Source organism: Macrosteles quadrilineatus, unplaced genomic scaffold (genome assembly GCF_028750875.1).
Source record: "Macrosteles quadrilineatus isolate MER2022 unplaced genomic scaffold, UCM_ALF_1.0 Scaffold_2__2_contigs__length_208266976, whole genome shotgun sequence".
In the NCBI taxonomy this organism is placed as follows: domain Eukaryota; kingdom Metazoa; phylum Arthropoda; class Insecta; order Hemiptera; family Cicadellidae; genus Macrosteles; species Macrosteles quadrilineatus.
Window position 1 is genome coordinate 44,208,438 of NW_026542595.1, and position 129,660 is coordinate 44,338,097.

The 129,660-nt window shown below is 35.7% G+C and overlaps 3 protein-coding genes across 5 annotated transcripts; all 3 read right to left on the reverse strand.

Annotated features, from left to right (window-relative positions):
* Positions 1–15,474: 15,474 nt before the first annotated feature.
* On the reverse strand, positions 15,475–32,387 carry LOC128986623 (uncharacterized). Of its 3 annotated transcripts, none has more exons than XM_054407077.1 (2): positions 32,318–32,387; positions 15,475–16,906 (listed from the first exon to the last, which is right to left on the reverse strand). In XM_054407077.1, exon 2 carries the CDS (start codon positions 16,898–16,900, stop codon positions 16,574–16,576), a length of 327 nt encoding a protein of 108 aa, XP_054263052.1. In that variant the 5' UTR covers positions 16,901–16,906; positions 32,318–32,387; the 3' UTR covers positions 15,475–16,573. The 3 variants fall into 3 exon arrangements, with proteins under 3 accessions (XP_054263052.1, XP_054263055.1, XP_054263054.1); XM_054407080.1 differs by lacking the exon at positions 32,318–32,387 and adding an exon at positions 24,269–24,321; XM_054407079.1 differs by lacking the exon at positions 32,318–32,387 and adding an exon at positions 21,432–21,527.
* Positions 32,388–42,649: 10,262 nt separating this feature from the next.
* On the reverse strand, positions 42,650–65,690 carry LOC128987656 (hexokinase-1-like). Its single transcript, XM_054408615.1, has 11 exons — positions 65,672–65,690; positions 60,249–60,341; positions 58,826–58,979; positions 57,505–57,723; positions 55,905–56,087; positions 54,882–55,018; positions 48,345–48,457; positions 46,436–46,591; positions 45,547–45,686; positions 45,046–45,179; positions 42,650–43,044 (listed from the first exon to the last, which is right to left on the reverse strand). The coding sequence occupies exons 2-11, from the start codon at positions 60,336–60,338 to the stop codon at positions 42,946–42,948; spliced, it is 1,425 nt and encodes a 474-aa protein (XP_054264590.1). The 5' UTR covers positions 60,339–60,341; positions 65,672–65,690; the 3' UTR covers positions 42,650–42,945.
* Positions 65,691–71,756: 6,066 nt separating this feature from the next.
* LOC128986421 (hexokinase type 2-like) lies at positions 71,757–112,204 on the reverse strand. Its single transcript, XM_054406787.1, has 11 exons — positions 112,100–112,204; positions 97,830–97,942; positions 90,017–90,170; positions 86,269–86,487; positions 85,160–85,342; positions 84,007–84,143; positions 82,080–82,192; positions 76,790–76,945; positions 75,325–75,848; positions 74,147–74,280; positions 71,757–74,028 (listed from the first exon to the last, which is right to left on the reverse strand). The coding sequence occupies exons 2-11, from the start codon at positions 97,920–97,922 to the stop codon at positions 73,930–73,932; spliced, it is 1,812 nt and encodes a 603-aa protein (XP_054262762.1). The 5' UTR covers positions 97,923–97,942; positions 112,100–112,204; the 3' UTR covers positions 71,757–73,929.
* Positions 112,205–129,660: the final 17,456 nt, after the last annotated feature.

Below are 129,660 nucleotides of genomic sequence, written 5' to 3' on the forward strand. Positions count from 1 at the left end.
CTGACACACAATATTACCATACACATATCACAAACACAAACATACAACAGGATTGATATCAACTATCACACACAACTCGACGCGCGGAAATCCTACCATACCTGCCTGACACACAACATTACCATACACATATCACAAACACAAACATACAACAGGATTGATATCAACTATCACACACAACTCGACGTGCGGACATCCTACCATACCTGACACACAACATTACCATACACATATCACAAACACAAACATACACATGATTGATATCAACCATCACACACAACTCGACGTGCGGACATCCTACCATACCTGACACACAATATTACCATACACATATCACAAACACAAACATACAACAGGATTGATATCAACTATCACACACAACTCGACGTGCGGACATCCTACCATACCTGACACACAATATTACCATACACATATCACAAACACAAACATACAACAGGATTGATATCAACTATCACACACAACTCGACGTGCGGACATCCTACCATACCTGACACACAATATTACCATACACATATCACAAACACAAACATACAACAGGATTGATATCAACTATCACACACAACTCGACGTGCGGACATCCTACCATACCTGACACACAATATTACCATACACATATCACAAACACAAACATACAGCATGATAATAATAATAATAATAATAAAACGTCTTTTATTTAAAGCGGTTTTCAGTAACAATACTGTTTTTCAAAACTACTCAAGTCAATACATACAAAAGAAATATTACAATAACAATAAATGACTTATTAACTAACAATACCTTAACTTATATTTACAAAAGACATTTTTTGGAGTTCAGTCGAAAAGCTTTATAACTAAGTTTTTTTACATTTTCTGGCAGTTGATTGTATTTCTGAGGAGCAAAAAAAGAAAATCCCTTTTTACCATATTCTAACTGGACGCGAGGCAAGTGCAGCAGGCCATCCTGTCTTGTACTCCTCTCTCTCACATCTCTTCTAATTTTTAACTTATCTTTCAGATAAGTCGGTCTGCTAGTGTTGGTGACCCTATGAACAATAGCCACAGTCACTAACAAACATTCCGTCTGCACAGGCAACATCCCACTTTGCTTTCTGAAGGAAGATGTGTGGTCAAATTTTCTCAAACCATATACAAATCTTAATGCATTGTTTTGTAAACGATTTATCAAATTAGTTTGTTCAATTGACAGACTGAAACCAAAGGCAGGCAAAGCATAATTAATGACAGGCATTACCAAAGACTTCACTATTTGTAGTTTTACATCTTCTGCCAGTATTTTCCTAAATGTATTAAACACCCTGAGCAAAGTCATGACCTTTTGAACGATTGATTTTACTTGTTTTGAAAATTTTAACTCCACGTCAATTGTGAGACCAAGAAATTTAATTGTATCAGTTGACTTTAATATCATGTTCTCCAGAACTACATTGAGATCGTGTTTGTGAATTAAAGAATGCATGCTGCGAGAATTAGTGAAATGTGAAATGATCATTTGATCATTGATCATCATCATCATATGATCATTTCATTAGTGAAATGATTGATATCAACTATCACACACAACTCGACGTGCGGACATCCTACCATACCTGACACACAACATTACCATACACATATCACAAACACAAACATACAACAGGATTGATATCAAGTATCACACACAACTCGACGCGCGGAAATCCTACCATACCATACCTGACACACAACATTACCATACACATATCACAAACACAAACATACAACAGGATTGATATCAACTATCACACACAACTCGACGCGCGGAAATCCTACCATACCTGACACACAACATTACCATACACATATCACAAACACAAACATACAATATGATTGATATCAACTATCACACACAACTCGACAAAGTGCAGCATATATGCAGCCAAACGAACTCGAGAGAGAAAAACCAAAGTGTTTAATATATAAGATGGCACTTAAGTAAACCACCTAACTTTCCTTCCATGCAGAATGGACCCAAATTCTCCGTTTTCCACTGCCCTCCTGAGATGACTGACTTTCTTCCTTTTCATCTAGACAAACCGCCATCATAGCTAAATCCCGAAGTCCAAAGTTTTTGAACATGTTTATCACCTTCTGCACGTAGTTTACAATCAGACTGGCGAGTGTTGATCGACCCGGTGGAGAAAATCGGAGACGGGTCGGAAGTGTGTATGACATGTGTGCTCACCCCCTCCGATCCGGCACCGATCCCTCTGGAATCCCGCAAATCGGATCGTAGTAGGATCGGAAGTGAGTATGAAGGCGGGGACACACTTGTCACACACCCTTCCGATCCGACTCCGATCCGATTTGTGGGATTCCAGAAGGATCGGTGCGGGATCGGAGGGGGTGAACACACATGTCATATATGATTCCGATCCATCTCCGATTTCCTCCACCGGTCGATCAACACTTGCCACTCTGATTTGAAAACTACGTGCAGAAGGTGGTAAACATGTTCCAAAACTTTGGACTTCGGGATTCAGCCATGATGGCGGTTTGTCTAGATGAAGAGGAAGAAAGTCAGCCATCTCTGGAGGGCAGTGGAAAACGAAGAATTTGGGTTAATTCTGCATGGAAAGAAAGTTAGGTGGTTTACTTAAGTGCCCATCTTATATATTAAGCACATTGGATTTTCTCTCTCGAGTTCGGTTGGCTCTTCTACACGTCCGATTTTCATGATCGAGGTCTCAAATTGAAGGTATGTACGCACAGATTTCACATCAAGCATCGGCATATATTTATCTTAAACCATTATTCTTAAAACTTAAGAATAAAGGTGATTTTTAAGAAACAACCCATCCTGCATCCGACAAACGAATAGACTGCAGTGTCGGTGCGTGATCGGAGACAAAATCGGAGTAGTATCGGAGTATGACGTGACGCGTGTCGGAGAGGTGTAAACACCCGCGTTCAATAAGTCCCATTCCCCTCTCCGATAGTCGTACCACAGTATGATCGGAGTCGGATCGGAAGGGTGTATGGCAAGTGTGTCCCCGCCTTGACAAGTGTGTCCCCGCCTTAAGGCAACATCTTATCACAGAATGTATGAGAGTAGACTGAGGTTGGCATTGGAGTATTTGAGGAGTTGTACGAAGGCCTTGACTGCTGAAATACACAAAGGCCTCGTTCACACGGGGCGAGTTTACAAGCTACTCGCCGGCGTGTAAGAAGCCGGCGAGTTGGCGAGTGTGCTTGTATTCGTTCTCACGGAGCTTGTCCGCTAGCCAACTCGCCGGCGTGTAGAAAGACGCCGGCGAGTCGGCGAGTGCGCTTGTAGTCGTTAACACGATGCTTTTTCCACTCGCTCAGTAGCTGGCTTGAACTAAATCCTCCGACATCTTCGAATAACATGCGCACAAGCACAAGCAACTGTGTTCACACCTAGGAGGATTAATGTTTAATCCTCCTAGGTTCACACTGGGCTACTTTACACGCCTACTCGCTCAAAAGCTGGCGAGTTGGCGTGCGTCAAAGTAGCGGCAGCGTCAACTTTTTCCAGAGCTTTTGTACAAGCAGCTTTTGAGCGAGTACGTCGTTCACACTGAGCTATTTTACTAGCTGCGTGTAAAAAAGCCGGCGTGTAGCTTGTAAACTCGCCCCGTGTGAACGGGGCTTAACGTTGTGTGTTTACTCAATGGCACTACACAGTTCAGTTAACAATGGAGTGCAGTATGTAAAGGCAACACCTTATCACAGAATGTATGAGAGTAGATTGATGATGGCATTGGAGTATTTGAGGAGTTGGATGAAGGCCTTGACTGCTGAAATACACTAACGTAGTGTGTATACTCAATGGCACTACACAGTTCAGTTAACAATGGAGTGCAGCATGTAAAGGCAACACCTTATCGCAGAATGTATGAGAGTAGATTGATGATGGCATTGGAGTATTTGAGGAGTTGGATGAAGGCCTTGGCTGCTGAAATACACTAACGTAGTGTGTATACTCAATGGCACTACACAGTTCAGTTAACAATGGAGTGCAGCATGTAAAGGCAACACCTTATCACAGAATGTACGAGAGTAGTTTGGTGTATAGTTGGACGAAGGCCTTGACTACCGGTAGGCCTACTGAAATACACTAACGTAGTGTGTATACTCAATGGCACTACACAGTTCAGTTAACAATGGAGTGCAGCATGTAAAGGCAACACCTTATCACAGAATGTACGAGAGTAGTTTTGTGTATAGTTGGACGAAGGCCTTGACTACCGGTAGGCCTACTGATATACACTAACGTAGTGTGTTTACTCAATGGCACTACACAGTTCAGTTAACAATGGAGTGCAGCATGTAAAGGCAACACCTTATCACAGAATGTATGAGAGTAGATTGAGGCTGGCATTGGAGTATTTGAGGAGTTGGATGAAGGCCTTGACTGCTGATATACGATCGACCGTCAGTGAGAGCGAGGAGGTTTGGGAGCCAAAACTGTCTCATAAACAGAACACTTCAGCCAACAGCCAAACTAACTGATAAATAAAACATACTGCTCAGACTCCTTCAGAGATTAAATACCGAAATTAATTTGGGTGTAATTTAAAACAATGGTTTTAAACACCATTGATCATGTTTATTTGAAAATAAGTTAATAATGTTTTTAAATAATACTCCATCGTTTATTATGCTCAAATCGTGTATATTATTACTATTAATGCCTCTACTTTAGCGTGATAGAGGGATTCGGTCACAAATATTCCTAAAGGGGACCTGTAGTGGGTTGTTGTTAAACTTTCGCATGGCCATGAAAAAACAAGAATTTTTGGGGTGTTAAGTTAAGTAATCTTAAAGGTAAGTACAGAGCCCGTTTTCGTGTTGGAAACTTTATAGATTTTATGAGTTTAAATCGGTCCATTAATAAGGGAGGAGTTGCGAAAAATGTTAAAATGATAGTGATGTTAAAATGCATTCGACAACAGAGGTAGAGAAACTAACCAGAGAATTCAGCTTGTCCCATATGGATAGCTGCAACAAACACACATGTTAGCGATCAGCTGTTAACAGCCAGCTGGTTATCACCTGGACAATAAACAGCTGGGCACAACCGCGCGGTCCTGATGCTTTCTTTGTCGAAAATCATACTTCTAGAACTTTATATGACGAATAGGCTAATAGCATTTCTTTCAGACAACTCAAACCAACTAGATTGGTTTTTCTCGACTGTTCAGTGGTCATTGGCATAAGCAGCATCACGGTTAAAACACAGCAATGCAAAGGTCAAAGTTGACTGCAGATTCATGGACTTCAGAAAATGACATTGTCTTTAGACTGGCTGACGTGTCGGATGCCTTGCAAACCATCGAACACAGAATATGATCTGTGTGTGATATGTTGTCTGTGTTTGCCGGTACAGAGCTACATCCTATATATAAGGTTCGATTTGGATAAATTTTGTATGTGGGTAATAATACATGGTATCTCCATGTTTTTTTTAGCGAATTTCCCTATAGGGAAGTAGCTATTACCGTAGGTCTCATGGTAAGACCTAGGCCCGGGACCGATTTACTTTTTCATTTTGATGTCCCCAGAGGTCAAAAACACCATTCGTTCAATTTTTTATATATCTATATATAGATATATATATATATATATATATATGTGTCCATCCGCACGATAACTTGAGTAATTTTTGTCCGATTTTGATATAATTTGGTTTGAAGGTGTAAGGCGGGATAAACTTGAATGAGTTCGCGAACCAGCATGATCGGACTATGTTAAAGGGGGTTTATGGGGGGTTTTATGGGGTAAAAATAGGTTTTTCCCACTTTTGACCCTTAAAACGCAAAATTTCACAATTTCTTTCTAAACCATTTTGTAGAGCTTAAAAAAACAAATAATTTAGTATATTGAAGCATAATTATGCGCCTAATTGTTACGGAGAAAATTCAAAAAAATGTTAATTTTAAATTCCCATGTTAATCTTATGGAGAATAAGTCAACTGTTATAGTTTGCTTGTTTATGAACATATTTTGATCAAATTTGGAAAATACATTAATTTCTTACTAAACTACAGTACCTTTTAACATTTTACATTAAAAAAACTTGTTTACCCTCCCTGTTGCAGCAAACCTAAGTACTCATTAAACTAATTCTGTTTAAATAGTGATATTTTTAAGGAGACATTTTAGTGTAAATCCAATCAGGCAAATGGAAATTCGCTAAGTCTGCAGGTTTGCTGCGGCGGGGGTATTTTTACTTTTTAATTTGGATTTGTATTGCTGATTTTCCCTTAAAACACATAAAACTAAAACTCGGTTTATCAAAAAAACGGAATGAACAATTTAGATTTAAACTCAGTAGGCTATGTTATGGTCCTTTGAACTTTAAAAAGAATAGTAGTCTACGACCCAAAATGCTGTAAAAATTACGGTTCAAAAGCTAAAATATCATGGTTACTCCCACCGCTTACCCTTCATGTGGGTTGTGGACAATCTTATGGGAGAAAGTATGTGTGAATTTACTGATACAATTTTGGTATACATGTTGTTGTTTGTTACATCTTGTTATAAAAAATAAACAAACCATTAATTAACAGGTAAACACAAACATATACTTTTTCAACGTAAACAAATGGCGATGACATAAGTGCTCTACTACAACAAAACCGTGCATGTGGTTGAATAGACAGATTATTAGAAATAATTGGTAACCAAACAACTTCGGGTGGAGATACTTTATATGAATTTTGTAATATGTCTTCACTAGGTGTGTATATTGTTAAAGGACATAACACTCTCTATTCTAATGTGTAGTTCGAGGGTCATCTTTCACATTAGAGACTGCTACAATTCTAACTTCACTAATTTTAAAAGCAAACACGTCTCCTTCGTATGAGTACGAGGTACGACCGAATGTTGTATGAATTCTTAACGAAACATCTCTTGAGGTAATCCTTTAAGGGTATTTCATTGAATATTTTCTTACCTAATTCAGTTGTGTAATTCTCCTCAGTTAATTTATATTGCATGCTATGATTAGCTGAGGAGATCTATACACCTACCAAACTGAACTAGATTCTGACGATAAGTTGAGTTTTGAATGTCTATAAGTGTATGAATCTGTGATTGAATAGATGATATAACACGCGTTTCTGGACAAAGTTACTCAGAATACCTTTTAAAGAAATTTACAAACAATTATGAAATGTCTCTTGAACCTTAGAGCAGTTTATGATTGGGACAGTTTCAGCTGTAACGTATTGTAGGCTACCATCTATACAAATATAAAACATAAAATATATCTGACAAGTGGCAGTCGTAGTTAAGATCAAAAACATAATTTACGAACGACTTTCACGTTGTTCACCTGCTCAGCATGAATTCCCAAATGCAATTTAACGGCTGCTCAATTAACTGTCTCATTCGCATTCCGTCACCTGCGACGCCTGCTGTACTGATGTGATGTGGGTCACGCGTGTGATATCTTTGCGATTACTTGCAGCCCAACAATGTAGCGTCGCCGTCACACCTGGACTGACTACTTCCTTTCGCCTCGCCCTGAATGTGATCGTGAATCCGTCGCGTTAGGAACTTCTATGGAGTTACAAAATTAATTGTTGTTGTGGATTGAATTAACAAAAATGTATTAAGAATAAATCACTTTAGTTAACTACCACTCTGAACTCGTGATATTGACTTCATGTACGTATTTTGATCTGAACATGGATGCTTGATGCGTGTGGAATTACATTAGATTTCCTGTTTAGCTTTGTTTGAAGATTTAGGAAATTAGAAGACCGGACTGCTTCATCATCGGAAATATTTAATAAAGAACTAATTTTCAAAGACAGCAGCGCCCAGTTTAGAACCCCCAAAATTTACTGTCATTTCTCAGGATCGAATCGGCGACCTCATGATATAAAGCGAGTACTATTACCACTAAGCTACCCAACTTCATAAGGAATACTGGTATGATTTACCCGTTACCTCATCCTCATTAAGTCTGATAGACAAGTTATCAGCATATACACCTTGTAGTTCTTGGTGTTAGTACCTAAAAAGGGTGTTCAAAAAGGTGGGGACATAATTCAGGTAGCGATTCCTTGGGTCAAAATAAAGAGAAAATCAAGAATAACATTTTTTCCAAAATCGCTTCGTTAACCAGATATCTGCCATTTTGTATTTTTTTTTACTTTTGACCTAAGGAATCACTATGTACATTATGTCGGGCCTTTTTTGAACACCTTGTATAAGTGTATAAAAGAGGTGGTTCTGGTTGAACGAAAAAACTAGATATATACAATTGAACCAACTGCAGTGGGACTTGGGATTTTGTACAAAAACAAACACTATTAATGGACATGGTCCTTTTATTCCCTTGAGGCTGTGGTTTCCTAGACGCGTAATAGATGCGCAGCGGTTTAGATGCGCTGCGTCTTTTATCCGGGTCCCAAAACGCAGCTGCCGTGAGTGGTTTCCTAGACTGCGTACAATACACACGGTTGGTGCGTAACATAACTTCACGGGAGAGATTACTAGTGGCTACTATGATGTTATACGATGATTTAGATAATGAAATAATGACATGGATATTTTGGAATTAAAGCTTTGAAGAAGCGTAAGCAGTGAAAAGTACATGATTAGGAACTGTACGTAGCCCTCTCGGATCTTTTAACTGTAGTGTTAAAGCAAACATGTAAATTTAAGATGTAAACAATAAATCTTAATTCACCCTGTCCAACTTTGCTTTTACTGTTATTATATTTACCTATTCGGGATTTACCGAATCGATGAAAATACCTTTTATAACTGCAATAAGCATTTTATACTTATACGCCAACAACGTAAGAAATTTGGGTACTATGCTAGTAATTAATATAGGCTTATTACTAATATGTTCAGGAGTTCAGAAAATAGTTATGGGGGCTCTTATATTTGGGAGTTGGTGTTGTGCTGACTTGAAAAGAATATTTTTCAATATTAGGTTTATTTACTAATAACAACAATAAGAAAATATGTGAGGACAAATTAACTGTAGGGAACATGTAACAAGGGAATTCAATGTTAAAATTACATGTTATGGGGAAATTAACACTACATAACGATTGATATGAAATATAATACTATAAAATTTTAATTGTATAAACAAAGTACTTCCATAATATTAGAAGAGAGAAATTCAATTAATTTTTCGTCGTTTTATTGGAGAATTCTTCCTTCTGTACAAAATTACTTCCGTATGCATTGCACAAGACATGTCTAAAACGCAGCGTAACTCAGATTTGACTGCTCTGAAAGCAGTCGGTGAAATACGCAGCTATTGGTGCGCGCGTATTAGATGCGCGCGCATTAGATACGCAGCCTTGGAAACCGCTTACACGAAACTCCATAAGACAAGTGTGCTGCGTCTTAGATGCGCACACGCAGCGCATCTATTACGCGTCTAGGAAACCACAGCCTCAGGGCCAATTTACAACAAAAAGAACAGTTCTAACTTCCATTGAAAATACAAAATAGTAAATACTATACTAACATTATATGTTTTTTTCTTTTTTTTTCAATAAAATATTTATACATACAGGGAAAATGTACACCAAATGGATTATTCCTACATTCTACTAAAAATACATTGTAAACTGTAAATGTTATACCGTACTAAGAGTATTTTAATGAATTTAAAAAAATTTCACCGGCATAAAGTACCTATTTGAAATGTAAGTGCTAGGGAAATTCAATTAAAAATATTGTGAAAAAGTGTAATCATATTGACATGCTGTAGGCATAGTACAGTAAGCAGGGATTCGTAGCTATTTGTAGGAAGCCTGTAACTATTTCAACACCTCCCGCCAAACACTCAAGTGTTGCGTTGCCTCCTAAACTTGACAGGAACTGAACACGAAGTAAGCTATTTACACTGTATACTGGTTATATTGCAATTATACTGACACTGTAGTTGTATGATAAGTTTCCACTACTTTATATGCCTTGGTTTTACCTCGTAATGCTGAGATGACATGCACTGGTTGTAACTAATTATATTTTCATTTTTATACTAAATAATGAAAACTTTCAATATTTCAATTTTTTGGTTGTGCTCTCAACAATGTATTTAGAATAGGCTACCCACCCGCAAAAAACCTACAGACTAAGTGAATGCCAATTTGTCAGATTGGATTTGAGCTCAAACATTTCCATAACAAGACATATTTATTCCCCATACAACATTTATTAAGTACTTAGATTTGCTACTACTGTACCTTTGAAGTCATACCCCATTCCAATCTTTTCTTTGTCACCCTCTTCCCTAATTGTAAAAAGAAAGCCACCACACTACAATCCTCTGTGTCCTTAATGATTGCCATAATTCCTACTCCATCTGTACCTCTCAATCCCCCCCCCCCTGATCTCACCATCACTAAATTCCCAAACCAAACAAACCCACACTAATTGAAACTTCAAAAACAACTGAAGTTACACTGACCAAACTCCCTACCCATAACAAAATGTCAGATAACTCTACACACACCAGTAGCTGCGGCAGATTACCATCACTCTCAACCAGCCTTGTGTGTCTCATCTATATTATTTCCTACTTTCCACAGTTTCTTATCTCCCAAATCCAAGTGTCAACGTTTTCTCCGCGTAAAATGTTATTTCACTGGTTAATTTGTTATGTATAATGGCAGCATTTGTGGCTTTAGCAATCGTCCAAACTCTCCGACTTACAACATGCTGTTATTATTTTCTGCTTGATCATAAGTCCCATTCTGGCAGGACCTTATTGCCCCCTGGTCTGCAGGGTCTTTCACCAACACTGAATGACAGATGACTACAGTTCAATTTACTTTTGGACCACTGTTTGCCCTTCCCAGAAGAGCAGAAGAAACCAGATGTTGTCACTTTGCAAAATATTCCTATTAAAAATCCATCACAAGAACACTCATTAAAAGATATGCATACATTGTATGACACGATCATTCTCTGTCACCGCCCCTTTTCACAAATAATAATAACCTTCTTCAAATCAATAATTTTATTGAGAAAGAGGAGAGGAGACATAGTACTTGGAATTTCAAAACCCAAGGTATCCAATGTTTAATGTTTGTTAGATACTGTATGGCAAAATTACACACAATAAGGAAGCAAGAAACATTATTACAACTAAATATTTAAGTAAAAACCTGACCATTACAGTAATATTTCTCTCAAGCAATCACCTAATTCAGAAATCATCTTGGTTGGGCCTTGATTATTGGTTAGGTGTTATTTGTCATTGTCAGTCAGGAGACAGCATTGTAGATCAAGGGGTTGAATCTCATCTTTGTTGTCTGTCGTATGCAACTCATGGGGTGCAGGCACTCAACTCCTGTGAGTTGAAAACCAAGATTATCTTATGGACTGCCTCACAACAGTATCTACACAAGGCAGATGCAAGATGGAGACACTTATGTTATACCCTCTGGGTTATAGGAACAAAAGGGAACAAGGTGGTTGACAAGTTACCAAACGTTGCCTCAGCCTCACATTTTGCAGGACCATAGCCTTTTTGTGGTGCTTCTCGCAGGTATGAAATGAATGTCAGTCAGGAGGAGACGGGGGATGACTTTACTATCATAGGGTAAGCAAGCTAAACACTCTCCTTCCCATTTCAGAGAGCTGCCTCTGACGTTCTCTAAATAGACATGAAGTAACTCAGAATGATCATCGGTAACGATTAACTTAAGAAGCACCTATATCTCTTGAGGATATACAATGGGGACACAGCATACAAGGAATGTGGGCAATTTGGTGAGACTGCAAACCATTTACTTTACGACTGCCCAACCAAGGCCCCACTAGAAAAACAGGCCATGCTGCAGGATTCATGACGTCAAATTAATGGATAGATTCATTATTCACTGTCATTAATATGTTTTAGCTAAATAAGCTGGCTGTTTGTAAGATTTGAATGGTAACATTTTTGTACAACTATAACTATCCACCACTGTGACAAAGTGTTGCGCTGCCCGCGCTGCAGCATGGCCTGTTTTTCTAGTGGGGCCTTGGCCCAGCTCTGAATGAGGTATAGGAAACATTCTTGGAATAATGACAAGGGGTAAGCACTGTCTCAAGATGAGCTCATTGTCAAGATACTGCGGTTCATTAAGCAGCTATCAGGCTCTGAGGCACTAAACAGGGAACCAAAAAACCCCTGTAAATTGTTTGGGATTAGGTAAGGAGACAAATGAATTCTTCGTGATTTACAAACCTGATCACGTCCTTTACAATTTTCCCCTTTCCTTACTGTATGTCTAACAAAAACCTATTTTGTATTTTTTATATTTGTAAATTAGACAAGTTTAAAGACACTTCTCTTATACTTTGTGCCACATGCCTCTGCGACCAATGACAGATGTCCCTAGTTTGTGTCCTGTGAAGAGATATCTTGAAAGACACTGGTCTATCCCACCATCAGGTCCTCGTGGAGAGTTTTGGTTTGATCATGTTAGCAACACATAATGAACGTGAATCAAATTGAGGCTGCATATTTCTGTGGCTTGGCTTGTGCTTGTAGATAGACCACCGTGCATCTACGCCACAGCAATGAATACATACATTTTATACATACACAGCATGTGCCACATAGTATAAAATCTTTCATTTAATCCCAAGCACTTACCAAGTCGCAAGTCGCAGCAGCGTGTGGCGTGCTGCAGAGTATTTAAGGAGTCTAATTTAGCAAAAGTGGCCCTAAAATTCAAAGCTATCCGACTATTTACTATGTACCAACAAACTACATTTTAGATTGTTTCAACCAGTATGTTGAAGAGGAGATTACTGTACAAATATTGTTGATAAAAGGTTTATTTTGCAAGTATTATAAATGGGGAGGGACTGGGTTAACCTCTTGTGTTTGGCTCCAGCAATTTTAGAGATAGACTTTACTTTGGTTTAACTAATGAACCTTGTCCATCTCAACAACAAAATCAACTGTAGACTTACTATTGTAATAAATAAGATTTGATATCTATTTTCGGCTTTGAAATGAAACAAAACAACAATTGTTTTTGTTGTTAATTGTAGCAGGCCTAAAGTAGGTAAACTAATTCAGTCAATGTTGTTACGTCAGTGTTTACCTATGTGATCTTTTGTAGAACGGAATGTTTCTTGTTCCTGTTGGATATCCGGAGATGATGAATCAGGGTTTGTAGAGGTCGAGTGTCTTGAAAGTGATGGGGATTGATGGTGGTTGACTGTAGTATTTACAGTAGATGAGAGATCGATTAAACCTGAACTATTTCTCCTTTAGGTACAGTCGTTGATGGTTGTGTAATGTCAGAGTTAGTGTTAGGTGATAGTTGTTTATTTGACTTAGTATTAGGGGTGTGTACCATCTAGCTTGTACACAAGCTTCCACGCTTGAGCTTCTGAATTACTCTCATTTGATTGGTGTCCTCTTGTGGTTCCATTTTGATTTTGGCTTGTTGAATCTTTTATTTGAACCACTATTATTTTGTCTGTTGTTGCGTTTATAAATGTAATTTCGACCTAATCTGAACAATAATTCTGGCTTTTTTTATGGAAACTTCTTTAGATGCCTCCAGAGCTAAGGATTTGTTGAGAATTTGACTGAAATTCAGTTTGGGGCACATTAACAGGTTGCTCTCTTATGTAGTTTTCTTAGATTCCTCGTATGAACTGCGATGCAAGAAATTTTCTTATGTTGACTCTTTACATGAAAATGTAAAGGCACATGACATTGAAACCTTTCAAAGCCAAGAAATTTATGACGTTCCACCATACATAACATTTTTCTTTAGGCTTAAATAAGTCATCCAGTGCTGCATATAGAGTTCATCAAACTAAGTCTCTTGCTGTCCTAGGTGCTATTACTAAGGAGGCCCCTGTCCCCCCTTGGCCCGGGGACCGCGGGCGCTCGCCCCCTCCGCGCCCATAGGTAAGTCTGGCCCTGGCTATTAGAGTTGATTATAGCAATTATTGGAATGGTTCAGCACCCATAATTGAGCAAAAGCTTAGTTGTCATTTGGTGATTGCTTCCTTTTATTTGCATATAGTTCTTGAATCTTTCCAAATAATGTTTGAAGTTTTCCTTTTTGGAGTTGATTGATTCAAAACTGGGTGCAATCATAAAGTTACCTTTTTTTAGTCATTCTCGGTTCAAAACAGCATTTAGAACTTTTTCATTATGTGCTACTATTGTCTTGATAAGATCTTCTATTTGAATAAGTAAATGTAATTGATTGAAACATGAAATTAACTAACTGATTGAAATATAATACCTTTTGATCTCGTTGCCAAAACACTGGTTATGTCAGTGTTAAAATAAAGAACATTTTTCATGTAGGCTAGTTTACTTTTATCCACAGTTAGAACTAAGATAGAAACTATAAAAACTAATGTAACAATATTATTTATCATGTTTATGTCATCATCTAAATGTGAATTTCCTTTTGAACCTGTTTGGCTAGAAATAAATGAGATATCTACAAAAAGTTAAGTCTGCAGGGTTCCACAAGGGATATCCTAAAATGATGTTACTATCTATAAATGTACTTAGGATTAAAATTTATTGCTCATGAAAATGTGCTGGTTCTTTGCCAGTTTTGTGCAATCACTCACACCTCGTATCTATTTGCAAGCTATGATTCTATAATTCTCTGCTTTTGATAAATAAATTTTTTCTTATGCAACTTGTTGTTATCAAAAAAGGTCATAGATCACATGGAAATGCTTAACTGCAATTGGAAAAATTTGGTTTAAAAATGAAACCGATATACTAGACAAATAAAGAATCTCTTTTCTTATCTGTGCCCATTGGGTGTGCCTGATTGGGTCTTATATTTGGGATAGAAGTGGTGGATTTTGGAGTAGAAAACATCTTGAAATAATATCAAACAATTTTATTGTCTTTCTTAAAAACTAAACTGTACACATTGTAAAAATACTTATTACTAAACTATATTTACAAATAAATATGGAATGTTCCTTGTCGAAATATCACATTGTTATTACTGTGATTACAAACTATTCTACAACAAAGCCTGAAATTTCTGATTGAGGTAAGGAGATTAAATTGTAACACTAAATGATAAAAAAAGTAATCATCCAATATGGAAGAAATAAATCTAGCAAAAGAGGAGAAATTACATTGGATAACAACTCAAGCAAAACATTTCAGGTGAGGACACAGTAACCATGTGTGGTAACTCAAACTCACAAATAATATTTTTCACCACACTATGATGTTTTTACCTGTTTTACATACAGGGCAAATCAAGGTATTAGGTATTCGTGGCTGAAAGCACAGAAAACGTACTACTATAACCCAGAATGCCAACCGCATGGTAAAAAGCATTAAGCGGTTTGAGAGAGCTTTGCCTGTCAATCCGTAGGCAGCGCCACCAGCGTTGCCATGCAATAGCATAGCAACGCTGGTGGCGCTGCCTACGGATTGACAGGCAAAGCTCTCTCAAAACACTTAATGCTTTTTACCATGCGGTTGGCATTCTGGGTTATAGTAGTACGTTTTCTGTGCTGAAAGCTAGGTTTTGCTGGCCATGCCAGCTGTCATTATCATTTGGGGACCGAGTAGGTTTTTACATCCCTAGACCGCAAAATCAGCTGCCCGCTTACTTTCTTAAAATATGAATGCATATTTAATACACAATCAGTATCCATAGCATTGCAATAACATTGTTTTATATTCACCGCTGCCTAGCAACTTTTATTATTATTATTATTTATTATAATTTTTGCTGATTCCTCAAATTATTTTTTCACATAGTCATGTAGTTGTGTTGACTATCCAGTTGTAGTGTGCATTATTATTGTGGTGAATAGTGGTAATAGGATATAGTGTGGTGAAAAATAGCGATTGTACCACGGACTGAAATGGTTTTGCAGCTCTCAATCGTTTCCTAAAACTATCTCGAGCCGGCAAAATCTTATTTTTCGGACCTAGGTACAAAATATACAATTAAGCTTCAAAAACATAAAATATATTGCTTTTCTTTTATTTAACCTTTTAAATTAAAGAAAAGCAACATTCTTTTATGTTTTTGAAGCTTAATAGTATATTTTATGCCATTACCAACTTCCTTAAGTTGGTAATGGCATGTTATTCTTCACTAAACTCTGAGATTTAGGATGCCCACTTGTAGTACTTGAACATTTTCAAGTACAGTGTGTTACGGTAGCAAAGAAGAATAAATAGGTATATTGTTTTAACTTTTTATAATGAACTTGTCATTTCACTATGGATATTTATATGGTCACGAATATTGCATTGATGAATTATCAAAACAGATACTTTGCACCATATCAAAACTGGATAGAATATTGAAAATATTGTTTAGCAAAATTTTGTTGCTAATAAATGATTGCACCGTTTCTAAAAAATATTCATAAAAAGGCCTGATTATATTAAATTACTAAATTTTGAAACACAATAAAGAACTTGTAGCTTTAAATCAATTTTAAAATAACTACTCAAGTAATAAACCTATTTGAAGCATCTCGCTTTGGTTCCTCCAGGTAGCCGGCCCGGACGTGCGGCAATATGTCGTTGCTTGTCTCAACCTATCGTGTGGCCTGTGTCATACAACCAGCCACTGGTAGGTGACCACCGCTGCTATCACTACCATACACACTCCGCCCCAGAAGCCGCTAGGAGGCGGGATCTCCTGGTCCCAGGGCCGCAGACGCCAGCCGAACCTCTCGTCGTCCTCCTCGTCCGAGCTCCAGTCCTCGTACTGCGGAGGCTCAGGCTCCAGCTTCACGTACTCCATCACCTCCACATCACAGCGGAACTTGACTCTGTTCTTCTCCGAAGTTGAGTCCCTCCGCCAGAACAGCTTGCCACTGTTGCGACGGTCCAGGATCCATGTCGGGCCTCGCAGCTCGTTTAATACTTCTCCAGTCATATCAGCCTGTAAAAGTATATTAATGTAAATAATGTATAATATACCATAGTAACAATTTGGCTGTAACTATAATTTGTAAAATAAATAAAGATTTTAACAATAAACAGATTTTTTAGACTAATTTGTGTGGTGAACAATATGTTTATGGCAGCGTGATTTTTAAGAGTGACTTTTTTTAGTCTCACACCATGGAAATAAAATTGCAAACTGCTTTCAATAAGTAAATCACTAGAGGTTGAATTCAATTAATTGGCCATCAAGAAATCCATAAACAACAAACATCGGTGTTTTGGTGTTTGGTTGCAGATTCAAGTACAGTAATGAGTTGTAGTAGCTTTGGTCGAAGTTTCCCATATAGGGAATAAGGTATTACCGTAGGTCTCATGGTAAGACCTGGACCCAGAACCGATTTACTTTTTCCTTTTGAGGTCCCTAGAGGCCAAAAACACCATCCGCTCAAATTCATATATATATGTGTACCGTTAGCACGATAACTCAAACAAAAATGATCCGGTTTTGATGAAATTTGGTATAAACGTGTAACCGTACATTTATTTGAACGAGTTCGCGAACCAGCATGATCGAACCATGGGAACGGGGGTTTTAGGGGGTAATAATAATAATAATAAATCTTTATTGTCATTTGGTAATATAAACATTACAATAGACAATGTCAACATGTTTTGTTACATATGTTAAATAAAATATTAAATAGGCTACAGAAAATGTTAAAATAAAGTTAAAAGAATCTTAAAAGGATAAAGCATCAGTAATAATAAAAAACTTTGAAATTAACAGGGCAAAGACCATAACAAGAACAAAGAATCATCAAGACTGCTTGGCCTCACATTTAAGAGTTGAAAAATCTACATTCTGCAAAAACTCCTTGACTGAATAAAAAGCACGACTTGTAAGCCAATCTGATAATTTTGACCTACACAAATGAATACTTTCCTGATTTCTAAAATATATTGCAAGTTTATTAAATAGTTTTATTTGCAAATATTTATAACTTTTGATACATTTTGTTAGCCTGGCTTGAGGAATATATAAATCTTTTGATTGTCTGGTGATATACCCATGGATTGAGTTGCAAGGAACAAATTTATTTAGATTCTCTTTAACCGAAAGTAAATTGTTATAAATTATTATTTTGAGCAAAAAATGCTTTGCAACTAACCCTATCTGGAATTTCAAACATAATTCTGAGAGCCTTCTTTTGCCATGTAAAGACCCGGTGAGCTCCTGAGCTATTACCCCATAGTATATTGCCATACAGCAAGTGTGAGTGAAATAAACTGTGGTAAACAATTAGAAGTGTTGGTTTAGAAACACAATTTTTAAGTTTTCTTATCAAACAACATACTCTTGACAATTTTGAAATTATATTATTGGTATGTATTTCCCAAGTGAGTTTAGAGTCTATGGATATTCCAAGTAGTTTAACAGAAACTGCATTGTCTGCTTCAAGATTACGCAAAGTAAAACAATTTTTTTCTGTTTTATCATGATTTATTTCAAGAAAATTACTTTCAAACCACAGCGTATCCAATTCAATGGTGTTTTCTATACTTTGGTTTGCAGAGTGAAAGTTGTCAGCTGAAGGTTGTGTCGTCAGCATATAAAATTGTTTTGTAAGGTATAGAGTTTGGCAAATCATTAATATAGAGAATAAATAAAACCGGACCCAGCACCGACCCTTGAGGAACCTTAGCAAGGACCTCCTTAAAATTTGACCTATGTTTTCCTAAATTAACAAATTGTAGTCTTCCACAGAGGTATGATAAAAAAAATTAATTTTAAATTTAAATTTAAAAATTTAAATAAAAAAATGGGTTTTGACCCTAAAAACATGAAATTTTGGAATATCTTTTCAAACAATTTTGTAGAGCTTAAAAAAATAAATAATTTAGTATATTGAAGCATTGTTGTATGCCTAACGGTCACGAACAAAATTCAAAAAAGTGCCATTTAAAATTCCCATGTTATTTTTATGGAGAAAATGAAAACGGTTGTAGTTAACTTGTTTATGGATAGATTTTAATAAAATTTGGCGAATTTATTAATTTCATGCTACACTACTGATGTTTGGTCAAAAATACTTTTTACCTTCCCCGTAGTAGCTTACCTAATCACTCGTTAAATCTAATGCTATTTAAATTGGGAATAAATATGTCTTATTTATGGAAATATTTTAGTAAAAATGTAATCAGACAAGTGGAAATTCGCTTAGTCTACAGGTTTGCTGCGGTGGGGGTATTTTACTCTATTCGTAAGAAGTGTCACAAGCCTATACCAAAATACCATATCCTCATTCAATTTATAAATTTGTTATTTAAAAGTATCTGGAAATCCCTTGTCATACGTAATGGTTGAGACTCGAGATTTGCCAAGATCAACTGTTAACTGTCAACCAGTCACCAGTGTTGTGAGTAAGTAAACAGTCAACAATGGAGTCAGCCCAGGTCACCATATTACACATAACCACTAGCATGACATCGGCCAGCGCCAGTTGTCTAACAGAGCATGATTACTGTGTACACTGTACAGCCAACAGTCCAACAGTCACTATCTTCAGGTCCTGCCTGATCTGGTATCAATGAAATTAATGTTTGTTTTAAGCTAATAAAAGCTTCCAGCAAAGTTTGGTAAGGACAGAGTATCAAAGTTCAAAGTTTGCTATCAGTCCCAGGTAGAACGCCTAAGACAGAGTGGAGGAGGGAAGGGAGATTAACGTGTGACAGGCAGGACAGGGGCTATCTGTTATCTGTTATCAGAGACAGTGGCAGCTGATAAGTAGACAGTAGTGACGTCAATCAGGTCTTGGACCGAGACTGGCACTTTGGATATTGACAAAGTACTCACATTTTTGGTAATTTGGATATGGATACACTTATGATTCATATCACATAAAAAGTACAATGTGGATTCTCGATACGGTGGGTAATATATTAATAGTAATAATAAAGAAAATCAACACGAGTTCAAAAATTCACCGATTGAAGCTATCAAAATAACGCTTTAAATTCGCGAACAAAGAGTTAACTTAATCCAACTATAACTATGATGTGCGTTCACCAGGAATAAGGAACAATAAGAAATATAGCAATGATAAAAATCAATCTAGCCAAACTCTCAAGGTCTTCGTACCGCCAAACCTGCCAAGGTCAGAGTAGGTGATAAGTGATACCAAGGCCAACGCCTACCTCATAGTCTCCAGTCCAGCGCGATGCGTAGTAAGTAGGTTTACTACGTAGTGATTATTGAAATTGATTTAGTTGGCGGTGAAAAGGGCTGGACATTGGTGACATTTTATTGTGTTTAATTGGGTTTGACCATAAAACCTCTGATTTTTCGTATATTTTGGTTAATCATGGGCATATATCGTGTTGAGCAAGACATGGAATCGAGCACAACCTACAAATAAAAGGGATATCGATAAAAATTACGAAAAAATTGTATATCACCGTGTTAAAACTAATATCTGGTTTGAGTGAGTTGCTGTTTTCGTGGGCTTTTTAGGACATTACCAGTATCTGATGGCGGATGTCGCAGTGGCGGAGGCGGTATCTAGTGATAACATGATAAGCAGTGCAAGGTCACCAGTCACCAGACACCGATCACTGGAGGCCTGGACACCTCGCCGCGAGCACCAGATCAACAATCAGATAACATTACTGAACGAACTCACGGCCTTTAGCAAGGCTTGCTACCGGGATATACGAGTAAGATTGTAATTTGGCATCAGTTGGCTGTAACCCTAGGAGAAAATGACGCTAGAATGTGGTTTACGAGGCAATATAATGAAAAGATACCGTACCTAAATCTCTTTACTGTTATGATTGCAAATGAATTTATACGTTTTAACAAGTGTATTCAAGGAGCGTCAATCATCAATGGATTTTGTCCAAGTGATGATTTCACAACCTCAAGCCGAGCCTGAAGTAATGTGAGAAAACTACCCCGAGCTAGTGCCTCGTAAAAGTGTTGTTTAAGTCTTATTGTGGAGTAATATTCCTTAATGCATTCCTGTTGGTTTGAAAGTTTAAATAGTAATTTGTATATGACTATCCGATGGATAGCGAAATTTACAAGTTTAGCTACTTTTAATATATACCATTAATTTATTTCCATAAATTTAAGAATGTATTTACATTTATTAACGTATCATGACACTTTTTGATATCAGCTTTTAAAATAATAGCATTTACTGACAATTTGACAGTTTACTTGACAATGACAAATCAGGTAACTGTTACACCGAAGATGCTCAGACCTGGAGCACAGAAAACGTACTACTATAACCTGGAGACGCTGTTTACAGTATGGTTTTCTGTCAAAAAATTCTAAAATTCTTTCATCAATTTAAGAAACGATTTTGTGGACAAGCTTTATTAAACTAATCATGCTTTACAATACGATTTAAAGGAATCATACGACGACTTCGACTCTCCGCTGGCATCAAATCAACCAATGTATATAATAAATCGTACAAACGTCAACGTCGCACTTATATAGGGTTACATCTCACCTGTTAAGTAGACCTACTGTATATACAAGTGAATGCTACACAGGGACAGTACAGTACTGTACCAGCCACAGCTACATGAGAGGAAGTGTTACATTGTTCTATTGACGCGTTCACTGATCACTGATAAGCTGCATAACAATCTGATAACTGCATCCACTACCACTGGACCTCATATCTCTTATCTGATACTGTGTTACAACTGTTCAACACTACCATGTAACGTAACTAAAACTATACAAAATAACAACAGATTATTCAACATATCAACATATTCAATATATGAATTGGTAAATGGGATGGGTGGTGGAGTGAATATAGTGGTCACCTGGTAATCGACAACTTCATCCACCAGGGGTCACGGGCTGATATATCTGCTATCTGATACTGTGTTACAACTATTCATTTGAACAAAGGATGAGTCTAAAAGAAATAAACCACTTTGTTCATCACATATTTTAATTAGAATGAGAATGGAACTTGCGATTTGAAAAAGTGCGTATGTATTATCAAATTTTTTCGTGTATTTGAAAAATTGAATATCTGAAGTTTGGTTCACAAACAATATAGTTCAGTCAAAATATATTTGACCCAACCTCCAAAAAAATCCGAAAGTTTTAAAACTTTACACACATATTTCTAGGTACCTATGTAGTTTTTTCTCAACGAAATACCTACTTTATTGTTTGCACCATGACAGTAAAAAACATATTTTAGCGCCCTATAACTCGGTAACCAGTAGGAATAAAATTAAAGTGTAAATATCATTTTTGTTGAAAAATTTGATGATCTTTCATTTGGTATATAGTCACATTTTACTCCGACGACGGTTCTCAAGATTTTAGCAAAACCAAAAAGATGCCCTGTTTCGCTAATTGCCGCTAGGAGCTCACTTAATATTTATAGGGACTTTTGGTATAATCTTCCCTAGGTACCTAGAAATAATTGTGCAAAGTTTTAAAACTTTTGGAATTTTTCTGAGGTCAAAACTTTTCTTGACTGGACTAATAAGTCAATCCAATATTTAAGTTCTGACAAAGCTCTCCAAATAGTCGGTAGTGGGTTTATTAATACTGCAGCGGCTATCCTTTCCCTTTGTTTAATGGGAGAGACACTGTACACACTTTGTCCTTCATATATAGATAGAACGGGTTAATTTGGTGTACGCAAATTCAGGTTGTTGAACACGACCAATCGAGTGCGTTGGACGATTCTTACACATACTTTTCTATGGAGCTATCAACTATGTAATCTATTACAAAACTAAATTAAACCAGCAATAATTGTGTAAAACCTAGTGCTACGGTTAAGGTTTAATAATCAACGGTAGGTTTTATACAACTTCGTTTTAAAAGTAGGCCTATTCTCGTTGCAAAGCACGGGAAAAGCTGCACATAATAGCCTAAACGTTACTGCCACCGAATTTGTTTTTAACATTGTTTTGCAAACCCAATTTACCTACGCAACAATTCGTTTCTTAACTTTAACAGATTGGTTCAATCCTGCCTCAAACATAACAGGTGTATATGTAGAAAAAGTACCGTAATACCACAAAACCAAGTACTGTACTGTACAGCAAAGTACCGCAGAGTAGGTCTGTGAGGTGTGTACTTCCTTGAACAAACGCGAATTTTTATAAAACGTCAGTATTAATAAGTTTAGGCCTATTCATCAAGTTATATTCCATAATTGTAGTGATATTGTTGTTGAAATACAAATTTTCAGCTGTTTACACTCTATTGTTACGAATACGATGACAGCGTGCGTGTTATCATTGACGAGTACCACAGTCCATTTATGGTGTATAGTCAATGGTGCTATGCAATATATATAGAATGGATTAAAACACAGTGGTTAGGTAAAATGTAAAACCAAGGCCATAACAATCACGTAATTATGAACGTGTATAAGAGATTATCGATTATCTAATGCAAATAGAATATTTGGCTTGATGTTAAACATGCACAGTATGTTCACATTAACGATTGCATCAACATTAATGCTTTTGATGGCATTTGTTGTGCATGATCCGGCAGTACATGTAATCATGACCAGGTTTAGCAATTACGTCACATTTAGTTAAACAACTCGCGCTTATACTAACATAATTTATGTACCTGAATGAACTATTAGGGTTTAATCCACATGTATTTAAATCTAAACCAATATATTGAGCAAATTATAATAAGGGTTAGAAGTGTGCAGTATTACTTCTCTTTTGAGCTACTGGAATGTGAAGAAATGTCTTAAAGGTAGAATGGTAGATCATCGGATGGACCTTTTCATGTCCATAACATCCCCAATGATATGCCCCAGTGGGCGTTTTAACTTGGACATAACATTGTTTGGTGTACATGGGAACAAAAAGAAATTCCTCATGGTTTACGGAATTTTACGAAATTTCATAAAAGCCGTCTACAACAAGGATTAAATTGACTGTATGAAACTACAGACAATATAAAACGAAGATTTACCTATTTTTTCCTCGAAAAATAACAGTGGGTTTGGGAATATTTAAGACAGTATATTTGAAGAAATACCGATCAGATTAAGTTAGTGTCCTCTCCCGGTTGCGAAGCATGCGCGTAGGTCTACATTTATTGGTTACTATTTCAAGTAAGTTATGACTTCAATTAAATTTCATGAGAGGGAGAAGGTTTTCAATTCAGTAATAAGTTTGTGAAACTTATATGTTTTATTGGGATGTTTCAGTAACTTCCGAGAAGTTTCGTGTGGTCCAAGTGTGTGGAATGTGGTGTTTGTCAGTACTCTAATACACACAGGTGGTTACGCAATAGTTCATAAGTGTTGTCAGTATATAATATTAAAGTAATACATACACTGGCTGTTCTAACAAGCTCTGTCACACTGTAGCACAAGTGTTACGTAGGTAACTAGATCAGACTGTGGTTGTACGTGTACGTGGCCTGACAACCGTAGGCGAGTAATTACCTGTTGATGACACCAACAACGTAAGCCACATTACAGTAGGCAATATTTATGTGCTTTCCGAGTATTCCACGTTGAAACACCCGTATGCAACACAGATTGTGGGTACAGAAAATATAAGTAAGTTGCCGGACTCCGGTCATTGGTACTTGGTAGGCCTCGTTGACAATGTAATATTTGAGTACACAATGGATGCAAAGTCCACTTAATGGTCTTAAGTTGTAACAATAACTGTTAGTAGCAATGTAAATAAACTCAGGCGGGCAATAACAATTGCATATAGTATGTGCTACAGTCCTTTGGGAATGTACTCGAAGAAATGCTTAGTTAACCGCCGTTAGCCTGTAAATATAAAACGATTAAAATCATTATTGTTAGTAATGAGTAATCTATATGAACGAGGTCCGTAACAGTTCAAGAATAAAAACCAGCTTCACTACGAGTATATTCCACTACACCTAACATTCCGAAGAGAGATTATATTGACAACTTTATGTAATTGATAAGGCTGAGACAACTGTCATCCGCCGCATGTCAAGGAATCAGTAACCCCACGACCAATTTCTCTAAAGTATGCTATTTTAAGATTATTCCAAAAGAAGATAAACCAGTTAAAATGGTAAAATAACTCCGATAACGTCCGGTATGGTAAATATTTTATTCATTGAATGATTAACCTTGTTTTGTAACTAACGCAATAGTCATTATTGTTTTTACACTTATTACTCATTAAACAATGCTAAATGCTCAAAATTTGTAAAACTGCACTCTAGTTAGATGAATTAGCGTAAGCTTCATAGATCCCAATGGTATCATTGCTGATGGTGTGTGCAGGCTGAGTTTTCAATCTAGTGATATAGTTTCATTGGTATATCGAGGTCACACTAGCGACAGGATCAACATACAATGAGATCGCTTAATGCAAGTGGTTGTATGATTCACGCAACTCAGGTCTGATCAACGAATGCTAATCAATTGTTCGCCACACACAGTGTGCATCTACACTAGTTGTAATAATTATAAAACACAGGAATAGAACAAATCAAATAGAGTGTTATTCGTTCACATCCAGTCAGAAACATCCTCAGTAGTTTTTACTCGTGTTAAAATACAAAGTCTTTGTATTAGAAATACGTACCATTGACTTTAAACTTGTTTGTTTAAAGTGTTAAATTACGCACATATATGTTGCCTCTATGTGTGTTTAATAGTGAAAGTAGACTTCTCATCCAATTGTAACTTTTGAAGCATGTTTTCTTGTGTGTTAAAACGAAGTTAATAATGTTTAGATTAAAGCGATGTCGAATAAATGTCTCATTGGCTAAAGAGTAGATTCTATGACTTGTACGACTTATTTGATTGAAATCATGTTGGAATAAGTTAAAAACACCTGAGAGGGTCAACTTGAAAATTTTGTTTTCGGCTGAGGATAAACATATAAGGAGGTACAGTACGTTTGTTTTATCTATGGTTTGATCTATGTACGTAATATTATGTTGATAAGGCTTGTCTAACAAAAGGTAAGAGGGAAACAAGACCAAGATTTGGACCGTACTCTTTCAAATGAGCGGATAATGGCAATGGAGTATACAAACACTAGATAAAAATAAAATAATAAATAAGACAGATCGGCAAAGTTCCCCAGGAAGTAGCTATTTTTGTTTTTAAAGATGTTCGCCATGACGGCGTTTCTTACATGTCAACATAAACTGTCGATTTCGCAACCTGTCACAGCTGTAGCGAGTTGCCAAACAAAGATTAGCATTGCTAGCCTTGCCTGGCCGCAGCGTCACGGCGGTCATCTCAGTGGCATGCCTACTTGATATGTGTGGAATGCCACTCGCTCATGACCATCATTGACTTTGGCTATTGCGAGCAGCAGCAGACTTCACAATCTATTGTAAAATATTAAAGTCGTGTAGTTTATTTCAATTACTACTGTGTCAATGTGGGCTATTACTCTCCTACTTTATAGTACGCTTTTACAGGTTAAAATACAACCGGACAAGCAGTAGATAACAAATGAATCGTATTTTTTTAGGTTGCATAATCTATAATATTTAGTTATTAGTTAAGCCCAAACAAACAATTAAATGGCAGTAATGGATAACAAATTGCATCTGTGAAACAGGCCATGCTGCAGGATCCATGACGTCACACTAATGGATAAATTTCATTGATACATTCATTGCCATCAACATTCCCATAAACAAGCTGGTTAGGTAAATAAACAAGCTGGTTGTTTGTAAGATTTTAATGGTAAGAGTTTAGTACAACTATCCACCACTGTGACGTAGGGTTGCGCTGCCCGTGCTGCAGCATGGCCTGTTTTTTCTAGTATCTGTGCCCAGAATTTAAGGTTTCAGGTGTTTATTTTTCAAAAGTATGTCGACCAAATGGCGTGGAATTTTAAGACAAGAATGATTAGCTTATGAATATGGTGTTATTGGTGTTACTAAAGTGTATACATGTCTTACTGACTAGACCAACTGGTTTTACAGTCAGGATCGTTTAAAAGTCCGACGACCAATGTCAACAGGTTCACAATCCGGTAGGTTGGGTTATCCTACAAATTTCAGGTTAAACGTCCAACCGAAAATAATACACATTATACAAACGCATAGCTAGGGGAACTACCGTACTTCTCCGACCTATTGTTCTGGCACAGTGGACACGTGATCGATGACGTCACTGACAATGACCAGGAACGCGAGGTGATAACAGCTGATAACAGATAACCTGTGACCCCGCACTGTCCTTTATCACGGCTTTGATTCACCATTCTCCCGCGATAGCACGCAGCAACGCGATCACGTTAAGTGATTACTGTCAAGTCCAAGCACAAGAAACAATTAATAAACGTACCAAGAGACGATGGGCTGTACGAGTACCCAGGCGCATCGGTCAATCTTTCTGGCGTCTTCAATTTTGTTTTTTGATTTCTTATTCATCACCGTTTTAAATTATTTCTGCAGTACCCAACTTATACAGTATGTCGCTCTACCTCAGCTCGGATTTCTCAGTATGATGTTGCTTAACGCCAATGTTACTATACCATTGCATAGAACATCGCTATGAAGAGCACTTGCAGGCCTTTTGAATCTGTGTGATTATATCGTTTTAGTAAACTGACTGCAGATTCTTGTTTTTAAGAACCTATTGTTATTTTTCCCCAAAAAAATATTTGTGTGCTTTAAAATTTATGATAAAAAACACAATTTAAAATTTTTACCAACCTTTGAGCCCAAACTTTTTTTAAATATCTAAATTTAAAAAAGCACCGGACTTACAATAATATTAAACGAAAAATATGACAAAAAAACTTAAGTAAGAATAAAAACCCTTGCATTTGCTCGTACAAAACGAATAAAATATTGCACTACTTAAATTCTCTGGCGGGAATCGTATCACTCAAGAAATACCTTGAAGTGTAAAAACTAATGCAAAAATAACTTCTTTAACAGCAAACATATTCCGTTTCAAGCAGGAACCCAAAAACTACAAGTATAAATACATGTAACAAAGAGAGGTCTAAGTTCACCTGAAAGCAACGCACATAAAGAGAGATACATATGGAACCAGTGACTTGAACATCTTTAAGTGGTATCAAATTATGTAAAATAATAAGATGCATAAACAAATCTACCCAACAACGAACTTGATTTTGAAACCTTTACTGACTTAGCTCTACATACCTATAAGAAGTATATTTGAACTACGGTATTATTGTATGCAGCAAACTAAATTGGGATGTAAAAAACGGTGGAGAGAATCCTCTTACAGCATTTACTGGCTTCCATATTCGAAATGATATTCGGAAATAGTTGTAAGAGTGGAAATAAATGAGTTTTATAAATCTGCAAAGAGAATAGTTGGAGCTAAACAACAGAGAACCCTTCACATAAACCCTGGAGATTGACAGTATAAAACGTATAAAATTTGCTGACGTTCACTCAATTCAAAATCGATCAATTAGACACACTTTCTACGTGTACACGAACAATAACAACATTAAATTTGTTGTGTTATGGGATTGTTTACGGCGGGACGGAATGATTGGCGTGTCGGAGGTATGTGGTATGTGTGTGAAAGCTATGCAGCACCGTTACCGCGATACCCGCCACACACACTCCAGGGATAGCAGATTGTACGGGCGCACCGAAACTCCCCCGCAAAATCCAGGAAGACACCGAAACTCCCCCGCGACCCGTAATCCCGCCCCAGCGGCGCACCGATATTCCCCCGCTGTCCTTCCTGGAATCCAAGGGGAGGCAATGACGGGGAGAGAGTTTTCGTTGTCATTGTAGAACGCGGAGATTCTCCCAAAACCACATCTCTACATCTCTCACCACAAAATACATCTCTCAGGAGGGAGAGTGCCTACTGTCGAGTCAAAAAGTATAGATACTCGAGTTTGAGCTTTTATTGCAAAGTAACCAGTAGACTGAGAAAAATAAAAGTTACTGTAGGCCTACATCATATTTTTACAAATTTATTTCTCCGTTTATGTGTAGACTATTGATTTAAAATGGTTTATGCAGCTTCAACTCAACCTTTCAGCGGGTTGAATAAAAATTTACAGGGTTTTCGGCGTTTTTCGAACAACGGGAGAATTTAACATTTTATAACAAAATACTACTGATGCAATCGTCATGAAATTACCTTTAAGCATATTTATAAGTTGTATAATTTTTTATAAAATATCTGTTATGGTTTTTGTAAAGACATTTTATTTCAGCGATGGATCAAGTATAGAAACTAGGAAATATGCTTCCGCTTGCGATAAGATATTAATTCATTATATAATCGGCTTCTTCTGTTATTACCTGTTATTAGGGAAGACGTTATTACCAAGGTATAAGCCATAAGACCAGGACCACTTTTTTATTTCATCGTGTGCTCATTTAAGCACAACTAAAATTACCTAAAAGAACATAACCTTAAAGTTGGAAGCCAGCAGGATTGGTATACTCAATAGAGGATTTTATTTAATAATTTAATTTAACAAGTAGACGCGCGTCGGTCGTGTGCCGAGTCTTGACTGAAAACGCTCATTTAAAAAATGTAAGTTTCCCAGCAATATACAACACTGATTCAAGGTCTATTTCCCGGTTATCAAAACTCAAGAACAATTTTATGCACAAAAAAATCTCTATTTTCATTTACTGTTACCCTGCAAATTATTGCACTTGCGATTAATTAAATCCGTTATGTAAGGAAAAACGTTTTTAATCTTAACTGGTTTGGATTTGCTTTCAAAACGTGATCGGAAATGGTTGCGGTATTTGTAAACAACATTCAATGTAAACATATCAGTGACAGCTAGAAGAAATAATCTTGATTTGAACAGCTGTTCGTTATTTCATAGAAGAATATGTGCTAAACATTGGGAGAAAACTTTACAAAAATCGCACAAAATTGGGTTTTTAAACGTCCGTCATTTTATTTACAAAGTGGTGACGCCATATTTTAATGGCTAAAGACAATCTCGCCAATCCAGTGAATGCATTAAAATGATTTGGAACTTGATAGGTACTCTCGTTTTTCAGGAGTAGGCCGCGTAAAATGGCTCTTGGGTCGTAACAGACTGGAAGACAGACAGAAATTTAGATGAGACTCGTTTCGGTTTCTCTAATGTATAACACGTAAAAATAACCTAAAAGTTTATGATTCTGAGTAATGTACAGACAAAACTCTAATTTTATTTATATAGATACTCAATTATAAAGTTTAAGATTAAATAAACCTACCACATAGTTATTTTATTTTTCTGGATCAGCTGTCTGTAATTGTAAAATAGGCATTTGACAGTTCTGGTTGTTTACATTTAAATGTCAAAGCAATTGTAAACATTGTGAATTTTCTCAAATACGTTAATTGGTGGCTGAAAGTTACGTTTTGCTGGCCATGCCAGCTGTCATCGTCATTTGGGGACCGAGCAGGTTTTTACGTCCCTAGGGCCGCAAAATCAGCTGCCCGCTTACTTTCTTAAAACATGAAAGCATATTAAATACACAATCAGTATCCATAGCATTTCAATAGAATTATTTTATCGTCACCGCTACCTAGCAACTATTTATTATTATTTTTGCTAATTCTTCAAATTATTTTATTTCTTCACATAACCTTCAAGTTGTACCTAGTTGTGTTGACTATCAGTGTGCATTATTAATTATTGTGGTGAATAGTGGTAATAGGGTATAGTGTGGTGAAAAAAAGCGTTCGTACCACGGACCGAAATGGTTTTGCGACTTCGTTTCGAACTTAAAAACTATCTCGAACCAGCAAAATCTCATTTTCGGGCCTAGGTACGAAATATACTATTAAATCTTTATTATTGTTATAAATTGATTTTTGTTCAAATTGTTTATCATTTCACTATTTCATGTCCCCAATAATTGATTTTTCTGACTCCACGGCATTGGAATAGGCAACGGGTCGAGATATTGTATAATGATCTTTTACACGCGAATGACAAAGCCATATCGGTAGCTAATTTTTGGAAAAGCGAAGTCTGATTTCCGGACACGGAAAGTAAGTACTGTATAATGCGCCAAGTGTAAGCGGTTTTGTGAATAATTAAGACCAAAACAACCTTTGTGCCTCGTTTAGAACCTGAGATAACAACATAAACAAACATTTTTTACAAGAAAATTTTTACATAGAATAAATACAACGTTTTTCAAATTTTTTATGTACATAGACGAAATTAGTGTAACTGTTTATATATATAGGATTATTGTCATTACTATTTCTTTTTGTAAACATTGACACTATTTGTTGTACCATTGTGCAAATTTATGAATAAAGAATGTTTGAATCAAATTGAATTCATCAAAGAATTACAGCAATTAAGTAGTAAATTTTGCGATTGTTTTGATTTACGATAAGGTTGCGGTCGTCGCACGCGGTCACAAACCTGGATTATTAATTGGGCCGATATCCCGAACCAGTCTACAAAAATTCAGAACTACTGTAATGGATTTCAAGCAAGACACCCCTCTTAATTAATACAAGGTTCTTGTACTGTAATACCCATTACAACAAGCTATTTAACTAATAAAAACATTGTAACTTGTTTAAAAAAATTGTACTATGTTTTCTTGAGTTTTGGTGCAATACAATAATACACCACTTGCGGCTTGTTTATATTGCAACAGTAACACTACGGTTCAATATGGTAACACAGGTTCTAGAGAAACCGCATAACGTGAGATTGTAAGCATATTATGGCATTGAGAAACAAAAATAGGTATTTAAATCAGCCATTGTCATTTTGTAACCTAAAAAAGCTAAAAAAAACCTTGAAAGTGTTACAGGGATTAATTAATTAATCCTCATATTCAATTCAGAAACAAAATGTGGAGTAGGTGGTTTCAACTGTTTCAATGGCATTAAAATGTAATAACACAAACTAATAAACTATAGTGCACTGATAATTTTCGGCATTACAGTATTGTTTAAGAGTCTACTTATCACATGTTTAACGTACTTATAAAGCAAGTAAACCACAAAATACGACGTTTTCTAATGACACGGAATCCATCTAAAAAGACATGGCAATTCTTTATCACAACTAATGTTATAAGCTAATTTATCTTATAAATTTACGCAACCACAATGTTTACCAAAATTCGTCTCTTTAGTTAACCTGTGATGCCAAATGCCACACGGCACCAACAATTGCATTTCAGGCGAAAGAGAAAAGCTGTAAAATATCAATATCTATTCCAGTAATTATATCAACTACAGTAAAGCTGTTTACGCATTGTTTACACAATTTTTATTTGGTTTCAAAAGATCAAATTCAGAATAAAAGCGTAAAAAGTAGAAGTAATGAGTCGAGTGGCGTACTTTGGTTACGCTAAGATCCATGTAACCTGAACCGGCAATCTACTACTACACTATTGTATACAAAAGAGTGACAGTTCAGTTCTCACCTGTGATCGTGGTGTCGGCTAGTGAGTGGCGGGTGGCGAGTGGTGCAGTGGCGTGGTGAGTGGTGACTGGTGTGACGCTAGTGTGGCGTGGCCACTCTCCCCCCCCCCTTAACTAATCAGCTGTTCAACTGTCACTGTCATTGTTGCCCGCATGCCTTCCCAATCACACTGGTCAAATTTGTTTTACGATTTAAATCTATATTAACGCCTCCCTCATAACATATCTATAATATATCGAATACATCGTGTTTCCCTTATCCCTTGCAGTTGCAGGACGCCTTCGAAAGCTGAACGCATTGTGTTAAACTCTCAAGAGACACGGTTGCATTTTTAGATTGTAAGTCAACTCTGTTCAGTTTGTTTACTAAGACAAATCATTGCGGCAATGTGCAATCTTCTTATAGGTGGGTGTGGGTGATAGAATTAGGTATTCAATAATTTACTCTCTTATTTCTACAGAAACTTGCTGAAACTATTGTGCTTGCACAAAGGGTTTTTACACATGGTTAATGACCGATTACAAAAGGGTTTGATTTGAGCAAAATAGTAATTGTATTGATGGAAACTTGAATGATATAGCATTGCCTTATATTCGACACCCTGACCCTCAGAACTAAAAGAAATGAACTAACTAACCAATTAGATGAAAATATTTACCCAACCAATTTACATAGGTACTTTTATTGTAATCAAACAACATTCCAATGCTCCCCTCCCCCTCCCAAAAAAAGCTTATACAATTGTAAGGATTATTGATACACTTAAGCAAATAAGTAAATGTCCGGAATGTGCTAACGCCTGCTACAATAGCTACTTTAGCTTGGGGCCCTATGCAACTGTGTACTTTGCTTACCTCTTAATCCGGCCCAGTAAATAGACATTTCAAATTTTAAACTGTTATTGCAACAGTAACACTACAGTTCAATATGGTAACACAGGTTCTAGAAACCGCATAACGTGAGATTGTAAGCATATTATGGCATTGAGAAACAAAAATAGGTATTTAAATCAGCCATTGTCATTTTGTAACCTAAAAAAGCTAAAAAAAAACCTTGAAAGTGTTACAGGGATTAATTAATTAATCCTCATATTCAATTCAGAAACAAAATGTGGAGTAGGCCCATACAAATAACATTGTGTTCACCAGTGACACCGGTAAGAAGGCTAGGTGCGGGGGGACTCTTCCATTGTTGCGCTCACGTTCACTCATCCCGTTACGCGCAGAATAAGCGTACTACTAGTATAAACAATGGATACGGACGGAATTGGCTAGTAAATCACTTTGCTTATGGAAATTAAACCAACAGCTGTAGTTATTCAAACTTTCAGAACATTTGTATTTGTAAACAAACTTACTCGCCATAAAAAAAATTGTCAAAAATGTGTTACACTCTCATTGCATCCTATGGGTGCTGGACTATTAAAAGAGTAGTAACAATGTTCTGAATAATTGAGTACAGAGAATCAGGCCTTACTTTAGGCCCTACCACTCCAGTAAATTATTTTGTTGGTTTGAGTAACAATCAAAGTTAAAAATAGTCAGCACTGTAACATATTATTTCAATAATATAACATAATTAATTTATTATAGCCAAACTCAATTGGTCTAGTTGACATGTGTACAGCTTCGATAAAACGTAGCTAATAATGTTATTGAAATTTGATCACGAGACAAAGTGGTTGGAAACAATATGTATTTCCAACAACTTTGTGATAAATGAAGGAGTTGAAGGGGAAAATGCCAAATTACTTGCAAGTGGTGTTTTTGTTACGAAGTTAAAATATATAGAACGGTAGTAGAATTGTAGCAAGGATTAGGTACTTATATTGAATGTATTGTAAATGGCTAGCCAAGGCTATGAGGTTAAGTCTTGATTGGTGCCAATTTAATTCGGGATCATCTCATAACTCCAAGGTTTCATAACTCCAAGTGATCATAACTCCAAAGTTTCATAAGTCCAAGAGATCATAACTCCAAATTATATTTAATCCAAAGTTTCAAAACTACAAGTACCCGAAAAGGGATAATTTCATTACTCCAAGAAAAATATAAGTGCAAGTGATCATAACTCCAAAGTTTCATAAGTCCAAGATATCATAACTCCAAAGTTTCATAAGTCCAAGTAAAAATTAAACCAGAGTGTCATAACTCCAAAAGTTGAGTGGAGTCTCATATCTCCAAGTGGAATGTGTAGTACAGTCAGCGCCACAAGTTCCTGCGCTGTCCGCTCCGCTGTAATACTGTCAGCAGCCTTTGCCGCATCGTTGTATCCATTACCTACCGTCGCCTGTCAAACGATTATGTAATTTTGTTATATACTTACAGATTATTTAATTGCTATACTTCTTACTTCTATGCTAAAGGTACTTTAACCTTTAACTACTCGCGCGGGTTTTACTAACGTATGTACTCGCGTGGGGTGTTTTTGACACCCCGTTATTACATATTTGTTATAATTGTATTAACACTAATAATTGGTAAATAACATTTTTTGTTATTATTTAAGTTTATTAAAACGTTTTTATTAGCTCGCTTTCTTGTCCGGTACAAATTTTGCAATCAATTTTATACTAACTTCCCGATGAGCTAGAGACTTGAAACTTGAAACAGCCCACAAATGGAAGACAATGCAATATAATATCATTTAATTTTCATATTTCCCTTGGGCTACGCCCCATGGGCTTGTTTTTATTTTACTGTATACTGTTTCCAATATGAAAGAGTTATTTATTTTAAGTTATACAATGTAAATAATATATTTCTTTTACCAACTGCAGTTTGTGTGTGTATTTGGTCAAGTTTTGCATATAAACCATTTGTTGTATTAAAAAATATGTATTTTGTCATTGAACTGTTTGATATTGAATAACTAGCATATGTACTACCCGGAAAATATATAATTTTTAAAAGATTATATTATGTCTGTGAATGGTAAAGGTATTATTTTTCCCTAAAATGTACTACTAAAAAAACAGTTTTTAGGGGGGGGGGGATCGTAATACACACAAGTTTTGTGCAAACAAATTTATTTATATGTCAAAAACACTTGTTTTTTATCGAAATAAATGTAAATAAAAAATGTCCTTTCATTACTTTTAGAGTCTTTCGCAAAAAGAACAACATTACCTTATACAGGAACTTGGTACTTTTTACGAAACGTTAACACTCACGTGGGGAGTTGAAAACACCCTATATTTTGTAATACACATGTATTACCAAGTGAACACTAGAGATCGCACGGGGACTTTGGATGAGAAACGTTCCTGTGTTTCACAGTTTTAACTTTACATTTCAGGTAATTTACACTAAGTGTACAATGCAGTTGTCTGCTTGCAACATTGAGCAGATAGCAGACATAATAATCAAATAATTTCTAAAGTCAATGTTACATATGTTTCTCGTAAATGAAATGTATACTTGCAGTATCCAATCTCATTAGTATATATTTTGTTTCAAATGAATGCAATGTCTAATTTCGTTATTCAAAGTCAATTACAAGTCTGGTTCAATTAAATGTATTGTCTACCTCAAAGTATATATGTGTCATCTGGTTCTCATAAATTAAATGTCTATTTGCAGTAGCAGTATCCTAAATCAATAGTACGCCAGCTTCACAAAAATGAGAAATTTACTTGCAGTATCCAATGTCAATGGTCCATTTGGTTCACATAAATAAGATGCCTATTTGCAGCATTCAAAGTCAATGATACGTCGGGTTCACTTAAACGAATTGTTTACTTGAAGTATACAAACTCAATGGTACATATCGTTCACATAAATAAATTGTCTACTTGCAGGATCCAAAGAAATGGTTAATTTGATTCCCATAAACGGAGTGCCGATTCGCAGTATATTAAGTCAATGTTACGTCTGGTTCACGTCAATGGAATGTCTACTTGCAAATTTAATATGCCTTATATAACACCACCTAACTTACGTTATTACAGTAACTAGCCAAATTAATGCCAATTAAAGCAAACAAATTTGTGACAGAGAGGTTATACAGAAAATCAGGCAGTTCTTAAGTAATGTGAACAACATTTTATCGCTATGAAAAATGACTGAAATTTGTAAACGTACTGGTGACACTGGGTAGTACCATGCTGACTACATTTTGACGAAGATCAACATGAACAACATAATGTAGCTACAAGTGGAATAAAATTGTACAATACACTAAAAACCATATAAGATGTTGAAAAATGATCAAATATTTACAAGAAATGTTTATTATATGAAACTGTTAGGTACGTAGTGTATGAGTTGAGTCTTAAACTCGTCGGAAATTATGACTTTTCATTCTTTTTCAAAAAAGTTATTTGTTTTTAATAACTATTTGACTTCTTTGCAATTGCTCGATTTCGAGCAACATGTACACTATACATTAAAACGTCACAGAGTGATTTATTTCACGATGCTAATCAATAACCATTTGACATATTTTCATGATTTTGTGTTGTAAGAAACATCGTTACCCCTAGGACTGCCAATAACCGATACCGTATGTTTCAGTTCGAAAGACTATGACAACATACCTTAGTGTAGCAATAACACAAATAAGGTCCTCGATATCAATGCTTCTGTTTCATTCAATAAGATGTTTTATGACATTTCTTCAATTTGAATCATGCCTATTTATATTTCATTACTATATTCATTACAAATAAAACTGTGAGCAATACTCTTACAAAACTTGTACAACCTTTTTTTGTACGAACATAATCCCCCAGATGAACATATTTCCTAGCATCAAAAACATATTTTTTCAAGTAAATAAAACAAACGCAAATTAATTGCATTGCCCAGCTCTTTCATTAAATAAACAGAATTAAATTATTCAAACTGTGAAAGCATAACAGACGTAGCCCGTTGAATTCGGCCTATGGGGACCTGAGAAATTAGTCCATACCTATAATATTCAGCAAATATGCACATTCTAAGCTCAAGTTTGATGTGCTGTATGCCTATATTTTTATTTGGTAAACTGCCATAACCGTTTACATTTAATTTGATTGTATTTATATGCAATATTTATATTTATATTAATATTTATTTTATTATATTTATATTTATAGGCCTTTCTTACTTAAATTTACATTTTTTTAACGGGCAGTTCAGAAGACGGGGCACGGAAGCCACGTCATGTTGGTAACATTGACAATTCGAAGTAAGCGGCAGGCAGGTTGCCAGTATGGATACTAAAAAAGTCCCACACGCCCCTGCTCGCCCCTCCACGCAACTCTCCATCAATTCCAGAACATGAAAGGATCCATAATGTCATATGGGTTCAAGTTATGACCAAATGTTACAGGACCACTTTTGTTAGCTGTATTGTTCTACACCTTTTAATTTTCTAACTCTTCTCTAGAGTCATTATTAAAAGAATTAATAAATACTAGTGTACATGTTGCTCGAATTCGAGCAATTGCAAATATTACAGAAGATATTTCAAAACGAATAACAGTCATATTTACAACGAATTTAAAAGAGTCAACTCAAAGATTACCGGTGTGTAACTCAGACTATGTTTATCTTCGTTATTGATAAACCTAAAGCATTCGGGCCGGTTTTCTCCTTCTCAAAATGCCTCGCTGTACAGGCAACACAGGTCATTTATAGAGGGCCAATTGAGAACGAAAAGTCGTTTTGGGGTAGTGTTAGGGGGCATTTGTAACCTAATAGTTGAGATTGTCCAGGGTCAGGTGCTGACTGTGATGAGTTAAGCCTAATACTCGCCACTGTTCTGTGAGCTGCGGTCGTTATCACGATTACGCCTCTGTCTATATGTGTTGTTGTCGTCACGTCGGAGGCATATAAAAGAAAAAAAACAACAAATAAACAAATGATAGCTACACAAAACAACGATAAATGTTACAATCGTGCTAACACGATCCGTCATAGCTACACAAAACAACGATAAATAAATACACAAATTTAAGATACTGTACAACCATACTAACAAAATCCGTCTTGGAGGTTATGTTTACACAAACTCAAATAGTAAATAAATGTACTCGATGGGTTTCATTGAATTGAAAAATAAATAACAGCAATTAAATTAAACAGCTGACCAAAATGTAAACAATTATGTTCTTCATAAGGATAACATGGGAACTTTCAAAGCCACTGGGGCAGAGCCCAAGGGACTTTTTCAAAAATGTAAGGCCAGTTTGCAAATCTACGCGACACGCTCTTTCCAATGAAATGTCAATGGATAAAATCGGTTAAGAAATGGCGGAGGAGTTCAACCAACAAAGTTTCATGTAGCGTATTAATTATATAGATTTTCGTAATGAGTGACATTTCCTACCTGTAGGCTAAACGAAACGTGATACGTATATCTATACAATTAATACGCGAACACGAAGTTTGTCGGTTGAACTCCTCCGTCATTTCTTAACCGATTTTATCCATTGACGTATCATTGGAAAGAGCGTGTCGCGTAGATTTGCAAACTGGCCTTGAACTGGATTTGAAAAAGTCCCTTGGGCTCTACCCCAGTGGCTTTGAAGGTTCCCATGTTATCCTTATGAAGATCATAATTGTTTAAATTTTGATCAGCTGTATAATTTAATTGCTGTCAATATTTAAACTGCATTTCAAAGAAAACCGTCCTACAAAAATTAAATCTTTGAAAAATAAATCATTGAAAGAACCCATTTGCAAATTATTGAAACATTAAAAGTCATAGAACGCCCCCTAGTAGAAGAAATAGAGATAATATTTTTTTAAAGAATTAACTATCTTTATTAGCCTGTATAATGAAGAACACCTACAAGATTCAGATTCCTACAAACTATGAACGAGGATGTTAGCCGAAGTGCTACAAATTTTATTAGGAAACATGGACTTAACTTTGTGATCATTGCAGAGGAAAGCCCTCTAAAGCCAAATAAATCTGGAACGTCAATGTCATTAATCCATGTTTTCATAAAAGTCAAGCAATTTTAATAATAGCCTATGAAAATATCCAAGAGCCCCTTACCTGAAGGCTTTTAATTATTATTCATATAATGCTAAGGGAAACAAAAATCATCTGAACAACAGAAGGTCTTTAACTTTGCATTTTCTCAGGTAAATATAATTAACGTTATTGCAACTAAACAAAAAATACACCAATTGAACAAATAAAATTGTGACAGACAATTTGATGAAAAATAAGTACGAAAACGAATTTAACACAAACAAAAAACTAACATTTGAATTATGAGTTAAAATTCTGGTGACGCAATAACAACGATAAATATACAGAAAATCAAAACAAATTGAAGACTGGTACACAATCATCACATGTTTGATTTTCAGCGTGGGATGAATATAGATAAGTTTATATTTTATTTGGATTGTGGTCGAGTTTTGACCACTGGACGACATCAATTCTTATATTAAAGTACTTAACTCATTAAGGTACTTCAATAATACCTAAATGATAAATGCCTTATATTTAACTCAAATAAAACAATCTGGTATTAGGTATAGATGTATTTACTCAAAAACCTATTTCTATGATAATTTAGTCTCGAAATCCAAATGTTTAGACCTATCTATAGATTATATCCGCTTGTTTGGATCATACAAATCTAGATAGTATTTTTAAAATTTTAAATATGGTATTTTTTTATTAAACCCATTATGCACTACAGACATTTTGCGTACAATTTACTTTGCTAACATACACTCTCATATTTGTTACGGAATAAAGATTTATGAGGGAACAAGTAATTGTAACTATAATCAAATTTTATATTTACAAATGAATGCTACAAGATGAAACCTTAACCTGGATTAATACTGTTTAAATTTTTTCCGAAAATAGGAGATGAAAAATAGTGGAAAAAAAGGCACTACAACTTATTTGCGTTGTGCACCACGAATATTATGTAGAAAAAATTTCGAAATTTCGTACATACAGCTGAAGAAGTTAAGACTAAATATTTTTCATAGTTTAGAAATTTTAAAACGTGAACTAATACTGTATTTCCTTAATATTGTTGTTGGAAGACGGCAATTGCTAAAATACTGTGCGCGTAAACTAATTCATTCATACCTCGTGGTGGTCATCTAAGTCGATTATTGGACAAACTAAAAGTCTTACGAAAAAATGTTTGGAACAAAAATTGAAGAACATCTTATTATCTATACTTTTCTCGCTGAAAGTTTTCATCTGACCAAAAAATAAAAAAAATCCTCGCTCACTTACTTTTTCATGTTTACATTGAACAACCTTTTCATATTTTCCATTATTAAACATTAATCATCTGCACAAACTAAATTGTATTTATATAGTATTAAACATCAGTTTACGCAGAATTTAAATATGTAAATTTCATCCTCTCACTATTTGTATTACAATTTAGACGAACGTGCAAAGCGACAGGGAACGCACCACTTCGAATAATCCCGCCAACATCGGAAACTCTCTTCCAGCATGTGTGTGTGTAATGGGTGCGTGTGTGTGCGTACGTTATCGCTTCCTGCACGGACTGTACCCATTGTCACTTGGAGTTATGAAACTTGGTGTTATGAACCCTTGGAGTTATGAAACTTGGACTTGTGGTCCTTGCAAATCTGTACGTTTGGAGTTATGAAATTTTGTATTTTAATTTACTTGGTTTTATTTTAACTTGGACTTATGAATCTTGGAGTTATGAACGCTTGGAGTTATGAAACTTGGTCTTATGATATTTTGGTTTTAATTTACTTGGACATAATTTTACTTGGAGTTATGAAATGTTGTATTTAAAAGTACTTGGAGTTATGAAAACTTGGAGTTATGAACCTCACCCTTTAATTCATTGTAGTTTAATGACTTGGTCTCACTCTGTTATAAAAGCCCATAGCCAACCTCATAAATAATCCTTCAGTTTGTTAGTTCCTGCATCAGCAACTTAACTAGCAACAATATTTATTTTGTACTTTAAATAAATATGAATAGATTTTTAACAGGCTTAAGTAGCTGGAATAGATCGGTTAACGTTCATCCTTTTTTTCAAATCTTATTTGATCAGAAACAATACTTAATGTATGCTATTAAGCAATAAGAAATAAAAAAATTGCTCAAACATTAACATTTATTGGTTTTGTAGTAGAAAATGTTGACATTGGTCTTGAGGATTTTAAACAATATACACAGATTGGGCACTTGTACCAGTTTTCCCCATACTAGATAAAAGTAAAACTATTCTATTTTAAAAGGCAACTAATATGAAAAATTACTTCATCAGAAGGTATGAAGTTACTGGGGCCTTGCAGTGCTTTATAGTTTGGTACTGATACTCTCATTAAAAAAATACATTTTAAGCTAAATTCGCATTTAAATTTGACTAAGATGATGACTGAAATCTTACCATAAGACTCATCCTCTTAACACGTTGACTGCGCGCGCCGACTTTACAGGCGCTCCCCAGTGGCGGGCGAAGCCCCGGCGCGCAACCGAATCAGCGAACGCAATTGGCATTCAAATATTTCAGTCTGACGAATCACAAAAGAGCAGTGGTGACTGTGCTGCGTTACCCCGAGAGTGGATGTAGTTCACTGAAACACCCAAAGGTAGCAGCACTGCACGGATCCGTATCCAGTGTCTTTGTAATGTGGGTTGAAGAGAAAAAATCCCCGAAACCGGGACAAAAGCATTGCCAGACAGGATTTTTCGGGAAATTTTAGTACCAACCTACACCAAAGTAAAGCTCGCATTCTAAGCTGGCAGGCTGGCAACGATTATAACGTCTCCGTCTGAGGCTAAGCTCACACTGACTCAATATATTTCTGTTGGTCTGGTGCCGCCTTTAGTCGGCGCGCGCCACCTGGGAGCGCTGGCGACGCCGACTAAAGTCGGCACGCGCAGTCAACGTGTTAATACAACACTGTTGTATAGGTTTGTTATACTCTCATGTTAGTAATAAAATTGCATTGTGACAAAACTATCTTGTAATAAGCCTAAAGAATATGGGGTGGATAAAGATTGGAAATTAGAATGGGGGATGGTTTGGGTTTGGGAACGGAATCTCAAACTTTGCAGCACAATAATAGTGACTTAATAATTGCTATTTTACACCTTTTACTGGAGAATTGGATGGATTACGAGTAAGAAATTAGGGAAGACTTGGAAAGGTACTTCTAAAGAACATCACAATGTGGGCCCACTTAAACATATCAACCAATAAACAAGGAAATGTGGTCCTCCGTATTCAATCCTCCTGGAACCACCTCAGTTTATGTGCTATTTTGCAGGATTTCCTGCTACAGCCCCAAAAGAGGAAGAGGTTCTTCTGTTTGGATGGATGCTGATCACACTAGACTTAATATAATTTATTTCAGTTGGTAGGACAGTATAGGACATTGAAATTGCTCCATTTATTGCTTGCCTCTCATCCATTTAATGAACAAGAAGAAAAACATTGCGTCTACTAAACAAATAGATGTAATCAATATTGTCCGAGACCTGGTAACAAACCAACATGTTAAGTCATCATTAACAATATATTTTACTTGATCTTTAACGGTTAAGTATGGTTAAAAATATAGAATAATAATAATAGAAACAATATAAACACTAGTTCTAAATACTCATATTGGAATGATAAGGCACGGGCTGTACGGCAGGTTTTGTAGGTACCGGTATTTTTCTTCATGCAGTTTCACTGCTGTGTTGTTGAAGTTTCAAGGCAACTGCTGCTGCTATTGCGGCCCCCTTGCCACTGCCATCATCTGCTTCTATGAAGTTGCACTGAAACATGGAATTTGGAATTTTCAAAATACAAAGACCATTTATAGTGTTTTATATTGAATATACTTTACACTTTCTTAGAAAAGTGACATGACTGTTCCCTTTAAAAACATAAAATTGTCACTGGCATAAAAACACACAAAATATAATAAAAAAATGTATACCGGTAGTAGTTTTTTCAAAGACAACCACTGACAATCGATACTAAGTAAATTTTTAGAAAGATTTAGTTAAAAAAGAAACTATTGAAAGCTGAATATATTGGAACTTAATATGCCTTTTAATTGTTTTAATTGTTTTCTCCTCTTACTTCGATCATCAAGCAGTTAGGTATAGATGAATTAATTGGGGAATCGAAACTATTAAAAAAATTCAGGGGCATGGATTAAAAATGTAAAAATTTGGTTTACTTTACACAAATAAGATAAAAAGTATTGCAAAAAATCACTTATTTGAAAGCTAAGTTTAAATAGATCTAATAAATCTGGAGCAGTTAAACAACTAAGGCCGATTTGGAAACTCAGTCAACATTTTGAGAGTTGAATTTACCACAGTGATTAAATATTGGAAATTTTTTGAAGGTCAGTAAACAATCAGAGCCATTACAAACCTTGTGGTCAGGTGCCCTTATAGACACAAAGTCATTCATCCACAGCCTGATGCGAGGATGATATTTGTGAAAGCTTCCATCAGTAAACAATCAGAGCCATTACAAACCTTGTGGTCAGGTGCCATTATAGACACAAAGTCATTCATCCACAGCCTGATGCGAGGATGATATTTGTGAAAGCTTCCATCAGTAAACAATCAGAGCCATTACAAACCTTGTGGTCAGGTGCCATTATAGACACAAAGTCATTCATCCACAGCCTGATGCGAGGATGATATTTGTGAAAGCTTCCATCAGTAAACAATCAGAGCCATTACAAACCTTGTGGTCAGGTGCCCTTATAGACACAAAGTCATTCATCCACAGCCTGATGCGAGGATGATATTTGTGAAAGCTTCCATCAGTAAACAATCAGAGCCATTACAAACCTTGTGGTCAGGTGCCATTATAGACACAAAGTCATTCATCCACGGCCTGATGCGAGGATGATATTTGTGAAAGCTTCCATCAGTAAACAATCAGAGCCATTACAAACCTTGTGGTCAGGTGCCCTTATAGACACAAAGTCATTCATCCACAGCCTGATGCGAGGGAGATATTTGTGAAAGCTTCCATCAGTAAACAATCAGAGCCATTACAAACCTTGTGGTCAGGTGCCATTATAGACACAAAGTCATTCATCCACAGCCTGATGTGAGGGAGATATTTGTGAAAGCTTCCATCAGTAAACAATCAGAGCCATTACAAACCTTGTGGTCAGGTGCCATTATAGACACAAAGTCATTCATCCACAGCCTGATGCGAGGATGATATTTGTGAAAGCTTCCATCAGTAAACAATCAGAGCCATTACAAACCTTGTGGTCAGGTGCCATTATAGACACAAAGTCATTCATCCACAGCCTGATGCGAGGATGATATTTGTGAAAGCTTCCATCAGTAAACAATCAGAGCCATTACAAACCTTGTGGTCAGGTGCCATTATAGACACAAAGTCATTCATCCACAGCCTGATGCGAGGATGATATTTGTGAAAGCTTCCATCAGTAAACAATCAGAGCCATTACAAACCTTGTGGTCAGGTGCCATTATAGACACAAAGTCATTCTACCACAGCCTGATGCGAGGATGATATTTGTGAAAGCTTCCATCAGTAAACAATCAGAGCCATTACAAACCTTGTGGTCAGGTGCCATTATAGACACAAAGTCATTCATCCACAGCCTGATGCGAGGATGATATTTGTGAAAGCTTCCATCAGTAAACAATCAGAGCCATTACAAACCTTGTGGTCAGGTGCCATTATAGACACAAAGTCATTCATCCACAGCCTGATGCGAGGATGATATTTGTGAAAGCTTCCATCAGTAAACAATCAGAGCCATTACAAACCTTGTGGTCAGGTGCCATTATAGACACAAAGTCATTCATCCACAGCCTGATGCGAGGATGATATTTGTAAAAGCTTCCATCCACAGCTACAGTGTTCTTGGGCTTATTCATGTATTTCAAAACCTCTGCACAACCTACAACATAACCAATCATGTAAAATATTAAGCTCCACTGTACCGGTACTTCCTACTTAGATTGTTCACAATTTGGAGTTTCTTGCATGCTCTAAAACACTCACTAAAAATGGCCACAGTTCCTTAGATAACCTGGGATATCCTTATTGTTTTCTTAGAAATTTAAAATTAAAATAAAAGTTGAAGGAAACGTACAAAATTAAAGATCAATTCAAAGTTTACATCTGAAAAAAAAACCAATATTTTCTAATGATATATTGAATTGTATAAATGTAGATATTTATTGTTATTCATCCGATAATATATTACAGGTTCTCTATGAAACTGCACCTCTTTTTATTAAATCACTAAAACTTAGGCTTCTTACAGATCGAAATCAGAAGTGCAGCTCTTTTTGAAACCATTTCACAGAGATATTTCAAAACTGCAACATCATCTTGTGAATAACTTTGGTCATAGTTCTTCAGTATTTCTTCTGTTCTTGTTGTTACTTTTTCCATTGAATCTCTGCACAAAGAAAACACGTAATTAGTGTGTCTCATGCCAACAGCTCATCCTTCCATAGGAAATTTGATTAGTTTATGAGTAATCTAGATTATAAAAATCTTATACCCACGACTGTTTTTTAAAGTAGCCGTTTCAGTTCAGTTCTTAGAATTGAAAATTTTCCCATAACAGCATTGTTTACTTTTATAGCGGCATAGTTTTACTCATAATAACACGGGAAACGGACCAATAAGGTTCAAGGATTGAGAGAGAAGAAGTAAATTTGTAATGATTCGAACTTCAACTAATCAGCTGTTCAGGCCAATTCAATTGTTGAGTGATGAAATTAGTGTTTGGTACGATGTTTTGTTGCATCACTGTCACTGGCAATGAGAGGTTATAAACAAAAACATAACCTCTCTTAGAAGTTATGAGTAGTGATTTTTAGTAATTAAATCACTGTTGTAGGTAAAGTAGTGTACGCAACTCGCATGGATAGTGTTAACGACACGAGTAGAAAATTTAAGGTACAAGCCTTCTATTACGTGACACATTTTACTGATAAAAGGATGGATTAAGACCTTGTCTATTTTCATTGTTTAAGAGGTAATTGTTACTTCAGAGAGCTTTTTCATTATTTTGATAAAAAAACTTAGGAACACACATTTTTTTTACAAACGGTTTAGTAACTAATGGAAAAACTAGTAAACAAACATATAGTAAATAGATGCTGATATTTTAGAGACTTTACCAACAAGAAAAAAACTTACTTTTCAACTTCAGTTATAAAGGATGAAGGGAATGAGTCTTCATTCAACAATTTTGAGGTAATTGTTCCTTCAAATATCAAGCCAGAGTTTGCTAAATCCACCAAAGCATATCTCACTAACTCCCCCAAGAATCCACCTCCAGTGAATTTCTCAAACCTAAAATCAAGTAACATACGGTCCATTTAATAATGAAATGAACATAAGTACACAGTTATTTAGATTAAGAAAAACTTCAACATTTTCTTCATGCTTGTGTCTATGGAATCAAGCAATTTGGTGGAACATTTGGTAAAAGGTTTTGTTTTATATCACTTTAATAATCTTAGGTTGAACTTATGTTTGTATTTAAAACAAACATAAGCGCTTGCTGTGGACATGTGGCGTACAAAACACGTGGGGGTTCATGTGCTGGGAAATGTGCTAAACTGTTTTCAACTTCAACCATTCTAATATGGCGGGCTATCGTACCTAGAAAGTAGCTACTAATAAAACAACTCATTTGAAAATTCATTATTAACTAAAACTATCATTAACCCTCCGAGTGTCACGCGTCATAAAAACGACGCACAACACACTTTGTGTAGGGTCACGCGTCGCTTTTAAGACGCACAAACATCGTTTACGGCGAAGGCTCTATGACTGACTGAATCGGATTGAACTGGATCGAGTTAGGTATCGTTCTTTCCGTAATATTCTAAGCTTTCTCAAGAGGTCTGTCTCTAAGCGCTAGTCATTTTAGTTCCGAAAATATTGTAGCAGACAGCTGACGTGCGTGTATTTGTAAACAGCTAGGTTCCCCCGGACCGATGACTGATGTGTTTTATTACGTTTATCATTGTTTTAGTGTTAAAAATCAAAAGTAGTGATATACGTGGTGCATTATAAGAAGATTTAAGTGGTTTTGAAGTGCTGGTTGATGATCCTGAAGAAGTAGGTAGTGATATTGATGTAAATTATCAGCCAGATTCCTAGCTATGGTTAGGCTATGCATTCTTAGCTAAACGCTATGTACTGAAATACGTTTTTCGCTCATAACTTATTTATTTGATAACTTACCTCGCTATATGATTATATATTTGTAATCCTCATTAAATTTAGAACAAAGTGGCTATTTTCAAATATTTATAGGCCTATAATTTATACAATTTCATTGAGCGCGAACTTATTTTTTTTTTGAAAATTTTCGAAATTATATTTTTTTTTACCTAAAAATTTTTTTTTTGAAAAAATGTTCCTTATGTTTTATATATAATATTGAAGCCCATGATTTTCCAAACAAAATGGTATATAGAACATTAGAATTAACATTGTTTTAAGCTTCTCAGATCCGTTTTAATAAAACCTTGCAAAGGGGCCAAAAATAGGTGGACATTAAGGCCTAAACTATGGACACTCGGAGGGTTAACAATAAATTTCATCACTAAAGCTCAACCTGAGCTCAAGTTTTCTGATCGAGGCAAAACCGAGGTTGGAAATTGAGCGAGGGTTGAAAAGACACTTTTTGCCCATGTGATGAACTATATTTTAGTCATATTACCGTATTATTTAAACAAACTATGATACAAAACTAAAAAAGTTTTCATTGATTCAACCGTTTCGTCTAATACGATTGTGTTAGTGAACATTAACATCATACTATCGATTGTCGAACTATGTACAATAAGGCAACAATAAGCTACAATCGATTAAGCAATCGATACATACTTTCGACACATGCAATTGTTTACAATCGAAATTTACAACCAAGTTGACAACAGCTGATTTTTACTCCCTAGGGGATAAAAACAATTCTTACTCCCTAGAGAGTAAAAATGCTACTGTAGACCCGCAACACATGCATTAAAAACGGCTGTTTTTGCTGCAGTATGACGAAAAAATGTATTTATTTGACTTGAGAAAAGATACTTACACACAAATATTTTTGACAACAGAATTTTGGTCTACTTGTTCGTCATAAGGGGTTTTGACAAAGTCTAACAGTCCTGTGTCAGCAATGCAGCCCCACTCTGTGTTGACAGCTACCTAGAATCAGCACAAGGAAGGTCCATCAGTGGTGCTTAGGGGAGCATAAAGGTGGCTGAGGTTTAAGGTATAATGGTAGGCGAGATGGCCTCTGATGTGGGCAGGTTAACACAATTGGTGTGTATTGATCACCTTAAGGCCAATAAATGTTTTAATGTATTTTATAAGGACAAAGAATAACTCAGGCACAGCCAACCTAAAAAAACTTTTTAAAAGAACAAAAAAACAAATTTTTCCTGTAAAATTAAGAAGTTGTTCAACATATATAGAGAAATTACAACTGATTTTTAAAGACAGAGAGGCAGAATTTATATTTTAAAGAAAAATGGAGTTCAAAGTATATTGTAAAACATATTCTCTATTACAGACAAATAGAGAATAAAAATAATAACTATTAAAATTTAATAATGCTCAGAGACAGTCTAGTTGAATAATTTGCAAATAAAACCAAAAGTTTCTTGACCACCGGTATGATTTTAAAGATTTTTTATGTTGGGTGAATTGATAATCTGTCAGTGCTCCTTTACAAAATAAACTAGCAGAGTACCCGTCCTTCGTACGGGGTTGGTGTATAAGTATAAAATGCTTATTGCAGTTATACTTGTGCTCTGCGTTTGCTATGTGGGAGGAGAAAATTTGGTTCAATAAATTTACGGCATGCTATAGTATAATACATATACTATAGCCAGAATATGTTCTACCACTACACAACAGGGAAAAAAATATCAAACATTTGTACTATTTCACAAATCTATAATATTAAAACGAAACAGTGTTTTATTATTTCACGATTCTGAATCAACCACTCGACGGATTTTCATGATTTTTGTGTTGAAAGAAAGATAATTTTGAAAACTAGGGAATGTCGAAGCCATAATTTTAGTTTAGGGTCCCAGTTTTTTAGAAATTAAGTTTTGATTTTTAAAAAGTCTAGCAGCCGACGCTAAGATTCTAAACTAGCTTTTGGCATAAAATAATTTGTTTAACATAACAGCTGTAATCATTCAGCTTTTGTGTCACAAATTCAGCATTTGGATAAAAATGTAAAGACATACTTAGGGTTGACTTATTTATACTATGTGTAATGCTAATCATTGATACGTTCAATTCTTCTGTAAGAGGATGACAGATTAATTTAATATACATAGTAAAATACTAGGATGTTCAAATTATTTTTTAAAGCAATCTTTGTAATCTTCGATTTGTTTTAGAGCAATATAATTGGTTTTAACTAACAGCTGGTTAGTTATAAAAATACCCTATAGAACTATGAGGTTATTTGCTCTGATTTTGTCATTGATTATAGGAAATAAGTAAGATTAGTAGACCACCGAGATAAGTAACACCATTGATGTGTACAAGTCGAGGCTCTGTACACGAGTTAAATAAAAAAGATATGCAAATTATTTTACTGCTCAACTTTTTTGGAAAGGGTAGGAAAATCCCAATTTTTACATTTTTTAATTCATCTTGGCAGCTTTTTGTTTACAATCAATGTTTTTGAATGCTTGAACTTTGTTTGGATTAGGCCCGGAAATATTGATGTCATAAAGATGGAAATCAAGAATCCTCAGGAATACGATTTTAAATTACCACCACAACCTCAGACAGGTGTTATCCAAAGATATACAGATGAATGACATAGATTGAACACAACGTCATCATTGACCTAGGATACTGCAATTAGACTAACCATCCTTTTATGAAATCTAAAAAATTTGTTTGGCGTGTGTTTAGTTGTGGTTACGTTTGGAGGTGCGGAATATTTTATAGTTTAAATAAATGAATATGGGGAATTACGATGTACATTGATTCAATGAGGGTGGTTTAATTATCAAGGGTATTGGAACTGATAACGGAATGGATAATAAACATAGACAATTAATTACGTCACTAGCTTTACTAGCTTTTTTACTTTTTAAATTCTTTCAACATGTGACCAGTTCTTTTGTTAAAATGAATATTATTTTTGACTCAGCTGTTTACAAAACAAACTAATATGTTGTTGTGTTTACTTTTCTTTGTTTACACTTATTTATTTAGCAATTGATGCGGTGAAATTGACATAAAGGATGTGTGTTGACGATTTGTTTAATGATGTCAGGACACCAACGTTATAATTATGTGTACTGTGAATTGTATTGGATGTTTTCGTTTTATTTTAGGGAGTTTCAATTCAGACCTACTGGAAATTGTGTATAGTATGAGTAATTGTATTGTGGTGATAATAATTATGGAAGAGGCAGGTATGCTATGGAAGGTGATATCATTGACTAGGCCTATACACTTCTCAATTGATAATTACTCTTTCTACTGTAGGCTGCAATAAAATTTTTCTTTATACGTGTAAACTAGCTGTTCTGAATTATAGGCCTACACCGTTTTAACTGACTACTCCCGTACGTAGGACGGGCTAACACCTCGTTATTTATTAAATTAAAAACATAAACATAACTGTAAACAATCAAACTTTGAAAGTTCTCATTGTGTATCACAGCTTTTTGTTGCTGCTTAGTTTATATTAGCTGTTGTCATATATGCAAAAAAAATTGATAGTGCTACCCTGTTGGTAAACCTTGTAACTTTTTAATGGTATTAAATAACATATCTGAAAGCAAAAAAAATATGTTAAATAACACTAATAATAATATATTTATTTACACTTATACTGTTTACTCACAAGACGGTAAATACATATAAAAGATGGTAAGTGGTGATCGATTTTGATTGGGCACTCCAATCATCATCAGGCCCAATAGGCGAATGAATTGATGGTTGTCCAATCGAAATCGATCACCACTTACCATCTTTTATATGTATTTACTGTCTTTTGAGTAAACAGTATAAGTGTAAATATATTATTATAAGTGTTATTTGACATATTTTTTGTGCTTTCATGTAATTTAATAACACAATGCTGCTTCTTGATGCTGATCAAGAAGTTATTTAATAACAATAGAACCACCTAATTTAGTTGAAACAGCTGGCAAATTTCTTTAATTCCTTTTAAATATGAATACTCATAAGAATAACATGGAAACTTTGAACTCCCGTGGGGCATAGCCCTATAGGATTTCACGACTTTAATATGCCTATGTGTTTCTCAAGACTATCAAGTACCTCTCCGCAAAATGTCAGCTCAATCGGTCCAGTAGTTTTTACATTATGGCACTTCAGAGTTTGATACTCAAAGGTTATACACAAACATCCATACTTTCACATTTATAAAATTAGTAGGATAAGTAGGATATGGATATGTCCATTCTCAATACCACGGATACTTGGACATTGGTATCAGTATCGAGAATCGATCATCAAAAGTCTATACCGACACCTGTCTGTGAAGGGCGTACAATAGAAAAATTACCACTCTTTGCCGCCATTGCAAATTAGGACATGATGTTTCCGTAACTGCGGGAGGCGATGATGTTAAAAAAACTGTGGTGGATGACCAGAACTCGTTGCAATCCTGGGAGATGGTAATGATGTATACAACGCCGCAGAAGATAATCAGAGTTTTGCCATGATCGCGGAAGGTGGTGATGATTTCTTTACGACCCCGGGAGATGATCACATGACTGCGGGAGATATTAAATTTTTTGCGGTGATCGCAGAAGACATTTCTGTGACCTTGAGAGATGATTATGATGTTTCCGTGACTAAGGAAGATATTCAGGATTTTGCAGTGATGTGAAAGACGGTGATGATGTCTCCTAGACCACCGGAAATGATCACAATTTACCTCGAGTTTGGGTTGGTTGTAAATCTAAGCCTGGCACACCTATAGTTTAAATTTTACTTCATTTAACTTTTAAAATAATATGGTAGTAATCTATAAGTATAAAAGAGGATGTTTGTATATATATATATATACTAGCTGTACCCGTGGGCTTTGCCCCGTTTTACTTCATAAGTGAGCTCGTTCGCATGGCTCAATCACTTTCTGGTTGAAGTTCGTTCGCTACGCTCACTCACCTTTAGGTTGAAGCTCGTTCGCTGCGCTCACTTGCCTTCAGGTTAGCTCGTTCGCTACGCTAACTCGCCTCCAGGTTGAAGTTCGTTCGCTACGCTCACTCACCTTTTGGTTGCAAATTAGCTGTTGTCATACATAAAAAAAAATAATAGTGCTGCACCCTGTTGGTAATCCTTGTAACTTTAATGCTATTGCACATCATAGAACAAAACCAACTTGTATTAATTGAAACAGCTGTTAAGATTCATTAATTCCATTTAAATATGAGTACTCATAAGGTTAACATAGGAAACTCCAGAGCCACTGGGGCGGAGCCCGAGAGTCCGATCAAAATAAAAACAACTTAGTTTTCCTATTTAATGCCTAAAGAATCAGTGTACCAAATTTCAGCCTCCTAGGTAAATGGGAAGTGGGAGAATTAGTGATGAGTGAGTGAGTGAGTGAGTCAGTCAGTGAGGGCTTTGCCTTTTATATATATAGATGTTTGGCAGTGATAAACTCAGACACCGCTGAACCGATTGCCACGAAACTTGGTACATACGTGTAGAATTTCATGGAATAGGTTTATACACCATCAATTTCGTGATCCGTCCAATCGGCTCCGCTCCAGTGGCTCTGGAGTTTCCCATGTTAACCTTTATGAGTACTCATATTTAAATGGAATTAATGAATCTTAACAGCTGTTTCAATTAAACAAGTTGGTTCTGTTCTATGATGTTCAATAGCATTAAAGTTACAAGGATTACCAACAGGGTGCAGCACTATTATTTCTTTTACATTTATGACAACAACTAATTTGCAACCAAAAGGTGAGTGAGCATAGCGAACGAACTTCAACCTGGAGGCGAGTTAGCGTAGTGAACGAGCTAACCTGAAGGCAAGTGAGCGTAGCGAACGAGCTAACCTGAGGGCAAGTGAGCGCAGCGAACGAGCTCCAACCTAAAGGTGAGTGAGCGTAGCGAGCGAACTTCAACCAGGACGTGATTGAGCCGAATAGAAAGACCAAAAATATTGTCTACCCACTAGCATTAATATAAGAGCAATAATAAAGAATCGGTTATCCTTTGTACTATACAGGGTGAGTTTTAATTGTCCCCCCCCCCCCAACTTTTTTCTACATTTTTTCAAATATCGATCCCAGACCACTTCCAAACATTGTTGGGTAGTAAGTACTTCATTTTGACAAGGTGGTCATTTCCGGCCGCCATCTTGGATCCGCCATATTGGATGCCAAATTTTTTTTTCAAATGTAAAGGTGGGGTTGCGACCCATTATTTCGAACTAGATTTTTACCCTGATTACAATGCCGCAAACTGTTTTTAAAAATCTTGATTCATTCTAAAGTTATGAGGGCTTTTTACAACTTTATTTTTAGCACATTTTAACATTGTGCATTTAAAATCTAAGACCATAACCTCAAAATAGTGCTAGATAAAGATAAGTATACACTACCAGTAATTGTTGACCTATTTTCATTTGGTTATGACTGATGTATTTTTTTCGGCCGCCATCTTGGATCCGCCATTTTGAAATATGATAAATTATTTTAAATATGAAGGGGGTGTTGTGACCCATCATTTCGAAAAACTTTTTTAAGCTTAACTCAATGCCGCAATCCATTTTTTGTTATCAAGTTTTATTTATGAAATATTGCAATTTTTTTGTAAAAAATGTCAATATTTAAAAATCAAAAAATGAAAATGAAAAATGGATCATGGAATTAAGTTCAGCTTAAAAAAGTAGTTAGAAATGATGGGTCACAACACCCCCTTCATATTTAAAATAATTTATCACATTTCAAAATGGCGGATCCAAGATGGCGGCCGAAAAAAATACATCAGTCATAACCAAGTGAAAATAGGTCGACAATTACTGGTAGTGGATACTTATCTTTATCTAGCACTATTTTGAGATTATGGTCTTAGTTTGTAAATGCACAATGTTAAAATGGGCTAAAAATAAAGTTTTAAAAAGCCCTCATAACTTTAGAATGAATCAAGATTTTTAAAAACAGTTTGCGGCATTGTAATCAGGGTAAAAATCTAGTTCGAAATAATGGGTCACAACCTCACCTTTACATTTGAAAAAAAAAATTTGCATCCAATATGGCGGATCCAAGATGGCGGCCGGAAATGACCACCTTGTCAAAATGAAGTACTTACTACCCAACAATGTTTGGAAGTGGTCTGGGATTGATATTTGAAAAAATGTAGAAAAAAGTTGGGGGGGGGGACAATTAAAACTCACCCTGTATGTGTTTCATTAGTTGTCGTACGTATTTTAATTTAGTTATAAGCACTTCATATACAATAAGACAATTAAACGTTACGGTACTTAAATTATAAATAGTCAAAGGCAAGACAACGTTTGCCGGGTTCAGCTAGTGATGATAAAAATAATAAATTGTATTCCTTCAATTTTACAAGTAAGCCGTTGTTGTTAATTTATCACCTGTTTAATTCCTCGCTCTTTGTAGCCCCAATGAGGCACATTGTCAGTGTTTTCCCAGTAACAACCGTTTGTACCAGTTCCGAGGATCACACCAAGGTTTGTATTTCGATCTTTGAGCACTCCGTGTAACAAAGTTCCTATAACAAAATAAACCTATGATAACTTTAAGCTATCAATAATCACGCTAATAAGCATTAAAAGAATATTTCATTGATAGTACCTATATAATGCCATTAGGCCTATATCACATATTATAGTTTTTACTATGAAATTTGAAAGTTTTTCATAAGTTAGTTCCTTTACAATAATTTCGGTACATATCCATTTCTGCTTTCATGACCATTTTAGATGACATCGCATTGGTGTTTGGTTGTAAATTTTCCAGGGTGAAAACACTTACCATTGTCTGAAAACTGACTTACATCTAGGATTATTGGTAAAAGCAGAAAGGAAACACAGTTTGCACATGTCCCCACCCAACTAAACCACTGGATGACATCCATAAAATGATGTTAACAAGTTCATATTGAACTAACAACAGAAAAATGTCTCATAACAAATCATTGATTCTCAGGGAGGCTGAGTGGATATAGTCCCACCATCAAATCTGAAGGTTGCCGTTTCGATCCCAAGCAAGATAGATTCTGGACCCAAAAGTCGTTGGTCATTAGGTTATCAATTATTGTTATTATATAATTTGATCGGTCTTGAAAAATAACAAAACCAGTTGGACCATTCTCATAAAAATGTATAAAAGTGACAATGACACTAGAATACCTAAAATAAAATAAGTGGTAAGCTCCATAGATTTTTAAGTATGGATTCCCTGACTATAGTAGCAAGGACATAAAACCTGGGGGAGTATAAATTATAATTAAGGGATTTGTAAGATTACTCATTGCATTTGTGTCTAGAAAATAAACCAACCAAACATGACCACTGCAAAGGCACATTACATAAGAGTAGATGTTCTGTAATAACAACTGTAATCACTCTACAGTAGTCGCAAGAGGTAAAGCTCACCAGTAGAGTCGTTAATGATGGCCACCACTGAGACATTGCTCAGGTTGTTCCTCTCAAGAGCCTCTGTCAGAAGCTTCACTACGTCCTCTCCCTCCACACCAGAGGCACTGAATGATAATGTCCACATCAGCAGCTGGGCTGACGATAGACTCGTCTGCTTCATGGGAAATGAGAAGGTGAAACCTTCAAACAAGGATAGTCACATATAGACTAAGGCTTCCACTGTCTCCAACCCCAGTGACACTACAAACTTATCTTCAGGATCCGACCCCATCACTAAATTAAACTTATAACTAAATGCTCTAAATAACCACTATATGAGCATGTCGTCGGAGTAGTAATGCCAGTTACTTGCACTGATGATGGATATCTGCAAAAAGGCCAAAACTCTAGTAGTTACAATTTTAGTTTTGTGAGAGAGTTGGATCCTAAAAACTAAGTTTGTAGTGTCCTATTCGTCAGGCCAATCAGAATTTAAAAATTTGTTGTTAGATTGTTTTTATTTTTTTTTTTATTTACCAAAACTATGTCATGCAACAACACATTGAGTAAGGCTACCATCAACTTCTTTCATAATTTACATATTTTCATAGAACAATAGTGTGTGTTGGTCATTACAGAACAATAGTAACATAAATGATGTTAAAAACCACACAGACTAATAATTGGAGATTTTAGTTTTGAAAAAAAATCATGATTGTGAGTAAAAACAAAATATGTGGTTTATCAATATTCAGATGGTACCCTACAATTGCCAAACTGATAATCAGGCAAAATAAAATTTGTAGTTTTAAAAATTATAGTATGCATCTTGTTAAAGGCCAATGTTAATTTTGCAATACACAATGACTATTGGGCATATGCAATTTACACTGGGTTGAGCAAATAGACATACAATGAGTTGTGTCAATTGTGTGATTGAGTAATTTGTTGTGGGGTCCAGACTGGAATTAATCCACCCAGATCCACATTTTAATGAAATACGTAATGATTCCATTTCCCAATAGCTCTCACGATAACCCTGCTCAGCGTAAACCAGCTTTGATGGGTCTTGAACTAACAGATTAACTACATTTTCATATTCTAATTAACCCTTGCCATTATTTGATGCCTGCAACAACTTGCCCTAAGTTAGATATCGATAATTGTAAAGTTTTATTTCGTTACATCACTTAATTTATTGTTGGTTGAAGTTGGCTAATTTAGAAAGGATAGAGACCCCTTAACCCCTTTATCCCCCAAAAGATTAATTAACTAGTTAGACATTATGGGTACTTTACCAACTGTAGACCAAAGATTAAGACGTCCTTCTCCTTCCCATGCCAATCCAAGACAAACCTGCTTGCCGGCGGTTGGTCTTTTCCGGCCGGAGCGCTAGTATCGGTCCGACTAGAGCTGTCTGCTTGCCTTTGGATCAGCTGATGGGGTTGACTCTTACCTTATTATATAATTGTTGGCGGTGATGGGAGTTATTCCCACATTGTAGGAAAAGTATAACTTATTTTCTAGACACACTTATTTCCATTACTAAGATGATGCAATATACCAATTAACTTTTTTTACAAATAATCCTAATAACTTGTAAAGAACGTTATAATACCTAAAGGTAGTTTTTTGTTGGTAAGCTGGTATTTCTGTAGAAATGAAGAAATGCATTTTGCAATGAAGTCGAACAGGTCAGTTCCACGGCCCACTCGGAGCTCGTTTTCTATATGGTAGCTTTCCGACTGTTCATCAACAATTTGCCCTTTCTCCAACATCACATGAAGAACTCTGAAGTTTGTGCCTCCCAAGTCAAGTGCAAGAAACTGCCCCTCTTCTACAACGAACAATTATATTAGTTGTTTGTGTTGAAGATCAAGTTTCTTGTTGGTTCATTGAAGATGTTATTGAAATTATAATTTCTGATAATTCATAATATACCAATACCAGGCGAACGCTCACAGTACGGCCACACTAAATTACAGGGCAGGATGATCTCAACAAATGTTTATTAGTACAAAGCCATTTTCAACAATATCTATTCCCCGGCATGGTGTTTACGTGACTAAACTGATGAACTCCAAATAATATCATAGTGCTTGAGATTGACAACAAACTGTAATATCTTTCAAAGAAAATATTACCAATTTGCTGAAAAGTACTGTTTAATATTTTAATTTTATCAATTTACAGTAGAACAATTATGTGAATTTGTATGGTGGGGTTTTACCAACATTTGGGATACCGTCAACTTTTTCTGTCTGCAAACATTTTGTGGTTCAAAAATTCACACCTTCACTGCGTTTACGAAGGACAATGATGACATTTTCACGCGGAGGAAGGCAATGAAGATTTTCTGTGATCGCGGGAGACAATGATGATTTTGCCTTGATCCTGCATGAAGATGATGTCTACTTGTCTGTGGAAGATTTTCAATATTTTTCCGCCATCGCTTGATGATGATGTCTACAAGACTGGAAGAGATACTAAAGATTTTGACACAACCATGGAAGACAATAATAATGTTTCATTCCAGAATCACTTATTGAAATAAATGGTTTATATTACCTGTCCCTCAGTGACCCTACTGTCCTCTATGACGACGGATGAAAAAGCCTGATGATGAGATTTTAATCTTGAAACCAGTCGCCATAGAAGACAGTAGGATCACTAACGGACAGGTAATATAAGCCATTTATTATAATAATTTTTCTGTTCTCATGCGAGAAGATGATTTCTACACCTAGACGACCACAGGAGTTCAGGAGTATTAAAAGTTATTTTTGAAATCAATTTGAATAGTTGGAGTTCTACTGCAATTTATTTATAGAAACCTTTGTTTCCTTTCAATAATGATTCAATTTTAACCAGTAAATATTTAAGATATAACTTATAAAAACTTTAAGAGAGAAGGGAGTTTATAAGAATATTTTCCTAACCTGAGTCATCAGGAAGTTGAGAGATGAAAGTGTTTAGCATCAGCATTGCCGACGTTTCACCCTTTAGACCGGACCTCAACTCCTGCATGAATATATCACGTATTCTGCTGACTGTTGGTCCATCAATGTACAAGCCTATGAGCTTGTCTTCAATCTAAAAAAATAAACAGTACCGGTACTAATGAAATTCAATGCTTTTACAGTGGATGCATATACAGTAAAGTGATTATAATATACAGGGTCCTCATATACATGTAATTATCCTCATGTACAATATGGGAATGATACTATTTCCGAAACCATTGCAGATAGTCATTAATCTTAGGAAATAAGTACCAACATACATACAAATCTACTTTTTTAAGGAAATTAAAATTTTTCAATCATACTGCCACTGGGGATGGTCTAAGGAGCCAGATGGAAATCTTAAATGAGATCATAGGTTGGGAGTTTTTAATTATATTATAGGTCTCAATTGCAAAAACGCAGTTAGACAAACCCCACTTCAACAGGTTTTTTCTCAACAAAAAAACATCAACATCAAATCACATCAAATCAACATGGCAGTTAAAAGTTACAAACTTGAACTTGTTGAAATTGCTAAGTTGCTATTCCTTATACGGTGGGGAGCGAGCTGATCTAGTGGTTAGAGCGCGGAACTCCGGTTCCTGGGGACCCGGGTTCAAATCCCGCCAAATCACCGATGGATTTTATCTAAGTGATAATGCCGTAACCCCTAGGTCTAGCCTGAAGTAATGTGAAAAACAATTCCGGGCTCATGCCCAGCGTCCTAGGAAAAAAAATGTCTTATACGGTAGTTTTAAACTGCCGCTGCTGTTGTTAGGATGACCTTTTAGAGTCCGCTTTGCAGCATTGTTGTTTTCCTGATAGAAAACTTACTTATATGCAAATCTTAGTTCCATTATCTGCATCGTTTACACAATTGAATTCCGCTCCTGGACTTATGAGGACATGAAATTACTTCTATAAGCTCTATTCAGGTTTAAATTTTTTGCAACACCTGCCGGCTCATATAAAGAGGGAAGACAATTTGAATAAAGTTAGAAGAACACTACACTGCAACCATGAAACAATTAGACTTCCGAACCTTTTCAAACTATAGTAGGCCTACATTGATAATATTACTCAAATCTATAGTACTGTATTTAGATATTGATATACCTGATGTATAAAAACCGGGTTTCGAATAATACTTAAAAGGTTCTATATACTTGAAAGAGCACTACATTTTCTAGACAAGCTCTTTCAAATAGGCAGGGCCCATATAAACAATATGAACATGGAATAATGTATTATGCTATACAATCAAATAATTAATTGGGTATAAAATTATGTATGGCAGAATTTAACTTAAATGATCATGAATAGGTATTATTTCAGACCACTATTACCTATTTGTTACCTGTTTTTTCCTATGACCGTCACTTATCTTGAGTGGTTGCAGTATAAGAGCTTCATTCAATTTACTCATTGTATCTTTACTGTACGACATCTTCTAGAACATCATCCAAAAAGCATTTTTTACTCAGAAAGTTCAACCTGGCAGGAAAATAAATTTAATGGGAAATGTACCAGTTTTATAGCACTAGATGATATAAGTTAAAAGAAGGTTTAACACTTTCAAGAGATAAAGCCAAAGCAATATAAATCTCTTGACAACTTATTATTTAAGTTACCAATGGTTGAACACTTCACTCTTCACAACAAAATCTAAAACGTATCCAGGCAAGGCCTTTAATAGTTACTGCTGTTAGGCCACAGCAACAAAACAATTTTCATTCCAAAAATGACCTAGGGAGTAGCTGTATATGGCTCTGGGGAGTGGGAATTTTTAACAGGGATTTTCTCCCTAATCCTTGTATTTCCCTTATTTTGTATGTAAGACATTTAGAAAGCACAAAAAATATGTTGATTAACACTTGTAATAATATATTTGCACTTATAATGTTTACTCATTACTTCATGTTGTATGTTGTTTTTCTGAATCACTGAGATATAATATATATATGAGGTTACATTACCTTAATCGCCAAGTGATCCATGTAGTCCAAAATCTAGGATTACGTACGTTTCGACGTCAATGCGTCATTGTCAAATCTACAAAAACTTGTTTAAACCATAAGGGTCACGTCATAGTTTTTACGACACACACAAACAAATAATATTGACAAAATACATTTAAGTAGGCCTACTAACTAATTTATGGTAAACGGTCGTCACAACATAGTACAGATCTGATCGCATGCCGAGACTCGACTGCAAAGCATATAACATAAGCAGTCGAGTCTCGGCATGCGATCAGATCTGTACTATGTTGTGACGACCGTTTACCATAAATTAGTTAGTAGGCCTACTTAAATGTATTTTGTCAATATTATTTGTTTGTGTGTGTCGTAAAAACTATGACGTGACCCTTATGGTTTAAACAAGTTTTTGTAGATTTGACAATGACGCATTGACGTCGAAACGTACGTAATCCTAGATTTTGGACTACATGGATCACTTGGCGATTAAGGTAATGTAACCTCATATATATATTATTTACTCATTAGACTAAAAGATGGTAAGTGATGATCGATTTTGATTGGACACTCCAATCATCATCAGACCCCAATAGGCGAATGTAACTATAAGTGTAATTATGTAAATAAAAGTGTGACCCAGTATAAGTGTAAATATATTTTTACAGTTTCCGACCTCTAGTACTTTGTGCTAACTTTTGGAGGGGCCAAAAACTTAGACATTTTTGGTATTTTTTAAGTTTTTTGTGTATATGTTGTAAACTAAGTATATTTTGTGTACCATTATGCATTACAAAGTTGTAGAGCATAAAATTTGCTAAACTTTGGTTGGAAAAACAATTTCATGTATTTAAAAAAAACGCACGATGCAAATAAAGAAGTTATTTAAGTAAGACATTCGAAACCTCGTATACCTCCTATTTTTGGGACGAGAAATTCAATCGAACAATCCCGCTAACACCCCCCCTTTTTTGACTTGTTGGGGGGGGGGGGGGGTAGTATACATGTATACAGCTCTCGGGAGTTGGTATGTTGTAATGATGCTGGGGGACTGAAATTATGTGTGCCCTATTATTGGGACGAGAAAAATGGAACCCCATGTATGGTGTGTGTGTCCGTTAGCGCGATAACTCAAGCAAAAATCATCGGATTTTGATGAAATTTGGTACAAACGTGTAAGCCTACGTTTATTCTAACGAGTTTGCGATCCAGCATAATCGGACCATGGGAAACGATTTATGGGGGGTTTTATGGGGTAAAAATGGGGTTTTCCCACTTTTGACCCTAAAAACAAAAAAAATTGCAATTTCTTTTTAAACCGTTTTGTAGAACTTAAAAAAGGAAATAATTTAGCATATTGAAGCATTGTTGTATGCCTAACTGTGACGGAAAAAAATTCAAAAATAGTGTAATTTAAAATTCCCATGTTATTCTTATGGAGAAAATGAAAATTGTTGTAGTTGGATATATATTAAAAGTTAATTGGATATTGTAGTTGTATGGATATATATTAATAAAATTTGGCAAATTTATTTATTTCATCTTATACTATTAACGTATAGTCAAAAACACTTTTGACCTCCCCGTAGCAGCAAACCTAAGCACTCGTTAAATCTAATGTTATTTAAATAGGGAATAAATATGTCTTATTTATGGAAATATTTGAGTAAAAATGTAATCAGACAAGTTGAAATCCGCTTAGTCTGCAGGTTTGCTGCGGCAGAGGTATTTATATATGTATATATATAGTTCACGAGCCAGCATGATCGGACCATGTAAACAGGGGATTTATGAGGTAAAAATTGGGTTTTTTCATTTTTTCCTCAAAATTCCAAATTTTCCAATTTCTTTTCAAACCATTTTAAAGAGCTTAAAAAACAAATAATTTAGTATGTAGAATTGTTTTGTGCGGTTATCTGTTATGTATAAAATCAAAAAGAATTGTAAATACCTATGTCATTCTTACAAAAAATAGTAAACTGTTGTATTTTGCTTATTTCTGGATATATGTTGATCAAACCTGGAAAATTTCTTTACTTTATTTTAAGCTATTAATGTTTTACAGAAATCACTCTTCATTAAGCCCCCCTGTAGCAGCAAACCTAGGTACTCCTTAAACTTAATGATATTTAAATAGATTTAAGTGAGAGTCAAATGGAAATTCGCTTAGTCTGCAGGTTTGCTGCGACGGGGGTATTATGATTTTAAAACTGTTAGGATTTAAACGTTGTATTTGTATATTGTATAATTGTAATGCTGAAGGACAACAATACAAATATTCTGAAAAATATTGGGACGGGTGGCGCCGTCCTGTAATCCAGCTACTAGGAGGTAACGAATTGTGGATATTTATAGGCATGCACTGTGGATGCGATACTCTTGGTGTGGATTAACGTCTGCACGAGTGAGCACTCCACAGTCATCCGCAGTACTATCCTGATAATTAGACCAATTCGTATAAACTGTAGGTCCCTATTAGTTGCCATTAGCTGTAGGGGCTATTAATTAACAGCTATGTCTAAGGGATATGTCGCCCTTAGTCACTAACAAGACTACAAGATCGCGCCACTCATCTCCATTCATACTTGGTTTAAAATACCTTCTTTGTATGGTCGCCATTTCATTGAAATTATAAAGTATAATGTTCCAACTTTGACTTTGTCCATTGCATAATTGTAAAATGCTGAAGGACAGCAATAAAAATATTCTGATTTTGATTAGGGGTGTAATGGTGTAATGTTGGTATGTTGGTATATGTTGCAATAATGCTAGAGTACTAAAATTATGTATCTCCCCCCCTGGTGGAAGGAAAATACATAGGTGTGTATTTCCATTTCCGTCACTTGCTGACGTCATCCAGATTGCAAACAAAAAATCAGCTGATGTATTGCCATATAAGTATATAAATTTGTTTTGATTTGATTGTTATTGTTTTTATAATTTTTCTTAAATGGTAAAATATGGTGTTTGCAATCTGAGTGACGTCAGCATATGACGGGAATAGCACACTTATGTATTTTCCTTCCACCATGTGTCTCCACTATATTTGGGGCGAGAAATTCAGTGGAATCATCACCGTCCCCCTAACGTCCCCCTTTTTTACTTTTTAGGGGGGTAAATACCATCCTTATTAAAATAAATATTTTTTGTCTTAGATAGGTTGCTTTTATTTTTTTAATACTAAATATAACTTACCCACTTTTTTACCACTTATCTTGCCCCTTCCCATTAGGAGTCAAAAACCCCATTTTAGCTATAAGTTATAGATCTGGGGAGTTGGTATGTTGCAATGAAGTTAGGGTACTTAAATTATGTGTACCCCCTATTTTGGGGCAAGAAATTCAATGGAACCATCATCGTCCCCCTAACACCCCCCTCTTTTCCTTATTAGGGGGATAGTGTACATGTATATGGTTCCGGTGGGTACCATGCATTAGACGTTTATTACGTTACTATTTTGCATAGGATTACAACTGCCCAAATTTCTAACCAAATATTGGTCGGAGGAAGGCCACTGAGCTCCAGACTGTCTAACGATTCCTAAGGAGAAAACCTGAACTTTTAGAGGAAAGGGGGTGTTAGCGGGATGGCGATTGTTCCTTTGAATTTCTCGCCCCCAAAATAGGGGATACACATAATTTCAGTAAGTTACCTTAGCATCATTGCAACATACCAGCTCAACTCCCCAGAGCCATATAACATGTAGCCTACAGTACACCCCTAATAAGTAAAAAAGGGGGTTGTAGGGGGTTCCAAAAGTCTGGTGGTTCCATTGATCAGGACAACAATAAAAATATTCTGAAAAATATTGATTGGGACGGGCGGCGTCGTCCTGTAATCCAGCTACTATGAGGTAACGAATTGTGGATATTTATAGGCATCACCCTAAAAATAAGAGGTATACGAGGTTTGGAATGTCTTACCCACACAATAGGGTCCGAAATACAAGGGTTAGGGAGAAAATCCCTGTCAAAAATTCCCACTCCCCAGAGCCATACTGTACACCTACCGACCTAGGCTTTTAAAAACAATAAGTTTTAATACAAGTAAGAGAGATTATACATCTAGGATAATAATTTTTGTAAGAATATTTGTTGTAACATAAGTTAATAGGCCTACCATAAACGGAAATAAGTTACATGACAATTTTTGGGAAGATCAAATAAATATAACTTAATTAAATTACAGTTACCTTGACAGAATACAAACTAAACGGTTGCACTTTACTTTACGTCCTACACTCATTCGAATGAAAATATCGATCGATATATTGATTACCTATTCGATATCGATTAATTACAGTTAATTAATAGTTATAGTTCATTCGATATATCGTTTGGTTAGTTAGGTAAGGTTAACCTAACCTAACTAACCAAATGGTATATGCAATGAAACAATCGAATAATCAATATTTTCATTCGAATGAGTGTAGGGCGTAAAGTGCAGCCCATTAAACTTCCGTAAAATAAAACCCATATTGTCATATTTAAAAATAATTCACTTAAAACTGGAATGAATTTATGGCATAAAGCTTAACCTAACAACTACCTAATTCATTTGATCGAATCTCAATCTTATTTATGATTCTTAACTTATAAGTATTTAGGTTTGGTTATGAGACTGGAATATGAGTCTTCTAAATAATTGTAAATTACTAGGCCTAATAAACAACCTTTAAAAACTTCGTTTAAAATAATAACTACTGTAACTAATAAAAACAATGTTTGTTAGGGGATGCGGAATACTATCCCCTGGAAAAATACCCCCCAGTTGAAACGTGACGTCACAAAATCTGCCAACTAACCAATATGGAAGCCGTGTCCGCGACTGGAATACTATACCCCCCCTAGACAAATCATGCTATTTAATTTTAAATCAAGTAATTCCATTGGATAATAGAAAAGTCAACAGAATTTCGAAATGTTACAGCAAGTTTGGTTGGTTAGGTTAGGTTAGATTAGAACTGTTTGACAAGTAAATTTGAGTGTCCGTGACTGGAAAACTGCCCCCCGGTCTCTGACGTCAATATGACGTAGGAACCTGTTTGGGGGGGTAGTTTTCCGGGGGGACAGTCTTCCGGCGACCCGTTTGTTAGGCTATTGCCTCTTCTCACAAATTAGATGGACAAGTACATAAAATAACAAAACCAGAGCTAGGGCGGTTCTCTCATAAAAATAACTTCACTACATTTAACTTAGTTTATATTAATACACTGACAGAAAAACTTACACGTAGGTAATTCAAAATTGTGCTTATTTTATATTAAGTGTTAGCTTATCAATGGTGTTGGGTTAGATTAGATAGGCTAGTACTTTCGACTTTTCGAGTCTCAACCTTGACACTTGACAGACGACACAGTTCAGTATGACGTTGACGTTTGATTTTTTTTCAATTTAATAAGTCTCTGACTTGCAGCCATGGAGTATAAAAAAAGTTGAACCTTGAAGTAGAGGACAAACATTTTTCTCCAGCGGTCCTTCGACGATGGATTTTTTAATCATGGGCGCCCACAGGGAGGTGCCACTGGTGCCAGTGCCACTGAGCTAAAATTATAACTGGAGGTAGCCTAGCTCGCACCTAAACTATAGAATTAAGAAATTGGCATGGAGGTTAATTCCAATCAACCTCTAGGTGTGCAATAAGAAGTGTTTTCAAGAAATTCCATCAGAGCTCTACCCTAGTGGCTTAGTCTAGATTGTACTAGATCTAAAGATAAAACACAGATCTAAAGATCTGTCTACACTAAGGCATAAGTATACAACCACTCAAAATAGTTTTGAGTACCAAGGTGTAAAAATGTACAATTTCTTGCCTGCATCCATCAAAAACCTGTGTGTTTCAAAATTTAGACATGTTTTAAAAACTACTCTAACCCAGGCTTGCCTGTATAAACATGAGGAGTACTTTGGTTTAGAGTTTTAGTTATTTTAGTTGCCATCTTGATTGTTTTCTTTTTCTTTTTCTTTTGATGATTGTCATGAACTTTGTATTAATTTTAATGACCATAGAGCATTTCATTTCATAGCATTTCATTTCATTTTCATTTCAAGTTCCTATATGTATCCCTATAGAGAAAAAAATTGCTTAAAAATTTGAACACATGAATACTTTTGAATCTGCACTATTACTTAGGGAACAGCTGGTTATATTTCATTGTTGTATTAATAGTCAAAGGTAAAATGAAAATAATGAAAATATTTACATTATTTTTGTGGCTTGAAAATTTTTTACTGCATATAAGACATGGCCGTGATTTAAACTATGTCAAAGGAATAATTATTGGCTAACGAGTTTAACCTTTATTTTTAGCGAATTACCCTATAGGGAAGTAGCTATTACCGTAGGTGGCATGGTAAGACCTAGGCCCAGGACCGATTTACTTTGTGACGCTTTTTTTGCTGTTTTTTTTTTTTTTGCACCCGAAGTTGGTAGGGCATAGATGTGACGTACATTTCCACACTGAAACATATATCACTAGTTTACATGCCAGGTTCAAGTACCACGTGCTATACAGCACATTTAGTTTTAAGGAGATTTGGGTTGGCCTTCCAGGGTTAGCGTCAAGATACTACTTTCACACTCAGCCGTACCTAAACATCAGAACCCAGAACCTCAGAAACCTCGCCTTGGCTGAGGTTTACTGCGTCGGGGATCTCGAGCATCTGGTTCATCACCCAGATGTCGCCGTGGTCCGGAATAATCCTCACGGACCGGTCACTGCCCCTTCTACCGCAGTGATACGTGGTAGCCTTCCATGGACACTAGTCGCAACCCCCTAAATCTTTTTCTTGTTCAGCACACGACATTCAGCCAGGCGCTTGGGTTCGACATAAAGTATATAGTTTTGACTCCGTCTGCCATTGTAGCCTGGGGTTCACGGTAGCTCCTGTCATCACAGCCGCAGGCTGAGGCTCATTCTGCCCCCCCCCCCACTCAGCGTAGTAGGCTGGGGCTTATCCGGCCTCACCTGGCCGTCGTTGCAGGCTGGGTCACTTGTAATCACCGTCGATGCTACTGCAGACCCAAGTCATACTTCCCATCCGTAAGATTTGTCATACTAATAGCTAATTGAAAAAGTCCCCATAATCTCGTTGCAGCATTTATCTGCCAACAATTTGAATAAACTGGTTTTAAATCTTTTAAAATCTGTCAAACACTTTATGGTGCTAGGCAGAGGCAGACTATTATACAATTTTATACCACAGTAATATGGAGAATGTTCAATGGTGGAGGTGTTATGTCTAGGATATGTAAGGCTATTCTTTTGTCTTGTGTTATAGTTGTGAAAATCAGAGTTATTTGGAAAATGTGATAAATGTTGTCTTATGTACAAAATCAGACTATATATGTATATACTGGGAAAAGGAAGAATTTTGTGATTTTTAAAAATACTCTTACAGGATTTTTTTCCTTTAAGTCCAAAAATAATACGGATAATTCTCTTATGTATTTTTAAAAACTTTCCTATCTGAATTTCCACAGAAGATCACACCATAATTAAACAAACGATAGACATAACCATAATAAACCATCATGAGAGTAGATATGTCAACAGATTTAGATAAAATAATGTACATAAAATGTGCTTTATTTACATATGGCCTTATAGTAGGCATACACCATGTTTCTTTGTCTGGATTTTATTCCTACTGTTTGATATTTTCTGTATATTTGGTGGAGTATTTTTTAACAAAAGTGTTTTACCTTTAATATTGTTTTCTGATGTGGCAAAATCATCCAGATTATGAGCAAAAATCTAATATATAAAATTCTCGTGTCACAGTGTTTGTCTGCAAACTCCTCCGGAACGACTTCACCGATCGTTATGAAATTTTGGTGTGTAAATTCTGTAGGTATGCGAATCGGACGTAAACTATTTCCCGTTTCGAAATTCTTAAAAGGGCTCCACCCCAGTGGCTCTGGAGTTTCCCATGTTAACCTTATGAGAAATGGAATTAATGAATCTTAACAGCTGTTTCAATTAAACAAGTTGGTTCTGTTCTATGATGTTCAATAGCATTAAAGTTACAAGGATTACCAACAGGGTGCAGCACTATTATTTCTTTTACATTTATGACAACAGCTAATTTGCAACCAAAAGGTGAGTGAGCGTAGCGAACGAACTTCAACCTGGAGGCGAGTTAGCGTAGCGAACGAGCTAACCTGAAGGCAAGTGAGCGCAGCGAACGAGCTCCAACCTAAAGGTGAGTGAGCGTAGCGAACGAGCTCCAACCCAAAGGTGAGTGAGCGTAGCGAACAAACTTCAACCTGGAGGCGAGTTAGCGTAGCGAACGAGCTAACCTGAAGGTAAGTGAGCGCAGCGAACGAGCTCCAACCTAAAGGTGAGTGAGCGTAGCGAACGAGCTCCAACCCAAAGGTGAGTGAGCGTAGCGAACGAACTTCAACCAGGACGTGATTGAGCGATGCGAACGAGATCATCTTGAAAATTAAAAGTAACGGTACTTTCTTTCCATCGGTCTGTCTTAGGGGAAACCTACTGTATAACTTAGGCGATACGAAGTTCGCCGGGTCAGCTAGTATCTATATATTGATTTGAAACTGTTTTTATTTGTGACAGCTAATTTGAGAGAACGGCTGGGCGTAGAAACTCGGTAGAGGTGTCTAAAGAAAGGGCTTGGTCAGTAGATGAGCCATCAAAAGAGAAACGTGGTAAATTCCCTTGGGGCTCTGCCCTAGTGGCCTTTAAATTCCCATCCCATGTTATTCTTATGGGGGAAAAACGGGTTTTTGTCACAGCTAATTCCAGAGAACGGCTGGGCGTACAAACTTGGTAGGGGTCTCTAAAGAAAGATCTTGGTCTCTAGATGAGCCATCAAAAGAGAAACGTGGTAAATTCCCTTGGGGATCTGCCCCAGAGGCATTTAAAGTCCCCTCAGCAGATTTGTTTACATTATGACCATATGTATAATTATTTCACATTACTTTTTAATGAAACAGCTGTTAATATTCAAATTGTGATTTATTGAATTTGTCAAAATGAAGTACAGTATTGGGTTTTTCTGATTTTAAAATGGATTTTCTTCTGCATCGTATCATGTTTTGCAATATAATGTTCCATTACCAAATCAGTAGAAAATCCTATTATCACAGTAACTCTTTTCTTTTGGAGTTAACTTATATCTATTGTTGGGTTGGTTTCTGATAACTCTTTCAGTTAACTCAGTTAACTAGATAAGTTAAGAAGATAAGTTTCAGTTAACTCTTATGGTCTATTGGGTTGGTTTCTGCCTGTTTTACCACTTCTTGGAGATTGTACGTAGGTGATATTCGTTGGCATATTGCATCTGTGAAACTTGGGTTGGTGTATAGAATGGAAAAGAGTGAGAAATCCTGGACAATTTGATATAGGCTAAAAATAAAACTGAATTAACACTGTTCTACATTTCTTGAGCAATCATTGAAAAACCCGATTTGCAAACAATGGAAACATAGAAAAAGTCATAGAACACAACCAAGTAAAATAAATAGAAATAATGTTTTTTTTTCATTTATAATCGTTATCATAGACAACCTAATGCGACTATAAGAGGGAAAAATTTGTAGAGAACACTAAAAAAACAAGATCAGCTTTTTGAAAAAAGAAGATATTTACAAAAGATTTTGATTATATCTAACTACTGTTGTGTAGATTGTGAGTATTTCCATAATCTTTGAGTCGCCTGTAGTGCAATTGCTCGAATTTGAGCAACAGGTACACTAGTAATTGTTTTATTTCATGCCAAAACTATCTGTGGAAGATAATATCAATCTAAAACATATCTTGTCTGTTGAGACAATACTGATGCATGTTTTAGTGTTGTAGTTTAAAGATTTTTTATGTCTCCTTGATAAAAATGTGTGTTTACAGCATTGAACAATTGAATCCTATGAGATTTTAAGTGTCTACATTTTTATGTTCTTCAGATACAATCAGTGTGTACAAAAACTAACCTAACACAACTTTAAATTATGTAAATAATGCATTGCTCTCAAAGGGGTGACAAAAACACCTATTTTTGCCTTTATTCCTTTTTCTGCTGGATAATGTAATTTATAGCTGCCTGAAATTTGTCATTGCTATACCGGTACTACAATTATATTTTGCCAAAAAAAAAACTTAAATAATATGATTGTGGAAAAAACCTATGTTTATGAAACTAGGGTATTGTCCATAATTCACCTCCTGATCTGGATGGCTGTTCATATCGTTCTAATTGAACACTATTTAAAATTAACTTCTTATTCAGTGCTTATTTGAGTTTTCCTGCAATGTTTTAATCAGTTAGTGGTTTGGCATTACTATTCTCATATGCATCTCATTAAAGATTGATTCCAGAGTGAAATCAACAACAACAAAATTTCAGGCTCACAAAACTCCAAGCAGGTAGTTCTTGCTATATGTATGTGGTAGATCCGATCCCTTCTAGAAAAATGTCACACAAAAGAAAACAATGTAAAGCCAGGACTATTTATACACCACCAGCAGCAAAAATCAACATACCTAATAGAAAATATGTTTTTCACTCATGTTATTTTAATAAGTGGTACTATAAATGAAACAAACAGTTTTAAGATTTTATTTTTAGGTAACATAACAATTTTTATTTAAGTTACATATACAAACATCATAATTGAATAAAATGCATGTACAATTTCAAAATTGTCAAAACTGAGACTGAGTAGCGTGGACGGGCGTGGACTACCTATAAGTACACATGTTACACATCCAGCTCTGACTATGAAAATAGCAGACCTTCCAAATAAACAGGTTTAAAATTAAGAAACATTAACAAATTTTAATTCCCATATTACCATTGATTTCAGTACATCATACTTACTTTATATTCATTAAACTCGGATATTGGGAGTTAAAAAATACCAAAGTATAATTCATGTCACATATATTTATTTCAATCAATCATCTACAATAATAACTATTCTTTTATATTTAAAAAATTTAAATATCAAACAAAATATTATACACAATAAAATATACAATAACAGGTGAAACCAAGTAACAAATAATAAAACAAAAATTGGAATGACATTAGCAAACCTTAACAATATCAAGTTCTTCATTCGGATTCAAAAACTATAATATAGTGCATGTAAAAAGTTTGTCTTCTTACCTTATTAACAAAGTTGATGAAACTCTCAAGTTATTCTTTAAAAATCACATTTTTAAAAGACTTGAACATTTCTATAATACAAAAATAAAACAAATATAGAAAACGTTGCTAGCTGTTTTCAGACTAATTTAACTCATAATAGTTACCGTACAAAAAAAAAAGGTTTCTGATGATCACAGATTACTAATGGCACATTATCCTAAAATACAGCTCTAACTTTCATTTACTGACTATTTAGTCCTTTATTAAAATAAACTACCATTATGTCATATCCTTAAGATTTTCTCTGAAATATTCTTACAAAAGTCAACAACATTTTGCCTAGCAAATATAACAAATATATACCTAAATATATATACTTCCCAACATAAAACTGTACATGGTTTAACAGATATAATATTTACAAGATAATCTAATGACTACTAATATCATCTTCGGTTAACTTTCCCACAAAAAAAATGTATATTTAAAAAAATCAAGAGTTTTTGTTTAGAAGTTTATATAAACTATTTGTAATCCTTTAACATTGATCTGTGTTTATGATTTTGATAACTATCATTATCTGTGTTTCAAAAATAAAGAATGCTTGAAATATTTACAAAGATGTAAATTAATCATGTTTATTATAATAAATCAAAAATCAATTGTCAATTATCAATCATTGAGATGGGGACGCACACCCACTGCAACAAACCTCCACACTAAGCAAATGTTCATTTGCCTGATTTGATTTTAAGTTAAATCTAATTAAACGACATTAGTTTTAACGAGTACTTAGGTTTGCTGCTACAGGGAGGGTGGTATGTTATTTGTAGTAAAACAATAATAGCTTAGTATAAAATAATACATAAAATTGCCAAGTTTTTTGAATTTTCTCCGTAACCAATATCTGTCCAAAAACACTTCATGGTACTAAATTTTTTTTTTAAGCTTTACAAAATGGTTTTGAGAGAAATTGAGAAATTTAAAGTTTTGAGGGTCAAAAATAAGAAAACCAAATTTTTACCCAATAAAACCATTCCCATGATCTCTGAAAACTCGTTCGAACAAACGTCTGTTTATACAGTTGTATCTCCATCAAAATCGGAAGATTTTTGTTCATGTTATCATGCTTGGTGCTAAAGGATACATATATTTTTATTTTATATATGAATTTGAACAGATGGTGTTTTTAAGTAAATCGGTTCCGGGTCCAGGTCTTACCATGAGCACCCGCCATAACCTACGGCCATAGCTTATTCCCTATATGGGAAATTCTCTAATAACCACACATGAGATTTGGATTGAATTTTTAAGTGATATTTCACCTTTTGAAACCCAGGGCTTATTCATTGTTTTCTATAAGCCAAATTTTATCTTGTTTTTCCTCATCTTATGAACACAAAAACACAAATTCTAAAAAAACAAGTATTTGGTACAAAGTAAAACGTCTGATCGGGACAGTAATTACAAAGAATCCACAGATAATATACCCATCCCATCTCCTTACATTCAGCTATCAATTGTTTTATTTAGGTGTATACCAGATACCCAGCTGTGGCACAGACATGTGAACTTCTCATACTAAACCTGACCGAAGACAGAATTTGAACTGATGAACTTCAGTGCTACCTTTTGGCCGGGGAGACAATGCCCTACTGTTGTGCACAGCTTTCAGACATTTCTGGTGAGTTATGTTGACACAAATAGCTGTTAGTTCATCTTTTATTATGTTAATCTTAATGTCCAATGCATCTGTCTTAGGGGCTTAAAGGGTTAAAATACATATACAATATTTACTCTGTTAAAAATTAAGTTATACCTTAACTACAAATTTTTTATCGGACTAGTTTAAATTAATGAACCTAAAATATTGTTTCTAACTTAGCATTCCTGAAGGTTTTGTTGCTGTAGGATGAAATGTATTAACAGTCCTGATGTGTCAGATCATGTTTCATGAAACCCCGTTACTTCTTGACTTGAGCTTCATGGCGATGGCTGCTGCCAATCCAGCGCCTTTGCCACTGCCGTCTAGGGCCAGGAGAAGACGACACTGAAACGATGTCAAACAAATAACATTTGTCAATCTGTGACATCACTGAATAGATGTAAGACAGTGAATTATTAATAATGCGTTGATTTTGGTCCTAAAACTACATCAAGTGCTGTACCTTCTGAAGGGGGGCCAGGATGGGGATGAATGTGTTCATCCACTGTTTCATCCGAGGGTGATGTTTGTAGAGGCTTCCGTCCACCGCCACAGTAGAGTCTGGCCTGTTCATGTGCTTCAGTAGCTCTGCACAGCCTGCAAACACATTATTTAATTATTATTATTTTCCCCCCTTTTCCTTTTTGTTTCTTCTTAATTTTATAATGTTTAAAAATATCTTGCTTCTTGATTTGCGTATTTACTCATTTATTTTAGCGAATAACAAACAATTTTGTGTTGCCATGGAAACCGGATATCACCAAAACTCAGCTGCGGTAAGGTAAACAAACAAATCTTTTTCTGCGTTATTACTTATAAAAGTACACAACTTTTGATTTTTCTACGTAGGGAATCAATTGAACTTTATAATAGTGTTGTTATTTGGTGTCTACATTAATCTTGGAATTTGTAAATCAAGTTTACTTTCAAAAAATAGTTTTAAACATTTTTATTTTTATAATCTTTATAGTTTTTGCTTTTTTAAGTTTTACACTTTGACTATCCAATTACCACTTTTCTGTAGCTAGTTTTACTGTAAACAAAATGGTGAAAGAATTGTTAATTTATTACCTAAGGTTAGCAATTAGAGTAAAAGTCTACAAATTCGGTAAAATTAATTGCTGACAGAGGTTGCTGCAGGCAGCGCATTAATTCCTTCCCCAATGGGTTAAGTCATCGGAAATCATCACTGTTATTCTTTAAAAAAAAAACACCTGTAATACTTTTTAATTGCTCGAATTCGAGCAACAGGTGAATTAGTGTTTACTAATCTTCGTACATAATTATATAGTTTAATCTGTCTGTATTTCCTTTATGACAAAAAATAAAACATAGAAATATAGTTCACTACACGGGCAAAAAGTTACTTTTTAAAAGAGTCATATCCTAAAAGTACAAATTACAAAACTCATAAAATTTAGCTACAAAAGCCATTTTTATATCTTGTCTGCAGCAATTATCGTACAATAAGTTTTTTTTTTATTTCACATTGTATAAAAGAAAATAAGTAATTATAAAATGGTTTACATGGGGGGTATTTTTTTTAGAAGGCAGTATGTGCCATTTTATTATACCATTTATTTTACAAATGTAACAAAAATAAATCCATAGTAGCTTCGGCTTACTTCTGTAGGTACTTACATATAGAGACAAGTAGGGCAGCCCTCAGGGAGACAATCTCGCAGATGTACTTTAATACTACAATATCCTCTTGTGTGTACTTCTGTAGGTACTTACATATAGAGACGAGTAGGGCAGCCCTCAGGGAGACAATCTCGCAGATGTACTTTAATACTACAATATCCTCTTGTGTGTACTTCTGTAGGTACTTACATATAGAGACAAGTAGGGCAGCCCTCAGGGAGACAATCTCGCAGATGTACTTTAATACTACAATATCCTCTTGTGTGTACTTCTGTAGGTACTTACATATAGAGACAAGTAGGGCAGCCCTCAGGGAGACAATCTCACAGATGTACTTTAATACTACAATATCCTCTTGTGTGTACTTCTGTAGGTACTTACATATAGAGACAAGTAGGGCAGCCCTCAGGGAGACAATCTCGCAGATGTACTTTAATACTACAATATCCTCTTGTGTGTACTTCTGGCCGTAACTTTTAAGGATTTCTTCAGTTTTTAACGTCACATTGTTTATGCAGTCTCTAAAACAATACAAGAATATCTATGAATATAAAGATCTTGGTTATTTGTATCTTAAAGGGTTGTGTATACATAGCCAATAACTGACTGACTGATTCACAGCTTAAAAATTTTGCCCCACTAGTGGTGATGATAATTGTTAGCTTTGCTAGTATTTCACTTTTTCGCTTGTTGTTGTAAACATGTTTGAGATAAGTGGTATGGATAGTCTTGTGTCCACTACAGCCCAGTGAATTAGCTCCTTACTTGCTGTGTACAAGATATTAATGCGCTATTTGCTTAACTTTTAAAAGAAAATGTACTAAAGAGCCCTTTTAAACAATTATACCTTTAAATAGGGTAGTGCGTATAGAGTCTTACACTACCAAAGTATTTGAGGCAACTTCAAGTTATTTTCTCCCAATCCACTTTGGGTCCCGTAAATTAGTTTTTTAAGTTTATTTTCATAACTTTGTAAATCAATTCTTAAATCGTTCACAAATTTGTCTCAGAATACAGTTATTTAAGAAGAAGAAACTTAAAGAACAAAAAGGTGTTTACTGTTCATCTTATTTCCACAACTTATTAGTGCTGACAATGAATGCTAATAACTAGTCCCTGTATAATAGAAAGTAGACGTATTTGCACTAGTGTGCTTAACTTGCGCTAATAGCTAACATTTGCAGCTTGTAAATTATCTTAGAGTACACAGGCTTTTAGGTAGCTAGAGCACCACAGGCTATGAGGTGTATCTGGTTCTCCAAACCACGTGTTTACTAAAACCACAAAATGAAATACACTTGGTTGCTCAATTCTATCTCACAGTCCTTAGTTCTAGTAACAAAATGAACACTTTGGATCCCAACAAAAATTTTAAGTTATAGGTTGAATGATGAATACACAGACTTAATACACTACACCTAAATGAACAGTTATTTTGATTCAGAATAAATCTTATACTCACTCTTCAATGCTGGAAACATTTGCTGTGGTGAATGAGTTAGGATCTTGAAGTTTTTTGCTAAGTTCTCCATTGAAAATTAAATTAGATTTAGCAAAGTCCAATAATATAACTCTGACAATTTCACCCATGTATTTTCCGGAAATGTATTTTTCAAACCTGAAATAAAATAAGTTATAGTATCTGGTATATTAGAAAATCTTCAAAATTATTTACAACTAGGAAGGATTTTAATGACTAAATTGGATTACAACATTCTAAAGATTGTTTTCCTCTGTGTTATCTTCGTTATTTAGACATTGTTTGAAGGTACTTAAAAAATGAAATACTGTAAAATTGCTTTTAGTCAATTGGACCTCACAGACTGAGGCCAAGCCGATGTAATGAGATATATTTGAATTTTGAATCAGGTTGATTTAAATACTGTATATGATTTAATAATGCTTTTTATCATTTATAATTATTTATGCATTTTTTTTTTTTTTTTTTTTTTTTGTAGCTGGGGTTACACCCCTGCCTGCCTTCCCATAACCATAGTCACTTCACTCCAAAACCCACATAACCAAACCAACACACAAAAGTTGCAATATATGAGTGACAGCCACTGACAGGTCAGGTGCATTTGCGTTGTTGCTGAAAACGGTGCAGTGTAATTCTAGAAGCTTGTTTAGTTGAAAGTAATAAGTTTCAGGATTATTGTTATAAGAACGCAAGAACAAGAATGGGCATCCACATACAACGAAAGAGGGCTGCCAGGCTGCCACTTATGAAGGAAGGTATGTGTCATATGCTTAAATAATCAGATGATTATTGTTGTTTTTATTTGTTATTGTTTACATTTATCTTTGAATTGAATTAGTTCTAGAATAAAGTTTTACCAATTAATTTACGTGTATTTTGTATATTTTATGAAGATACGTCAATGGCGACGAGTGATAAAAGTGAAACTAGAAAATTAAAACAACAAAGAGGAATCATAAAGTCTCAAATTACAAGGACTTTACATGTGCTGAAAACCAAAGGTTCATCTATATACGATGCTTTGGGCAGACAAACTCTACTGGATGAAACGTGGAAAAGATTCACTTTGTTACATGAAGAGATTATAACAACTACAGATGATGAAGATGAAATTGAAAGAGAAGAAGATTACCGTACAGATGTAGAGGAAACATACCTCGAGCCAAGAGCTTTATTACAACCATTCTTTGTCACTATTAAACAAACAGGAGTAGAGAGGAATGTCTCTAGTGAAGGAAATAATCCGCATAAGTTGAACATACCGAATGTGAGTTTCACACCTTACACGGAAAATGAAACCTTTCGGAATTTCCTAATGCGGTTTAGAAATTTCTTGGACCTAAAACAAATCACAGAGTCAAAAACCAAAACACAACTGTTTCTTAGTACTCTTACACCCGAAATGCATCAGGCATTATGTGACGTGATTGCTCCCGAGGCACCAGGTGACAGATCGTTTGAAGAGCTTTCAGATATACTGCAAAACTGTTTGGAACCTACTCCAAGTGTACTTGCTAACCAAAATAGGTTCATCAGTAAAGTTCAAGATACTGAAGAGGGAATTTCTACGTACGCTCGAGAACTAAAACGTTTGGCAATTGACTGCGATTTTAAGTGTTACAACTGTGAACGTTCAGTTTGTGATATGTTCTTGAAGATGCAATTCATTCGAGGATTAAGAGATAATGAAGTGAGAGTTAGGCTTCTTCAAGAAAAAGGAAATACACAATCATTTAAGGAAGTGGTAGAAATGGCCATTTCTATTGAACAGTCCAAACTGGAAAGTTATGCAATAAAACCTAAGTACTCTCATTATGTTACAGAACAAACTAAGGATGTTAACTATGTGAGTAAACAATCTGGGTTAACAAGTAAGAGTAGAAATGAAACCAAACCGCATATTACCTGTCAAGATTTAAGAGGTAAATGTTACAGATGCGGCAGTACTCAACATAAAGCTGATACTTGCAAATTTAAAAATGAATTTTGTATGAAGTGTAACAAGATTGGACACATTGCGAATGTTTGTCTTACACGCAACAGGGTTAGCAATGCAAGTGAGAACGCTTACAAGTTGAAATCAAATAAAATTGATGTTGAAGATGATAATGACAACGTTCATGAGGTTTACATGATGGGTACACCAAACGTGAATGACAAGTTTATAATTAATGTTTCTATTGAAGGCAAGTCATTGAATATGGAACTTGATACTGGAGCGGCTTTGAGCTCATTATCATACAGTGATTTTCTTAAACTTGAACTTAATAAACGTCTATTCAAGACGGAAGTGGAAATGAGAACATACACTGGAGAAATTATAAGGCCTGTGGGAGTCTGTTTTGTTGAATGCAAGTACAGAAATTTCAGTTTTCATGGGAAGCTCTATGTTTTAAAACAAAACGTAGACCCAATTTTTGGACGTGAGTGGCTCCGAGAAGTCAAGATGGATTGGGCTGACATAAAACTTACAGATACTAACACATCAGAGGAACTTGATAAACTCCTAACAAACTTTCAAGATATTTTCAAGGCAGAAATCGGTGAAATAAATTCAGAACAAGGACATATATAGCTTAAGGAAGGGGCAAAACCAATTTTCGTCAAACCACGACAAGTACCTTATGCTCTAAGGAAAGCTGTTGAAGATGAGCTACATCGACTAGAGAACAGTGGTATAATCTCTAAAGTTGAAAACTCACAATGGGGAACACCGATTGTTCCCGTAAAAAAGCCTAATGGAAGTGTAAGGCTCTGCGCTGACTACAAGGTAACAGCAAACAAACTAATATTAGATGAGAAGTACCCTATCCCTCGCATTGAAGACATCTTTACACACATGAACAAAGGGAAATTTTTCTGCACCTTGGACATAAGTAATGCCTATTTGCACCTTCCAAAATGGATGAGGAATCAAGAGAAATACAAACCATAAGTACTCATTTAGGTTTGTACAAAGTAAACCGCCTAATGTTCGGCATAAAAGTAGCGCCAAGTATATGGCAACGATTTATGGACAAGGTTCTCCATGGACTAGAAGGCACTGTATGTTTCTTTGACGACATACTTATTCAAGGGACCACATTTCAAGAAACTATGAGTCGACTAAAAGAAGTTTTTCAAAGAATTAGACAATACAACTTACGAATGAATCGGGACAAATGCAAATTCTTCAAGAAAAGTGTAAAGTATTTAGGTCATGTTATAGACGAGAATGGCCTTCATAAATCACCTGAAAATGTTGAAGCAATAAGTAAAGCAAAGAGACCCGAAGATGTTACTCAACTAAGAATTTTCCTAGGACTCACAAATTACTACACACGATTTGTGCCTTACATGTCAACCTATCTGGAACCATTAAACAATCTACTAAGACATGGAAAGAAGTTTACATGGAATAAAGAGTGCGAAGATGCCTTTGTGAAGATCAAAGCTGAAATAACCAGTGAACGAATATTAGCTCATTATGATCCGAGTGAAGCATTGGTACTTGCTACAGATGCGAGTCCAACTGGCTTAGGTGCTTGTTTATCTCACAGATATCAAGATGGATCAGAGAAACCAATAGCATTCGCCTCAAGGACTCTCACAAAAGCAGAAAGAAAGTACAGCCAAATCGACAAAGAAGCTGTAGGAATTTACTGGGGTTTGAAGAAATTTTTCGCCTATTGTTATGGAAGACATTTTGTTCTAATAACAGATCACAAACCCCTCGTTTCCATTTTCGATCCTGCAAAAACCTTACCTTTAATGACAGCTTCGAGAATGTTTAATTATGCTCACTTTTTATCAGGATTCGATTACACAATTGAATACCGCAATACAACAGAACACGCTAATGCAGATTTCTTATCTCGATTTCCGGTCACTGAGGTTCCAGAAAATGTAATTGATGATCACGAGCAGTACCTGATAAACCAAGTGGAAGCAATGCCAGTGACAAGAAAAAAGATTGAAGAGGAAACAAGGAAAGATGAAAATCTCAAAGTGATATTACACTATTTAAACACAGGGAAGAGTTTAAAAGAACTTGGATTAAGTGACAACGAGTTTTGCTTAATGGATGGCTGTGTGTTCAGAGGGAATAGAATCTGTGTACCTTTAACATTAAGAAAAGAAGTTCTAAACGAGTTGCATGCCGGTCATATGGGCATGACGAAGATGAAACTTCTGGCTAGAAGTTACTGCTATTGGCAAAATATTGATCAGGAGATAGAAAATTTAGTCAAACATTGTTATTCATGCCAACAGAAACTCAAAAGTCCACCTAAGGAAACGATCCATCCATGGGAACCTCCAAGTGGGCCATGGGAACGTATTCACGTAGACTTTGCAGGACCACTAAAAGGCTGGAGTTACTTCATTGTTGTCGATGCTTACAGTAAATGGGTAGAGGTGATCCCGACTAAATCGGCAACAACTGACTGGTGCTTAAAACAACTAGACAAACTATTTGCAACATTTGGTTTTCCTCATGTCCTCGTTTCAGACAAAGGGACTCAGTTTACATCAACTGTGTTTGAAAATTACCTCAAGAAGTATCAAATAACACATAAAACCATTGCTCCTTTTTGTCCGAAATCTAATGGTCAAGCAGAAAGGGTAGTTCAAACGGTGAAGAACCTCTTACATGCTTGTGGGGGAGGACACAATGAGGATAAGATAAACATGATACTGAAACAGCTGAGGAAGACACACCATTCGGCGACAGGACAATCTCCATACTTGCTTATGTTTGGAAGAAACATAAGAACCGAAATGGACTTAATGGTCGAGACTAAACCTACCCCGCAAAATAAAAGTCAAGTTATAACTAGAAGAAGTTTCTCAAAGGGACAAGGTGTATTGATGAGAAATTACTCAAACGTCTCAGGAGAAAAGTGGTCAACAGGAACAATCGAAAGGCCGCTTGGGCATGTGATGTACCTCGTTAAATCAGAAGACGGGCGGTTATTTAAGAGACACTGCGACCAACTAAGAGCAGCTTAATAGGGGGGAGGATTGTCATATGCTTAAATAATCAGATGATTATTGTTGTTTTTATTTGTTATTGTTTACATTTATCTTTGAATTGAATTAGTTCTAGAATAAAGTTTTACCAATTAATTTACGTGTATTTTGTATATTTTATGAAGATATATCAGTATGTTATTTTGCTTTTTTGAATCTAGCAATCTTTCAACAATTTTAAATAAATAAATCATTTATATTTCCTTGTAAGCTAGTTTAAACTTATGAAGAACTACTACAAAAATTCAAACCGTATACATACGTAAATGAGTTTTTAATTAATGAGTTGTTGTCAACTTGTCTGTCGTAGTCAGTCTTGATGAAGTCTATTGTTCCATTGTCTCCAAACGCTCCCCACTCTGTGTCAATTATGATCTGAAATTATATTTTGTTGATTTAAATACTTAAAAACAAACGTCCAGTTTCCTTATAATCAAATTCATTGCAGTTAAAGTCAATTAAAATAGTATACGGAATGAAAACCATAAATAAACAGTTGTGTGGTGCCAATAAAGTATCGTTGCTCTACTGGCCTTGTCATAAGGTTAGCTCATGTTCATGCCACTTATGACGGTGACACACCATCAATCTTTTCTCCGATCAAGACACCGAACCGAGCAGGGAGAGGGGAGGTGGAAGGGAGCAGGTTCGATAGTGTGTCTGGGGTCCGTATGACAATCCAGACATCGGCATATGGCAATTACCCTTTTTAATTGGTAAAATAGATAAATTGTGGATAACATTTTGTCATTATATACTATGGGTCATGTTGTAATTTTTTCCCTCAAGTTTGAAAATGTATTTTACAACTTGAAACCATTAAATCAATGATATTGTTGAGGTTAAATCTGTGGACCTTATTAAATTATAAGACTTACTCTTCAAACAAACAATACTTTATTTTATAACATTAAAACACATACAAACTTGTACAACTCATAAGCACATTTTTTTTCTCCAACATAACAAGTATAGGCAAGTTGCTATGCCAACATAACAACACATTTTATAAACATGAAACAGTCTTTAGTTACACATAGAATAATAAATAATTGAGTTAGGGTATATTTTGATATATTTTTATATTGCTTCATCAGATATCAATAATGTTAAACTTGAATCCTTATAAATAATACGTGAAGGCGTTTTCTACGAAACACTACTCCTCCGTTAACAATGGACGGATTATTACAAACGATGTGTCAAAATTAAGTATTTTTTGTGTAGAATAGATTTTTTGCCAATTCCTGTAATAAAAGCTCTCGGGCTTTGCCCCACAAGCCATCAAAGTCCCAATGTATTTCTTATGATGAAAAGTTTTTGTTTACTTAAACAGACAAATAATTAGTATTAATTACAGCTGTTCGTAGTTAACACATGATACACACAAGAGCGTTCGTTTTCAGAGTGAGTTCGTTTCCAGTTTCGATAACTGGAGTGGAGTGATTGATCACATTATCTTTGAGTTGACTCTTTTAAGTCATCACAAATTTTATTCGTTTTGAAATAACGCCTGCAATACTTAACAATGGCTCAAATTTGAGCAACAGGTGAACTAGTTATGTAATAATACTTAAATTCTTTCAAAATTAATATTATCAGTCAATTAAAATGATCGTTCTGTTATATATTATTTTATTGAATAAAAATCAATACATATAACTGAGCCCCCTTTTTAGAATATTTTATTTTAGCGACAAGTACCACTCCACTGCACTGCCTCTCGCGCTCTCACTCACACACGCTCTCTATCTCTCTCTAAACTCCCTTTTACCGCGCTCGTTAGAATTTGTCTGGTCTTGGTCTTGATCGGAGAAATTTTAGGAGTAAAATTTTGCTGATATTTACCTCCCTTCTCCCTGCTCGGTTCGGTCTTGATCGGGTAAAAGATCGATACCGGTAGTGTGCCTTTAGTAGTTGGTAAAACATTATCTATTATTAAAATTATTTAATCAATCTTAGATGAAATAATAATTTTCATTTCCCATGTTAGGCATTAGAAGAGGGCCACAATTATACAGCCAAGGGTTGACAGTCAAGGTTATGAATGCATTTACAGCATATACAGTACCTACACACAACGAAGGCCTCCTTTAAACTGTGTTTAAAGAAATCCTTTGAAAATATGTATTCCGTATAACCATTAAGTAATGTTCACACAAGTATTATACAGACATTCTAGTGAGTACCTCTCTCTCGCCATGGCGCTCAGTCTCCCAATGCTGCACTCTGTCCGCTCTCTCCAAGTAACACGCGTTGCTGCCAGTGCCGATGATGAGACCGATGGTGGTGCGGTGATCCAGCAAAGCTCCTTGCAGCAGTGTGCCTGTCAATCAACACACAATCTTTATCATTACTATTCATCTTCAGATTAAATGATAGAGGATGACCAAGTTAAGTATGGTTTAAAACAATTTTAGATTCAGTTTTCACATCACCCATCATGGCTTATCTACCTGAAACAATAATGTGATATCTTGCAGAAGAAGCAAGCTATTGAAATTACTTGTTTGGTTACTAAAACTATGTGATGAATAACTAGGAAGAAGTCATGACAAAAATATAAGTAAACCACAATTTAATAGAAATTTGAGCATTTATTATAGCTATTTACTTTACAAGTGTAGTAAGAGCGTTTTTACATCACGCAGGTGAAGGTTGTGCAACGAGCGGAAGCGAGTTGCATAATTTACCTAAGTGATGTATAAACACGCTCTTGCGTAACGTGTAACGTACAAGATTTTACCTGACCCGACAATATACAGGAGGTTACGAACAATATTAATCATTATCCATTTCACTCATCTTCTAACAGTAACGTTCATTTACAAACAAAAGCTAGGTTAGGAAAATTCTTCAAAACATAACAATAAAATTCAAGAGCACAGCTGATTTCTGGCGTTGAACGTCGTTGGCTCCATAGAGGTATATTTTTTAAGTTAATCACTCAATGTTATTTAAATGGGTTTCATTACATCACCGAGTGAGTTTTTGATACTTTACATCACTCGAGAAGTAAGGAAGTTGTATACATCACGCTTGGGATAGGGAAGTTTAACATGGCGGGTTAGGTAAATTCATTTTATTCATCAACTCAACTGCACAAACATTATCACGCCTAATTATACTATTATTACACCATTACCAATGCCATATTATGCCATTATCACTACATGTTTTGGATTTGAGTGTTTAACGCCGACAAGTCTATTATTTGCAATGAAGGTGTGTTGTTCTCATGTGTTGTGTGAAGATAAAACCTGTGTGTTCTGAATTTGTGGTTTCCAAGTAGACATTAGCTAAAGAAACATGTTTAAAGACTCCTAGTCAGTAGTGACTCACCAGTAGTGTCGTTCAGTATAGCCACCACCTCTACATGGTTGTCTCCTCTCCTCTGCATAGCTTCTCTAAGCAGTCTCACTGTGTCCTCCCCCTCCACACCAGAGGTTGTGAAGCTCTTGGTCCAAGTGACCAGTATCCCTGATGAGAGACTCCTCTGGTGCATAGGGAACGAAAATGTGAAACCTAGATATAAAAAAAAAAGTATGTTAGGCGATGTACAATTAAAGACACTGGGATAAAAATGTATAGTTACTGATTTGATGCTTAGGACTATAGAACACCCACATTTCTCAATTAATATTTTCTGTTTTAGTATGGGCTGGAATTCAATGTGAAGCTGAGCCCAATACAATTTTTAGTGACATACAATGAACACAATTCACCTTTAACGTTTCATTACTATTCATAAGATTGAGTTGTGATGGGTTAATCAGCTAGGAATTCACAGTGGTAAAGGATCAACATGATCAACCGCTATGAGACTGTTATGAGAAGGAAGCAAACTGAACCAGGTCCTTGATCTCAATCAATTACTTTTAGTATACAGTATTTATTTTGAGAAATTAAATTAGAAAAATTAGTAAATCAAACAAACAAGGTATTTTTTTTTATCTGAAAGAACCCTGAAATGCAGAATAATTTTAGTCACAAATTGACAAGGTCGATCCACAAATATTTTAGGAATAGAGTACCGTGCCGCTCTATTCCTCAAAACTAATAATTATTGACCCAACTAATAATTATTCTATTTTACACAAAATAATAATTGGCCATTGGCAGTCATGACCTACCTTCTACCGGTGCCGCATGTGTCCGATGTTGTTTTTATGTATTTGTGTTTTGGCCAATTTAATGTTTCGTGTACGTGTGTTATTTGTGAACTTTCAACCTCATGACGACCATTTCATGGATGGGATAAATCAATGAAACATTGACCCGAGGATGTGTTTATAAACGCGAAACAGCTGTAGTCAAACAACTACAATCGAGGATCACTTGACGGATACAGGTAATTTAAACCTTTTGTTGTAAAAATCAGTGATCCAGAGGCTATAACATAAAAATGAAACTGAGTTATGTTTAATTATAGTGGTTTACCAAGGTCTTACCTAAGGGCAGTGTTTGATCAGCAAGGTTGTGTTCGTGAACAAACGAGGAGATGCATTCAGCAATGAAGTCAAACAGCTTGAGTCCACAGCCTAGCCTGAGTTCATCATCAATGTGATAGTGCTTGGACTGCTCCTTGACTATACGGCCCTTGTGAAGTACCAGGTGAAGCACCCTGAAGTTGGTACCTCCCAGGTCTAGGGCTAGGAACTGACCTTCCTCTGAAAACATAATTACAATAAATACTGGGTTTGTCTGAATGGGAAAGGACCACCTTGTCACCAACATACAAAATAAAAGTAAAAATATTCTAATTTGTGTACATCATAACTTAGTTTTGTGTTTGTTGTGCAAGTGTGGATTCCTTCTCATTTTCTGGCAAGTTTTTGCTATCATAATAGTAAAAACTTAAAAAACCTAGGTTTGGAATCTGAGCTGTTGACAGGTAACATCACCATTTGAATAACTAGACGGAGAATTACCAAAGTGATGAATTACTGAAAAGTGTAGTGATTTTAACTTTTTTATAATTAACAGTGATATAGAGCTACTGATATCAGGTCAGAAAACAAATTCTTATATTAGGTCTATTGATATTTAAAACTAGTTTAGATGCAAAATAATCATTAACTAATTTTTTGGGCTGCAGTTTTCTTTATAGAATCTTAAGACTACTACCATTGACTGTTTATATGCTACTACATCCTGCAAATATTGTTGCTTTTTAACTTGCTGTAGGTGCACTCTAATGATCAGATGGATAAAAGTTGTATCTTTACCAAATGTAGAAACAAATATATAGCCTGTAACGAATTTGAACGGATGGAAAAGTATATTGGTCACAGGTCTTACCATAAGACTTTATGGTAATAGATTATTATACACTATTTGGGAAACTCGCTAAAAGGGGCAAACCTGCTCAAACAACAGTGATACCTTTGGTTGTAAACTTGATCAGTAATATCATTGCAATACCGTATCCCACTTTAAAATTTAATAGTGAAACCTGTTTAACTGTTTTTGTTTACATTTTATATTATCAGAGCTACACTAAATAAATTAACAAATCAACTAGGTAAGTGTAGGGATAGAGTTCCTATGTCATATAACTGGTATGTTCTGGTATGTTTAACACTGCCAATGTGTACAATCATAGATTAAAAGAAGTAGACACAGAAGTAGACACAGAAGTAGATTTAGAAGTAGTGTCTATACTCCTTTTATCTATGGTACAATGTGCAAGGAACACTGTATGTCTTATAATGCAACACTAAAGCACTCACCATCTGTCATGAATCCTCAGGAAAGCACAAAGAATATGTTAAATGAAAGTATTAGTCGATAATTAATAACTATTGTAATAACATCAACATTTTAATCTTTCAATACGGTACCTGAACAATCCCAACCCAACGCTGGTACCTAGGCATAGTGTTTTGAACACAGTGATTTGATAGAGTGTGAATAATATCCACAAAATAATATAGTTAAATATCGTGCAGAAGGCTTTCTGGCATGTTATTTTAACAATATACAGAATGCAATTGCATTAAACCAAAAGTAGTTGTCATAGACGTAATAAAATTATAGCCAGTCAATGGCTTTAATTTTAAATTGATTATCAAGATAGTTGTTTACGGCTAACTTATTTGTAATATTTATTTGTTTGTGCTAAAAAAAAAGTGCTAAAACTACTCATAAGGATTACACTGAACTTATGAAATCTCTTAGGGTGAAGCCTTAAGCACATTTTTGAAATAGAGTGGGTAAATCGTTTGAGGTAGGTAGGTAAATAATTGTCTAACATCAGATTATAAGTGTGGAAGTTTGTGTGTTCGTTTGTTTGTGTGTTTATTTGTTTGTTTAAAGTTCAATCACGCTTTAGCTACTGGTCGGATTGGGCTGACATTTGGTATGATGATAGCTCACATTCCCGATTAACATATAGACACATTCTTATCACAAAAATCCTTTGAGGCTCCGCCCCAGTGGCTCTGGAGTTTCCCATGTTAATCTTATGAGTATTCATATTCAAAAGGGATTAAAGAATTTTGTCAGCTGTTTCAATTACATAAGTTGTTCTATGATATCCAATAGCATTAAAAGTTAATTTGAACCAAGCCGCAACAAAAAAGCTGTGATGCACAATGAGAACTGTTAAAGTATGATTGTTTACAGTTAAGTCTATGTTTTAAATTTATAAATAACTAGCAGAGTACCCGTCCTTCGTACGGGGTTGGCATATAAGTATAAAATGTGTATTGCAGTTATGCTCAAGCTTTCTGTTTGCAATGGGGGAAGGACACAGTTTGATAACATTTGCTTCTTTAAATTTAAGGTATACTATAGTATTACACATCTACCATATAGCCATAATGTTCTACCACTAAAAATAAATTATTAAAAATTCGCAAAATATCACAAATTATTCATGAAATTAAAAACATAAACATAACTGTAATCAATCCTTCTATTACAGTTCTCATCGCGTATCACAGGTTTTTTTTGTTTCTGCTTATATAGTTCAAATTATATTAGCTGTTTTCATAAATGCAAAAATATAGTGCTGCACCCTGTTGCAAAATTTTTTAATCTTTAAAGCTTTTGCATATCATACACAGAACAAACCTTTTTATTTGAAACAGCTGACTAAATATTTTTATTCCCTTTAAATATTAATACTTGTAAGGTTAACATGGGGAACTACAGAGCCACTGGGGTGGAGCCTGAAAGGTTTTTTGAGATAAGAATATGCCTATGTTAATCGAGAATGTATCAAGAATCAAGAATCAAGAAGTTTATTCACCATTAAGTAATACATGATTACAATAGGCTTCATCAGTTATTCATTGAAAGACAGTACCAAGATAATAATAATAACAATAAAATAAAATAAAATAAATATAGATTAAAAATAGTAACAACAAAATAAATAAACAAGACAATAAAACGTTTACAACAACAACAACAAGACATTCGAATACTCATAGTAAATAAAGGACCCAACACTTAGTTTACACTTTAGGCCTACTTATATCACATTCTAAAAATTCCTTTACAGAAAAAAATTTGTGACTAATAAGCCAATCATGGATCTTATTTTTAAATGATTTTAAATCTAACAACTTAAATGATTCTGGAATTTTTGTTAAAAAAATTTATTTGTTGATATTTGTGACTCTTTGCATGTAAGCTATCATCATGCCAAATTTCAGCCTAATCCATTCAGTAGTTAATGCGTGATTGAACTTCAAACAAACAAACACACAAACTTTCACATTTATAATATTAGTAAGATGTTTAAAAAATGTGCAAATATTCGATAATTTACTTTTTTATTGTTTAGGTGTAGTGGTAGAACATTATGGCTATGGTATATGTGTTATACTATAGCTTCTGTAAATTAAAGGAACCAAATTTTCTCAAACCGTGCTTTGGGTTTGCAATGGAAGAGATATTGCAAACACAAAGCATGAGTATAACTGCAAAAAGCATTTTATACTTATACGCCAGCCCTGTACGAAGGACGGGTATTCTGCTAGTCAAATATAAATGCCTAAAAAAATCATGCTACGGCTACTTATGCCTCCAACATAGCTTATTTCCAAACTCGAAGGAATGCAAAACTTTTTCAAATACTGTACTTTTTCAAACAAAACAAAAAGTTATCATCATGTACAACATTCAAAAGCCTACAAAAAGATATGTATGCTGAAGTTTGTTTCCACATTTAGCTAAGCCCGACTGTACCTGTGCCGTCGGGTAACTCCGGGATGTAGGTGTTCTCCATGAGGAGAGAGGAAGGCTTGTCCCGGATGCCCAACTCCAGCTCCTTCAGGAACACCTCCCCAATCCTCAGCACTGTAGGCCCGTCTATGTGGATCCCTTTCAGCTTCTCATCAATCTGTGACAAAAGGCAATGTCAAAGTAGGGTCAGATACTAACCAAGGGATTTTGGTGTTAAAGTTAGAAATATTAATAAAGACTTCAATGTTTGGTTGCATTTTTTTATTGTTTTGTTCCTCTCTCATGGTAGAAGAAACTTTTGCAACTTGTGAAACAAATGAAGTAAAACTTATAGTTTTCAACAGTTTTAAGAACTTAATAAATTAAAACGTTGGGGTATAACAGAAATATTGGTACACTCTTAAAATAAAAAATGATTTGTTGATTTGTCTCAGTATAATTAATCATATTTAACATTTGAACTTAAGCACTGAGACAAAAAGATACCACAAAGTTACTCATAACAATTTAAAAGTATAGAAAGGACCGTTGACTATAACTAAAACTCCAATGCAGTTCAACCATTAAAAATGTATGGTCTTTTCCCTGAATATTTTGAAGTTCCAAGAATGTAAATATTTAAATGAAGAAAGTATGGCAGCAAGTGGAATATACAAATACCTTGCAGTAATTAAATATTCTAGTAGCGAAATATTTGTACCCTACTGTCAGTGTATACAATCTTAATGAGCTATTAAAATGTCAATGAACTGCTGGGTGGATTTTAGTGTTGCACAATCAAAACTCTCAATCTTTTACAAGCTTAAGTAGTTAAACACCCCTTCTAATTATTAAAAAAAATACAAATGTATGCAGTACAACATAAAATATACAAAATAAATCAAGCATGATGTCAACATATACTCAATATTTAAAACAACTAAAGAGAATAAATGTATGATTTTACTGTATTGAAAAGATTTCATTGCCAGAGCAAACACTTTTATGCTTAGAAATTCGAGTTGTAGAAAGATAGATGATTGAATTGCAATTGCATTGCTATTTTCTGATGGTGTATTCCTGGCAATGGATTGTTTGATCCATGACCTTCACTTGACCTGGTCAGTTTGTCCACATCAGTGGGGTTGGCGCAGTCAATTCCATATCTTAGGCTGGTTACCAATCAAATAAAACACTGATCATTGATCATGTCTCAATAACCTGTCATCATGTTCTCTACTAATATCCTTAATAGTTTTATTTAAAACATATGAAAGCATAAACTGGGACTTTAAAATGTAACAAAGTAGGCCTATGTAAATTAACTAATTGTTTTTCACCACACTATGATGTTTTAGATGTTTTACATATATGTTAATTGGTGGCTGAAAGTTACGTTTTGCTCGCCATGCCAGCTGTCATCGTCATTTGGGGACCGAGCAGGTTTTTACATCCCTAGGGCCGCAAAATCAGCTGCCCGCTTACTTTCTTAAAACATGAATGCATATTAAAGACACAATCAGTATCCATATAGCATTGCAATATAATTGATTTATTTTCACCGCTGCCTAGCAACTATCAATTATTGTTATTTTTGCTCATTCCTCAAGTTATTTCTTCACATACCTATCTTTAAAGTTGTAGTTCTGTTGACTGTTAGTGTGCATTATTATTGTGGTGAATAGTGGTAATAGGATATCGTGTGCTGAAAGATAGCGTTCGTACCACGGACCGAAATGGTTTTTCAGCTCTCAAACGTTTTAAGTTACCTATCTAAAGATTGCAGAAACTAACTAACGTAATCATCAAAAGCTGCAGGGTAACAGTCAACAAATTATCAAAACTGATAATAATGTATTCAATAAATTGTATATATGACTAAGTAACATTTAAAACAGTGTAATTTCCAACTGAAATTACTAATATCGGATGTTAAAACTTTTATAACAACAGCAATAGTTGGATTGTTAGATGTTGAGAGATTCGTCTACATGTCGTTTGTAGTTGTGGAGAAGCTACTGACACAACTTAGCCTAGTGATTATTCAAAGCCAAATGCTTATATCAACCAGTCTGTTAATTCTCACCAATTCATGGCCACGACAAAGAGTTCCCATTTGCTTTCATTATACAAGTGCCAATTTCGTGTTTATGAATTGACCTTAAATTGTAACATGTTTATGTAAATTGTACGGTTTTAAAGGTGGATATGGGATTTTGATTATTTGTGAGCCATTTACAAGAAAAGTGCCTCGGCATTTTCAATTGTTTTTAGAGAATTTCCTTTTCCCATAGGCCTACAGGGAATGTAAAATAAAAATGTAAAAACGTCAATCTAATCCAAGTTAACTCCACTTTAGTGAAGAACAAAGCTAAAAATACAGTTATAAAACAAGGGGCACGGTAAAAATGCTGTATCGGATAGTCATGCGTATCCAGTTTATGCGTATTTCATAACGTTAATTTTGTTTTGGTTACTGTATCACATCACATGCTTAGACATTTTTGCAATTATATGATCCGAGATGGTGTAAAAGTCATAGCTTCTAAAATATAAATGTTCAAAACAGTATCCTACAACCAAAGACACTACAAAACATCATCTGAAGTATTGTGTGAGGAAGTCGTATCATGACCGGCGTTTGCACCAATGAAATTCAACAATGTAAACATTAATTCAAAGCAAGTTGGGAGTTTAAAGTCGAGTGAAGAAGGTCAAATATTGTTGTGAAGGATAAATTCTGCTCAAGGTCTGCGCTGGCGTCAACAGCCTGATTAGCGATCGCGCGTCGCGTCGTCGCGAGCTACAACTCTCTGTCACTGCCAAGGCGAGGGCGACACTGGCTCACGTGAGGGACCACAGGCTCCTGGCTGACTGTGAAATAACCTTTAAACTCCCGTGTCATGAACAGAAGGCTCGGATACTTGTTCAGAAGTTCAAATGTAATTTGAATCTCGGCGGGCCTCAACACTTTTCAATGCAAACCAGTATGTTGTTCAAGTTACGTGATAATTCATCAACCCGATGTTCTAATGGTTTGATACATGCGTCCTTGGTGTACTGAACATGCGGTGACGTTGAACTATTTTATTGCTGCGTGATCGGCGTGGAAATGGAATAGGAATGGGTTCAAAATATACTCCAAGGACGTGTGGGGGTAAGGGTGAAATTAACCTCAATTTGATATTTCAAATTCAGTGTTATTTAAATAGGTACCAGTAATCAATACAGTATTTAAAATGTCATACTTTGAAGAAACGTTAATAAAATGCAGCACATATTTTTATATTACTTGAAACCCGCATTGCTGTAGTATTTCCTACTTAGTGAAGTAGTAGTAGATAAAAAGTAAAATTATGTACAGTATTAACGAAAAAAAAACACAAGTACCTTGTTTGGCTTCAAAAAGATTTTAAGCTATCAAATCTGGATCAAAATAAAAGTAAAAATTTAAGTTGAATTTAGAAAGGTAAACAAGCTTTAGAACCTCTAACGCCGCAGTTGGCTTTCTTCCAACACATTCCTCATCAGTATCCAGTCTAGCTAGAGTGCCTCGTGCCGACTGCAAGTCTCTCTCTCTCTCTCTCTCTCTCTCTCTCTCTCTCTCTCTCTCACTGTACTGGACCAATCACTTAACCAGCCTTAAACCAAACCTTATTATGAACGAAAAAAGAGTTTACGAGAGAATAAAGGGTACGTTATTGGCACTGAATAGTAAGATGTTGAATAAGAGTAGGTTTACGAACCTTTAATAGGTAAAATAAAATAAAATACAATTTAATGACAAGGACCTATGCAAAGTCAAGTTCGATATTGGTAACACTTTTCTTTTATTGCTAGGTACTTTTATATCATTGACTATTGGATACTTAATAGTCAAAGGTAATATCGAAGAGAATAAATAGAAGACATGAATTTACAGAAGGAGTAGGAGCAGTTGATTCGCTGCTTGATATGAAAACAAGAGTGAAATACTCTGGTTTTCAATTTCAGTACGTTTTAGGGCTTATGTGGATATTTCGGGAGCGTTTGACTTGACCCTGCAAGGTGGCCATAAAATGACAGAGTGCTGCGAGCATTGTGATGTGTGAACATCTACCGACTGGCAAGGGACTACTTCCAGAACAGAACGGTGACGCTATAAACTGGCAATGGAGAAGTGGAGCAAGATCATCACGAAATGATGTTCACTAGGATCAGTGTTACACCCTTTTGTTGTGGAAGGTCTTGTTTGGAGGATTTCTGCGGTTGCCGTTCAAAAAAATATTCTTGCAAGAGCCTAAATGGACGACAGACAGCTGCTTAAGGCTAACTCGAGCTTTGAGCTTCTGATGCGATAAGGTAATAAGAACCTAGAACTTTGAAAATGATGGCCAAGTGGGTCAATTGGAGAAATTGGCAAGATACAACATGGGTAAAAGTGACCATCCAATGATCGAATAGAACAAAACATTTAGGAGTGGGGATAACAAGTTAGATGAAATTGAGCAGTGATGGTCGTTACGATCAGATTACCGAAAACCCCATGAAGGCGTTCGAAAAGTTGAAGATGTTTGCAAAGTTAAACACCAATGTAAGGTGCAAAAACCTCCGGACGTGGGGGCTCCAGAGTGCATCAGTGGCTTGAGGTTGCGAAATGTGGGGAAAGATAACGAGAGGACAGAGGAGAATATCAAGTTTAAGTCCTAAGAGGAAAATACTGTTCAGGTGGTGTCGAAAGGGCTACAGCACGATGCAGTGAGTGTGATGATTGGAGTAATCCCTTTGTATTTGATGATATTGGAGAGGTTAAAGCTAAAAATTTACAAGGAAGCATGAATAGATGTAGAGAAATAAAAGCAAAGAACACGGATATTCGAAACGCTTGATAATAGGCAACGAAATGGGTACAAGTGAAGAGCCATGGAAGAGAATTTTTGAGTTTGTAAACGCGAAAAAGTACATCAAATGACACATTTTGTGAGTGGAAACTTCAAAGCCAAACTGAGAAGCTTTATCTTGGTAGAAGACGATTGATGTTTGACTGTAGAGAACTAGAGGCAATGATGATCTGGTGGTCAAGACGCCAAGGCACTGTATACTGCAGCGAACCAAGCAAGGTGCACATGGTCCAGTGGTCCAGATTCTTTCCAAAACATTTTCAGCAAGAAGCTATACCAATATAGTTAAAGTGGAGATAAAAGGGATATTAAAAATAGTAAGCGTAACATTCCAGGCTGCCAGTTCGCGGCGCCTTGTTTACATCAGAAACCGGTTGTCGTCGCAGACACAGCGCGATCATCCTGTAATATGTCAGACCGGGGACGCGACAACTTATGTAACGGGTAAATGTGGTGTCAAAGAGTTACCTCAAAATTTTGACTCTCTTTTGAAGTACAGTATCCTTAAACTCGACATGAACTGTGATTGGTCGATGTAGGTACAATCCAATAAACTACATATAACACTAATATTTGTGACAGAGTTTCACAATTGGATACTGCAGCCCTTAGTTGAACGGTCAGATCATTTCGAAGGTTGTAACATAAGTTTACGTGCGTTAATCATGGTAAATTTAAAAAGACATTATCATTAGCATAGTGAAAATTTATTTATTAATTTAGTAAATCTATTTGTATTTTTTAAATACTTTCTTCAACTAACCGTAGGGTTCGCTGAGGGCGATAAACAACAATAGTAAAATGCAAAAAAAGTGTTCATGGTGGTTCAATTCTTCAGGTTGAAACGATTTTAATTAAAATAGACCTAATACAGATTTTCCAACATTTTTTGTATGTAAAAAACTGGCAACACATATCTGTTGAAAGTCTAAGAACTCAGACCTAATCCCAGTTTCCCTGTCATACACGCAGTGAAATGACAAAGTCGAGCTGAAGTTCCAAGAAAGGAAGATTCCTAAAGTTATTAAGTGGCAAGGCCGGGGACTGGATCGATGGTGTCGGTCAGGTATGTTATCTGTTTGTGGTGATAACAACCGCCACTTGACAGATACTGTTATCACTATAGGATCCGCACGGCACGGCTCTTATCACTCCATTGATGTTAAATCCTCGGTGATTACTGTAATTATTGTAATGTAATGGATTACCAGTAATTACATTTGACAGTTCCGGACAACAAAGAACGATGACAGAAGTTGCTTTACACAAACACTCGAGAGAAGTGCACAAATATAGCGGCTTAGTTGCGTTGTATCAGTAACGACTATTATGTATAGTGTCATAAAACACCATCGACTGCTGTATACAGTAGCACAGTAACGATTTCGTGGATAAACAGTTTTACTCTACGTCCACGTTTTTAAATTATGCTGAAATAGCTATTTGTATAACTAGTGCGCGAAGTGGCACTTTTCTGCACTATGAGAAATGTTTTGTGTGAAAAGTTTCTAGAGTGCAGCAAAGGCACTTTGCGCTCACGTTACACATTATATTTTTCCTACAGTTACTATACAACATATAAATAAATAGTCTTCAAAACCTAATTCAACTAATTTATAATTTAACGTTTTAGGTTAGGTTTAATTCAAGTGTTGAACGAAAATAGAATGTTGACATGAAATATGAAACAACAGGTTAAGTCGTAGTATCAAAATTCAAAAGGCTGTGAAACGCTGCATCAGCTAATTGTAGTCGTATTATCTTTAAGTGTTGCCAACTTATTTCCAAGCGTACACGTATTACGTGCCTTATAAAAAGCACACTTTTTTGTGTTGTATGGTTGAAATACTGAAATGCGGCAAACAAAACGAGTGCCGCAAAAGTAAGTAAATGCAGCAAATAGCTACATTACGTGCTAAAATCAGTGCAAGGAAGCCTGCTTTGCCAAGTAACTGTAGGAAAATATATTTAAAAGCTTACAAAAAAATAAACACGCTTTTTCTTTTATGTCAATTTAGAAAGCAATCTGCAACAATAAATTTTCTCTTCAAGTGGAGAATCAGTTTCATGAAGTACAAAGGGTACAACATGTTGAGTTCAGCACATGCATTGTCTCAGTAACCAATGGGTGCAGTATGTACTTTATAAAAAAACCTTTATACTTTTCATCAAAGATAAAAATGTTTGCAATAAAATTGACAAAAAACTTTTGAGGTTACAAACCCCTTCAAAAGAATGTATCGGACTACTTCGTTAACTCATTCAATTAGAAGTTGTTTTTCACGTTTGATAAATTTGTTCGGAATCGAAGAATACTATTTTTACGAGTGTTATCGTATCAATGGAAAAACTTAATCGAACGGTGTTTTTGGCTCTTAGAACAAAACGGTTTAGTGGTCCGAACTTACGTCTTGCCATAGAGTTACAGTAACGGTAATAGGTGTTATAATTTAATGTCAAAAATATGAAACTATATGACAGACTGACCGCAAACTCTGTCTATTCTTGTAGGAAGACAGCTACATGTCAACACCGTATATGTATATCCGATGTCTGTGTGGTTAGATAGGTTACATGGTTAAGGGTTACGCCTGCTCTACTAAACCCACGACCTGTGTCTCCTGATGAACTCTGATTACCTACTTAAACTGTAAAAAAAAAAAAAAAAAAAAAAACTTAAATAATTTATAATGCAGGAGGGTTCCTATACAGTGATAATTAAGTAAAATCTCCAACGATGCATAATCAAGTACTGTAGTTAAAACTAGAATTTCATCAGGTAATTTGACCTTTTTGATAATATTTGCCATATTCTAAAGTCTTTTCAAGGGTTTAACAAAGATTAGTGTAAACTCTCTTCAAACACCAAAGTAACACAATGTAAACCCCTGGGTATGGCGTTACAAAGAAATGCCGATTATCAAATGGAAAATGATGTAAGATCAACAAATGTTTACCTGTGCTTTCTTTTTCTCGTCAGTTATCTTGAGAGGTGACACTTTGATCGCTTCGTTCAGGTTTTTGAGGACAGTCGCCCTGTTGACCGCCATCTTGTCCTGGCCGCCCTATCCTGCAATGAGAGAATATTTGTATTCGTATCTTGTCTAGGATATTACATAGGTAACTTCTTAATTAGCCGTGATCAGGCTACTAGCTCTTCTGGTCACGCTTAGCGGTGCCATACGTCTGGAGACGATAGGTTGAATATGAATAAGAATTACAGTTACAGTAGCCTATAGCATGCACGAATATACCATGACAAACCACAGGTTCAAATTAAATTCTACGTCAGTCAACTTTTCGTAAAATTTAGTGGTCTTCATTTCTTCATCGATCCAACAAAACACAAAGTTCCTACAAACAGAATTTTCAGATTCATAGGAATGATTTCAGTTTTTATTTGTTTAGTGCCTACAGTGAGTATTGATTTGTTGTTGAAGAGTCATTATGCGCTGTAACAAGAAATAATGAAACAGTGTTGTGGAGTGTTAGTGTTCTTTTAACACCCATCGTCTATTAAATTGGTTAAAATGACAAATCTCGTAAACTATCACTCTGAAAAATTTAATGTTGGCTTTGTTGTCTCGCCAACTGATCCGAGAAAGTTGTTTTGGTTAAAGGTTCATGTAGTGGACCAGCGGCTGAATTATCCAGTAACATTTCTTAGAATACATAAAGGAAGCTATGTTTTTAATCTAGATATGAAATTCGTCCAGTTGTTTCGGAGAAATATAGTTTTTCCTAGATCGAGTGTTATGGTTTCGATTTTGTGTAATAGTAATGATTGATTATGATGTTCATAGACTATAATAACTCAAAGGTTTATTACTACACTCCTGCTTTTGTTATACAAATACTCCTCCTGAACGGCTGAAGCTAATCGCACGAAATTTAGCACAGTCATAGTAACTAATCACGGGAAGGTATAAATCTGAAAAAGTACAAATCGGACTACAGGGCTTTTCCCTGCGTGAATATAAACTTTACATGGGCCTTTAGACACTGAACATGTGAGAGCGTTGCAACGCGCGTCCTAGAAACACAGCAAACAAATGAGTGCGTACACATGCAGCGCCAGTGAGGTTCATCGTGCAACGCGCTAGCAGCGCGCTTAGAGTTTCGAAGGTTCTAATGGGACCGTACACATGTGAGCGTTGGAACGCGCGTTTTGGAGTAGAGGGGAGTAGGTTTTGGGTATGTATGTTTACTGTGTATTCTAGATACAATACCTTATGGTAATTACGAGGTCCCATTCTGTTGAAATCCAATCCTTAACAATGCTCTCACAAGGTGCTAGACATACTTTAACTTTCGTTAAATGAAGCTATTAGCATACTTTAGTAAAATAGTAATTAAAAAGCTTACGTTCATATATCCACGATTAGGTTACAAATAATAATAAAAAATAAAAAAAACATACGAGCTAAACTTTCTTGTAAAATTGGATGTCCCAAGTATTCTTAGGGAATTTTCCCCGGCACGGCTACCCAGGAACGCTTTACTTTTTAATTTGTTTTAACAGCACCCTTTTAATTTGTTTTAACGGCACTCGGCCCTGCACTCTCCTGCCCCCTCCCTGGTCGACATTTCTACCCCCATACCCGCCGCACCGTGGAACCGGTCACTGATACCTGGCCGGCACTCGGCCCTGCACTACCATCCAATCCCCATCTTTAATTCATTATCACCTTCACCCTGGTCCTGGCGTGTCGATATTGTTTCAGTCGAATCAAATCCAACCGTAAGCTATAATGGGTTTAAAATAATAGTCTAACCCCCTTACAAGTTGTGGGGTGGTGATGGTGTGATGCAGTCCAGTGTGCTAGTGTGCGTGTGGGGCGCGTCGAGGACCGGCCCCGTTCCAGAACATCTCAATAAGGTAACCTGGCAGAGAAAGCTGCAGTAGGACTGTAATGCAAGGCCGAGTGGTGAGGTTAGACAATTAAGAAGCTAGATACTGTATACTGCAGAAAAACTATCACGGTCATTAGGCTGCGAAAATAGTCGACATTGGCTCAGAATGATCGTTCTGCAATACCAGAACTAGGAGTACTTTGCAGTACCAAAGGTTATTGAATCCAGCTAATACCTTTGCAGTTTTAGGTTAAACACCGGATATTTCAAACACCGTCTTACCAAATATTTTTTTATATTGGGTTGTATAATTCTATTGGAACATATAATATAAGAGGGCCGTAAGCTATGCCCTCCATCGAGTGGTAGGGAGTTATGCTCTCCAAATGAACCAACTGGATGACATTGATGTAACATTATGGATTTAATTTTAACTTGCATTCAATCCAAACTTAAATGAAATCACCAAAGTAGGAGCTGTCCTATCATGACATCTAATTTTTAACACATCGTCGAGTATTCATGGTCGGTTATTATGTGCGAGTGATATCAGGCATTATCACACGTAAACAAAAGCGATAACACACTTCTCCTTGCGGCTGTAAGTGCCAAGTACTCATCGACAAACAATAGTTAGCAGTGCTACCTATTTTAAGAAGTTGTTTTACAATAGTATCACTATTAATATATCTTGGTTGCGGCGGTTTAACCATTTCGAGGTTTAGAGCAAATGAATCTTATTTAATTTACAGTTCATTACCACAAAAATATTTACTTTTCAAATTATGTAAGTCCAAATACTGTAGTAGAAGATAAAGAAAGCTAAGCATTCAATAAATGTTTTTTTGTTTTTTTTACCAAGGATTAGGTTAGGTACGGTACAAGCTTAGTAACCTTCATCAAGAGGCTTATTTTAACCGCACAGCGGGTTAGTTACAGTACAGGCTTGGTGACCTACCACAAGTGGTTTATTTCGACCACACACCAGGTTAGGTACGGTACAGGCTTGGTGTCCTACCACAAGGGGTTTATTTTGACTTGGCACCAGGTTAGGCACGGTACAGGCTGGGTGACCTACCACGAGTGGTTTATTTTGACCTGGCACCAGGTTAGGAACGCTACAGGCCGGGTGACCTACACCAAGGGGTTTATTTTGACTTGGCACCAGGTTAGGCACGGTACAGGCTGGGTGACCTACCACAAGTGGTTTATTTCGACCACACACCAGGTTAGGTACGGTACAGGCTTGGTGACCTACCACAAGTGGTTTATTTCAACCACACACCAGGTTAGGTACGGTACAGGCTTGGTGTCCTACCACAAGGGGTTTATTTTGACTTGGCACCAGGTTAGGCACGGTACAGGCTGGGTGACCTACCACAATTGGTTTATTTTGACTACGCATCAGGTTAGACACGGTACAGGCTGGGTGACCTACCACAAGTGGTATATTTTGACCTCGCACCAGGTTAGACACGGTACTGGCTGGGTGACCTACCACAAGTGGTATATTTTGACCTGGCACCAGGTTAGGCACGGTACAGGCTGGGTGACCTACCACAAGGGGTTTATTTTGACTTGGCACCAGGTTAGGCACGGTACAGGCTGGGTGACCTACCACAAGTGGTTTATTTTGACCTGGCACCAGGTTAGGAACGCTACAGGCCGGGTGACCTACCACAAGGGGTTTATTTTGACTTGGCACCAGGTTAGGCACGGTACAGGCTGGGTGACCTACCACAAGTGGTTTATTTCGACCACACACCAGGTTAGGTACGGTACAGGCTTGGTGACCTACCACAAGTGGTTTATTTCAACCACACACCAGGTTAGGTACGGTACAGGCTTGGTGTCCTACCACAAGGGGTTTATTTTGACTTGGCACCAGGTTAGGCACGGTACAGGCTGGGTGACCTACCACAATTGGTTTATTTTGACTACGCATCAGGTTAGACACGGTACAGGCTGGGTGACCTACCACAAGTGGTATATTTTGACCTCGCACCAGGTTAGACACGGTACTGGCTGGGTGACCTACCACAAGTGGTATATTTTGACCTGGCACCAGGTTAGGCACGGTACAGGCTGGGTGACCTACCACAAGGGGTTTATTTTGACTTGGCACCAGGTTAGGCACGGTACAGGCTGGGTGACCTACCACATGTGGTTTGTTTTGACCTGGCACCAGGTTAGGAACGCTACAGGCCGGGTGACCTACCACAAGGGGTTTATTTTGACCTGGCACCAGGTTAGGTACGGTACAGGCTTGGTGACCTACCACAAGCGGTTTATTTTAACCTGGCACCAGGTTAGGCACGGTACAGGCTGGGTGACCTACCACAAGGGGTTTATTTTGACCTGGCACCAGGTTAGGCATGGTACAGGCTGGGTGACCTACCACAAGGGGTTTATTTTGACTTGGCACCAGGTTAGGCACGGTACAGGCAGGGTGACCTACCACAAGTGGTTTATTTTGACCTGGCACCAGGTTAGGAACGCTACAGGCCGGGTGACCTACCACAAGGGGTTTATTTTGACCTGGCACCAGGTTAGGTACGGTACAGGCTTGGTGACCTACCACAAGCGGTTTATTTTAACCTGGCACCAGGTTAGGCACGGTACAGGCTGGGTGACCTACCACAATTGGTTTATTTTGACTACGCATCAGGTTAGGCATGGTACAGGCTGGGTGACCTACCACAAGTGGTTTATTTTGACCTGGCACCAGGTTAGGAACGCTACAGGCCGGGTGACCTACCACAAGGGGTTTATTTTGACCTGGCACCAGGTTAGGAACGCTACAGGCCGGGTGACCTACCACAATGGGTTTATTTTAACCTGGCACCAGGTTAGGTACGGTACAGGCTTGGTGACCTACCACAAGTGGTTTATTTTGACCTAGCACCAGGTTAGGCACGGTACAGGCTGGGTGACCTACCACAAGTGGTTTATTTTGACCTAGCACCAGGTTAGGCACGGTACAGGCTGGGTGACCTACCACAAGGGGTTTATTTTGACCTGGCACCAGGTTAGGAACGCTACAGGCCGGGTGACCTACCACAAGGGGTTTATTTTGACCTAGCACCAGGTTAGGCACGGTACAGGCTGGGTGACCTACCACAAGTGGTTTATTTTGACCTAGCACCAGGTTAGGCACGGTACAGGCTTGGTGACCTACCACAAGGGGTTTATTTTGACCTAGCACCAGGTTAGGCACGGTACAGGCTGGTTGACCTACCACAAGTGGTTTATTTTGACCTAGCACCAGGTTAGGCACGGTACAGGCTTGGTGACCTACCACAAGTGGTTTATTTTGTTCACGCACCAGGTTAGGTATGGTACAGGTTTGGTGACCTACCACAAGTGGTTTATTTTGACCTGGCACCAGGTTAGGTACGGTACAGGCTTGGTGACCTACCACAAGGGGTTTATTTTGACCTAGCACCAGGTTAGGCACGGTACAGGCTTGGTGACCTACCACAAGTGGTTTATTTTGACCTAGCACCAGGTTAGGCACGGTACAGGCTTGGTGACCTACCACAAGTGGTTTATTTTGATCACGCACCAGTTTAGGAACGCTACAGGCCGGGTGACCTACCACAAGTGGTTTATTTTGACCTGGCACCAGGTTAGGTACGGTACAGGCTTGGTGACCTACCACAAGTGGTTTATTTTGACCTAGCACCAGGTTAGGCACGGTACAGGCTGGGTGACCTACCACAAGTGGTTTATTTTGACCACGCACCAGGTTAGGTACGGTAAAGGCTTGGTAACCTACCACAAGTGGTTTATTTTGACCTGGCACCAGGTTAGACACGGTACAGGCTGGGTGACCTACCACAAGTGGTTTATTTTGTCCACGCACCAGGTTAGGTACGGTACAGGCTTGGTGACCTACCACAAGTGGTTTATTTTGACCACGCACCAGGTTAGGTTCGGTACAGGCTTGGTGACCTACCACAAGTGGTTTATTTTGTCCACCAGGAAGGCCCAAGTGGTTCCAAGGTCGCTTCTCCCGCCAATTACTTTCGCTAGAGGCTGCCAAGTCGAGGCGGAAACCTCACATCACATCGCGAGTTAATTTGGTTCCGACAGTTAACTGTACCTCTCTGACTGAAATAACATTAATACCCAATGTCCCAATAGTGTAACTTTTCAACGATTACGTATAAACTTGGGTATTGTATTGTAAGATGCGTATTGATAAAACTATCTATTACAAATCAAAACGTATTTGATGAATTCAGTTCTTGTTTTTAAAAAATCGCCTCCAAGTACTAATTGGTTTCCTTGTTTTTAAATTCAAAATTAAAATGCAATACTGCTCTTGCATTAATTTAAGCTACAACCTAATAGAATAGTAAAATTAAAGACAGCATCTTAATAAGGTATTTTGACCACAGATCACCAAATAAGAATTTTTCTTTCTTATTATTCGCGAGTGCTGGTCTTTACTGAGACGAGATCTGCCAAAACAAGGTTCAAGGCGCCAGCTAAGATCGCATCTCGGCCTTTGCCCATGACGCTAACAGAGACGTCAATGTCTTAATTGATAGCGCTTGAAATGAAATGAGGTTGTTTATTGCTTGAATGTCACTTATATGCCCTCTAACTACTCCCGAACATGCAGACATTCAATTAGTTGTCTCAACTTTCAAAATAGCTATTGTACTTTTTAGGCGTTTTTTAGCACACTTACCTTCTAACATACATACTATCATATAATTTATACGCATTTTTGTTGTTTTAAACTGTGTGTGAAATCTTTGATTTCGTTGTCTATCCACTGGACAACTGATCTGAGATCTGAAGTACAAGCCTAAGTGCCACTCAAAGTAGACTGTTGTTTTCCATGAACAGTCGTTTACATAAATTAAGGTTCTAGAGCCGGAGGCCAAATTACTGTTAAAGTTTTAAGTCACGCTGTTCTTACGGGATTGTGATACCTTTGGCAAGGTTGAAACGTAAACAAACGTGGAAAATAGATTAGAATAATGAGAAGTCTACAACAGACTTGCGTGGAGTAGTCTTGGTGTCTCTTTGCACTGTACACTGCTTATAGCGATGTACAGTCTAATATCCATGATAAGTTTTATGATGGTAAACTTTGATGGGTATCACTGATTCACTAGTACGTGTTTCTAACATAAATGAGAAATAGTTTTTATATCATTGCGTCAAACATTTAAAAGATTGATTTATATAACACCGTAAATGATAACACCGACGACTATCAAAGTTAAGTACAAACACGTCCATGACTATGAAATTGACCTCTCGTGATAATGAGTCTTTAGCGACGTAGGTTAATGATAACACCGAACTTTGGCTCCAGATTCATCTAAACTTTGCATAATCAGCCAAAAGAGGCCCGACCAAAAGAGGTGGTAATATCGGGGACAACGCTACCTGTACGTTTATAGTATCATTCATTACATTAACACAAGACATTCTGCGTATTTTAGCCTGAGAATGAGTTAAATATGAGAGTTGAATGGAGATATACAGGGCGATTCAAAAAGGACTTTACAACTTTTAAAATTCATATAAATCTTATTAAACAAGGTACAGAGCTGATTTTGGTGTTGTTTTAAAGGAAAACACTTCAAGTTTTTTTACCCTTAACTAAAGATGTTCTATGTGACTTCCGTTTGATTTGGGGAAAAAGTAGTGTAAAAACGCTATTCACTGGAGCAGCAGGCGGTGCAACCCCCAATTGTACCATAGCACCCTATCATGTGTACAGTTTATTGTGTATCTGTTTTGGTTTAAATATATATATTTCTATGTAATAACACTATTCAATGAACCAGGAGCACGTGCACCCCTCCAACTGTCCCATAGTATAGTAGTGTAAAAACGCTATTCACTGGATCAGGAGCAGCAACCCCCAATTGTACCATAGCACCCCACCATGTGTACACGATATTTTACTCGATTGTTTTGGATTTAATGCACAATTGCTAGTACATCTACCATTCCCCTTTCTAGTTGATATATTATATTTCTATTTCAAAATCATGTATGTGCGAACTCGGCTCATGGCGTGGGCATGCTCCCTTGGACATCCTTAGTGGAAATCCATGAGTTCTGGCTACTTGGGAACCCAAGCCATTTGACATACAATAAATCACCCTTTCTCCTAATTACCTTTTCTACTAAATACATGTCTTTATACTTGGTCTTTAACAACTCCTCTGTATAGAATCCTCCCCTGATTATATTACCATTTTCATCTTTCAAGATATAAGTCACAGGCTTTGTATTCTTAACTTCTGCTATTGTAAATAGTTCCCCTGTCCAATTTGGGGTATATCCTTTACTAAACACATGTTTATATTTGGAAATTCTCACGCTATCACCTACCTTATATCTTGGCTTTTTAACTTGCACTACTTTAGAAGTCCTTTCATGCAACCTCTCATGCACATATTTACTGTTCTTAATATTCACTTGGTTAGGTTTCATACCTATAGATCTATGCACTTTATTATTATATTTTCGAATTAACTTTGGAAGTAAATCCAACCATTTATAACTCCCCTGAGCACTAAATTCTCTATATAACCAATTCTTTAAAGTTCTCTGAAACCTCTCCACAATTGCAGCCTTAGTTGTAGAAAATGTGTGGTAATGATACATAGTTAGTTTGCTAAAATATTGATTAAAAAATTCTTTTCCATTGTCGGATTGAATGTTTTAACCCCCCCTTTGGTAGAATGGTTTTAATGGCTTCTGTAACTACCAACCCTGTCTTATTCTTTAGTGGAGCAGCATAAGCTTTTTTCGAAAATGTATCTATTAAAGTTAAGATATATTTAATGCTGGACTTTTAACCATTTTGCCATATCTCAAATAGTTTTCAAGATATAAGTATTTAAAATAATATTATGTACTTAGAACATTTTGAGGTGTTTAAAATGTCAAGAGTCTTGACTTTGAAAATTTTCGTGATAACTGTAATTGCGCCCATATAAAATAATGCTAAATTTTTTAGGATTTTTTGATATTTTTATGTTGTAATATTGTTTAAAATAAAAAGTTGACACCCACTATGTGTGCCAGAATTTCAACCATTTTGCCGTATCTCAAGCCGTTTTCGAGATATAAGCGTTTTAACAGTTTTACGGACTTAGAAAATTTCGAGGTGTGCAAAAATGTCAAAAAGTCTAGACTTTGAAGATTTTTCATAATAACTTTTATTTGTACCCATATAAAATAATGTTAAAATATTTTTGGAATTTTAGATTTTTTTATGTTGTATTATTGTTTATAATCAAAAGTTGACACCCACTATGTGTGCCAGAATTTCAACAGTTTTGTCGTATCTCAAGCAGTTTTCAAGATACAAGCATTTTAAAACTATATTATGGACTTAAACAATTTTAGGTGTGCAAAAATGTTAAAAAACACAATGAATAAGAAAGTACTATCTTTTGATGATAACAAGAGGCTTATTCTGGAAGATAACATCAGTACTCTTGCTCGTAGTCATTATAAAATAGATCAAACATAAATCTATATTTGTCATTATTATTTAGCCTTTCCATTTCTATTATGAAAAAACCATTTAGTTTTATTCCAACTTTAGAGGAAGAGATCACTAAATTGGTTAAATGAAACGTCATTGCCAACATGATTGTTATACACATGTTTTAAAACTTAAATCGTCTTGTCTGGATAATATTAGGAAATTTACACTATCACGTAAATGTTTGTGTACTTTGCTGCAAGATTAACACAAGTAAAAGCAGTCAATATTTTTATGTCGACCTTTTGACAAAAATGGTGTAATATTTGGACTATTCATGTTATCAAACACAACAATTGACTGCGGCCTGTGACTGTGATGTGAATTTTTGTGTACTTGTTTACTTCATCACACAAATTTCACACTATTTTCACAAATGTTACATGAATTGTGAATGTGACTGTGATGTGAATTTACGTGTATTTCGTCACACACATTTCACACAATTTTTATAAATTTCACACAAATTTCACACAATTTGACACACATTATAAAAATTTGTGTCAAATTGTGTGAAATTTGTGTGAAATTTATAAAAATTGTGTGAAATGTGTGTGACGAAATACCAAGTGAATATTAAGAACAGTAAATATGTGCATGAGAGGTTGCATGAAAGGACTTCTAAAGTAGTGCAAGTTAAAAAGCCAAGATATAAGGTAGGTGATAGCGTGAGAATTTCCAAATATAAACATGTGTTTAGTAAAGGATATACCCCAAATTGGACAGGGGAACTATTTACAATAGCAGAAGTTAAGAATACAAAGCCTGTGACTTATATCTTGAAAGATGAAAATGGTAATATAATCAGGGGAGGATTCTATACAGAGGAGTTGTTAAAGACCAAGTATAAAGACATGTATTTAGTAGAAAAGGTAATTAGGAGAAAGGGTGATTTATTGTATGTCAAATGGCTTGGGTTCCCAAGTAGCCAGAACTCATGGATTTCCACTAAGGATGTCCAAGGGAGCATGCCCACGCCATGAGCCGAGTTCGCACATACATGATTTTGAAATAGAAATATAATATATCAACTAGAAAGGGGAATGGTAGATGTACTAGCAATTGTGCATTAAATCCAAAACAATCGAGTAAAATATCGTGTACACATGGTGGGGTGCTATGGTACAATTGGGGGTTGCTGCTCCTGATCCAGTGAATAGCGTTTTTACACTACTATACTATGGGACAGTTGGAGGGGTGCACATGCTCCTGGTTCATTGAATAGTGTAATTACATAGAAATATATATATTTAAACCAAAACAGATACACAATAAACTGTACACATGGTAGGGTGCTATGGTACAATTGGGGGTTGCACCGCCTGCTGCTCCAGTGAATAGCGTTTTTACACTACTATACATATACACATGTATGAGTCAATAAATGAAATAATTAGCTTTTTTTTAGCTTAATACCGAATATATATATAGAGAATAAGTAAAAAATAAGGTTTGACAATTATATAAGGATTTGCAGGCAAAGATCAGGATTTTAGATTTGGTGGCCAAAAATAATCCCCATAAGAATAACATGGGAAAAACGTGTCTAAAGTGGGGTAAAACCGGCAGTTCTCCACTACTGGAAAATAATTATTTAGGTATGAAAAAATAGTGAAAACCCGTAAAAATTTGAGAGAAATTTGCAAAATTTTGAAAGTAGGGCGTTTTTTGACGGTGAAGGAGTGCGATTTTCGAAAAATGCGTATTAAGTGTCTTGTAGGAAATTTAATTCCGAACCTACGTTTTTTCCTCAAATCTTTTCTAGCTCTTACCGTTTTCGAGCTATAGCAGTTTGAAAAAAACGTGTTTTGTCGTTTTCAGAGGTCCGCCATTTTGGATTTTTGGGGGGGGTTAAAATTTGATAATGCGACTTTTTGGAATTTTATGGGTGGTTTGGGACCAAGAACTACAAGTGTGCGAAATTTCAACTCCCTAGCACATCTAGAAGTGGGTGTATCGCACTCCTTCACCGTCAAAAAACGCCCTACTTTCAAAATTTTGTAAATTTCTCTCAAATTTTTAACGGTTTTTACTATTTTTTCATACCTAAATAATATTTTTCCCCAAATCCAACGGAAGTCACATAGAATATCTTTAGTTTAAGGTCAAAAGACTTGAAGTGTTTTCCTTTAAAACAACACCAAAACCAGCTCTGTGCCTTGTTTAATAAGATTTATATGAATATTCAAAGTTGTAAAGTCCTTTTTGAATCACCCTGTATAGCTTTTGATACTTACTAAAACCAGTCGTTTCTTTAGTTAGGAACATTAATTATTTATTAAAAGTCAATTGATCAAGGACGTTTCTGAACAATCAAAAAGCTACTGACAATAGGATTGAACCAAAACTACCTACTGATTACCAAGCTGAAATTGATATTACTGCTCCATTAATTAATATTTTACAGTCTTCTTTTTAATTTTACAGAATTTTAATTTGACAGAAACTATAACATGTACAGTCGGATAATTGATGTTGGGTAAAGCAATACTGTACAAGTTTACTCGTGTCTTTCCAAGCCTGTAGCGTTTTATAATTGACAATTTCCATAAGTCGATGGTTTTATTCAAGCTTTTTTAGGCATGACGCGACCTAGGTCCGCCACGACATGTTGTCTGTTTACTCTGCTCCAATCAAAGGTTTTAATTGAAACAACACACCTCAGCACCTCACATCCGTGTGTGCTTCATATTTGTAATGGTAAGAGAAGCAAACAGTTGTTCAACTATTTCATAACTTTGAGCTTAAAAACTAAACTGGAATGTTCATACAAAATATTTTGTTTATACGGTTTCCAGTTTTTATATCTCAGTGAGACAGTAATCTTCGAAAACCTTTCCCAGATAAAGTAAATAAATACAATAAGGGATATTCCTGTTACATCCCTTTTACAGCTGACCTCAACCGATATTTATGATTGAAGTGTCAAGTGTCATTGTAAACCTTATTATTTAGCGGAGTGATGAATGGCAAGTAAAAAGGTAATTTCCTCTATAGCTTCGCCCCCTAACATTTGATTTTCTTTACAGCTTGTTTCAAAGATTCAGTAATGACTAACTTTCTGTATGTATTACGGGTTGAATGACACTTTAAATGTGGACAGTTGATCTTTCACTCGATCACAATCAGATTGTGAAGGGACAAAACAGTTCATAATAATGGATTATAAATGAGCTACTTTCTTTTAACTGCAAACTGATTGAGAGTTAAAGACGTTATGGACAATTTATGTTTTGAGTGACACGGATTTCCCATGACCATTCGTAGTTTTAATTTAACTCGGTTATCATTGAAACCATCCATTTGGCTCAGTATTATAACGAATCCAAAATGAGCTATTTTCAATACAAAAAAAGCCTTAGAATATATACAGTCATTCACTGGTGCAATGTTTATGTGTAATTAATTGTATTTTTGACACTCTGTTTGAAGACAATGGGTTGTTTCATTAGGAAGTACAGGGTAATCATTAGAACATGTCCCATGTCGGATACTATAAGAAACTGAGGCGGTTATCCAATGGTGCTCTTGCTTTATGTTGTCAACAACTATGCATAACGGTGTGTAAACAAATCTAAATAATCACCTCGGTTTAGATACTTTACTAATTTGTAACTTTAAGAATTAGAAACAAAACTGTACTTTCCAGTAAATAACCACCATTGGGCTATGTGAAAATTTGGCCACTTTGCCATTATATTTTCAGTTCTTATGAAACTATTTAATTTAATTTATTTACATGTTCAACGAAACATATTTTATACCACACTGCTGCAATTCATACTCTTGGGAAAGCTACAACTAAAGCATTCAACTATCTGCTTTGGTCACTTATATGTACTAAGCTAAACAAATTAATTAATTGAAATTATTTTTTGTAAAATTGTTTACGTGTGATAAACTGACAAAAATATTCGATTTAATTCATGTAATAGAATAAAATCGTACTATGGTGTCAATCTTAGGTTGCCATCCTTTTTAAGTTTTAACGTGAAACCAAAATCTGTTCTGAATCTAATTCGTAAGTGAATTTTCAACTTTAAGTAGTTGAAGGTATCGCTCAGTATTTTCAATTGATTTGTACTAAAGAAAGATGCAACCACACAACAATTTCAATAACTCCTAAAAAGAGAATCTAAATACTATTGAAGAAACCTATACTGTATACATATACAGCAAACAAATAGCGAATAAGGATTCGTATACTGTTATCACAAACATTTTCTCATAGAGCCTACGAGCTATAAATAAACGTTTAAAATTATTGTTGAAGTCTACCTTAATTGAGCCAAATCTATCTAAAAAGTAGTCCCAAAATCAAAATAGCTTTGTAAAAATTTGAGAGGGTAATTAATGAACACTAATTACACTCCGCCTTATCACCCACGACTTATTACGGCTTATTCGCCGCTACCACAGTGCACACGGCTTCAGCACAAACAGTATTAAAACAAATAAATATATTAAAAAAATACAAACGAGCTCTGATTTAAATTTAAAAAAAATTTAACGATTGATATCATTGAACGTTTGATACTATGAAGGGTATCGTAATATTGGTTTTTAATCTGATATAAGGGACCACACTGAAATATTTCCAAGACCCAGAAAGGTGATGGTACACACAAAGTAAAATTATGCGAAACATTTGTATTAAATGTGCAAATAGAAATAATTGTCACAAGTTCAAACAGTAAAAGGTATTTTATTCGGCCTATCTAATCAAATAAATGCGTAGTTGTTAATTTGCAGAAATTAACACCATATTAGAAAACACATCCAGTTTTACAGTTACCGCAATTCTTATTCAAATTATACAATACAAACAACAATGTATCTCACCGTGATGAATGACTGCGTAGTATATCCGCTTCGTGTGCGCGCGCGTGTGTGTGTGAGTGAGCGTGGCGTGTGGCGTGTGCACGGATCACAGACTAACCGCAGACTAGCCGCGTGTAGCTGTGTGTGTGTGTAGCCGCCTCCCCCTCCACCTCCCACCATTGCTGTTATCAGCTGAGATTACAATTAGCGACATCCTTCTTATCAGACAAGGCCAGCTACCACCAGGAAGGTGCGTACAGGGTGTCAGGGGCGGGGGCTACTATCGCTTACGGCGTTTTACACCTTGTACAATACTGTACTGTATTACCCTCACACTGGTGAATATTTGAAGCCTACACACTTCACGTATGTTAACAATAATCTATTTGATGGTTATTTAATTGTTCAATCTTTTTCTAAAGGAAATTCCTCTTCTCATTGACCTTCTTCCAGTGTTTCGGGACTTCGGTTGTAACCTAACCTAACATGGCAGGATGGGAATGTCGGCAAGAGTGTAAATGTAAAGTCCTTAAATCTGTGGAACATGAAAAAACCACTAATATTACCATACAGTATTGCAGTATTTTCGTACTTGCGTCAACGAAGCGGTTGATGAATTGTTGTGTAGGGTAATGACACATTAAAGAACCGTTGAGGCGGACGCTGAAGATTCAGGTACCGGGCTGGTCATGTGCGGGGTTCAGCGTAGATAATGGGGTGACTCTATTGGGGGGTTAAGCAAGGCAGCACTTAATACATGGTGCTCGGTTCGTATGCACCCGAATCATCACTTTGATGGTTGCTCAAAACAACTACTGCACTCCATGCATTAGGAACATAACTACAAATAACTTAGGAATGGAATACATAGTTCAAACTGTAGTCAAAGATACAATAGGCAACATAAAACCCATTATACTGTTGGTAAAAATGCACTCTGTAACTATACAATTAGAAACACTACACCAATGTACGATCAACAAAATTACAACCAATACACTATCTGTGAAACTACAACCTGTATATAATCAACAGCACCCATTATACTATCAGCGAAACTACACATCGGATACAAACAGTAGCACTACACCCATTATACTACATATCAGAAAAATTACACATTGTAATCAGCAGCACTATAATATTTTTTCCCATGGCAAGTCTACTGTAGATGTTTAGACGTTGACGATAGTATGCCTATCCTACACAATGCCCAAGGGTGTGATAGAAATAGCGAGTGAAATCTTTCGGACCGCTAGAAACGAGGAAATCACCATTTTAGACGATCCCCCGTTATGTGTATTAATGAACAGCTTATTATTTTTCTTGATACAGTACCGGTACTTATTATTTCTGAATGCCTAGTAGATATACCGGGTGTTTGAAAAAGAACTCCATATTTTCGAGAACAATTTTAATGGTGAAACATACAAAATCTTACATTTATGAATACATTGTGTTAAAGAGTATAGCATCAAGTTTTGTTTCACTTTTATTTATTTATTTCAACAAGATGGCGCCCCACCTCATTACAAAGAATGTGTACGTGATGCGTTAAACGCTCGTTTTTTAAGAACGATGGATAGGCAGAGATGGTCCAGCTTCCTGGCCACCTCGGAAGCCCAGATTTAACTCCTTTGGACTTTTTATTTTAGAGGCATGTTAAGAATGTGGTATATGCTGAAAATGTCCGTGACATTGGCCATTTACGACAAAGGATGATCGGGGCAGTTGCGTCAGTCGCATCTGCAATGTTGGCGAATACCTGGCGAGAAGTGGGAAGTCGTCTTGACCTGTGTAGAGCAACTAATGGTGCACACGTCAAAGTTTACTAGGACAGAAACAAAACTTGAAGATATTCTCTTTTACATTACGTATTCATAATTGTAAGATTTTGTATGTTTCACCATTTAAATTGTTCTCGAAAATAGGGAGTTGTTTTTCAAACACCCGGTATATCTAAAATAAGTTTTAAGTAATAGGCATTCAGCAATAATAAGTTACCCACCTGTTTTAAGGGTTGCCTTAGTATTATGCTCAGATTATAGACACTTACACAAACATCACCCTGAGAGACCCCATGTAAAAATATACATCAATATACCCTATTAACCCTATTAATCATGGGTTGTACCTTTGACTATTAATACAACTATGAGTTATTTTGGGGGCAGCTCTAAAGTTTTAAAAGCACCCCCAAGTGATATCTCATTTTCAAGGCCATCAGTTAAAAAGATTATTGGCGAAACAAGAGGGCACACTGTTAGTTTTCAGGGATTACATTTAACATTTTTTAGCTGCCCCAATATGCTTCATTTTGGGTTTCCAAGGGAAAACCTGGTACCAACTAGAAGGTAAACTGTTTTTCGTATGGAGTGATAAGCTCTCCTGGTACAATTTGATCACATGTTAATAGGAGATAGTAATGTAAATTTTTAAGTGAGGTCTCTGATTTTGATGAGAAAAACTAAAAACTACCGCCATTTTGTATTGGGTTGAGATAGAGATCTCTAGTTTTCGCAGATACTAATTTTAACTGGTGGGCTTCAAAATGAGGTGTCACTTGATTGAGCTTTATGTTTAAAATTTTTGAGCTGCCCCCAAAATAACCCATTTTGGGGGTTTCGGACGAAATTGGGATACCCACAAAAAATTGCACTTTTATGCTATACTAGCAGAGTACCCGTCCTACGTACGGGGTTGGCATATAGGTATAGAATGCTTATTGCAGTTATACTCAAGCTTTGCGTTTGCAATGGGGGTGGACACATTTTGATAAAATTTGCTTCTTTAAATTTACGGTATACTTTAGTATTAAAGATCTACCATAGCCATAATGTTCTACCACTTCACCTAAGCAACAGAAAAAAATAAATTATAAAAAATTTTCAAAATATCACAAATTATTCTTGAAATTAAAAACATAAACATAACTATAAACAGTCCAACTTTGACAGTTCTCATTGCATATCACAGTTTTTTGTTGCTGCTTAGTTCAAATTAGGCTGTTAATGCAAACAAAATTATAGTGCTGCACCCTGTTGGTAAATCTTATAACTTTCAATACTTTTGCATATCTTAGAACCATTTTTTTTTTATATTTGAAACAGCTGACTAAATTCTTTAATTCCCTTTAAATATGAATATTCATAAGGTTAACATGGGAAACTGCAGAGCCTTTGGGGCGGTGCCCGAAAGACTTTTTAGATAACAATATGCCTAAATGTTAATCGGGAATGTGAGCTATCATCATGCCAAATTTCAGCCCAATCCGTCCAGTAGTTTATGCGTGATTGAGCAACACACAAACGCAAAAACTTTCAGATTTATAATATTAGTAAGATACTAGTGGCTTGTAGGGGCAATAGCCCCTATATACAGTATATGTAATATATTCTAACAATTATTTTGTACACATTATTTGTCTCATGGGTTACCGTACCCTACCTTGAATTATCGTTTAAATTTTGTGTATATTATAATAATGTATAACAGTTATCACATACCTGCATAATTCATTTTTATGTCTGCTCTGTTTAGGATAAAAATTCAAAAGGACTCTTCATGTGGTGGGTTTGTAACATACATTTTCTAATCATAATACAGCAAAAGAACATTTTCAATAATCTTCACTATTAATTAAATATATATACTTTTTTTTAATATAGACAAATTCACTTAGAAAAACACAACACATAGAGATAATGTCATCTTCCAAATTGTAAAATACTAATTCTGTAACAAAATCTCTCTGAAAACAACATTTGTTGTGTAGTATCCATTTTGGTCCATTCCTTGGTCTTTATTTGTTTCTATTTCTATTTTAACGTCATCTGGCCGCTTTACCCGGCTAAAAGCAACATAAAGTTGACCATGGGTAAACACTGTTTTTTTTTTTCAAATAAATTCCAACTTTTGGGAAGGTTTGGCCTTGCGCTTTATTTATAGTAATGGTGAAAGATAATCGTAATGGGAATTGAATCCTTTGTAAATTTAAAGGGCATATTAGGATCTGTAGATATTAGTTTTATTTTTGGCATGAAAAATATGTTCCCTTTCCCTACTCCAGTAATTACTACTAACTTTACACTTTTTTCAGACATACCCAACACAACCAATCGTACTCCATTAACTAATCCAGACCCTATTTCTTATGAGCATCACTATTGAACCAACTTTTAAAACTAATTTGTGTAGTGGCATTCCAGATGGTGTAATTGAATTTATAAACTCAATTGGTATGTTCAACCTCTCTGTAGGGTCTTCTGAAACTACTTCATAATTACTGTAGTAGATTTTTAATACTTCTTCATTTAAATTATCACAATGTTCATTTAAAGCACATACAATTATTTGATTGGAGTAGTTTTGAATATTTTCTGGATTTATTGAGTTGTCATAAACAATTGCACAATCAGAGAGAACAAAGTTATCTGGAATGTCAATTGCCGGTGTTGCCCTATTGCTCTCTAAGATTCCATTACCTAATATAAGCGTAGAAGCCAATCACAAAATGCTGTTTCATTTTCATTTGCACGCATGTTTACTTTCAAATGCACTATAGTTACATACAATACATATATTACATACTACCTTTAACCATAGACTAACCAACACAAATCGTAGACTTCTCATCCCATTGTAAATTTTGAAGTGTCTAGTTCATGTACGCGACACTGGGTGCTAGTGTCGACGAAATTTTTTTTCTATTATTTTAGGGTTAATTTCTTGATTTGTGATTTACTGTTTGGTTATACAACTAGGGGACAAGTTATTGTTTATGATTCGATTGTATTATTTGGTTAAACCTTGTTTTAAATTAGTGTAATAAGGGGAAACAAATTGTAAACAAAACACGACCTCTACATATACCGTACAGAACTAACAATAAAATTGTCTTCAGCTGTTCCATAAGGATGAGAAATCTACTAAGGGAGTATGTTTTATCTATGCTTTAACACTATTAATACAACTTTTGTAGCCAATAGTCAATGATATTACCATATGCTTTAAATAAATCTAAACCACATGTTTTAAAGTAAACAAATCAGACATGACCTGGATTCCCATGCTATTTAAATGTGATTTATTTTATCCTGTAATAACCTTTTGGTGCATAAGTAAGAAAAATGAGTATTTTTCCCCAAAACTTCATGCCCAGACCTTTAAAATGAGACCCCTCCCAGCTTTCTACGGCCTCCAGTTCGCTCACAATTTCATTGTAAAATTTTGGGCTTACGGAATTAGATATATAGATAGAGGTGTGCAGAGTTTGGTTTTCCTGGTGTAACCCATTAAAAAGTTAATAGGGGGTCTCCAGACTTTTTGTTAACCTTGTATACATAAACTTTCAAAGGCTTATAATTACAGTAATTATAAACATTAATGTAGATTTAACAGTTGATCCATAACGGATTTGGAAAGTAGAATTACTTTACTTTGAATAGAGGAAGACAGTAAATTCGACTACTTACAGTACAAAGTCTACAGATTCTAGTAACAAATTTGCTTGCCCTGTATTTTTGTTACGCATAACAATCCAAGAATGTTCAACAGTGATTCCTCAAAGGATATGCATGCGCCGAACCTTGTTTGTTCACATACAAAAATATGTTTGCAAGGCAAGTAATATGATTACGGTACATTGTTAATTATTGATTAAAGGACAATTTCATTACACACCCACTCATGAGCTTATGAGAATGTTATGAAGATATTATTTTTTTTTTAGAAATACTTCAATTTTATATTTTTTCTGTGTACAAACAGAGAAAATTGTTTAAATATTTCATCCAATTATAAGTTCTAGATTGTCTTTCCTTATTTTACAAGCTTGCCTAATCTTCCAGTGCTTATTTATAGACGATTTCCGAGTTTGCACGACTCTTCATGGCACGGGTTTGTAGATTTTGCCCATGTTTGGCTTCAATTTGAAGCTGATTTATAGGCCTTAAGAGTTTAAACATTATGTGTGTCGTCGCACTAGTTTTTACGTTTACCCTTTTTTTGGCTTATCTTTTGGTGCTAAATTATAGACGGTGTCCAAGTTTGCAGGCACCCGGGTGTTATTATTGGTTTGCAGATTTCACCCAAGTTTTCTTGAACTTCAGCAATTGAAGTGCTCATTAATAAACTGAGCGCCAAGTTTAAACGTTTTCTACGTAAACTTAAAACTATCGGGGCTCTTTTGTACACTGTCTCCAAGTTAGTGACTCCTCGTAGCACGAGTTTATTTCCCCCCAAGTTTTCCTTATATCCTGGTGCTAATTTTTTTATTATATAGTACTCAATGCTCATCTTTAATTGTTTTCTTCTTCTTCTTCTTCTTCTTCTTCTTCTTCTTCTTCTCCTCCTTCTCCTTCTTCTTCTGATTGTAACTTAGACTGTGTTCAAACGGCTTAATATGAAACTAATCTTTAGGGGCTTTCAAGCTGGAACTTTGGTTATTATTTCGCGGTGTTCCAATGACACTCGTTTTTACCTCGTCCCTTTAAGTTCCCCTTACGTTTTCCTCCTCTTCAGGTGGTTAATCATACGTTGTACCCGTTGTATCCTAGTTTGGTTGCCTCCTCGTGGTACTATGATAGTTTATATTTTGAGGCCAAGTTTGCAGTTTTATCAGTATTTTTGCTCTGGGCCTGTGTTTCGCCAGAGGACTCGGATAACCTACACCAAGGTCCAGGGTCAGTTCACTGTCAAACCTAGAGAGATAACCCTCAGCGTGTGCGCTGTCGCAACCAACTGCGCTGTCACATTGCAGCCAACTAATTGCGCACAATGGACCGTTTCTGCAGTTAAATAATCTAATCTGTTACATGATTACATTATATGGCATTCAATATTATACCAAGTTGCAATGTCTATGTATCTTTTTTCCAAGGTTCTATTTCTACACCACATCATTACATTCTATATAAACAATTTTTAATGCTGCGTTTAAAAATTTTAAAAGCTGTGTTTTGTGGATGATTAGCAAAATACAAGTTTAACTATGGATAAAACATACTAAATGTAAAACTGATGATTTACTAATAGGTGATGAAAATGTGAAAATGAAAATAGTCCTTTAAACAACGTAAAATTACTGACCTTTAAACGGAAAGAATTGTGTAACTGGCAATGCGAGATTTAACTTAGACTGTGTAACCTCTGTGAATGAGTTTTGTTATAGGGTTTTCTTATCCTCTCTTCATTTGAATTATCTCCTTCGAGGACATTACTGATGCTCAATTTAAAATTGGACCAATCGTAAGTCAAAATTATTTGAAACTGTTGGAGATAGGGTTTATGAAACATACATAGAAACCGATCAATCTTTGGATCTTTTAGATTATGGGTAAATACAAATTCGAATATGATTTCGATGTAAATAAGTTGGAGAAATTGTGTGAATGGGCCATGAACACTTAGCCTATTCTCAATAATATTATTTTTTTTAAACACGTAACTTTGTATCGGTGTGATCTCGATCCCTATAACGTGAAAAGTATGGTACAGTATACCAGCTCGCGTTGTACAGTGATGTATCAATATCAAAACTGTTTACAAACAACTAAATAGACTCGATAGACACGCAGCAATTTAAATGTTTAATGATAAAATGTTTATTGGTTCTGATAGACTGATGACCAGAACGAGCCTTATCAGTTGTCTCAGTTCTAGAATGCTCGCGCCTCTACAGTAGCCGACAGAAGCTGTTGCATTTTATAGTAGTTTTAATGCTGGTTAGTTGAAGTGTTGGCCTGATTCGATTCTTAGAGAAAGTCTTTAACATTCTAGGCTTAGAAACCTAACAATATTAACGCAATCTTTTAATAAAACCTGTCCAAAGATGCGCTGGTCTCGGTCAATCACAATGATGAAATATAATAGTTCACACCATTCCATAATTATTCTGCATTCACCATTTAATTTTGTATCTAGTTGACTGGGTTGCCAAGTACATATACAGTAACTAATTTCAAATCCGTTGGTAAATTGTTCGACCCAGAGAAGATTCTAAACTCATCAGTTGGCAATTTTTCATTCAATATTAATTAATTACGCTATGTAACGTAACAATTAGGTGAACGTGACAAGACCAAGGGTTGGTCAGAGTGCTGTAGATAAACACGTAAACATTGCTAATAAACACCCACCGAGAACAAGTGTATAGAAAGATCAAGCGATATCACAATCACAATATTTTTTCACCACACTATGGTGTTTTTAGCTGTTTTACATTGGCCTACGTTAATTGGTGACTGAAAGTTACGTTTTGCTGGCCATGCTCATGCTGTCATCGTCATTTGGGGACCGAACAGGTTTTTACATCCCTAGGGCCACAAAATCAGCTGACGATTACTTTCTTAAAACATGAATGCATATTAAATATCCATATTAAAACACAATCAGTATCCATAGCATTGCAATAGAATTGTTTTACTGTCACCGCTGCCTAGCAACTATTTATTATTATTTTTGTTCATTCCTCTAATTATTTCTTCACGTAACCTTAAAACTTTAGTTGAGTTGACTATCAGTGTGCATTATTATTGTGGTGAATAGTGATAATAGGGTATAGTGTGGTGAAAAATATCGTTCGTACCAAGGACCGAAATGGTTTTGCACCTCTCGATCGTTTTAAGTTCTCGACTTTTCTCGAGCCGGCAAAACCTCATTTTTGGCCCTTGGTACGAAATATACAATTTTCAAGTATCTAGCCATTGTAAAATCAAATTGTTTTGACCAATAAATGGGAACTTGAAGTGTGGCTAAGCAGTGTTAATGAACTCCAATTAACTGCAAAGCCTAAAAAATGAAATAAAATGAAATGAAAATGATTTATTTAAACAGACAAAGTTAGGGTCACATGGCCCTCTCTTACACTTAACCTGTGGATTAAATTCTAAACATATAGCCTACTGTACAATACTACAATCTTTTTACACTATTTAATGTAAAAAGAAACTATCAATTTTTAAAACATAGAATACTTAAGATATTTACCACTTTACATAAACACCTCTCACACACGCACGCACACCTGTCAGTGAACAACCAAGCACCCTATGTCCAGAAAATATTAAAAAAACCTTTTCATATTTTAAAGTGGATACATTTTTCACGCAATTGGACACGTAAAACACATCACCCTCAGCATATTTCAACGGTATACAACAGTAGGGATTCTTATCAAAATATTTTTTTGAACTGTTTAAACCTGTCTTTTTAGAGATGAGTGGATAAGGTGGACAGTGGCCATGTTGATAAAATATGTCACAGTACAAGTAATCTATACAATACATAGAAACATTTCACTATCAAATAGTGTTTAAATTCATTTTTTTAATGTGGTTTAAGTAAAGTGAATAGGCTAAAGATGGATGACAAGACATGGACCTTGATCACAGGCTACGAGATGATAACCTGTGACCTGCGACAGGTCACCCAGAGGTCACCGGCGCTGAGCAGTGAGAGGCAACACTCCTACACACTGAGCTATAATTCTAACTGGAGGTAGCACTGAATGTCAAAGATGCGTGTCGCCAGCCGCCATGTTTGCGTGAGGTGTGAGTTATAAGAAGCCATATATTATTGCTATGGCTATTATTATACTTGGCTTAAAATACCTACTTTGTATGGTCGCCATTTCAAAGAAAATTATTAAAGTATTAAAAGTATTCAAGTATGACAAAAATACTCACTGCTATACCAACCTAGTTATAAGAAGCCATGTTATTGCTATGGTAAGAAAACTTACTGCTATACCAACCTAACAAAATCAGCGACTCGCTTTTGACAGACTTCTGCCATGGCAGTGCTACCTCCAGTTATAATTTTAGCTCAGTGCTCCTACAGGACAGACCGAACCTTGGTGGTAAAGGGTTAAAACTCATGGTTAGAGTTGTTCCCAGTTTTGACGACGACTGTTAATGATAGATAGTATGATTGATTAGATTTTACTAAATAAAAGAGATGAAAAACAATAAAATTGATGGTTTATTAACATGGTTGAGAACAAAACTGATAAAATGTAAACAAGTAAGTAAATAGATCATAACAATTAATAAGACATATGATTTTATCCTCAAATGGCAGGCAGTAGAGAGTATACATTGAGTACTTCTAACATAGACACTATTTACGAATGTCAAGAGGTCATAACCATAGATAAAACATACTCCCTTAGTAGATTTCTCATCCTTATGGAACAGCTGAAGACAATTTTATTGTTAGCTTTGTACGGTTTATGCAGAGGTCGTGTTTTGTTTACAATTTGTTTCCCGTTAGTACAGTCATTTAAAACCTCGTTTAGCCGAATAATACGATCTAATCATAAACAATAAATTGTCCCCTAGTTATTTAACCAAACAGTAAAGCACAAATCAAGGAATTAACCCTAGAATAATAGAAACAAAATTTCGTGAACACTAGCGCCCAGTGTGGCGTACATGAACTAGACATGAAAAACGAGCTTCAAAATTTACAATGGGATGAGAAGTCTACTTGTGTTGGTTAGTCTATGTCATAACACAAGTCGATCAACTTTGCATGGAAGGATGTTTTCCATTACAAAAGTGGATAAGCAACAACCTTTCAACACTAACTTCAATATCTCCCGAACGGTATGTAAAAGAAGCTTCAATTTCAATCAAAGAATCAACAGCTGTAAGAACCCTAGGATTAACTTGGAAACCAGCAAGTAACGATTTTCAGTTCCAGATTGATTTCCAAACTCCAGTTCCGATAACTAAGCGAAGTGTTCTATCTCATATTGCAAAACTATTTGATCCCTTAGGATTTATCGCTCCTGTAATAATTCAAGCTAAAATATTTTTGGAGCAACTATGGTTGATTAAGTTAAACTGGGATGATTTTCTTCCTCCCTACCTGTTGGCACACTGGCAAAATCTTGAAGCTCAACTAAAAGACTTGTCTATTATTTCAATTCCAAGATTTTTAGGTCTCACCAAATCATCTTCCTGCTGTGTGGAACTTCATGGGTTTTCAGATGCATCCCAGTCTGCAATGGCTGCTGTTGTGTATATTAAAGTAAGTAAATAGATCATAACAATTAATAAGACATATGATTTTATCCTCAAATGGCAGGCAGTAGAGAGTACAAAATAGAGTACTTCTAACAACGACCAATATTTTTATACTGTCTATTCCTGTCATGACCGAAGAAAGAATCACATACACGTTTAAAATTAAGTAATACAAATCCATAAGATTGTGTGAATATGTCTGGACCGAACCGTCCCTCTCGTTCCGTAAACCGAGACGCTACTTGTGTTGTACTTGACTAGTACCACACTCAACCTAAAGGTGGTTTTCAACCTAATATCTCCAAGTGGGATACCGCATTAATCATCTGCTTCAACACTGGGTTCGTTATAAGACGACATAGATGAATTCGTAAACATTTGGTAAACACATAATTATGTAAAATGTTTTCGTTCCCATGTGATTATGCATCTGGTATTCGAAAAGCTTTAGGTTTAAGCCACAGGCAACAGACTGTGGTCAAAGAAAACCCATTGGTTGCCACCAAAACTGGGACCACAGTGTACAATTGCAGTACTCAAAATGTTTTAACCTTTTACCCAATAAAAGTTATCCAGAAGTAAATAATGACTGACTTATCTGCATCTCAAATTGTGATACATTAAGGAATATTCATAAACAATTACTCGGACATCCAACAGAATGCAAAAATAATACAATTATCAATTCACGTATGAAGGAACACTCTAACTTTGACAGTAAAATTATAGACTCAGAGATAGACGAGTTGAAAATCGACACTGGATGGCAAAATAGGTGTTACTTCGTTCATATGGTTTATTATTTCAGGGTTGTTTTATCTATGGTTAGTCTGTTGGTGTTGACGGGGAATGAAATCGACAAATAAGTTATGCTTCATTTCTTTACAAACGCCACAAAATCATGGTGGTAGGCCTATCGTAAAGATCAAACTGTTGCTAATGAATTACAATCTCTTCTCAAATAAAACTACTGTGTTACGCATCGCTGTCCAAATACGAACGTAACTAAAAATGTAGATCTTCTTGAGTAATCTGCTATGACTATGACGGCGTGGCTATCTTATATAGATAAATCTTGTTATTAATACAGACAGTCTTAACACTTAGGATTATACATAAATGTTTCTAAGATGATCGTGTTGGCAAGACAGGCGTTTTAAGACTTCATGCACGATTATTTTAGTGACATCAACGATACATCGTTGAGTGGCACAATGATTTCAGTTAAATGATTTTGTAAAGAAAATTTAGTTTATCCATACGCTAATTTGTAAGAAACGTTGTTTAATTTTGTATTCGTGGTGTACTATAAATAGCATAGGCATTTTAGTAATTTAACTTGGACTTGGAACTAAAATCACACTAAAAAAAAGCAGAAAGTAACATTAAACTATGAAGCGTGGCATTGAAATGGTGTTAAATACACCATATTCGTACTTATACAGTAAATATAGTTTTTCCTACAGTTACCTAACAATGTACATGTTCTCTCACTGATTTAAGAAAGCAAAGTGGCCAATTCGCTAATCAGTGAGACAATGTTAACATTGTCTCACTCCAGATTTGAAACGTGAAGGCACGAAATAGTGAGCGCGTAACATGCAGACAAGGTCGTATGCGCGAGAAATACGTTGGCAGCACTGGCTGTAAATCAGCTGGTCAGCTGTTGTATCATTAAATGTCATATTAAAAGTTCACTTCTGTGCAAAAATATGCTACGTTTCTTTACCAATTTATTTGTTATATGGTAACGGTAGGAAAAATATAATGTGCAACTCGAGTGCAAAGTGCAATTGTCTCACTCGAGAGAAAGACTTACTCACGAGCCATAGGCGAGTCTCACTTTGCTCACTAGTTGCACAAATAACTATTTCATAAGTCTTCATAAAAATTAATTTTAATTTCGGAAAGTTAAAATCCATCTTATGCAGACATATATAGAGTATTAACATCTAGGTGATTAAATAAAAAATTGTACAGACCTTGTATATTGTTTTTTGAAAAATAGAAGTATGACGTGAGGTAGTGAGTTAATTCACAGAAAACATACTACTTCTGTGGTTAATCCCATGTTTCAAGCCAGCACAACAAATTCATTGTTGGATTTGTCTTAATCAAACTCGCTGAGCTTTCAAACTTTTTTCATCAGTGTACATCGAGTCACAGTTATTTATATGTAAATGTCTTTCATATTTAATCTGAGCTTTTTGGTGACGTCAGAACAATCAATCGATATTGAATTCACTCCTATTCATGAACATTGTCTATTACAGATGACGTCTATATAGGCTTGTGTGTTTTATAAGAATATAAAAACTTTAAACCGGATTTTGTGACGTTTAAGCTCCTTGCAACTATCAACCGCTCAAATAACTTTTAATTGTTCGGGTTTATACTTTTATAGCGAATTTCCCATATAGGGAATAAGCTATTACCGTAGTACTCATGGTAAGACCTGGACCCGGGACCGATTTTTTTTCATTTTGAGGTCCCTAGAGGCCAAAAACACCATCCGTTCATATCCATATATATATATGTCCGTTAGCGCGATAACTCGATGAATGATCCGATTTTGATGAAATTTGGTACAAACGTGTAAACCTACGTTAATTCAAACGAGTTCGCGAACCAGCATGATCGGACCATGGCAACGGGGGTTTATGGGGGCTTTTATGGGGTAAAAATGGGGTTTTCCCATTTTTGACCCAAAAAACATAAAATTTTGCAATTTCTTTCTAAACTATTTTGTAGAGCTTAAATAAACAAATAATTTAGTATATCGAAGCGTTATAATGCGCCTAATAGTTACGGAGAAAATTCCAAAAAGTTGTAAATTTAAAATCTCCATGTTATTCTTATGGAGAATAAGTAAACTGTTGTAGTTTGCTTGTTTATTAACATATTTTGCCCAAATTTGGAAAATGTTTTCATTTCTTACCATTTATTAACATTTTACATAAAAAACACTTTTACCCTCCCTGTTGCAGCAAACCTAAGTATGTTTTAAACTGATTCTTTTTAAATAGGGAATAAATGTGATATTTGTTAAGGAGACATTTTAGTGTAAATCCATTCAGGGAAATGGAAATTCGCTTAGTCTGCAGGTTTGCTGCGGCGGGGGTATTTTAAATTTTAATAGAGTTGAACTATTGTGACAAAAGGGTGTTATTTTGAAAACTGACAGTTACGAAAACCATAAAATACCATATCGTTCTGTACAAATTTTTATTTTGAACGGCCCGAGCAATCAGTGAACAATAAAAATCATGTTCGCAATGTTTAATTCTGGGGTTGGGTGTATCCTTAAAATTATGAATTTACCTATTATTGATTTAGCCATAGATGGAACAAAACATATTTTGCTATTTTATATTGTAAATCCTTACGGGATTCTAGTACATAATTTGTGTCCATCTATTATTGGGTTGCCTTCCTTAACTTTCATTTCAGAATAAAGAGCACTCTATAGCTGATTGTGTATTCTCTTTAATATGTGCTTGCATTGCTGTAACAGACATCGTCGGGCCGCTCTTATACTAGCGATACGCCGCTTGCAACATGGCCTACTAAACACTGTCAAGTGCAAGGAAAAGATAAGTTTCACATAAAATTATCTAGATAAAATTAAGTTCGAAGAGCCAATTTATTATATGCAATCACTTAGTAGGTTCAACGATTAATTTAAAACCCTACAATAAGAGGTGGAACTGATTGATTTTCTCCTTACAAAACCAAGAACACAAGGACACAAGGTGCATGTAACTAAAAGGGAAAACCATTTTGTGATCATGAAAAAAACTAGACACAAGGAATCCCTGAAGGACAGAAAAATTAAACATATACAGTCACAGACTAGTAGTTTTAAAAATTGTAGTAGTATCAAAGATTACACAATGCTACACAAAGTTTGTGTGTAATCTTTGGTAGTATAGGTAGTACGTATCGTCTTAAAAAATCTAGTAACACTCCACTACATACAGGGTCACGTTTCTTCAACCTACTTCCAGACCACCTCAAATCCTTAAACAACAACAAAAAATTTGCCAACAAACTAAAACAGTACCTACTTGACAGACCATATTACACCATTACTGAATTCATCGAAGAACACACCTTTCAACATCTAAGAGCTCACATTGCCTAACACACAATTAGCCTACACAAAGGAGTGAAGAAATTGAAGTTGAAGATAGATGAAGATGACGACTCCCCTTTCCTTGGATAGTGGCGAGGACTTCGGATGGTAAATGGTAAATGGTACGGTATTGATGAGTTGGTTTCATACATTGTGTACCGTATTGCTGAAACAGAACATTACAGGCGCCTCAACTGAACAAAGAGAGACAACTCTGCTCATTAATATTCAGGAGGTTTGACTCCGACCGATTTATTGAAAAGGTTGTAGTTTATCACATAACAGGTTTGAACAACTGGTCCACAATAGGGAAGACAGCTCCTTATCATGTATTAAGTGTTAGACGTTCATTATTGGGATGAATTAGAAAACCCATTGCTTATTAAAATACTCTATTACATATTCATTAGTTATTTTTGAACAATTAAAACGTATCTAAAAGAAAATGCAATTAGTACATTTTTTTGTAGGACACAAATAACAAGTGCTCTCAAAGCAGTGATAGCCAATTGAGTGGAGCGATCAAGTCTCATGGTTTTAGCGAATTTCCCCATAGGAAAGTAACTATTATCGTAGGTCTCATTCTCAGACCTAGGCCCAGGACCGATTTATTTTAATTTTGATGTCCCCAGATACCAAAGAGTGATTAAAAAGTCCCTAAACGGTAAATTATATTTTTACTATTGGAGATAAAGTAATAACACGTTCTCAGTAAAGACAGTAAATGGTGTTTGGGTTCTAACAGAAATCAATAATAACCATAAATGTCTACTCTTTCAAGCTATTATTACTTTTTTACCTCTTAAGATGGACGGCCCACGAAGAGTAAGATAAGATTCTCATAGCAGCATAGGTCAAGTTTGGGATCAATTAAAGGTCTTTTTTTAGTAAAACACATTGCAACAAACGGACAACTGAGTAAAAAATGGCAGCCGTTTAAATATTTCTCGAATCTGCCATTTTAAATTTTTTAACAGCTGCCATTTTTTACACAGCCGTTATGTTGAGCTCAAATTTGTGGCATTGTTTTCTACTAATAAAGACCTTTAATGAGATGTACATATTGATCTATGCTTACGTTTATGGTTTTCTTCCGACTTCTAGCGGGCGCCCCACCATATAATAAGCATTGTAAATTCAAGAAATCTTTGAACAGCTGTAATTTTTACTTTCTCCCCTTATACCATAGTATATGGAGAAAGTATTGTTTTCGTCAAAATAATTTTTGAGTTTGAGTATTTAGTGGGTATGTCCGTTTTGGATCCCCCTGGACCCAAAAAAGTGGTTTTCGAAGTTAAATGTGAGTCTTAAGTGTGGTTGTGTACAGAACAACTGTGGCCCGATTTGGATGAAATTTGGTACTGTATGTAGGTGTGGGTTCTCATGGTATCTCCAGGTGTTTTTTTGTTTTTTTATTTTAATTTTTAAAGTAGATTTTTTAATAAAAACCCATAAAATAACGGAAAAGTAGGATTTATTCTGAAATGGCCGGAACGATTTTGATAAAAGCCCCATAAAATAGGAGAAAATAATATTTTGAAAAAATGGGTTTTTATTGTAATTAGTACCTATGTGATAATCCTTATAATTCTTAACAACATACTGCAACCACCCATTGCCGTAAAAATTACGGTTCAAAAGTTATTGTAAATAATGTTATTTTCCCATAAAAACCCCATAAAATAGGAGAAAATCATATTTTTCAAAAAAGTCGGCTTTGATTGCAATTAGTATGTGATAATCGTAATAATTCTTAACAAAATAGTGCAATCCCCCATTGTTGTAAAAATTACGGTTCAAAAGTTATTGTAACTTATGTTATTTTCCTATAAAAAAAACAGACAAATTTATTTTTGAAAAACTCGATTTTGATTGAAATTTGTCTGTTATGGTCCTTATAATTCTAAACAAAGTAATGCACCCTCCCATTCCTGTAAAAATTATGGTTCAAAAGTTAATGCAACTTTTGTGATTTTACCTATTAATTAAGACTAGAGGTCGTCTAGTGGTTGAAAGTCAACTAAAAATATGTAATGTACAGACTTCTCTATTGTCACTCCACACTTTAAATAAAACATTTGATTGGAATTTTTTTCATTTGTTTAGATTGTCTGTTTATATTTTGTTGTTATTTCGTAACCATCATAGCAACCCATGTTAACTTTTTTAATTTTATATTAACTTTTTGTACTTATTTTTGAGCCTATTTTAATTTATAAAGGTATTCTGCACATCTACAGGCAAATATCTTTCTAACTGTATGCGTAGATTTTCCCTGTGATGCACATGAGCTGAGAAAAAAGGGTTTCAAGAAACATGCTTGCCTAATCGTTGTTAGTTACTCTCATCGCTTACCCATGATAAAGGTTGTTGACAAGCTAATGGGAGAAAGTATGTGTCAGATTGCTGATACCGTT

Coding starts and splice junctions, on each gene's coding strand:
- LOC128987656 (XM_054408615.1), bottom strand. CDS start 60,338: ATGTCGTACAGTAAAGATACAATGAGTAAATTGAATGAAGCTCTTATA. Junction 57,724..58,825: donor TCAACTTCCTGATGACTCAG/GTTAGGAAAATA, acceptor TGTTCGTTGTAG/AAGAGGGGCAGTTTCTTGCA. Junction 55,019..55,904: donor CATCATTAACGACTCTACTG/GTGAGCTTTACC, acceptor ATTTTGTTATAG/GAACTTTGTTACACGGAGTG.
- LOC128986623 (XM_054407077.1), bottom strand. CDS start 16,900: ATGACTGGAGAAGTATTAAACGAGCTGCGAGGCCCGACATGGATCCTG.
- LOC128986421 (XM_054406787.1), bottom strand. CDS start 97,922: ATGGCGGTCAACAGGGCGACTGTCCTCAAAAACCTGAACGAAGCGATC. Junction 86,488..90,016: donor GGAGTTACCCGACGGCACAG/GTACAGTCGGGC, acceptor TTATGTTTTCAG/AGGAAGGTCAGTTCCTAGCC. Junction 75,849..76,789: donor AATGTTTCCAGCATTGAAGA/GTGAGTATAAGA, acceptor GTATTGTTTTAG/AGACTGCATAAACAATGTGA.